The sequence below is a fragment of the Rhinolophus sinicus genome, linkage group LG05, assembly GCF_036562045.2.
Source record: "Rhinolophus sinicus isolate RSC01 linkage group LG05, ASM3656204v1, whole genome shotgun sequence".
Taxonomy (NCBI): Eukaryota; Metazoa; Chordata; class Mammalia; order Chiroptera; family Rhinolophidae; genus Rhinolophus; species Rhinolophus sinicus.
This window is the reverse complement of record NC_133755.1, coordinates 50,290,113-50,434,291: the sequence shown is the minus strand read 5'-3', so window position 1 is coordinate 50,434,291 and position 144,179 is coordinate 50,290,113. Positions and strand designations below refer to the sequence as shown.

At 42.9% G+C, this 144,179-nt stretch overlaps 1 protein-coding gene across 3 annotated transcripts; it reads left to right on the top strand.

The window, feature by feature from the left end:
• The first annotated feature begins 34,968 nt into the window (after nucleotides 1-34,968).
• On the top strand, nucleotides 34,969-126,424 carry TGFA (transforming growth factor alpha). Of its 3 annotated transcripts, none has more exons than XM_019718692.2 (6): nucleotides 34,969-35,257; nucleotides 65,782-65,835; nucleotides 105,164-105,281; nucleotides 117,573-117,722; nucleotides 120,544-120,653; nucleotides 122,545-126,424. In XM_019718692.2, the coding sequence occupies exons 1-6, from the start codon at nucleotides 35,218-35,220 to the stop codon at nucleotides 122,550-122,552; spliced, it is 480 nt and encodes a 159-aa protein (XP_019574251.1). In that variant the 5' UTR covers nucleotides 34,969-35,217; the 3' UTR covers nucleotides 122,553-126,424. The 3 variants fall into 3 exon arrangements, with proteins under 3 accessions (XP_019574251.1, XP_019574244.1, XP_019574237.1); XM_019718685.2 differs by having other exon boundaries at nucleotides 34,970-35,257; nucleotides 105,161-105,281; nucleotides 122,548-126,424; XM_019718678.2 differs by having other exon boundaries at nucleotides 34,974-35,257; nucleotides 105,161-105,281.
• The last annotated feature ends 17,755 nt before the right edge of the window (nucleotides 126,425-144,179 follow it).

Genomic DNA, 144,179 nt, shown 5'->3' with positions numbered 1-144,179 from the left:
GAAACTTTGCAGGCCAGAAGGGATTGGCAGGAAATACTCAAAGTGATGAAAAGCAAGGATCTACAATCAAGACCACTCTACCCAGGAAGGCTATCATTTAAAATCAAAGGACAGATAAAGAACTTCCCAGACAAAAAAAAGCAAATGGAGTTCATCACCCCCATACCAGTATTACAGGGAATGTTAGAGGGACTTCTTTAAGGTTAAAAAAAAAAAGGATAAAAAATATTAATAATAAAATGGCAATAACTACATATTTATCAATAATTACTTTCAATTAAATGGATTAAATGCTTCTATCAAAAACATAGGGTGGCTGAGTGGATAAGAAAACAAAACGCTTAATATGCTGCCTCCAAGAGACTCACTTCAGATTGAAAGACACACGCAGACTAAAAGTAAAGGGATGGAAAAAGATATTTCATGAGAATTGAAATGGAAAAAAAACAACAAAAAAATCTGAGGTAGCAATATTTATACCAGACAAAATAGACTTTAAAACAAAGGCTACAACATGAGACAAAGAAGGACCCGGTAATTCCACTTCTGGGTATTTATCCAAAGAAACCCAAAATGCTAGTTCTAGGGTACCTGTGCATCCATATGTTCATTGCAGCATTGTTTACAATGGCCAAGGTGTGGAGGCAGCCTGGGTGCCCGTCAATGGAAGAATGGATAAAGAGGAGGCGGTCCATGTATACAATGGAATATTGCTCAGCCATGGAAGGGAATGGGTTCTTGTCATCTGTGGCGGCATGAATGGACCTGGCGAGTATTGTGCTCAGTGGAGTGTCAGAAAGAGAAAGACAGAGGCAATGTGATTTCACTTATAGGTGGAATTTAAAGAATAAAACAAACAAACAAAACAAACTCATAGATACAAAGGACATTTTCATGGTTGACAGATTGGAGGGGGTTTGAGGGTGTGGGTGAAAAACAGGAAAGGATTAAGAAGTACAAATAAAGAGGTTGTTACCAAGTAGTCCTGGGGATGTAGGGTATAGTAAGAGGAATGTAGTCAATAATTTTGTAATAACTATGTATGGTGCAGATGGGCACTAGATTTATCAGGGTGATAGATGGGAGGGGGGTTGGGGAACAGGGTGAAAAGGTGAAGGGATTAAATACAAATCGGTAGTTACAGAATAGTCATGTGGATGTAAACTAAAGCATAGAGAATATAGTCAATAATATGGTAATAACTATATATAGTGCCAGGTGAGTACTAGACTAGTCAGGGAGATTACTTCTTAAATTATACAAATGTCTGACCACTAAGCTGTATGCCTGAAATTTATATAAAATAATAATGTCAACTGCAATTGAAGATTTTTAAAAAGTGGGGGTGGTGGTGAAGGGGAGTAGAGGTTCTAATTTCCAGATGTAAAACAAATAAGTCATGGGAATCTAATGTACAGCATGGGAATACAGTCAATGATATTATGATAGTGTAGTGTGGTGTCAAATGGTTGCTGGACTTATCATGGTGATCACTTCTTTAGGTATATAAATGTTGAACAATATGGTGCACACCTGAAACTGATATAATATTGTATGGTAGCGCTATTTGTTAATAAAAATCTTTAAATAAATAAATAAATGCAACTGCTCACACTGGAAAAAAAGGAGAAGAAATTGAAAGATTGTAATCTTATTGGTAACTTTTATCATTTCTTTCATGCACTTTGATGAATCAAGTGGATGGACAAAGGAATGAAGTAATATAATCAATAAGTTTTTCAAATTTATAGAACAGGAGACAAATACCTAATTAATATTCCTTTAAAATAGTCATGGGACATTTATAAACTTAGTTAATATATTAGGTCATAAAACGAACTTCAATAAATTCTTAGATGTAAATTCTCTTTGACCATAATCCAGCAAAACAAAGAATTAGCAAGAAAAATATTAAATAGTAGAATCCAAATACCAGGAAATTAAGCAATATTCTTCTAAATAACTCCTGGGTAAGAAAGGAAATAAAACATGTAATTAAAGTGTTTTGAAAATAACAATAATAATAATACTAGGTTTCACAACTTCTGGCATGTGACCAAGCCTATACTAACAGAAAAGATCATATTCTAAAATGAGATTATTATTATTTTTATAAAGGAATAATGAAAATAAATGAATTAAGTATTCATCTCAAGAAGGAAAGTTTTTTTAAATTTATTTTTTGTTTGTTTGTTTATTGTGTAATTAGAGAGGGTGGTTTCACCTCTTTATTCACCTGCCTCTATCCAACAGCATTCACAGTTTGTATATTCTTTTTTCTAGCTTTATTGAGGTGCAATTGACAAATGAAAATTGTATATATTTAAGGTGTAAACTTGATGTTTTGATATATGTGGACATTTTTAAATGGTCACCACGATCAAGCTAATTAACATATCCATCACCCCACATATTTCACATTTTTCTTTTTCTTTTTGTGGTAACACTTAAAATCTACCTTCTTAGTAAATTTCGAGTATTACAATATAGTGTTATTAACTATAGTTACCATGCTGTACATTAAATCACCAGAACTTATTCATTCTGCACAACTGAAACTTTGTACTCTTTGACCATCACCTCCCTAATTCCCCTGTGCCCCATCTCCTGGTAACCACCATTCTACTCTCTGTTTCTATCAATTAGAATATTTTAGTCTAAGAAGAAATGTGACTTTTTTTTAATGTAACATAAATGTAAAGTAAAGCTGTCAAAAGGTATTAATAGAATGAAAGCAGAAATTAATTCATTGAAAAACAGAAAAGTATCATTAGTAATTCAGTCCAATCTGGTTTCTATGAAACAAAAACAACAACAACAAAAAACAAGAATAAATTAGACAACATTCTAAAAGTCAAGTAAAAAAAAAGAGAAAAAAATGATGCTAGCCTATTTGAGGACCTTGATGAAAAGGGATGATTTTTAAAGAAACATGTAAGAACTTAATAGGAGGCAGAAAACCTGACAACATTACTAATTCTTAAAGAAATTTTAAAAGTTGTAGAAGCAAACACCTAGTCACAGTGTTGGGTGGACTATTAGACTCTTCTTGGGCATCACTTAAAATCCCCTGGGCCTCAGGTCTTCCCTCAGTGTGGGACCCTGTCTGCTCAACCAGGGTAAGAACAAGAGACAACATGTATTCACAATAGGTGTCACATGTTAGAGTTAGGGCGCTGATACAAAAAGAGTGAATCTGTGGGACATGGGATGGGGACATTTGGATGTATGTCCCTAGTAATTTTGAAACCTAGAATTTCCCTGAATTGCTTGCTCTAGAAGAAGTAGCCACCACCCCCTTATCAGGGAGAGCAATCTCCTGTTGCCTGGAGACCTGCAAAGACTTCACCTGAGGCAAGTACCTAGCAAATCGACTCTCATCACTCATAGTTCTCTACAGGCTGACAACCATGATCATGTGTCAGAACAACAGGAGGATAGAAATATGGGTCTTGCCCCAGGAAGAATTGCAGGACCTGACTCATAGGTATTGGCAGGAACAGAGAGCGCAACAACGTCTAGTTGTGTACCTTAAAGATATTAGACCTGGGGGTGCAAAATCGAAGGATGGCTAGGAAGAATATATTGATATGGGCACTCACAACCGGTGACTTAGGATGGAATATGCTGAAAGGACAGAGTCAAACAATTTACTGGAGAGTTATTTCAAGCCTTTAAGAAAAAAAAATTGTTAAGGAAAGTCTTTAAAAAATTGCTCCAGAGAATACAAACTGTAAAATGTTTCTGATGTATAAAATAAAACTCAATTTATAAGATAAAGCTAATGTAGCCCTGAAGGCAAAAATGACAATAAAAATTACAGACCAATTTATTTTAGCAACACAAGGGGGAAAATCCCCAAATAAAATATTAACAAATATTTTTAACAGCATATTTTTAAAAATATGCCACACAGTGCCCAGATAAGGGTTTACACTCCAGTGGGACAATCAGAAAGAGAATATGTTCAGAGGTAAGATTCGTCTTCAGGAAATTACATTGTTGACAGTAAAAACAATTAGAAGCAATCTAAAACTACAATAATAGGGAATTAATTCAATATATTAATATATATCATATAATATGAACCTATGTCACCATTAAAAATGTTTTAGAAGCATACTTTGTGACTTCAAAAGACTGCATTATACTGTTAAATTAGAAATCGGTTTACTAAACAACATTTATCACATTTTCATTTTTGTGCAACAATATAAGAAGATATATGTTAATAGTGGTTATCACTGGCTTGTGAGATTCCCATTTAACATACATTATCTTTCATTGTTTTCTGCCTTTTCTAAAGTTCTTACAGGCAACATAGCACTTTTATAATCTAAAAAGCCCATAAATCTAAAACAAACAAACATGAAAACACCTGGTCACACCCTAGAAGTGGCTAAAATTCTGTTGGGTTTGTGAGCTGCCCTGGACTAACGTGGCAATAGGATATCAAAAATGAAGTTATTATTCTTGCATTAATTACTATGATCATGGAGGCACAATTGCAGTCTGTCAGTTGCTGAGTTCCTGTTATTACCTGTGTCTAACTCTTCAGGGAGTCTTTGTGCTCCTCTGGCCTCTTTCATCAGCAAATCTCTGAGCAGCAGACAAACATCCCCTTCTGGGTGAATTAGGAATGGGGCAAAGAGCATCTGGCTTCCAGATGGACAAATAGAGCCTCAGAGGGACAAGGGGATGTCCCATTACCAATAGTGGAGTTCCTGGGCCTCAGAGCCAGAAAGACACCTGTCATCCAGCACACCGCTGAGTCCCTGGTACCCGGCCTTGGTAGAGGGCTGTGATCGAACCCAGTGCCAGGGACTGCACTACCTCACAAAAAGCATGTTTTCCTTTTAAGGATTTCTAACAGAAGGCCCTTCCTGATATCAAGGCCAAATCTGCATCCCTGGAATTTCTGCTTACTGGCCTTTGTCAGAGAAACAGAAATTTTTGAGTTGTTCTGATGCAACTCTGGTTCTGCAGGAGTCACCGGTAACTGTCCATCCCGCAGGAGAAATGGGAGTGATCACTTTTTGCTGTAGTAATAGCAATCTGTGATCTGCCTTTTTCATTCTTTCGTCTTCTTTTTTTTTTAACAGCTTTATTGAGGTGAAATTCACATACCGTAGTGTACAACTCAATGATATTTAGTACATTTACAAATGTGTGCAACCACGATCACAATCTAATTTTAGAAGATTCCCATCACCACCAGCTCCCCCCCACACACACCTTTACCCGTTTGCAGTCACTCTCCCTCCACTCTCCCCTTCCTACCTGGCCCCTAGGTTTCTTTTTCATACAGAGGCCTACAACTAGGTTGTCTCTTGATCATATTTGAGGCTAGCATTCCCTCCATACTTTTTTGTTGTTGTTTTTTTAACTGTTTAAAACATTGTTCCATGTTCCTTCAGGCCCAGTTCTAAAGAATGCAGACTAATCCAGAGGGTTGAAGGTCAAGGAGATAACATGCTCTCCCTATGCCTGGCTGCTACTGTGCAAGGCCAAAATCCACCCACATACTTTGCAAGAATCCTTTGACTAGATGGCCAGCGTGCTCCTGCATGAGCATGTGATGTGATTTAGTTCAGCTCACCAGCGATCATCAAAGCCTAAGAGAGGACGGGACCCAGGATCCACCTTTGAACACTGCAGATAGACTGGTTTTTAAAAAGAAGCTCTTGCTTCTCACTTAACTCGCTGTGATCAGCGATGATGATTTGAGAATAATGTCAGCCCCACATTGGACTGAACTGTGACGGGTGCTGGGTGTCTTAGGCTGAAGCCACTCATGTGGCAATTGATGGCCAGTGAAAGCCTTCCCAAGTCCATGTCCAGGGAATTTGAGGATGCGGTGGAGGCAGGGAGAATTTTGTAAAGATGCAACAATTCGAGTGGGTACTAAAATGGAGATGTGTGGTTTGGCGAATGCTTGCTTTCCCCCCACAGTCTTTCAGGGAATGAGCCTTGTATCCTGTATGCTAAATGCATAAAGTGAAACTGGGAGCCACAGAGGGAATGATTGCATCCTGAGGAGTTATTTGTATGTTCACTCTAACCAGGAACAGAAATCTTAAGCTGTGAAATGCATCTGTAGCATATTACACTGACCATGTGTTTCTAATTAATTCTGTCATGCACCGCCCCCCAACTTTCATGTTAACATCAAGCTAATCCCTTAATCAGCTACCTAGTTCAGCCCACTCCACAAATGTTTTCAGTTATGTTTTTAATCCTCCTTCTACCAGAAGCCTGCTGCCATTATGTTTAAATGAAACGTTTAAGATCTCTTACCCTCCTAACTTGTTGAAAGATCTTACCAAACACTAACATTACCCAACCTATTTTTCAGAAAATGCTTCACCCCTCCCCAAGTCTGAAATTACTATTTTTGGGGGTGTAGTGGAGGTGAGTGTGTGGAAACACTCCAGAATATAGAAAAAAAGCCCAGGAACAGGTTTAAAATTCCTCTGGCGTTTACATTTGAACCAAGTTTCATCAGCCTCAAACCACCTTCCCTTCCTGTCTCTCTCGTCTTAGCTGTTTGATGACATTTTATTTTTTTACAAAAATAAAATAAAGAACCTTCTAAAAAACTTGAAAAATAGGAAATGGTAGATCCAAAACTGATTTCCCAACAAAGTGTAAATGCTCAGACACCCCTCCCTTCTTGCACCAGCCCCTCCTCATGGACACCCCTCAGAGGCATCCCTCTTTCCCAAAGAGATGAGGAAACCACTTCACACTCCTCATGTGAAACCACAGATTATAATTTTTTAAAAAAAATACTCAGAAAAGTAAAAATAAAGACAATTTTACTAGTCTCTTCGGGGAGTTTTAAACCACTGTAATCTTACTTCAAGGTCTTAGCCAGTTGGGCCATCTCTAGTAGGTACCCTAGCACACACACACACACATGCAACACACCTACCCACACACTCCCCGTGTATCGGCACATTTTTTCCTGCTGTAGCTTTTCCATCATGCAGGTTTATAAGAATGAAGTATGGGGCCTTTTAGTTTTTAGTTGTGCATGTAGAGAGCTTGGAAATAGCCACCGTGCCCTATGAAGGTAAAAAGCTGAACAGATGGAAGAATCAACAACTCTTCCTGGATCCATAAGACAGTGGAAAACGAGAGCAAACGGTTGCCCCCAAGATTGGAGAGATAGACAGGTGATACAGGGAGTTTGGGCTTTTCCAGCAGAGACTCTCAAGCAGAAACCACCCTAAGAACTGAGTGTGGGGGAACCTGAACCGTCATTGACAAATTGCTGGAGGCTCAGGGTGGACGGATCTTATAGTTAAAAACTCCAAGGGGACCCAGTCATGGGGGGAGGGGCACGATTTTGGAGATTTACGTCCAGGAGCTCAACTAGGCACCCAGAGTAAATATTGGAGAAAAATACCCTCATGCTTCCAGCAGGGGAAGGAAAAAGGGAACCGTTTTTTAAATAACCAGAGTACTCTGTTCTTCTTAAGACCTGTTCACGGAGGAAACTAGTTAACCAGAGTCTAACCTGGTGGGGTTATTAGCAGAGCATAACTAACCTGGGAGGAGGGCAATACTCATCTCCAATCAGCTCTACCAATCTCTCCCACCAAAGGGGAGAGAAACAATTTTTTAAAACACTCACAGTCCAGAGGCACAGGCTTACTAAAAGGCTGAGACTTAATCATGTAAGACTGAGATGTATAGAATGCCTCCCCCTCCCCCACATACCTCACCACCATGTTATTAAAGGCCTGTTTAGAGCAGATCCCTTTACCCAGAACATCATGTCTGGCTATCAAGAAAAATTTGCAAGGCATACCAAACGGCAAAAAACACAATTTGAAGACACAGAGCAAGCATCAAAACCAGACATGGCAGGGATGTTGGAATTATCACACTGGGAATTTAAAACAACTATAATTAATATGCTAAGGGCTCTAATGAATAAAGTAGACAGCATACAAGAACAGAAGGGCAATATAATAGAGAAATAGAAATCCTAAGACAAACCCAAAAGAAACCCTAGAGATGAAAAACACTGTAACAAATGGAGAATGCCTTTGATGGGCTTACAATTAGACCCCACACAGCTGAGGAAAGAATCTCTGTGCTTGAGGATATCTCAATAGAAACCTCCAAAACTGAAAAGCAAAGAGAATAAAGATTGGGGAAAAAAAAAAAAAAAAAAAAAAAAGCCCAGAATATCCAATGACTGTGGGACAATTACAAAAGTATAACATACATATAATGAGAATACCATAAGGAGAAGAAAGAGAGAAAGGAACCAAACCGAAGATATTAGAAACATTAAGGACTGAGGATTTCCCCAAAATTAATATCAGACACCAAACTATAGATCCAGGAAGCTCAGAGAACACCACGCAGGATCGATGCGAGAAAAGTGACACCTCGGCATATTATTTTCAAATTATGGAAAATCAAAGATAAAGCAAAACATCCTGCTGAAGCCAGAGGTGAAAAAAATACCTTACCTGTAGAACAACAAAGAATTACATCTGACTTCTCTTCAGAAACCATGCAAGTAAGAAGGAATGGAGTGCAAGCTTTAAAGTGTTAAGAGGAAAATGCTACCAGCCCAGAATTCTGTACCCTGAGAAATTATCCTTCAAAAGTGAAGGTGAAATAAAACAATTTCTCAGACAAACAAAAATTGGGGGAATTTGTTGCCAATAGCCCTGCCTTGCAATAAATGTTAAAAGGAGTTCTTTAGAGAGAAGGAAGATAATATAGCTCACAAACTCAGATCTACAATAGGAAGAAAAAGCATCAAAGAAGGATCAAGTGAAGGTAAAAAGATTAAAGCACAAAAAGGGTTTGAGGAAGATGATTAGATCAGGCTGACACCTGTGATTTGCAGAAGACACATTGAGTGTGGTTCTGCATTATGAGAGGGGTCAACTGATGGGAAACCAATTAACTACAGAGTTCAACGATCAGAAAATATGAAGGATGAGGAGGAGAGGTAGGGAAAGGAAAAATAAGAGGGTGGGTAGACGTGATGTTCGGCTTGATGAAGGCAGTTAGAAAAGCCCCTTAGGTGCCCTGTGTATAATTATAGTAATTCATAGACTTACCACATTCTCTTCATGACACCATAGCCCACTTAAAAATATCCAACCACGTGTGGCATCTGAGAGTTTCCAACATCAGGCTTGTGGCTACTCTTTCCAAAGTCATATCTAAAGATGTACATAAACTCAGGACATTTTTAAGAAGCTCTAGCTCTGTCTTCTGATTTGGAAGTTTCAGATTCTCCTCTTCACCAAGAACTCTACATCCAGCATTGCTGAATCAGCTTTGATCACAGGAAGGGGAAATTACGAGTTTTATATTTCTGGTTGAAATACTATGCTTTGGTGATGTCTGGAGATAAAACTATCAGCAGATTTTAAACAGTTGTTTAAAGTTGGCAGAAAACAATTTATACACACAAGCAATTACACAGTAAGCATATATGCAGATTGCAGATTTATATATTTATATATATATATATATATATATATATATATATTTTCTTTTATTGGCAGAGATACAGAGATGGATCGCAGGAGAATTGTTTTCAAGCTGCACATTAAGATATAGATCAACTTGATGCCCTTGAATTAAGTGGCTTTTTTTTTTAATTGGGGAATATTAGGGAACAGTGTGTTTTTCCAGGACCCATCAGCTCCAGGTCAAGTCATTGTTTTCAATCTAGTTGTGGAGGGCGAGGCTCACTAGGCCCGTGTGGGAATCAAAACGGCGACCTTGATCTTAAGAGCATGACCTTGATGTTAAGAGCACGGCGCTCTAAACATTGAGCCAATCAGCAGCTCTTAAGTGGCTTTTTTGGGGAAACAACAGAATGGTGAGGGGTATTGGGACAGACTTCACTGTGGGACTTGACTGAAGAGATTCCCTGGGCCACATTGATGTCCTATCAGGGCATTTCTAAGTATCAGCTCCCAAATTGAAAAGTGAGTATAAATTTAAAGCTTCTTTAAATTTAACACTTCTTTGTTTACTCTCTTAACACCATGTAGATTGACATTTTAATGTGGGATTATTCCCCGTAGGGGACTCTAATACTTTGTCCTTTCTGCTGTGTTGTTCAGTTGCCCTTTGCATGCTATCAGACACATTATTAATGACATCCTAGAGAACTTATAAAGAATGCTACATTTATCTGTTAACTCATTCATGGCATTACTTAAATTGTGGCATCAGGGTACCCACAGTTGAAATCATTTTAACAATCACCAAAGCAGCAGCATCTGTAACCCCAGCAGGATTGTAGAGCTGATAATAATACAGCACTGAGCAGATTCTGTGTGATGGTGGAGGCCATATTATTTTTGCAACTATTTCAACTGAACAAAAACAGCCACAACTCAAAATGAGCTTGTAGGGTTTGCGATGGCTTGTTATTAGCTGTTTGGGAAATACCTAAGCTTGAGTGACAGCAAGGGCATGATAGGTCTGCTTAAGATAGCTTTTTATGCCCCCCTTCCCCACCGAAATCCTGAGTTTGGTACCATTTATAACTTCCAGGGCCCTAGTAGTGATTTTCTCATCATCCAACCTCACATCCACCCATCCAAGTGCATAAAAGAGGTAAGAAGGTGTGCAGACAGTGAGTTAGGTGTTCGATTTTAGGTATTCACTTTTGAAGAATGTGCAGAATTCAAAATGCAAAAAAAGTTGATAAGGATAAATAGTGTTGTGCAGACATGTCTTGTCATGAGGCCACACAGAGAAGTTTATGACCACAGATATCTTGGTTGAGTTACACAAACCCCACAAATAGAGTCAGGGTATCGACAACAGAAGAAAGTGGAAAAGGCTTCTTCATGTACTCCAGTTGGCCATTCATGGCGAGGGGGGTTAACAAGTTAACCTGTATAAAACATCAGAACACACATAAGTCTGCTACCACCAGAAATGAAACAAAAGAGAGTACTAAAGTATATTTAAAGACCATTTAGAACAGGACAGAACAATTTGATGCTCTTACAGAGTAGATACATTCAATTCATGCTCTACTACAAATAAAACCCATAGACTATAGGTACCAAAAATTTTGGCTAAACATGACAGCATATAAAGAAGAAATAAGAACAGCCAATGAATATATTGAAAACATGATCAACTCATTAGTAAACAAAGAAACACACATTAAAAGTTGGGAAAGGTGAATAAAAGTGAAAAGACTGTTTGCAGGGTGCTGGTAGGAATATGGAAACTAATAATTCATAAGTTTCAAATGACAGCACAACCTCATGGCCACCAAATCGTCATTTGGGTCACCCTTAATTACAAGCTACAGTTGTGTTCAGGAAACCCTAGTATTGCTCTTGGTATCCAAACTAGGCTTTAGAGGCCAGAGACAAGGTTGAGACTGGAGACACCCACAGGCATACCCATTATAGCCACCACAGACTTCTGGAGGTCCTCTGACCTTGACCTTGCCCCTCATATTTTTTCTTAAAAGGGTAAAAGTCTGAGAAAGGCACAGAAACAATTTTAGAATGGATGAATAATATCACAATTTTTCAGTTTGTTTATTTGATGATCCCTGTGCAATGATCACAAAAGGCCACTAGCATCTATGGTGACTTCCAAGAATGCACTGGCTTGGAGGATAGTTTTCAGCTTTAGCTGCATCACTCTGACTTAATTCACTGTTAGCCCATTAGTCACAAACTGAATACTGATGTGTTTCTAGATCATATTTCAACGTGCTACAGGGTGAGAGCAATTCCTGCGGATGCTCAGGTTAACACAGTTATGGTCTGAAGCATGGGTGGAGCCCCAAATGAATGCAATACGTTATTTATAGCTGCGTGACAGAAACCAAACCTAAAAGCTTTCAACATGGAGGTGATACTTTGTCTTTTCCTGCTTGTTTTCAGTATGAATAGGACAAAATCCCAGCCAATGAAGCAGACCCTCTTGTTTCATGAAGGTTCCAAATTCAGACCTCCAGCCTAGACTGGTGTATTCAGCTGTCTACATGACATCTTTGCATAGTATTCTTAAACTTAGCTTGTTCAAAACAGACCTTCTCCACACCAAAAATTTATTCTAGTTCCTGAGCAGCTAGAAACGATGCTTGGTACATAATTGTCCTTGTCGTCCCCACGTGGGTAAATGGCCTTCCAACCTCCCAGGTGCTCAGGCCAGAAATCTTTCCCACACGTCCATCAGCCAATCTTGCCATACCTAGCATCAATGTTTTCCCAAAATTCAAGCCCTTCTCGCCAACTTCACAGGTATCACCCTATTCCAAGTAACCATTTTCTTCTGCCTGCATTATTGCAAGAGTTTTCTGCCTGAGCTCCCTGTGTATATTTCTGAACCCTACGTACTTCTGTTCCCAGCATCACAGCCAGAGTGATCCTTTTTGAACATAAATCAGGCCAAGGCACTCCTCTGCCTAAAACCTTCAATGGCGTATATCATCTCAGTCAAATAATGGGCAAAATCCTTACAATGGCCTATAGGGCCCAACATTGCCTCTCCCAATTCCATGTCTACTGCTCCCCTGCTTCCCTTTGGTTTCCTGCTGTTCCCCATAGAGAACAGGCATGCTCTTGCTTCAGGGCCTTTGCGCTTTCCTTAACCTGGACCACTCTTCCCCGCATATCTGCAAGGCTTAATTCTTCATCTCCTTTAGATCTTTGTTCAAATGTCATCTCATAGTGAACTCTTCCTTGACCACCTTTTTTAAAATAGCTATTCACTCCCCTTGTTCCCTCTCCCCCTTCGCTGTTTTATTTTTCTCCATAGTACATATCATAGTACATCATATATATTTTATTTATCATCTATTTCCCTACTAGAAAGTAAGCCACATCAGGGCAAGAATTTTTGTCTTTTTTTCCTTTGTTTTTTTCATTGCTGTGTACTAAGCAATTAGAACAATAAGAGTTCAATGTCAATGAATGAACTTTGATATTTTCTTCATAGTAGTACATCAAATTGAGTGCTATGACTCTCTTTGAATGCTATTAGCATGTTTTCCAATAATCAGGGAAGATGGAAACATTTTGCTATGAGAGTCAACAAATGGCCAAAGGTTTTTATGCTTTTACCTCATAAACATCAAAGTGTCACCAATGCAAAGGTTGATGTGACCACTGTCATTCCACCTCAGGACATAAACTCAAAACTGCTGCATGTATTTTTCCATAACTGTAGATCACCAACAAACTGAAAGGAATATGACCCAATGTTTCACTGCTGCTTCCATTGTAGGACTTTTTCTTCTGTCCAACAATACACAAAAGCCCGGGAGCTGCCACAAAGACCATCATGTAAGAAAACATTTAAATACATTTCTTCTGAAAGTCATACTTAGACATAGCTTGTGCTATGAAACCTATACTAAACATTTTCCAGAACATATTAATTCTTCAGGTTTCTGGGGTCTATCAAAGAATCAGTGGATAAATATTTATAGCTTTAAATATTGTGGCAAACCTTATAAGTAGTTTGGCTCACTCAGAGTCCAATTCCAACCCCCTTCTCCATTGCCTTCTGCTCTAGAGGCTGTAACATGAATTCCAGATTCCTCTGATGCTCATGCAGCCATGGGTGCCTAAAGGACACAGCCTGGCCAATGAGACATAGGAAAAAGTCTGCTGGCTTCATGTGTTCTCGTCTCCTCCCCCATTTTCCTACTTTGGAATGAAAAGGATGCCTGGAGGTATAGCAGACATTCTAGCAACCCCGAGGTCAAAAGAAAAAATGTGAAGCACAGTGTACGAGAAGTACAGACGGCACCTAAAACACTAATGTCTTGAATTGACTCAATAATCTCCTTACTAGGAATTAGTCTGTTAGATTTTCTGTTACTTCATGATTCAGTCTTGGTAGGTTGTATGTTTCTAAAAATGCATCCATTTCTTCTAGGTTTTCCAATTTGTTGGCATAATGGTCTCTTAGGATCCTTTTCTTTGTATTTTTGTGGTATCAACTGTAATGTCTCTTTCATTTCTAATTTTATTTACTTGAGTCCTCTTTCGTTTTTCTGTTTTCCTTGCTAAGTCTTACTAAACATTTGTCTATTTTGTTTATCTTTTCAAAAACTGACTTAGTTTCATTGACCTTTTCTATTGTCTTTTTAATCTCTATTTTATTTATTTCTACTCTGATCTCTGTAATTTCCTTCCTTCTACTAATTTTGGGCTTATTTTGTTATTCTTTTCTTAGTTCCTTGAGGTATAAAGTTAGGTTGTTTATTTGAGATCTGTCTTTTTTCTTAATATAGGCATTTATTGCTAATGAACTTACTTTTAGAACTGCTTTTGCTGTATTCCATAAGTTTTGGTACATTGTATTTCCTTTTTCTTTTATCTGAAGATACTTTTTTTTATTTTGCTTTTGATTTCTTCTTTGATCCATTGGTTTTTTTCAGTAACATGTTGTTTAATTGCCTCATATTTGTAAATTTTCCAGTTTTCCTGTCATTGATTTTTAGTTTCATACCATTGTACTTGAAAACGATGCTTGAGGTGATTTCAGTCCCCTTAAATTTATTAAGACTTATTTTGTGGCTTAACATAGGATCTATCCTGAAGAATAATCCATGTGCACTTGAGAAGAATATTTTGCTGCTTTTGGATGGAATGTTCTGTAAAAATGTCTGTTAAGTCCGTCTAGTCAAATGTGGTCTAACATGGAACCAGGCCAGCTGATCAAGGGGTGCTTTCCCTGGGTGGCAGCCACAAAAGTGGGCATTAGTTATATGTACAAGCTCCTTCCAGGGAGATATTGGCAATTGGGAGTGGGCTTTGGAGAGAATGCAGAGATGGTGTCTGCTGCGTTCCCCGTCTCCAGGGAGATTTGCAGTCAGCCCCTAGATGGGTGCTAAATTAGAAGCCTGGCCCTCAGTGTTGTTTAGGGAAAGACTGGGAATGGGCCTTTCTGTCAGCTTTCTCTGTGCTGAGCCGTGAGGGGATAGCCTCCTCAGGAGCCTATGAAGAACTGTTTCTCTGTTTGCTCTAGTCTTGTGAATGCAACACCCATTGGCTTTTAGAAATAGGTGTTTTGGAGGCCCATCCCTCAGGTGGAAGTCTTAAAGTTTGCAGGCACTAGATGATGAGTCCAAACCCTTTCCTCCTCAGGGAGAAGCTGGGGGTTGTGAGTCACCTCCCCTCCCAACCCCCCAATTTCATGTCACTGTGCCTGGAGTAAGGTTTATGGCCAGTGTTTCTCAGCCTTTCCTACCCATTGATGGTATTTTCTCATTTGCCCAATGTGTAGGAGTCACTAAGCTAGTTTCAAGATTTCTTTGAAAGAAAAACATGTATGGATAGATTTGCTGTGTCCATGGGAGGAGGTGAGTTCAGGAGCCTCCTATGTCACCATCTTGGACCAAAACCTCAAGGAGAAAGCTCCTTCATATGTGTCTTGGCAATGATTATTTGGATGTAACACCAAAAGCACAAAGCAACAAAAGTAGAAATAAACAAGTGGGACTACATGAAAGTAGAAAGCTTCTGCACAGCAAAGGAAACCGTCAACAAAATGAAAAGGCAACCTATAATGAGAGAAATTATTTGAAATTATATATCTAATAATGGGTTAATATTCAAAATATATAACAAACTCCTAAACTCAATAGAAAAACAAAACAAACAAACCATATTTTAAAACGAGCAAAAGACCTGTATAGACATTTCTCCAAAGAAGACATACAAATAAATAGCCAACAATTATATAAAAAGGTGCTCAACATTACTAATCATCAAAGAAATGCAAATGAAGACCACAATAAGATATCACCTCACTCCTGCTAGGGTGGCTTTTATTAAGAAAAAAAAAAGGTAATAAGCGTTGGTGTGGGTATGGAGAAAAGGGAAGCCTTGTACACTGAGGAGGGAGTGTAAATTGGTATAACCATTATGGAAAACAGTATGGAGGTTCCACAAAAAATGTAAATTAGAGCTATCATACGATCCAGCAATCTCACTTCTGGGTATTTATCCACAGGAATTGAAATCAGGATCTAGAAGAGATACCTGCACTCCCATGTTTATTGCAGCGTTATTGACAATAGCTGAGATCTGGAAACAACTTAAAAGTCTATTGATAGATAAATATGAAAGAAAATGTAGTCTATACATACTGCTATAGATTGAATGTTTGTGTCCCTCCCAAATTCATTTGTTGAAATCTTAAGCCCCAAGGTGATAGTATTAGGGAGTAGGGCCTTTGGGAGGTGATTAGTTTATAGGGCAGAGCCCTCATAGATGGGATTAGTGCTCTTATAAAAGAGGCCCAAGGAAGCTCCCTTTCCCCTTCTAGCATGTGAGGACACAGAGAACATAAATTGACTATGAACTAGGAAGTGGATCCTGACCAGACCCTGGATCTCCCAGCAACTTGATAGTGGACTTTCCAGCCTCCACAATGTGAGGGGGGGAAAAAAATCTGTTGATTATAAGCTACCCCGTTTCTGGTTATTTTGTTATAGCAGCCCAAACAGACTAAAGCACATAAAATGAAATGTTATCCAGCTTTCCAAAAGGAAATCCTGCCATTTGTGACAACATGGATAGACATGGAGGACATTATGCTAAGTGAAATAAGCCAGACACAGAAAGGCAAATAATGTATGATCTTACTTGTATGTGGAATAGTCAAACTCATTAAAGCAGAACATATAATGGTGGTTTTCATGGACTGGGGGAGGAAGAAATGGGGAGATGATGGTCAAAAGGTGCAAAGCTTCAGTTATGCAAGATAAAGCAGCTCTTACTATATAGCATTGTGCTGATAACCAACAACATTGTATTGTGTACTTAAAATTTGCTAAGAGAGTAGATCCTATGTTAAACGTTCTTAATACACACACACACAATCGTAAAGTGTATGGGAGGACACTTTGGGAGATGATAGATATGTCTATGACCTTGATGATGATGGTTTCATGGTGTATATTTATCCCCAAACTCGAGCTGTTTACATTAAATATGTACAACGTTTTTCCAATAATACTGCAACAAAATAGTTTTTTTTAAAAAATGTAGTGACTTAAAACAACAACAATCATTGTATTATCTCCCTTGGTTCCTGTGGGTCAGGAATGCAGGAAGGGCTTAGCAATATGCGTCTGGATTCTCATGCAATTGTAACTGGATGATGGCTGGAGCTGGAACATCAGGGAACTAGAGCAGCGGGGTGGGGATGGGACAGGGGGGCTGGTCAGGCATTCGTATAGTCTTCTCTTCATGTCATCTTAGGGCCTCTCTATTTGATCTCTCCACATAGGCTAGTTTGGGCTTCCTCACAGCATGGCACCTCATTTCAGTTGGACTGCTCACAAAACTGAAGTCCAAAAGAGTGATTATTCCAGTAATCCAGTAATTCAGTGGGTGGAAGTCACGTTGCCATTTATGACCTGCCTAGGAATTTACGCAGCACACAAGCCCATCTCAATTCCAAGGAAGAAAAATTAGACGCATACATTAATAAAGCAGTAGCAAAGTCACATTGTAGAAAACCATGTGACATTTTGATTGGGATTGCAAACCAGTTTGGAGAGAATTGATATCTAAACAATATTACATATTTTAATCCATGAACATGGTATATTTCTCCATTTATTTGATCTTCAAATTATTTTTCTCTTCAACATTTTGTAGTTTTCAATGGAGATATCTTGAACATCTTCTGTTATATTTATTTTTAAGTATTTAATGATTTTATGCTGTTGCACATAGTATTTTTACTTCATTTTAAATGATTTATTGCTAGTGCATAGAAAATAACTGATTTTTATATTGACCTTGTATTCTGTGTGCTTACTAAAGTCACTTATTAATTCTAATTGTACATGCTATTGAATTTTATAATGTGTAATCATGTCATTTACAAATAATGAAAATTTTACTTTTTCTTTTCCAAGCTTTATACTCCACCTCCCAAGACTTTCAGTACTATGTTGAATAGAAATGGTGACATGGACATCATGCTTTATTCTCAATCTCAGAGTGAAAGCATTCATTGTTTCAACATTAATTGTAATATAAACTGTAGGTCATCTGAGAAAGACTTTGTAACCACATTAAGGAAGTTCCCTTCTATTCCTAGTTTGCTGAGAGTTTTATCATGATTTTATGTTCAATTTTATAAAAATCTTTTTCTTCATCCATTGAGATATCTTTCTCTCTTCTGTTAATACATGAATTACATTGATTTTGCAATGTTAAGCCAAACTTGCATTCCTGGAATAAATCCCATTCTGTCTGATGTATTATCTCCTAAAATATATTTTCTGGGTTCTATTTGCTAAAACTTTATTTAAAAGTTTTAATTTATTTTTATGAGAGATATTGACATAAGTATCAATAGTGCCCCCTTTTTCTCTAAATAGGATAAATTAAATGAGCCCGCTAAGAAATAATGTCTTCTTGCATTTCATTGAAGTTGCAACCTTCCTAAATTTTTCTTCTGGTTCTACAATAGATGGTTTCAAAGAATCTTCAAAACCATATCCCCTTTCCCTTGTTCTGTACAATTTACATGTGCCCAGTTTTGAGGTGAATAGTAGGATGTGCTTCTTTTCTCATCTCCAGCTAAAATGAAGTCTTTCCAGAGTAGATGTTAGCCATCAATCAGTGTAAGTGTGGTACCCTTGGCCACCCTGTCAGTCCACTGTGTGATGAGCATCTTTTCAGATTCAGAGCATAAGTTGACATGTATTGTGTCCAGACCAATTTTCAGTTTCTAGCAGGTGTTTGCCTAACATGGCTCCATTCAACTGACATAGCATATTCTCCCATCTGGTTCGCTATTCCTTTGACCCATGGAGTCACTTGTAAAGTTGCAATTGATAGTGTGTATTGCTATCAGAGATCTTCCTGTCCCCACCCCTGCCTGTAGTGTTTAACTTGTAAATACCACACCTCCGAGTATATAGTACAAAAATTGCTGGTTCTCCTTACTCCCACCCCTTCCCCACATATACACACACTTCCTGACCAGTTATTTCCTGGGAGGTGCTACCTTGCAATAGATATAGTATTAGCATCCTCAAAAAGCAGCACTGTCTTAATAATACTGTATTGCATATTTATAAGTTGCTAAGAGAGATTTTCAAAGCTATCATAAGAAATAAAATGTGTGTAACTATGTAAGCTGATGATATTAACTAGACTTACTGTGGTGATCATTTCGCAATTTATACAAATATCGAAAATTATGTTGTACACCTGAAATGAATATAATGTTATATGTCAATTATACCTCAATAAAATGTTTTTTAGTTTTTCAAAAGCAGCACTTCCATAGCATATGGGTACCCACCGAGTGTCCTAGTCGGTGCAGACCTTGGATCTCTGTGTCTGTAATAAAATGTAAGGGCAACTGGCGTCCCAGTCACCTCTATTACATAAGACACAACCTGCATAAGTTTGTACCACTCCAGGTTGTCCCACATTACAATTAATAAAAATGCCTCCTAGAATCTGGTTAAGCCATTGATTGTGTTGAAGTTTCTAGTGTTGTTTTGAGTTCTTGTTTATTTCTTGTTTTCATAAGTATCATAAGGAAAGTTGGGAGAGGCTGCCTCATACATTTCGAGCCAAATGGCATTTAAAGCCAGAAGTCATTTATTTGCAGCCACCTATTTTTATATGTGTGTTTAGTTCTGTCATTAGAGAGAAAGGCAAGGTGCCAGAAATCTGTGAAATAAGACTATTTGGTTTTTGGTTGGACATGAATGGCATAAAGAGTCCAGATATCAGAGCATGCTATTATCTGTCACTTGTAATGAGCTATCTACACAGGACCTGTTTTTCTCCATTCACATAAGATGCTACTGCATTGATTTCAGCACAAAGAGACCCTCTTTCCTTTCTCTCCTCCCCCAGTCCCCTCTTGACAAGTCAAGTTTTCTAACCATTGGGCCACTGTCTTTCTCATCAGTTGAAACCTCCTAGAATGCAGACCTCCACTTGTTGTGTTCTCTGCAACGTGAAAACTCTAGTCTTAGCTGCTTGCTTTTCAAGTTTCCTTCTTGGGTTTATTCTTTTAAAAGCATTTGATCAGTTAGTTAAAGCTGGAAAAATATAAGAGAAAGGGATGGTCTGGTAGAATCTAACAGAGGTAGAAGTGAGCCTTGATTAAGATATGTAATCAGTAGGGGCTGAGGTCCTCTCCTGATAAAAGTGCTGTTATTCTTACCTTAAAAACAACAACAACAACAAAACACCTGTCTTTCAAAAATTATGATTTCAGACTTTCAGGGCTGAATATATTTCTCAAAAACATATCATGGGGTGTCATGATATTGCTTTGGTAAAAGTTTTCGACAAGAGGGTTTGGGATTATTGGAAGATTTAAGGAATTTTTGAAAGATTAATTCACTCATCCATTGAATGACTATTTATTGGGAATCAACTACATTTTAGACTGTGCTAGGTATATAAACTTCTAATGGGGGGAGGTGGACGTAAAAACAACAATTTTGGAAGTTCTTACGTAATTATAATTGTGGTATGGTATGATGGTGGTGAATTTAGATGAAAGCAAAGATCCTTTACTTTTCCTAAGTCAAAGAAGATATTACTTGAGAAGCCACCTGCCCAGGTTGATGATGTTCATCTTGGTGATCCCTGCTCTCTGTGAGGTGATGTCACCCAGGGAAACAGCCCCATCCCTCTGGCTGGATGGCTCCTCCTTTGGCTGAGGCCCACATTGCCCTGCAGTGGCAGCCCTTTCTTCTGGAGGTTCCATTCTGTCTATTCAAGTTGGACCCTGAGAATCCCCACTGAAGGGCCAAAGTTTGCCGACTTAGTGGTTGGATTCCATGGGCACCTTGGCAGTTGTCTATGGAGGCCTTGCCACTCCGGAGATGAGGTCGTGGTCAGGCTCGCAGAATCAGCAATCCTCTTCTCCAGCCTGGATCTCTTGTGGTTCTCATGCCCACCGTGGCTTCCACTCCCACCTAGGAGGCCAAGGCTTCCACATCCTTCTTGGGGTCCTTCCACTTAACACCCCCGGGGAATTTTAAGCCCAAGAGAACCTAGTGAGTGGTGGGGTGGAGTGGAAGTGTATCCATATCTTCACTTTGGGGTCAGACAAAACACCCTGAGATGGGGACAAAGGAAATGCTATAAGGGCCCTTGAGAAGCCTCCAGGGTACTGTCAGAGTTCATGGGTGGCCGTGACCATGTCTCCATGTCTGAGAAATCAGAGGAGGTTGCCCAAAGAAGTGATATTTTGCCTGAGCTATGAAGGGGAGTCGGAGTTAACCAGAAAAGTTTTAGACTTGGTGTCATGGAAGTGTGTGTGTGTGTGTGTGTTCTGAGAATGTAGCAAAGGTGGGAGGCTTATTAATGGAATTAGGAGGCTGACATTTTGATTCAGTATAGCTTGGTGAATAAGGCTACTTCATTCACGTTTAGGTATTTCTTACTTTCTCAGGACTTTTGGAGACATTCCCAAGGGAACAGGTGTTTGTTTTTACTTTCCAGCTGAATTCTGCAAGAGCCAGAAATTTCAGAGATGTCTTCCAAATTTTAGGTTGTTTAGAATGATCCACAGAAGCAAATCATTAGACATGTTTCTGACTCTTCTTTGCTCTGACTTTGATTTCTTTCAAATCATTCACCACCAGCATACATGTGAGAACATGTTTGGGGTTAAGATTCCTGTGTGTGGAGATCTGTACGTGTAGAACTCCTCCCAGAGGGTGGCCATACTTGTCATTCCTCATTCTCTTAGTCACTATGTTCTCTATCTAGCTCCTTTGTAGGTTCTTTTGGCTGTAATAGTTTCAAACAGTTTTTAAAAATGGTTCCTTTCTCTCTTTTCTACAAGTTTTAAAAAATAAGATATGGGCAAAGCCAGCTGTCTTTTCAGAATCAAAATGTAGAACAAATGGGAAAATTATGGTACTTAACCTTCCCAAGTTTGAGCCCCCACAAATAACGTACCCAAGCTTTACATTTTCAGCAGTCCTTCTACATATACTCCACTTTCTCTAACTTGGTTCCAAGTTTTATTTTCATTCCCAAGTATGCCAATTCCATTGCTATTTAAAAAGAAAAATCCTTTTTGCTTATTATCAGAAACTACTCTGTAGCTTACCCCCTCCACTAGCCAGCAAACTACAGAGAGGGTGGAGCGAAATATGAGCAGCACAGAGTCTGATGCAATGCATGATGGCCACTTAGTTCTTACATGAATCTGGTTGCTAACATTTTTATCATCTGTGACAATGACTCCTGACTGTTATTTTCTGTGAGAAATGGGGGGATTCCTTTCTTTTTCATGCAGGTGGTACATATAAGAGCAGTCTCGTCGCTGAGCTGGCAGGGAGACTCCAAAGAGACCAAGAGAGCTCTGAAATCTGAATAATTATTAATAATAACACAACAGGGCCCTGTCTTTAACTTCTCTTTGCCGAGGGTCCTGGGGTGGTGATTGTCCTCTCCTGGAGAGATGGCCCAACAAGAGAGAAGAAATGACTTCTGTTTAGCTTGTGGCAGGTGCAATGGGAAAAACAAATGTTTACTGAGCCCACTCTGAGCCAGGCCCTGGATTTGGTATTCAGAAGGCCAGAGTTCAGATTCTTGCTCTGACACTTCCTGGCTGTGTGACCCTAGACAAATCACTTAGTCTCTCTGAGTCTCAGTTTATACATCTGTACAATGGGAATACATTAGTAGCTTCACCACACATGGTTGATGTGAGGATCAAATGAGATAATGATTCAGAAGCTCTTTGTAAGTGGTACCAGGAGAGGGAAATGTTGGTTGTGTTATTCAGTGTGATCCAATAGCAATACCACTGAACTTATCTCACCTAGGAGGTCCAATCCAGGGGAATTCCAGGGTCTTGCCCAACTGGAGAGGAGAAGGTAACATGGAGTATTCCTTCTTGGCACCAGGAGGCCTGTGATAGCTGGCAGGCCACATCGCTAGGGATACTAAAGTCAAGAACAGGGCACCATGGGCATGCACATTTGCTCTTAGATCTGGGGTGCAGTTTCAGGACTCAGGTAAAGGCTGGGTCATGAGCAGACACAGATCATGCTGAACTATTTACTACTGGATTTGCAAACATGCACCATCACGTTTATATGAATGCTTACAGGAAAAAAGTATTAAAAAACAGAGGTCCCATTATATGAGAGTAAGAAATAAAATGACAGCGTAAAGTATCTTTCAGGCCAGAATAGAAGTCAAACGATGTTTGTTGTTGTTAATTGAGAATGACACATACACTAAAAGGAAAAAATTAAGTGAATCATATCTGAACAAAGATTTAGATTTTTTTTTTTATTCAAAGAAGATAAAATGTTAACATACTCTCTTAAAATTAAGGACAAAATATAAAACCTCACTCATTAAAATTAAATAAAAAATCATTTGAATGCTTAGTTTCTCATATTGCTAGTAAACAGAGGGAGAAAGGGAGAGATGGGGAGAGAGCAAAGAAAAGAGGGAGATAGGATAAGGGGTGCTTATGACGCAGCAAGGAGAACGAGCGGAAATAGCACAGAGAGAAAGAGGAGGCAACAGAACTTCTAAAGTTAGTGTGGAGCCAAAGAAACTGCTCTTGTCACTCAAAGCATGGACCTCCAAATAAGTTATTACTGACTTTGGTTTTCTGATTATTTCTCAGAGTTATCACTTCTGCTCTAGAAATAGCTCATCTACCTCTTTTAGGAATAAATGCTTCTTTCCATTGGAACTTTGAAAATATTGTGATGTGTGAAGGAATGGCTTACGTTTTAGGAATTTTTTGTGTGATCTTTGTTATATCTTAAAATCTGTTGGCTTACTTTTTTTCTATACTGGTGGCCCATAAAAAAATCAGTGGCTAAAAAGGAATGGGAAATATCCGGCCTCCTTAGTCAGTTATTCCACTGCTTTGTGTCAGATTCTGAGAGATTCAACTCTGAACAGCATCCCTAGAAGAGGTGACTGACGAATCCTTAGGATCTAAAATACGACAAGCAAGTGTTTCTTCAGATACTTGCCTCTGGTAATGTTAGTAACAGGTTAGATTTGACAGGACAGAAGATGATATAATAGCATGGATATAAATTAGTGGTCTCCCCTTTCCCCTTTCCATACTATTCATATGTACACCACACTCCCATCAGGGACACTCCTCACAGGTGGCCATTCTCAATTTCACACTGCTAGAACAGTCCATCAGACTCTGAGGGCAGGGTCAGATGAGGGGTGTAAAAGCCCCTCTGCAAGGTCTCTATGCGCACCCCCTGTGAGAGTTACTGATGCTATGGTGGTCATTCAAGAACAAGTCAGCATCAGAGAGAAAATTGCTGACCCTACACGCTGTGTTTTGCCAGTCCTGTGCATGCACCAGTTCAGCCCCATCTTCCCGAATTGGGCAAATGCTGCAACGGTCTATTCCATTGGAGGTGACAGCAGTCGCAAATCACAGCAGTGACAGCCACCACGCACTGAGTGTTTTCCATGCGTCAGGCTCTGATTACACCATTAACACACATCGTCTCATTTATTCCTCATTAGTGACTCTATGTCCTAAGTGTCATGATTATCCCCATTTTATAGGTAAGGAAATTGACAATCAGGAAGGCTCAGAAACTTGTCCTTGGGTCATTAGTGCCAGAGCTAATTAAACCCAGACACCACAAAAATTCGTGCAGTTCCTCCCATGCCATCGTGGCCTTCAAGAGCCCATTCCCCACAGTTGCAGGCACAGTCTTTCAATGTAGAACCACCGTGACTTTTGTGATTTAAAGACTCCTGTGTCTGATAAAACGTCCTTCCCTTTGTAGGTCTAATTTCCTAAGAGGCGGGAGCTTAAATGAGCATCTGAAAAGAAAAGAGTATTCCACTGTGTAGGAGGGTGAACAGAAGGGAGAGAGAAGGTGGCATGGCCGTGAATATGTGGGTGCTTTCAGCCTATCAGGAGCTTACTGCCAAAGGTCAAAGGTCACTTGTTCCAGCTGACCGAGGTACAGGGAAGGCCCCATTTCCTGGGAAATGAATGGACAATTCAGGGGCCTAGTCAGTCACTGCTACTTCTTAGCCTTTAAGCCATAAACCTAAAAAAAATAATAATAAAAATAAAAAATAAACAAGGAAAGCTCTTGAGGATTCCCTCAGCAATCTAACTAATCTGATTGATTTTTATTCAGGGAAGATGCCAAAAAATCCCGACTCACTACAATTTGTTTTTTTGTAAGAAACTGAAAAGAGGGAAAACTCAAATGTTTTTGCTATCCTTCATTTGAACATTTAGAGTCCAAAGTAAACAGGGGGCCTCTGTCCTTTGTGTTGGACAGTGGCAGACACAGAGCCCTTGTTGGAGAGCATGGTATCGGCCTATCTCAGGCCCCAGTGCACACTGAGGCCCCTCTGTCCAGGCAGTGAGATGGGCCCAGACAGCCTCTGATTCCTGCCCACACTGGTGCAGCAGCACAAACAGCTGATGTTCAAACTTCATCCCTCCTCAAGCACCATGATCATCTTTACTTTGAGGAAAGAAGAGAGACCCTCTCATCTCATTCTCAGCAACTCTGAAACCCACCAAACTATACTCACTGCCTTTCCTTCTGAAAGAAATCTGATTGTTTCTTGTTACAAAAGGGAAATAAATTCATTATGGAATATTTAAGTAAGAAGAAGTAAAGCAAAGAATAGACAAAGAATCACTCAATTAAACCACCCAGACATAAGTGTTAGACGTTTTTGGGATGTCGATAGCGTTTATCTGTTTTTCTGTGTACGTATATTAACATATTTATAGGGGAGGGACAATGTTTGGATCATACTGTAGGGATGTATTATAAATAATCACCAAAAAAATGTCAATTAGATTAAAGAATCAAATGTAAAAGGTGGTAGAATACATATAGATGAATATTTACATCAGATGATGTTAACTGGGGGTCCGGGCATAAGCTTCAGAGAGTCTGTAATGCATATAATAATATGAATAATTTGGTATATAGATACATAGATGTAGACATAGGCAGAGCTATATGGGGAGAGACAAGAAGATAATCATAGTTTTCATCAGATTCTCCAAGGCACCTTTAACCCAAAAAGACGATTTATATTAATTTGGCTGAGGGAAAACTACGTAATATAGGAAACCGCCTACCACAGCTGGTAGGAATGTCAATTGGTTAAACTTCTGTGTGTGTGTGCGTGTGTGTGTGATTTAAAATACAAAAAGCCTGGGGATGAACAGGACCAAGAATATAAAAGATTTGCAATATGATAAAGGTATTATTTCAAATCAGTGGGGAAAGAATAGATAAAAGTAATGGGTATAAAAAACCTTAAGATTCTTCACCATTAAATTGTATGGAGAAGTTTATAGAACAGTGGTTAGGTTAGCATTTTTGTTTGGTTCCTGCCTCTAATGGGGACGCTTCCAATGATTTCATATGAAGAATTTTGTCAATGCTCATTTGACACAGGTATTCCCTATGTTAATGAAGTAGCCTCTTTCTAGTAAACTAAGAACTTTCCCCACAGCTATAGAGATAATTATGTATTACCTTTGATTTTCGAATGTAAACAAAATTTGTGTGGGACGGATGTTACCTAGACTTATTGTGATAATCATTTGGCAATATATACAAATAACGAGTCATTATGTTGTACACATACAGCTGACAGTAATATGTTGTATGTCAATTATATCTCAACTTAAATAATATAATTATTTATGTTACTAAAATATTACCTGACTTAGCAGAAAAAACTCGACTTGGTCATAGCATATTGTTTTTAATATCATTTTGGATTTGATTTGCTAGCATTTTATTTACCTTTTATCATCTATTTTCTTAAATCAGATTGGTCTTTTTTTTTTGCTACTTTTATTAGTTTGGGATATCAGGATTATTTTAGTTTGAAAAACTGAATTGGGACACTTTTTATCCTCTTTTATGTTCTGGAACATTTTAAACAGTAAGAACATTAAATTCCTTGAGGGCTAAAAGAAATATACTTTATAACTCTGTGGAACAGGCATCTTTTACAGAGTAATTATTTGACAACTTTTTTATCTTCTTTGTCTTTTCAAGTTTCTGTATCTTCTTGAGTTGATTTGGCAACTGTATTTTCCTAGAAAATATATTCGTTTAAATGAAATTTTTTCCAAATTCATCAACATTGACTTATACATACCACTTTCTTATAAAGAAATATTTTCAACATGTTCTATCCCACTTCTCATTCCCAATACATTAAAATTTTCTCTTCATTCTTCATGATTAGTCTTACCATTTTTATTATTCTTTTCAAAGACATGCTTTCACTTATTCACTAATCATTGCCTTTTCTAATTCATTTATTTTTTGCTTTAATTGTGACTCACACTTCTGCTTTCCTTAGACTTCTTTTTCTTTCTATTTCAATTAAATTGTTACTTCATTTAATTCTATTATTTCTTAATAAAAAAAATTATAGCTACAAATTTTTCTTTGCATAGCTTTAGCTGGATCCCAAATGTTTTGACTTGAAAGGACTGTATATTTGTAGAATAGAAAATTTTGATTTAGGTATATTAAATTAATTAGCTAAATTGTTCAAATTCATCATAACTTTACTGAATATTTATCCTTTTGCGGTGCCTCAGAGAGAAATGCTCAGGTTTCACAAAGTGTATCCGTTATCTATTATTGCAGCATAACAAAACACCTCAAAATTTAGTGTTTTAAAATAGTAACATTTTATTATTTCCCATGATTCTATGAGTCGGATGGATTCATTCTTACAGCTGAATTCACGTGGTGGATTGGATGGGGGCTGGATGCAGGAATGGTGGCTTGTCCCTCCTCCATATAGCCTCTAGAAAAGTAGATTGGGCTTCTATTCAAGATGGCAGAAACATTCCAAAAGGGCAAGCCTGAATGCACAAGAATTTTTAAGTCTCTGCTTCTATCATTCTGTTTGCTGAACTCCCACTGACCTAAGCAAGACACATAGCCAAACCTAGTCAATGTGGGAAAGAACTACACAAGCGCCTGGTAACAGGAAGTATGCTTCATTGGGGACCATTAATGTGACAATCTACCAAACAAAGTGATTATAATTTTTCCTTGTAGTTTTCCTTATATTTCTATCAATTTTGACCAAATTATCCTGTTTATATGTTAATTCCTTTTTTGCTGCAAATTTCAGTTTTCTCATAATTATATTACCTCATCAGATTTCTTTTGGTTTGCATTTACAGGGCAATTGTGTTTGCTTTTTATATCATTGTCAGAGGTGTTTCTTAAAATCTTCTAGTTGGAGTTTGTATTTTTCAAGGGGAGTCAAAACTATTCATGTTTAATGGGAACATGGTTACCTTTGTGTTTACTTCTACCTTATGATCATATATATGTGTTCTGGCTTTTGCATTTCTTGGATTTTTCCTCTTTCTCTCTTTTTGCTATCATTTATCTATCTATCTAATCTATCATCTATCTCTATCTCCTCCCTTTTTTCCTCCAGAAATTTGGATGTTATATGTTCTATTTTTATTCTATGACTAGTTATCATTAAATTTTTAAATGAATTTATATTTCTACCAGAGAAAAGAATTTTACAGTAGCTATTCATTTTCTTTAATGAAAGATGGCAAAACAACTACATTTTTACTTTCCCTTCTTCTATGCCACCCTCCCCTCCCAGTTTCTATAACAATAATTTGGGCCTTTAGATTTAGATGATTGTTATGATTTAATCCCAACTCCTCATCCCTGTATATATGTTTTCTTTCAAGAATTATCTTCAATAGTTTTATTAAATACACAACCATGCCTTCAGTTTCACATATCAGACTACCTGACTGACAGTGGCTCAGCCATTAAGGACATTTAATTATACCATATAGAAAGGCAGATGAAGAGAGGCAGGTCCAGGATTGGTTCAGCAGTTCTTTGACATGCTTTACGGTGCTGGATGGGCATCTCTCGGATTCTTTTGGCCTTTTCCTCACAGCCACAAAATGGAAGCCACATTCCAGATATATCATCCTTAGACAATCATCTTCAAGGCAGGAAGAAAGGTCAGGCTATCTCCCTTCCCATCTTTATCAAGAAGCAAACTCCTCCCCAAGAAGTCTAACAGGAGACTTTCTCTGACAGTTCATTGGCCAGAACTTAGTTACATGCCCACCCCTAGGCCAATCATCAACAACGGGCAAGAAGTTTTCTTGCTTCATCCTTTGGGTCAGGGCATATTGTCAATCACACAAAATTGGAATTCTGTTAGTAAGAAGGAAAGGAAAATATTTGTCCTATTGGCATCCAATAGTGAGTGCCACAAGATATTAAAAATCAGAAGTTAGGCTCAACATTGAGTTTTACTGCTTTCATCATTCACTGCCATTTTTTTACACTATTTATTTTACATTATTGAGTTTATTTGCTTGACTGGAATATTTTCTGTGGAGTCTTTTTTTTCCCTCCTAGCTTGGGTTGTATATGAATGGTTTACTTTTTAATAGCTGCTTGTCTAAAATATCTTGGTAAGAAACAGAATTTTGTGTCACCATCATTTCCCTTCAAAATTCCAGGAATATTGCTTTGTTATCTTTGGCACTCATGTGGCAAATGGCAATATGATGTTTTTCTTCAGAGGTAACCTGATTTTTCAGCCTGAGTGACTCCATGAAGCAGAGAACATTTTACTTGTCCTTTGTCAAATCCCTAGCACCTAACCTAGTGCCTGAAACATAACGTTTCTTGTGGACATGTGTAGAATGAATGGATGCAAAGAAACAATTAAGAGCCAGTTGTCTGTGGAGACTCCTAAAAGAGCAGAGTTTCACCTTCATATTGAAGAGTTTCTTTCCCCTGAATGCCATAACCACAAAAAGCTAGCTGGGAGCTGGTGTGACTTCCCTTACCATTCATCGCCCCTTGGCAATGTTCAGTCGGTGCCAGTCACCAAATGTGAGCCTCATTACGGAGTCCCTGCCATTTGTGCACACCAGTATCTAGACAATTCCCAGATGCTTCAAGGAGATGGACATTTGCCCCTCTCAACTTTCCTGTGATAAATCTTTGCCTGCAGCCTTTGCCACAACCAACCTTGGGAGCTTTACCGTTTCTGGTGAGGGTTCCTCCCTCAAGAGAACTTTTTTCTGTAAGGGGAATTGAAGGTTGTCAAACCCTTCTCTCAAACTGGTCTCATCTGCATTAAGTTGTACAGATATTCCTTGAAATGTCTGGTATGTAGGTAGAATCCTTTTTTCAGTTTTGAACAAGAAGAGATTTCCCCCTATCATTATTTCCCTTTGGCAGTTTCAATAAGACTGAGAGAAAGGCAAAATGGGAAGATTAATGTGATGGTCTGAATGTGTATCACAGAATGGAAGTTTTCCTTGCACTTTTCATAGTCTCTTTAGGCAAAATCCCCTCCCCCTTGTAGATCTATGAGATGTAAAACCCCCTCCTCTCATCACTAATCCCCCTCTCCCCACCACTGTTTGGGGAACAAGAACATTTTCTCCTCTGCCAGCTCTGTGCTCCTTTCTGGGCTCCTTATTAAAAATATTTTGGATATCCTGGTTTTGTCTTTCTCTGTCTCATATCTTATCTCTCAATTTTTTTTCCTTTTCCTCTGAGTTTTGGGAGAATTTTGCGAGTTTATCAGGCAGATTAAACTATCACTGAAAAAAATTATTAAGCCCCCTTTGCAGCTTTCTTTCTTTGATTTCTCCTTCCTCAATTCTTTATTATTATTTTTCCCCTGTCTCTCCTTTGCTTCTCTTGATCGTTACTACCCTGTTTCCATCAACATTATTTTTTTACTTGCCTAAGGATTTCTAGGCATTTGATTTAGGACTTTGTCCTTGGCACTCCTGAGAATTCTTGGGGCAATCCTCTGTCTTCAGAATGGTGTTGCTGGATGACTGAGGCTGCCGGGAGGACAGCAGCAAACACAGCAAGGACAGAATTGAATGCACAGCTCTTCCCCCTTCAAGTGTGCTTAAAAGAATGGTCTGATATGAGTTGTGCGGAATCCTCTGAATATGTCTACGGCATCCAGTTACCTAGGCAGCTCACGAGCTATATGAGAAGACAATGTCTTTAGTTGCAGCAGCCATCTGGTAACTCCAAATCTTAAAGACTCAACCTAGTGCCTTGATGTCTTGGAAGTGCTTGGAGCACCGCTGGAACCATCAACTTCCAGATCCCAATATTGGGCTTTAGAGCCATCTGATGATATCCCTTGAAAAGGAAGGATTCAAGCTTAACACACAACTTTAAATTGAATTCCTAAGGCAGACCTGAGAGCTGGGGGATGCAAGATGTTAAGCAGAAGGTCACACCCGTCTTTGGACAACAGTGGCCATAAATATCACCCCTGTAGCTGAGGACAAAGCAAATGCCTCTTATGACTTCTTGCCCCACCAATTATGCTGGCGATGAAAACTGTAAAAATGGACCAAGCACAAGGTTTCCTATTTTTCCTTTGACTAGAGGTAAGGAACACATTGATGGCTAAGTCTTCACAGTGGCTGATACTTAGACAATACCTTACTTTGGATTGGATTTCTTTTCCTAAATCCCTAACTCGTTAAAATCTCACTCTTCCTAAGCACAGTTCTCCAGAGTCCTTTATAAAATCTCTGTCTCATTCACAGATGCATCTGACCTTTGCCGTCCCGCTGTGCAAGCCACCCTTTCTTGTTTTCCCCCCTGAGTCCCCCTATCTACCCTGCCACCAAGGAAGGTCCTCCAGCCCCTGAAACAGACTCTGGTCATTGCTCTCTGAGGCTGGTCTGCAGGAACTGTAATTCCTTCAGTGCTGTGGCCTATGGCTGTGCTTCCTCCCTAAGAATGTCTGGGCTGTTTACTCACTAACCTTGGGTAATTGCTGACCTAACAGCGAGCTCAGCCAGCCTGATTCATTCAGGAAAGATTCCGGCACTGGTGGCCGCACAATCACTTCCACATATGAATCAGGAAGGAGGGGGAGGCTGATTACAGTGAAGAAGGGGGCTCTTTAAACATACACTCTGTAATAAGTATGTAGAAGAAAGGAAAGGGAAAACTGACAGAGGGATTGTACTGGCCTCTGAGTAGAACATAACACAGTTCTGTTGCTGGAACAGGGAGGTGAGGCTGTGATTGACTTGTTACAGCAGGGGTGACCTTGAGCACAGGGCCAGCTGAAGCAAAGGCAGCCCAGGTGGATTCCTAGAGGGAAGGCCATCTATTCATCAGGCTCCACGTCCACGCAGAAACAGGACCTTCAGTAGCCAAACGAGACAGCCCTAGTTCCTGTAGCTGTAGCTGAAGGAATGCACCCATGTCTTCATATAGCTTCCAAGGCTACAGCTGGATTTTCACTCAGCTCAGAGAGCAACGTATTCTATACCGATAAAATCCATACTGACAAAAGCATCACACCACCCTTTAGGGAAAATGTGATTTCTTGCTCTAAATCACTTTCTGTAATTTTTCCCCCACACTCTTACACCACAGGCTGAGAAACACATTCATAGTTCCCAATTTACCTATGAAACTATCCCCTGGAGGAAGGTGTGTTTGCGTATGTACACAGACGTACATGCATACACATCAGCAAAGTTCTGATATGGAAATGATAAAATAAAGATAATGGCAAGAAATTGAGAAAAGGGAAAGGTATGGCCTCTGAGGGAGTTTTTCTTTAAACCATAGCTAGATTTGTTGATATCAAATACTGTGCTAAGCATTCAAATAAATTCTTACATTTAGTCCTCATATCAACCCAATGAGTTCAGTATTAGTCTACTTAAAATGTGGAAACTGAGGCAACATAGCATAGAAGCCAACACATAAGCCTTGGAACCAGCTCATTTTGCTTTCAAAAATGGGCTCTGCCGGTTGCTGGCTTTGTAACTCTGGGTAAGTTACTAAATTCTCTAAGTCTCAATTGTTTTAGTATAAAAGGGGGATGGAATCTATCTCATAAGTTTGTTGTAAAGATTAAATGAGATATAGAAGATGCCAAAGGCAGAGTGTTAACATTTTAGGATATTAGCTGTCCTCGTAGCTCTATAAATAAATGTTCAAAAATTATTTCAGTTTAGTTTACAAAAAAATGCTGTAGATATTTAAAAAGAAAACAACCCAACTTTTGATTATCTATTTGACTTGAATAAATTGGAAGGTTTATAAAACTATAGATAGGGACTGCCTCTTAAAAATGTTGGGGGAGAATCAACAATTTCCAAGCACTAGAATGTACTTTGATTTGGGTACTCTTTAGTTCTCAAGATGGAAATTATCTCTTCATTAAAAAGATTTCCTAGTCCTGAGAGGGACACGTTCATTGGCTTGATTCTGCTGCTATTTCCCTTCAGTGCCAACTTAGTGTGTAGGCAGAGGACAGAGAAGGGGAAACTGCTGACCCTGACTCTTACCAGTTTGGAAAGCTAGCCCTCAGCCACAGTGAACTTGATGTGTGTGTCTCAGCAGCAATAGGTCCACTCTCCAGTCCTAGCTGGAGGTCTTGGGGAACAGAAGAGCCTGGAGAACTCATTTCTTCCTTCCTATAGCCAAGGCAGGCTAGTCCAGGAAGGAGACAGATGAGCCACAAGAAGGCAAGACCAGTTGAGGCAAGACCAGTCCGAAGGAGGTAGGCACAGATGCTTGAAGTTCGGAATCAGGGACCACTTATTAGAGAAAGTGTGTGTGTGCCCTGTACATGCACATGGGTGTGGGCACAGGTACCCCAGGGCTTATGATAAAACCCTCACCATGGATCATTAAGGGTTGAAAGAACAGCCAAATATCCTCTGACAAATGTATTGGAATGGTTTCTCAAAATAAAGTTACACTGTTTTCAAAACCCCTTTCCACACTGGTGTTTCCTGCTCAAACGTTGAGGCAAATGACCTGGTGCTGCCTTTTTGAAAGTAGGCTTCTCAGCTCACACCAAACAAAGAGCGAGAGTCAACCATGAGAGTCTGAGTGTTGGGCCAAGGAAACAGCAAGAGATTCCGCCTGTGCCCTCCCCCCACCACCACCAAGGAGAGAGGGTCTACCTTGGGCAGGAGGCTGGAGGGGTTAGGAGAAGAGAATTAGTCCCTGAGTTCAGAGCATCCGGAGAATACGACTGCCTCCAAGGGGCATACTGTCCCCTCCGGATGTTCCCCACGGAACCTATGGTTCTTCCATTCTCTGCCCAGAGTGTCTTTCCCCTGTCCCCTTCTCTTCTCCAAATGCACCAGGGGCCAGCTCAAGGCCCCAAATCCTGAAAGGGACACCCAGATGGTTCCAGCTACATCCCTCTGTCAGGGCACACTTGTCAGCATACTACCCTGCTCTGTGGCAGGTTGAAGGTGAAGCAGGCTGGGCTGGGGGTAGTGGTAGATAATCAGGCACCCCGTAAACAGAGACTCATCGTCATCATCAGCCCCAGACCAGATGGACGAAGACCCGCTGATGTTAATGTGCCTGCCCGGGAACATGGGGTGGCTGTGCTCCAGCAGCAAGCATCCCTAGAATCAAGTGTTCTTGGCTGGGAAGGGGGCGATGGAGGGAAACCTGGTTTAACAAATTCTTCGCTTGATTCTGAGGGGCACTTGCCTTGGGCCAAGTCTTGGCAGATGGCGGAGAAACTCACACGTCGCGTTCTGGGCAGTGTCCCCAGACCCTCGCTCAGGTGAGCCCCCCTGCATTGGCCCTGGGCACAGGTGACCCCTTGCAAGGGCGGCTCCGCTCCGCCGCCTAGAGACTAGAAGCTGCCACTGCACCGGACATTCTGGCTCCTCAGCGGGCACCGACCCCTGGTGCAGGGTCCTGGGGCCACACTGCCCTACTAGTCCGAGGGTGGTGTCTGAAGTCGGGAGCTTCCTGCCTTTTCCTCGGCGTAGGTGCTGGGCTCCTGTGGCTGGGCTCAGATAGTCTCCGATTGCCCCGCCCCACCGCCCTCGCCCTGCTTGGTATTCAGTGTCTCCGCCCCCAACCCCAAACACCCACCCCCTTTGCCCTTAGGGGGGCACCCCCTTTGGGGCGGGAGGGTGGCCCACAGTGCCCCAGTCGTGGAGTGGCGGAGAGGTGACGGTAACCGCCTTTCCATTTCCGCCTGGCCGTCAGCACCGTAGAGTGGGTGCCAGCGGAGGTCCTCCCTCCGCCCCGCCCGCGCAGGGGCTGGCCTTGCCTCACCCGCGCCTTTTTCCCCCCTGCACCGAGGCTGCGCTTCACCACTCGGGCACCGCAGGTAGGGCAGGAGGCTGGAGCGCCTGCTGCCCGCCGCCCGTAAAATGGTCACCTCGGCTGGACAGCTCACCCTGTTCGCGCTGGGTACGTACGCTGCCTGCTGCGTGTCTCCTGCTCTTGGCGACACCCCGCTTTCCCCTGTCCCCTCCATTTCTCTTTCTCGGGGGTTTTCTGCACCCACCTATGAGAGTGGAGGTAGGCTAATGCTTTTCAAGGGTTGGAGGCTGGGAGGCAAGGGGAGTCAATAGGTCTTACAAGGGATTTGGGGAGCCCATTCCAAAGAGGCGGACCATCGAGCGCCCAGGCTTTCCCCACGAAGTGATCGCCTGGGCTGTGCGTGAGAACGCCCTCCCTGGAAGGGGAAGCGGTGTGTGCACTGGCTTGAACTTTAATCCGCCGCGTTTGTGTGCTCGTACACTTGCCCACACCTACCTGCTTACCTGGCTGCCTCCAAGCCCGTTTTCACCCGCGTTGTCGGTAGCTGTAGACTAGCAGAGGGTGACGGGCGTCCAACTCTCCAGCCGGACCTTGCCTGCTTCCCTTTCGTACTCCCTGCCTATAGGAGCCCCAGCGACGACGGGCAGATGTTTACGGTCAGCAGAGGCGCCCTCACTCTGACTTTCAGCGCTCTTGAGCTTTGGGGTAGACGTTGGATTTTTGTGTGGATTAATTGTTCTTTCAATTAACTTCTCTGGGAGAAGTGTCAGCGGAGGACAGCAGTGAAACCCTAGGACAGAGAGTTGCCAATTTCCTTTGAGTTTGTTCTTGGACGGGAGCAAGCGATGGGGGAAGGGAGGGGAAGTTAAACTCCGCAAACCCGAGTCCGGGTTGCGGAGCCGGTGAGCTTTCAGCGGTGAAGTTCGTAAGTCGGTCTGTAAGCGGTGAGGGGCGTTGCGCGGCGCAACACCTGGCCGGCTCTGGGTCCTTGTGGTGTCGGGTCTTTCCCGCGTTCAGATCAACAGCCCAGGTGTCCTGGTTATCGCTGCAGCTTCCGTGAAATGAATTGTTCCGTCCGTATCCACTGAGTTTAACCCTGTAAAGCAAGTTGCTCGCCACAGGGTCACTATTAAAGAGTCTGAGAAAAGCGGTGGAATCCCCACCCCCGGCCCCAGAATGCCCAGAGCTGCTGCCTTACCCAGTTCCGTGTGCAGTTTCAGGGGGTTCGCGGACCCGCCTGTAGTCCTGCGCATGAAACGCTGGTTAAGAACAGCAGCAGAGGAGGCATCGTCCAAGGGAGGTGGGGAGCAGCGGTGGAACCGTATGCTCACTGCTGTACCCTCACCTGAAACTCACCAACAGGTGCCATGATTAAGGACAGCTTCCCCCGCTCCCCTTTTCTACGACCTTTTTATTTTTTTGTATTGATGGATGCTCTGATTTTAGATTTTTTAAAGCAATAAAATATTACCAACACGATAGAAGCCTCCTGTATGCAGTTCCCTGTTGTAATGGGTTTTTTGTTTGTTTGTTTGTTTTGTTTTCTTGCAAATTCTAGTAATAGCTTGAGCATTTACTCTGTGCCAGGCACTGTGCTCTTTGACATGTATTAACTCATTTGCTTTTCACATCGCTCTGATGGGCAAGGAATTATCATGCCCATTTTATAGAGGAGGAAAGTGAAGCACACATTGGGCCGGGATTAGTCAAGAGTGTGGAAGGAATGTGGCCATGAAGTTACCTAACTGTGGCGATCGTAGTCCCATCTCCCAGGTTTGGGTTTTTGCCTTGAGGAGAGATTATGTGGAATACTCTAAAACTTGATGTTAAATTGGGTGTTTGGTTGAATTCCTAGGCTCTCAAGGTGGTCTTAGGTTATTCGGTGAAAATTAGAGGCAGGAAATGATGAAGGTAAACACATTTGAGGAAGCTTTTGAATGTTGTCACACACACACACACCCATCATAGTATACCTGCCCATGAAGACTGCATTCATTCATCATCTGATTTTTCTCTTTTGCCTAAATGTTCAACTTGATCTTTGTTTCATTTCTTAAGAAAAAGATGTATCAACTTAAAAGATTGATCAATATATAAAAGCTGGCTCATACAATTCCAAAATGTGAGCAGTTGAAAAAAGTTGAGGAAAAAGAAGGCAAGAGTAATTTACACCAGTGAGGATTCCTTTTTATTTATATTTCTTAAAAACTAAGCACTTACTAGAACTTTTGCCTCCCACCTCACTTTCTGCTAGCTTACTAAATCCTCATCAATGCCACATGCATCTTTAATTTGCACATTTCCCCCAGAGCTGCTTTCCTCTCTAATTTTCCTAAATTAGTTGAAGTCAGTTTCAGGCAAATCAGCCAGTCAGTATTCCATCGCTAACCAAGATCTAGAGAACCAGGATCTCTCCCTTCCTTCCCCCATTTTCAAGGGAACAATCTGAGAGGGAACCAGCTGTTGATGCTCCTGTTTACTTGAAACCTGAACATTGATTGATGTTTTGGTGGAAAGAATGTGGAGACTGTTGCTAAAATGGCAACATTGGAACAGCAATCCAGGATCCTGTGGTGGCTGCCCTCCCCTGTCAGGTTTCCATTGCTGGCAGAGCAAACCTCACAGGGCTTGGCACCTCCAGTCCCACATCCTCCTTTGTGTCCAGGAAGCAAGATGTATACTCTTGGGCAAGTTATTTGGCTTCTCTCTGCCTTGCCTTTCTCATCTCTAAAATGGTGATATTAATAGGGTTGTTGGATATGTTTAATGAGCATAGAATGGTGCCTAGCACATAGTAAGAGCTTAATTAATCTCAGTGCCATCAACGTTATTGTCGTGGTTATATGAATCCCATAGAATTTCATTGCAAGTAATGTCAGTTCTGTAACTGGGAGATTTGTCTGTTTTATCTCATCTTCCTAATTCCCATCCTTCTTAAGCCAGAAAACTACCACCCAGCCCAAAACCTGCCTGATGATTTTGGTAAATATTATTTGGCCGATGACAGGTTCAAGCGAGCTCTTTTGCACATCATGAATTCTTTAATTTTTGATGCAAAATATTTGTTTCCTCCATAACAGTTAATAGTTGTTTACCACACTCACCACTGAGTTCCAGTTTTCTCATCTGTAGAGTAAGAATAGATAAATAAAACTGTACCCACATTACAGGTTGTTATGAGAATCAAATGGCATGGTAAATATGGAGGCTATTTATAAACTATAAAAATAAAGGGTTACATGCAAAATGAAATGATTTATAATACAGAAATGGGTTGTATAATCCAGAAGGAAACATTATGTTAATTGTCACTCCCAGAAGTGCACTAGATGTAGACCCAACGAAGGACATCCTAGGACGTGAAGTGTCATGAAGGATGTGTAGAAATGAAAAAGGTCAGCTCCCCTGTGGACCTGGGCCTGAGGGACCAGTAGGGGGCATGAGGTAACATGGTTCTCCATTACATGGAAATTATGTCTTTCAGTGCAGACGGTGGAAGTTGGTCCGGGACACGTTTTTCTTATTGGGCAGCCATAATTAGGGAAAGCTCATGTAGGGGCTGTAAAGGTGTATATGGAAGCCTTCGAGACTAAGTTTCCCGTATTTGCTTTTCCAAAATTTGGTTTCCTTAGGATAAAGTATTATTTCTGTAAATACTCAATGTCCCCTGCAAAGGGGGTCTTATAGGAGTAAACAATGCTTCATGTTACTATGGTAATGCATGAAAAAGAAATTACTTTTTCCATTAGCCCTATGTCTAAGGGCCTTTTGAAAGTGTGTTTGAACAGGGTCTACTCTTTGGGCTACCCCCTAAAAGGGATGGGCAGTGGAAGTGGAGTTTGGTCGACTAAAATGGGAATAGCCCGACACGCTGAATTGAGCATTTTGTGCTTGGTTTTACATGCAATCCTCTGTGGTATCTGTCATAGCACTGCCCTCACATCACACATACCTGGAGGGTTTGGTAAACCAGATTGCCAGGCCGGAGATGGGACAGTTTGCATGTCTAACAAGTTCCCAGGTGTGGCTTCTGCTGCTGGTGGGGAGGAGAGGGGAGGGACACTTGGAGAACCACCCCTCTTGTCAGTTGCTGTTAGGGAAGCTTCTGGCTTAACCAATTGCGTTTTATCTAAAAGTACATTCTGACGTTTATAAATGCCACTGTGCATTTATGAGCCATTATTAAAGGTGCTTTCATGGCCTGTCTTGCCGAACAGGGCAGAGTTAGAATTCTTGTTGAGATCTCTTCATTGTCATAAGTATTCTTACATTTTACCCAGGGAAAATGTGATGATGCGATATTGTTAGACTTAAGCTGACCAATGCCAACCATGTCACTCTTTCTTTTCTCTTTTTCTGGATTGCTAAAAGCTGACCATTGTTTTGCTATCATTTCAAATATTTTTAATCACCTCATTTTAAAGTATGAACTTAATTTATGCTCAAGGCTAGTGTGTTTAATAGTACATCTAGATAGAAAATTGGGGTGCTTCTGTGGTGAATTTTGGTTTTGTTTTACTTTTTTGCTTACCTGTGAAATGTCAAGTATAAAAATGTTTCATAGGAAAGCCTGAAATCGAGATGACCAGAACCATCTCTTAGGAACTTTTCATTTCAAGTACAAGGTATATTCCCTTTGGACCCACTCTAAATATCTGGGTAAATTCATTTGAAGCATCCTGAATTGGTAGTATTGAATATGACTTAAATAAATTGTTGTTACCTGGGCTTAGAAAAAGTTGGAAGTTTATTGAAATGGAATTTTATGTATTTGCTGGTGCTTTTTTTTTTGTCAGAGAAAACAATTTTCTTTCATACAGAATCTCTCCCCTTGTCAAGTGAATTCTACGCTCAGTCTTTTTGCCTTTAATTTTTCATTGTCCCCTCACCTTGAAAAGCTTTTAATTTTCCTCACCGTCTTTTGCTTCTTCTTTCTTGTATTGCTCAAGTACCTGTAGATGGTTAGGGCTTCCGTAAAAAGGGATGTACACATAACTCCTTTGGGTAACAAGCTTGTACATATAACTTGGTGGAATCCAGCCTGCTATTGCCTTGCCTTTTTTAATTTTAATCTTTGAGTATGTGAACTTTTGTGGTTGGGAACCTCAGCAGCGGAGCGCTGGCCTCTTGCATGTCTTGCCTTGGATTAACATCGGTTGTGCTTGCTTTCTCTTCTCTACTTGGTTGAGGGCTTCTTGAGGGCAGGCAGAGACCCTTCTTCATCTCTGTCCTTGTTTTCTTTTTTAGGTTTTTATGTCAGCATTCTGTCAGCTTTATAAAATAAATTTTAAAACCTTTCATCTGTTTTATGCTCTAGAATAGCTGACATATGGAAATCAGTGGTTAGTTCTGTGAAGACTTGAAAGATATTGCTTATGAAGCTTCTGAGCTCACCCTTTTTAGTGACCAATTCGAGTTTTCTACCTTTTGAGTAATTTTTGGTAATTATTTTCCTTACAATCTATTCAATTCAGATTTCTAAATTTTGAGCACAGATTTACATATAATATCCTTTTAATTTGAAGTTTTTCCTTTGCATTTATGGCCTGGGTTAATGCGACTTCACCAAATATGAAATAAACACTTAAGCCTCCAAAATAAAATGTATTTTAAGGTTTTTTTCTTGATAATGATATTTTTGGGGAAAAACAAAACCAAACTTCTTTTTAATCATTAAGCCAAATTTAAGTGAAAGCTTTGTATTTAAATAGTGTTCCCAGAAGCCCAGGTACATAACTCGTTTACTTGTATAACTGCATGTGTCAAAGTTGTTATAGTAATGCCATTTCTGATTTGGATAATGCATAGCATTGTAACTTCTAACAGAGGCTGCTAAGTAGCTTCCTGTTGGTTCCTTAAGCTTTAAAAATTTAAAAAACCTCCAAATACGCTATTTGTGTCCATTAGAGGCTACTATAGTGTTTGGAATAAGACGACCCAGCTTAAGTGGGAGATTTTTGTTAATGTTTGTTCATTTACTTTTTGTTTATTTATTTTGTTTTGTTTTTAAGATCAATACTTTTACGTCAAAATATTGGATTCTTACAAAGAGATCATATCTTCAACTTGAGTTCTTTAGGGCCTTTGATCTAAGAGTGAATGAGGTCAGTAAACAATTCTCCTGGGTGCTTAGAGGATAGATGTACCTTGACTGCTCTTTCGTCATCTCTTGCCAGGTCTGAGGCATTCTCTGTGTAATTACTCTCCTTCCAAGAGGTACAGGAGATTAACTGGCTAAATGGTACACGTAATGTGGTGGCACAAAAGCAGCTGAAGCTGATAAATGAGAGGTTTGCAATTACACACTCTGCTCCCTCCCTCTGCAGGCCTTGGCAACCAACTGGGAAAAGACAAACTTAGGATACTTTCCTTGGTTAAAAGAAACAGCTCAAGACCTGTAACTTTTACTGTGGCTGTGGCTCTGAAGAATTAGCATATGAACTGTGGAGGGACATAACCTGTTCACCTTATTTGGCACTGAGCTCTGTTGGAAGTTCTGGGCTTGAGCACTTCTCACCTTGAGACAGCTTCTGGGTTTTTATTTTTGCATTGGAGGAGCACACCATCAGGCCGGTTTGCATACTGTACACACCCCCTGCCAGCAAATTTAAACAATGACAGATGTTTTTTTGCACATAGCAGACCTTGGGTGTTATAATTAGGGTTTCAGGGGATGAATCATAGGTCCCTGAACTGGAATGAAAGCAAGCCTGGGGCCTGAGCATTTTTTAGGGAGGTGAGGTAAACTCAGAGATCACCCAGATGAAGAATCCTTCTGGATCTGGACTCGCTCTAAACCTCATCAACCACTCCCTTGCCCCTCAAAGAAAACCCCCAGAACAAACACACTTCTTGTGCTTGCCGCTGTGCAGGCCCACTTAGTGTTCACAGAACCTGTACACCCTCGGATCACCATCTCCCCATGTGGGCCATTCAGAATATGCTCCTTCTCTGCCAGCCTCAGGTATATCCTACTTATTCTTTTTCCCAAATGAAATGGAAATCAGAATCTACAAACAAACAAAATCTGAAAAACGCCCCCAAAATCAACTCACCAGAGAAATCTTCTTGCTACGTTTAACTAGCAGGTAGCCTACCAGATCCTACTCTGCGTATGGATATAGATATTTGTGTATTCACTTTTTTTCCTTTAAAAATGGCATGTGGTAGATTAACATTTGCTTTTCCCTTACACTTTATAGGGAAGTATTTATATGGCAAAAATATAAATATATGTAACGACCTATGATTTTTTAATGATTATAACACATCCCATTGTACAACTTTATCGTTTATTTGTCCATCCTTTATTGAGAGGTATGTTGTGAAACCTGAAATGAAAATTCTTACAGCTAAAGAAATCATTACCAGAGTCTTTTAATTATCTTCTGTGGACAAATCCCGAGGATTACCAGGTCAAAGGTACACACTTTTTCACCTTTTAACATGTTGTGACAATCTGCCCTCCAGAAAAGCTGTTCAAATTTATACTTCTACCACCAATGTGTGAATACCTATATATCGGCAAACTTGCCTATGGTGAATATTACCATTTTCTAGACTTTGCTAATTATGTTGTCGAAAGGTATCTCATTGTTTTAATTTGTACTTCTTTGAGTAAGACCAAAGTTTGGTACAATTGAGTGATTTTTCATGTTTGAGTATTTGAATTTATTTTCTGGTGAATTACCTGTTTCTGTCCTTAGGCCATGTTTTGGGTAGGTTTGTTATTTTCTCATTGATTAATAAGCAGTTTTTAAAAAGATATATTGAAAATATTTTCTTCATTTTGCCTTCTAAATTTACGTGTCCTGTTTTAAATTTATATGTGTCCATACTTTACAGAAGTGTGTTTTTTTTGTTTTTGTTTTTTTTTTACTTTTAAGGACTTAAAATATGTTGATTATTCCTTTATGATTTCTACTTTTACATAATACCCAGTGTTGGGGTAGGAAGGCATTTGAAATGATTGTTTGATCTCTCATTTTCCCTTGTACTTTTACATTGTTACTTTTCAGGTTTAAATTTCAATTCCTAGGGAATGTATTTTAGTGTAAGATATGAGATAAGAATCTAACTTGCCTTTTTGTCAAATAATGATTCAGTTACTCTAACATAACTTGTTGAATAATTTATTCTCTATTCACTGATTTCAAATCCCACTTTTGTCACTTGATACATTCTTAGGAGTATTGGGTCTTTTTGTGGAGTTTCTGTTCTATTCCATTAATATGAGGCTCACCCTATAATGAACCATTCTTTTGGGTTGGGCCCCAGGAAATTGGGGCAGGAAATATTGAGAACAAGAAAGTAGGCAATGTATTACGGGGGGTGTCATTTCACTTCTCCCTCTCATGACAAGACTTCTACTTCCTCACACCTAGAGCGTGTTGTAGGAAGAAACATTTGGGAGGCAGGAAAGGAACATTTACTGTGGTGCTGGAGAGAAGGATGACTTGCCATGTTTCAACCCCTCTGGAGAAAGGATGTTTCATCTCATTCCTCAGCTTGGTCAAGACTGATGGGCCTTGGGTCTCACTGTACTAAAAGGCATGGTGAACCTGCCTATGTTCTCCTATTCTTTCTGGAACCTTGTGCTTTGCAGGAATTGGGGGTCATGAGGCAGCTCTGAAATCCACCATGTAACATTCTGGTTAACAGAGACTGTATATTTTCATGTCCCCTTCTCAAATGGGAGTACTGTGGAGTATGCCCTGGCATCCTTGGAACCACAGACCAAACCTGGCATATTTCACTGAAACACGGAATAATTAAGGAATCAAAAAGGAATTTAGCTGGCAAGTCAGAACATTGTTTTCTATATTAAAATAAACTCGATATATTAGCAAATAGAATGGAAGATTGAAATATCAAAATTAATTGTTAGGATGTAACACCTCAGATAATTTTTTTTGTCTTCAATTGTTTCAGATTACGCCCCCAGATTCTAAAGGAATGGGTATGAGTTCCTTTTCTTTGCCATTTCGGGGCTTTTAATGGAAAAGTGTGAGAAGTGCTGTCCCACGTGGATGACTAATTTTCAGATATTTAAAGTAGAACAAGACAGTAACTAACATGAAAAACTTTATCATATTCTGCTTACTTTAGATTTAATTTATTTTCTTTTTCTAACTTTTTCTAAGGTGCAAAAACTTAGATTATTGATCTTTCTTTTTTTCTAATACTTTCATTCAATGCTATAAATTTTCCTCTAAGCACTTCTTTCGTTGCATCCTACACATTTTGATGAGTTTTATTTTCATTTTTATTTATTTCAAACTATTTTTTTCACTTTTTCGAGATTTCTTTTTTGACCCATCTGTTATTTAGAAATGTGTTGTCTAATCTCCAGTATTTTACTCCTTTGTGGTCTGAGAGCAGACATTGAATGATTTCTAGATTTTTAAATTTGTTAAGGTAGGTTTTATAGCCCAGAATCTGGTCGAGCTTGATAACTGTTTGTGTGAGCTTGAGAAGTACGTGTATTCTGCTGTTGTTGGATGAAGTAGTCCATAGGTGTCAATTATGTACAGTTGGTTGATGGTGTTGTTGAGTTCAATTATGTCCTTACTGATTTTCTGTCATGCTTCATCTATCCGTTTCAGATAGAGGAGATGTATTGACGTCTCCAACTATGATAGTGGATTTATCTATTTCTCCAATTTTTCTATTCTATTAATTTTTATTAATTCTGTTAATAAAATTTTAATATAATTACTTTCATTAATTTTAATATATTCTATTAATTTTTGCCTCATATATTTTGAAGTTCTGTTGTTAGACATAGACATGTTAAGGATTATCATGTAACGTCAACATTCTTTAATGATTCAGAAGCTATTTCGGGGTCTCTCAGTTCATGGGGGCCATCATTAGTAAATTCTCGTGCTCACGTGGTACCTGTAATTGCGAAACTTCCATTACTACTAGTGAATGAGAAGTTGCACTGAGTAGTTTTCTTCCTGACTTAGTTAAGCAAAACTCTGCTCTACTTTAACTTTCCTTGTGGAGAGAAAAAAAATATAAACGGTGTTACTCCAAGTAACTAGTGCTCTATAGAATGAAGAGAGTAGGACCTTCTTTGATTAAGGCCATCATTTGAAGTAAGTTCTTATTTTGAACCTTCTGTAGGTTGTAGAAGGTTTTGGTGAACAGACTGGTTATGCCCCAGTGAACCACTTGAAAGTTAGAGATTTATGCTTAGGAAAATAACATCAACTCATTGTAATGTAATGTGAGCTTATTTTCTTGTGAAGTGCCTGTTTCCCCTACTGTGGAAGAGAGGGAAAAATACACAAAACAGTCCTTTCAATTAAATTGGATTTTTTTTAATTTCATATAAAAAGGCAGGACATTTTTCTTTTAACAGTAATAACAGAGGCATTTGGACTATCTCAGCTGTCATCCCATGTAGACTATATCCAAGTGATTAAACAGTAGTTGTGATTTTTGTGAACTGGGCTTAATATACTGTGGTTCTTAATTCACCTAAGGTAGCTACTTTACTCACTTAATGCCGTATTGGAGAGCCAAAGGGATGAATAACAGAAATAAGCTCAGAGTGGGCAATGCTATTTATTTGTTTGTTTAGGTTATTTATTTTATACGTGGATCGTTCAGTTCAGATTCTCTGCTGAATTTGGTGATATTAATGCAGAGCTCTGTGACCTAGCTCTTGCCACCAGGCCTGAATTCTTTGTAGTTTGTAGCAGAAGCAGACACATAGTTTTTCACAATATGATGAGATACACAGTGGGCACCTTGGGCTCAAGAGGAGGACTCGGTATGACAGGGCAAGGCCCTCTTTGAGGAGATAATGGCCACCACTTAGAATAATGCCTGGTACATGGTAAACTCTTTAAGTGCTTTATATGTTACACAAACTCCTTTAACCCATCTTGCAATCCTATGAGATATGGCGATTACCCCCATTTTTCAGATGAGTAAACTGAGGCACAACAATGTTAAGTAACTCACCCAAGATCTGACAGCCAGCAAGTGGCAGAACAAGAATTTGAACCTGGGGTCCTTGCGGGCTGACCTAGCCATCCCGTGTCAGTCATGGAAGGCTGTGGATGCTGAAATGTCTGGAGTTGCTCATGTGTGAGTGCCATTTTGTAGCAGACAGGCTAAATGTAATCAGACTTTCAGATAGCCACTCCTATAAATATTTATCATATTGAAAGTAATTGCCATGCAGGTAATTGTCATGCTGGCTAAAAAGAAATTCTACTTCTCAATGCTGTGAAATATAAAGTAATAAGTGTGCTAGAGTTCTTTTTCCCCTCCTTCAGTCAAGAGTTCAGATGTTCAGAAGACAGATAATCACATGGGTTGTGCTACCTGATATATTTTGTTGTGACCAAGGAACCTCTAATAATAAATGTGTTAATGGAGGCCTTTTTGCATTTCTACCATACAGGTTTAAAAAGGTGTTTGTTTTAAAGAGCGATCTCTCACATTTATGCCTGAAAATCACAGTACATGTGAACTGCAGTCTCTTAGGCTCTCTGCTAGGGTGCTGGCTTCTCCTCCCCTTCACCCCATTTCTACACCTTCCCAGTTGATGTTTCCCCCAAATAATAGCAGATGATGGCAGAGTCTTTAACACTTTACTTTGACACATTTTGTTCTTAACAGTCCAACTAAAGATAGAATCTGTGTTAGCACGTCTGCTAATAGCTGGCTTACTTTCAGACTCTTCAGCCCCAACTTTAGCAATGACATGTACCCACAAAAAAACACAGGCGTTTCCATTGACTTGACAGAATAGCTGATCAGAACAAAAATAGCATTTACTGTTTCACCTGTATGTGGGAATGTCCATCATTCAGCTGGCAGCATCTTTGAATAGATAGTTTAATGTCTGGATCCTCAGGAGTTGGAGCAGTGCCACAGTGTGTATTCTACAAATGTTTATTAAAGGTTATTTTTTCCCCTTAGGTAAAGGTAAAGGAGTTGTACGCATTGGCAAACTATGACTAACACACGGAACAACCAGTGGGATGGACCTCTTTTGCAATGAATGAGCAGCTGAAACAAAATGTGGGTTTTAAAAATCGGTGTCTTAATTAAAAGACCTTATTTGATTATCCTTTTCTAGAACAATCTCTCCTTAATTTGTGAATCCAAATCATTCACCTCTCTGGTTTGCTTAATATAGACTGCCTCTACTGCAGTAGGCCCTAACCTTCTCCCCCACCCCAGAAAAAAGTTGACTACTTAGTAATTATGTAAAAGCCCATCCTATTGGACCATTAGGAGGAAATGTTGATGTTTTAGGGAGCCAGGAAACCAAACTGTCTTCTGAGTTTTAAGCACAGATAGAATCTCCTTATAAAAATTCTGTTCTCAGAGCAGAGGGCCTGCTTATATTTTCCATGGGGCTTTTCCACACTGCCCTTTAGGCTTCCTTGAGCTTCACTTGTTTGCCTAATCTCTAGTGACCGACTAACATTTCTTCCTCTGATGATGCTGTTTAGTTGTAACATTCAGCTGGAGGGTGGGGAAAAAAAAGAGAGAAAGATTTAACCTTTTGAAACAGAGAAGTCCCTCTGGGTCAAAATTTCTTCATCTTTTCAGTTTGCGCCTCAGAACCCAAGGAGCCAAAATTGCATGGAGCTGGTGAGTGATAACAAGGAAAAGACTTTGGTGTTTTCCAGCGTCGCTGTTTTCCAGCAGTAAAGAAAATAAATGTGCTTCATCATTCGTAGATGGGCTTTACCTACTAATCAGGGAACAACACTTTCCAGCTGTTTCTCTTCTCCTTTGGGAGGAACTGCCTGAAGCAGGGAGAGGGTTCTGCTCCAGTGGACGACTGTTCACAGGCCAGGGATGGAGACAGTCTGTCTGAGAGGCAGCTCCCTCTGCAGAGCTCCCTCAAGTCCGCCCTGTGGATGGACAGGTTATCTGAGCTCCTGGCTTTGAGGAGTGAACTGCAGGGCGGGGGGGAGGGTGGGGGTTGTGGGGATGTTTTTTATCCTCAAAAATGGGACATGATATGTGTCTTCCCTTGAATATACCATTAAGCAAGGCAGGTACCGGCTGCCCTTGTGAATGGAGGAGAGGGTCAGGCTGCAAGGTGCAACCCACTCCTATGCATGTGGTCTTCATCCTTGAGGATCCCAGGGCCCCAGAGTCTGGTCCTGGCTTAGCCAAGAATGCCCTCTGGGGGCCATGATGTCATCTGACTCCACTGCGAGCAGAGCAAAAGTGGGTGAATGGCCTCACTGTTTGGCCTTGAAGATAAAGCCATTGACTTTTGTGAAAAAGCATGTTCAGGCTCCCAGGAAGGTAACTAGAAAGCATTAATGAAATCTGGATTGTTTTAAACTACCCATCTATGCGCTGTTCTTGGTTTTCTTCCACTTTAGCCTCTTCCATAAATGGTTCAATCATTGTTTTCCCCTGAGCTGTTTATCCCCTGATGAGCTATTTTCAGAGGCAGAAATTTTCTGAAAATCTAGGGCTTCATTTTATATAAAAACCTTTTGATTTGAGGAGGCAGAGAAATTGGTAGAAATAGCGATTGATATTCTTAGGTCCTACCTCCCTTATGCTAGGGGGACAAAGAATCCACTTTGAGTGTATAGTCACATCAACGGGTATCTCTGGACGATCTCTTGCTCCGTTGATAGTAATTGTGTGTGCGACTGTGTGTGTGTTTCATCTAGAGGTTTTATTTCTTTCATGCTTCTTTCACCATTCCTCTTGCCCCTGTTCTGAACTTCTGCAGTGCCTTGCACAATACCTTGATGAATATATTTTTATTGATGACAAATAATTTACCCTCAGAGTCTCTCTTCCCTTCTCTCTTCTCTTCCTTTCCTTCCCCACCCCTCACTTCCAAAACATCATTGACAGAGCAACAGATATTTTATGAGCAGAAATGGGAATAGTTCCACTTTCTAGGCCAACTATGATCACTTGGAAGTGGCTGTTTAGAACAATTAAAAGACTGCATCTGAGTCAGTGGAAAATAGCTCTGTGATCAATTAGTAATGTCTGCTGTGGGCTCAGTGTGGGTACATGTGCAGTGTATTTGATTCCGGCTTGAGATGGTGGGATTTTCTTAAGAATGAGAAAAAGACATGTGTTTTCAAGGAATTAGTTGAAGATGTTCCTACTCATGTTACGTACATCTCATGCCTTTAAAAAAAAAAATACAGTACTCTGATTTTCAAAAGGTATTCCATAAACCTAATACCATAGCCATAGAAGTGCCGGGAGTCCTGTTAAGCAGGATTAGCATCCAGCAAGGCAAGGAACCTGTGAGGGTGTGGACTGGTATATCCTGTCATCATTCAGGACTCGGGTATTTGCCTCCCTTCAAAGTAAGAAGCAGAAAACCACAGCAAATGCTGGATGACGAAGCTGTGTTTACATTCAAGTCAGCCCATCTTGGGCCCTTGTTGAGTTATTGGCAGGAGTGTTCCAGCTGCCTGCTGGTGAGAAGGAACACTGACTTCTACCTGTCTTAGAGGGAAAGACTCCTTTCCCAGGAGGATATGTAACATGTCGTAGTGCTCCAGCCCAGCAGCTACCTCGGCATCATTATACCTGCATGGGGTGGGGGGGGGACTGTCTCTGTGCAGTTCTCTCCCACAGGCACCGTGGGGGGATGTGAAGGAAAGTAGAGAGCTGGGCTGTACCTGCAGAGGGCATAAGAGGTTGCTGCAGAGGCAGGACATTTAGGGCAGAGAAACCCAGAGCAGAGAATAGCCTCTGGGTCTGCACATTTGCAACTTGGACGAATTCTGGTCACAGATCAGCACAGAGCCCGTTTGCTTTGCCCTGGCAGGCCCTTCACCTCTGAGCCTGGATACATTAGTCTAGCCTGCAGGCATTAGCAGAGGGGTACATGGTGAGTGGGATTCGATACTGTGTGAGCTTCGAGAAAGCCTTGGGGACAACTGTCATCATCTGGAGGCTAACTTATCCTGGATGTTGCACGTGTGTCTCACAGGTAAGCCTGGGGTTACCTTGGACAGAGATTCCTAGGACCTGCCAGGGGATAACCAGGGGCAGGACCTTCATTCCAGCTTGTAGCATCCTAGAGGATCTCAGGCATAGTGGGCAGATCCTGGAGGGGAACTGTTAGTGAAAGCTCTTTAGAGAAGTTTGAGAACATTAGGACCAAGATAAGATTGACTGTTGTGACTTTGACCCTTGTGGGCATTAAGCTTACTAAGGGGTTTCTCTAGGCTTGTGTTTATTCATTTGTTTACTTTTTAATTTTTTGAGAGAGATGGAGTCCTCCATCTGAGGTGGTCAGGAAAGGTTTTTTAAGACATTGATGTTTTAACTGGCCTTGAGAGTTGAACATGGCCTAGGAAGGTGAAGAGAAGGCAGGGGAATAGTAGAGGCAGAGACGGGGTAAAAAGAGGAGATCCTTGAAGGAATGAGGCCAAAGCATACCTCCCATGTTCCATCCTCACAAGTTCAGTGAGTCCTATCAGCTCTGATGATACTATATTCTACACCTCACTTCTCACTTCCTCTCCTGCTGCCCCTCTCATCTTTTACTTGGACTGCTGCCGTGTTCTCATCCCACTCCTCCAGTTTCCAGTCTTGCCTCTGTTGAGGTCTCTTCTGTTCTCAGTATCCCAAACAATCCTACTAACACATACATCTGGTGCTGTTGATCCTTTCCTCAAAACCTTCTAATAGCTGCCCAGCTTGGAATAACATTCAGCCTCCTAGCACTCTCCATGAGAGATGCCTGCCCTGGCATCTCTCCAGCCTCATTTCCCTCCATTGTCCTGCTCCAGCCACACCAGCCTTCTTGTTCTTTCTCGAACAGGCTAAGTTCACTCCCACCACAGGACCTTTGCACTTGCTGTTTCTTTAGCTTTGGATGCCTTTCCCCCAGATATTTGCAGGACTGATTCCATTATTTCATTCAGGTCTCTGTTAGATGTCACCAGTTCAGAAAGGACGTCCACAATGACTCTATCTATGTATCTACACACACACACCCATACACACACCCCTCCATTGTCTGCATTATTTCCTAGAGAACTATCATCACAGGAACGTTCTAATGGCATCTTACTCCAGGATGAAAGAACATAGATTCCACAAAGTCTTTATAAAACACCCCTGCTCAAATAGGAGTTTAAGTGTTGTCGTCTTTGGTTCATACTCCCTAGACATCTCTGTGGAACTGTCTGGTAGGTTTGCCTTGAAAGGAACTGAATTCATTTAGCAAGTATTGTTGAGAGCTGTCTATGTGTCAGGCGCTGTTCTGAGCACCAAGAAGACAGTGAACCAAAAAATACCATCTCTCCCCTGCCCCCACTTGCTCTCAAAAAGACAGAAAATAAACAAACAAATAAGCATACAGTGAAATGCCAGGTTGTGGTGGAGCTGGGGCTGGGGAGAGAGCCGCTTGCTTCATTACCTGACGCATAGATTTTCACAGACAGATGATGTTGGACATTTAAAAGGCCCCCAGTGCTGTCTTGTTCCTTTCCTGCCTGACGTGTAAGAATGGAAAAGTTCTCTGTAACTGTAGCTTAATGTTGTTATGACAAAGTCGGTGTTTGACGCCCATTTGGGAGCCCACTCTTAGATGCAGCTGGAAGGTCAAGAAATTGGATGAAACCATCCTTCTAGCAAGTCTTGTATTCTGCTCCCTCTGTCTCAGAGCTGACGGCAGCTGACAACAGATTGAAAATTGTATTTATAATGTGTCCTCAGCTGAGAGACAGCACATCTAGGAAACGTCATCTGTTTTACGTTCGAGGCCACAGAAGCAAGGCCTGTTGCCCTGACACCGAGATACTGGATCTCCTTGGTTGTTTCAAAGACTGCGCAGATTCCTGACTATGCCTCTCAGCCTCTCCGTTGCAAGACTTCTCTGCAAGACCCCTCACCTATTATTCGCTCCTTTCCTCCCCTCCAGCCCCCTCCCCTGCCTTCCCCCTGGCCTGTTTCCACAGGGAATATCCTTCTCCTCTGCTTCCTCTCATCTGACGTGCTCCCAGTTTGACAGGGAGGCTCAGGGTACATAGCGGCCCAGCCCAGTGACATCAGCCGCTGACCAAAGCTGGTCATTGCTTCTCCTGGGAGCCACTGTCAATAAACGTTGGGTGAGCCCAGCCCTGCAACACATTTCACGACATATGAGAACTAAGTGTGCTTCTTGCCCTCTCTACGTTTTCAGCTGGCTGGAATTCACAGTAAGGGCTGTGAAGGCTGGCCGGAAGCAAGCTTTGTTGCCTGTCTTTACACTTTGCCAAGCTGATGAGGCAGCAATGATGCCGAGAGCTGTGGGACTCGGTGGAAGGCTGCAAGTGTCTCCTCTGAATTTCCAGAAAAGTCTAACCCAACCAAGCTGCTTATGCCAGCTTGGCCTTCCTAGGAGAAGGACATTGTACTTGAACTTAGGGAAATAGTAAGACTGGAGAATTCAGAATATGGATAAAATAATTTGGCTTCCTAGTGTCATAATTGTCATCAGTTGGGTTGTTGTTTTTTAATAGACTTTTTAAAGAGCAGTTTCAGGTTTGTAGAAAAATTGGGCAGAAAGTGCTGAATTTCCACATGCTTCCTTACCCCACCCCACACGATTTCCCGTATTATTAACATCTTGCTTTAATGTGGTACATTTGGAACAATTGGTGAACCAATATTGGTACATTATTATTATTAACTAAAGTTAATGTTTTTTAACTAAAGTTAAATGTAAACTAAAGCCCCTAGTTTACATTAGGATTTAGTCTTTGTGTTACGCATGCTATGAGTTTTGACAAATGTATAATGACATGTATGATGTATAATGACCATTAAGTGGATCATACAGAGTAGTTTCTTTCGCTGCCCTAAAAACCCCTGTGCTCCACGTGTCCATCCCTGTTTCCCTCCTTTTTCCAAACTCCTGGCAACCGCTGATCTTTTTACTGTCTCCATGGTTTTGCCTTTTCCAGAATGTCATATGGTTGGAATCACATGTAGTCATGGTCCATAGATTTTTCTGATTGTCTTCTTTCACTTAGTAATATGCATCTAAGTTTCCTCCATGTATTTTTGTGGCTTGATAGCTCATTTCTTTTTTTTTTTTTAATTTATTTTTTTAATTTATTGGGGTGACAATTGTTAGTAAAATTACATAGATTTCAGGTGTACAATTCTGTATTACATCATCTATAAATCTCGTTGTGTGTTCACCACCCAGAGTCAGTTCTCCTTCCATCACCATATATTTGATCCCCCTTACCCTCATCTCCCACCCCCCACCCCCCTTAATTGCTGCATCATACTCCATTGTCTGGGTATACAACAGTTTATCCACTCACCTACTGAAAGATGTCTCGATTACTTCCAAGTTTGGGCAATTATGAATAAAGCTACTATAAACACTTGTGTGCAGGTTTTTCTGCAGACGTAATTTTTCGATCATTTGGGTACATCCTAAGAGCTCGATTGCTGGACCATGTGGTAAGACTTTTTAGCAAGAAACCACCAAACTGGCCTCTAAAATGGCTATACCATTTCATCAGCTGGTTTTGGTTTCTATACCACTTTTACTTAGATGAGCCTCGTTTTTCTAGGCGATGCTTCATAGATACACTGAATATTAATAATCCAAGACTTTTTTCTTGTGGCACTCCTACCTGGAACTTAAACTCATTTTTTCTTTCTGTCATCCTCCTGTTCTTGCTAGAGCTAAACCATCCTGCAGAAAATATCCTCTTTTCCCTGCTCCCTCTGCTCTTGTGCTTCTCATCTCTACGCTGTCCCCCACCCCAAAAGTCAAAGAGGTAAATCGGGACAGGGAGAGGAGCATGGTTGGTCAGGGAGATCCCACTCCCATTTTCCCCGGGAAGGGCTACTGTCTCTTCCCCAGGTTTTTGTGTTCCTTTAAAGTGCTTTAAGTTGATACCACTAAACGGTCCCTGATGCTCTCCGCCCCAACACTGTAGGGATGGCATGCCTTGTTTCTCACCAGTTTCTCTCGGTCATGAAACAAGACTCTTCCCATATAACTAAGTGCTTTGGGGACATTTATGAACAGCTTTGCTACATGTGACCGAAAGCACTCATGTTGGACCAAGGGAAATATGTCAGAGACCCTAAAATCAGGCAGTGTCCTGAGAGAGTGGAATATATCACCTCTCCTGTCAGTTCCCTCTGTCTTGGGGCTCCTGGGAGTCTCTTTGGAACCCCATGACTGTAAAACACTGGGAGTGGGTTTGTCTGTGGCTTGTTGGTCTTGTTGCTTTATAGGTAGGCTTCATGTTGTGCAACCCAAATACTTTGGGTTAATATATAGAGACAGACAGACAGATGAGCATAAGAAAAGAAAGAATTACTGAATGGGGAAGGGATCATCCTAGTTAACTGAGGGCAGGCTGATCATCCTAGTTACCCTGTGAGCTTCCCCTAAGACCCTCTGCGAGGCTCTAACGAGTGGCCCTGCCTGTTCCTGTGACTGCCAGCTTGTTCCATTTCCCCTGGGTTTCGGGTGCTTCTGCGCATTCGTGTGGAGTCAGAATGATGTGTGATTGAAGGGACTTCCCCTGTTGGGGTCCAGAATTTCTCGACAGGGTGCGCAATGAGCATCCTACGCAGGACAAATTCCTGTGCATTATAGTAATTCAGCATCCCAGCTCTCACGCACTAAATACCAGAAGTGCCCCTGAGTCATTGTGACAATCAGAAACTAACCCCACTGGTTTCTAGATGCCCCCTAGGAGACACTACCAGTAGTGAGAATCCCTGGGCTGGGAGTGGTCTGGTCAGGGTCTCCCAGTGAAAGGAGGTCAATCAAAGCCCTTTTCAGCAGCTGGTACCTGCACTGGTCACCCAGGCTCTTTCTTACCTACTCCCTCCTCTTCCTCCTCCTCCTACCCCTCACTTCCAGGGCCCAAAGAAAAGAACATAGATATTATCCCAGTCTGTAGTGTGATGTGGTTGAGAAATGTGGGGTTACAAGAACTTCCAGGTGTTTTCCCCTTAACTCTTGAGAATCTATGGTTCTGGAAATGTGTCTCTTCTGTTAGAATCATTGTTCTCAATCAGTGGCCCTTATCTAGTCAAATGAGTTCTCCACAGGGGTATTCTGTGGCCATCCCCCAAAACACAGAACACAGTAGAAGCCTGACAGTGGTGATTTGCATTGTTGTAACTCCGTCCCCTCTGCCCACCCTCACACCCAGCTCCAGGCTGATGCTGCATTGATCTGAAATTCTGCCAAGTCACACTGGTGTTTATCTTGGCCCAAACTCCAAACCTCACAGCACCTTCTGCAGGGTGGTTCTGGGGCTGTCCTGGGTAGAGTGGTAGGAAGGGGTGAGTTTGTCATCACCAAGCTATTCACATGCAGGAAATAGGGCAGAGTTCAAGGATTGCTTATATTTCACCTCCTCCCCACTCATACCCTACTTCCAAGCCGCTCGCGGTAAGTGATATATACATGTGGTCTTGTCAGAGCTGAGGAGTGGACACGGCTTTGTTGGTTCTCCTGAGAGACTAACTCTGCTGGTTTGAGATCCATACAGCAAAGCCACTGCTGACCCTAGGCCCAGAGGATGGCAATTCCACCACAAGGGCAGGGAAAGCTGAGGTGGGGCCAATGGGGCTCCGTGAAGGGGAAGGGGGCTGGTAACATGCACTGGACTCTTCCAGAGCTGGCATTTGATTCCTGAATTTCCTGGTCTCTGCTCAGCTGGTTCAGAGTGCTAAGGGGCCTGGGGCCTGCAGATAGAGCTATTGTGTCTGCCAGTTTAGCCTGGCCTTGTTTTTAGTGTACTCCCCCTCCCCTTGTTTCTTTCCTCTGGGATTCTGGGAATGTCAAGCGTAGCCCTTTCCACAGATACCTTGGTGCCTCCACTCAATGTCAGTCAGTTGGAACAGGGTTTCGGAGTGCCTCAGCTTGGCACAGCTCCTTGCAACCTCAGAACTCAGCCCTGGTAGAGCCTGTTAGTGATTCAGTGGCCGGGGAACTCCAGCTAGCCCGAGATACTTGTCCGGCTGCCCTGCAATCCCTGGACGGGGCCCTCGGCCAGCCAGCCCAGAAGCAGGTCCTAAGGAAGAGGAAGTTTGACTCAGTACCAAGCCCTTGGTCCAGGTCTTTGATAAGGCTTTAATTCTGCAGAAGATATGACTACTGTCTCCTAACAACAACAACAAAAAGGGTGTAGCATAGATCTAGGTAGATGGGAGTGGTCACTGGGCCTTCACCCAGAGGAGATACCCGGCGTATCCTGATTAACTGATTCTTTGATAAAGATATTTTGCCCCATATGCTTTTTGCTTCATTGGCAGGGGTCCTCTCAGACCACTGTCAGTAGGCAGCATTGTTCGTTAAGGCTTTGAAGTGTGTGGGGTGTTGCGGAGTGTGGAGAGGTGGAGAGGGACAGTGTGTTGCATCACCTTCCTGTCCTTCGAAACAAAGGTATTTCAACAGGGCAGCACCCACTTCCTCCTGCAAGGATCTCGGAGGCTTTTTTATTCAGTCCATTTATTTTTTGCATGATTTCCTAGAAGTCAAGAAGAACACATGTCACCTTCTTTTACAGCTGCGTTGCTTCTCTGCTGCCTGTGTATATGGTGTCAGCATTAATTAGGCCCTCGAGGCTAAAGAGCTCAAAGCATTTTGCAAATATTCTCATTGCCCCTTGAAGTAGGGAAAGAAAGATAGTAATCGGTTCTCCTGAATCAGAGATGGTGGGAAATGAGGTCTGGGCTGAGAGAGGGCAGGACAGGGGAGACCCAGGAGAGTGAGTAGGTTGGGCTCTGTACCTGCCTTGGTGCTGACAGGTATCAGGAGATGAAAGAGCATGCTGCCTGCTGGAGTGGTCAGGAGGGCCTCATGGGGGAAGGGGGGTGAGAAAGCTCAGTAGGAGTGAGGTCAGAGCAGCAGGAGGGCTTTCCAGGCAGGAGAGAAGGAGTGTTTCGGAGACCTGGACCAGGTAGACACAATTGGATGGAACAAAGGGCTTGATGAGGGAGCATGGGAGATATTTGTGGGGAAAAAGGTTAAGTGTCTTTGCTTCAGTTGTGTCTCCTCATCTAGATTGTAAACTTGTGGCCAGTCCTGCCTTTGCTTGAAGAGCCCCCGGAGATGTAGTGCTCAGCAAACACTGGCTGACTGGCCAACCTGCTGCTCCGAGCCGTTCAGTGAGCCCTACAGCCCTTGTCACACCCTCTGATTTCTCCTCCTTTGAGGACCGTAGGTGCAGGACTCCCTGTTTTGTCATAAAGCTTTCAGAAAAGCCTACAGAATGAATGAAGGATCTGAAAATAAAACATTTCAGGGGCCATCTTATCAGCGACCGAATAACTCAGGGTCATCGTGGCATATGCCAGTTCAGCAGATGGACTCCAGGCTCACGAGGACGCACGCCTCCATGGTCCTCTCTCTATTGCAGGGAGACTCGTTAAAATGCATCTTCTGTTTCCACATTGACATTAACTCACCACCCACCAAAATATGGTGCAGCCAGACGTTTATAATGGAGTTCAGTATAAGTGGTTTCCAAGAATTGGAAGGATTGTTCCTCAGGAAGAGTACGTTGCAGAAGTTGTGAGAGGAGCTTTTCGTCCTTTGCTGTCTCAGCAGCACCGAGAACGGTGTCTGCCATGTCGTGGGCACTCGGTAATCACCTGTTGAATGAATGAATGCCGGGTTTCAAGTGTTCATCTCCACTGAAGTCAGAACAAGAACCAAGACTTAGAACTGTAGTTGGGGGGGGGAGGGGTTCTAGGATAGACATGAGGAAGGAATCCCTGAGGATCGGCTGGTTTTCCCATTCCCCCTGCAGCTGTTTCCAAGCTAGTGACCTCTTAGAGAAATTCAGTTGAATAATTAGGTGTGTGGCATTATGCCCAGTGTGAGGGTAGAGATGAGTAAGACACGGTTCCTAACCACACTAGAGGGGAAGACAGATAAGATGTGAAAACTTTCTAACTACAAGGCAGAATCAGCTAAGGAGTACTCCAAGGAAATGATTATTTCTGACATTTGAGTGAGGCTTTGAGAGACAAATTTGATTCCCATGGGTAGAGGACAAGTCATGCCCACTTGAGAGATCAAAATATCTACCATTTTTGTGCCACTCAGTATATTACTACTACGCGTTTCTCGTGTGTCCTCTCATTTCATCTTTGTAATAACGCCGTGCAGGAGATGGATATCTTTACCTCTTTTTACAGTGAAGGATACCAAGGCTCAGCCAGCCAAGCAAATATCACACAGCTGCAAAGACTTGAGTCAAGATGCTAGTGGTGTGAGCCCAAGGCAGCAAGCTGTGAGTGAGGACAGGTCGTGTGCGGGGAAAGGGGGACAGTGCCAGGCAGCTAGAGTCAGAGTGCCTGATGGGAGTGGGTGGGACCGGGTCCTGCACCTTAAATCTCTGCTCAGGACATTGGACGGGGTTCTGTGAGTTGGGCACCCCACAGGGAGTTTAGAGGAAAGGAGTGCTATGGTCCAGCACACGTTCCGGAAAGGTCCCTCTGGCAGCAGGAGCAACGGTGAAAAAGCTGTTGGCAGGAAACCAGTTAGGCCACTATTGTGATAGCCCAGGAGAGATGAGGCCTGAATTGGAGCAGTAGCAGCAGGGATACAGGAGGATGGATGGGATGGACAACGCGGAGGCAGGATGTGTAGGAGGCCTTGGCTTGGACACCAAGTAAAGGAGAGGGAGGGGTGGATGATGGCTGTCAGGTCTTCAGCCCCGCCCAGAAGCGAGGAGGAGGAGGAGGTGAAACAGGTCAGGGGATGAGACTAGATGAAGTTATTCATGAACACATGGTTTGAGGTGCAGGCCTCTGAAGAGTGGTGAGGGTTGGAGCTGGTGCTTGGGGCACGGAGTGGGGGAAGTGTCTGTGGGAATGTGGGATCTGTGTGGTGCCTTTGGTAGCCCATCCTCATCTGCATTGGCTGTAGTACAGATGAGTCCCTTTTTCCCTGACTTTGTGTACTCCATTTCATTTCATTTACTCCTTGCAGTAGCTTTGTGAAGAAGTGTTATCCTTATTTACAAATGAGGACACCCAGGCTCACCGAGGTTAGATAAGGTAGCCAAGGTCTCACAGGTAAGGAGTGGCAGAGTCAGGATGTGAAGCCAGGTCTGACCTTAAGGCTCGTTTCTGTTCTGCCATAACAGACCCTGAGTCAGAATTAGAATGTGGTAGAGGACTGCAGGGTAGGCTCCCATCTGCCCATCTCTTCCACCTACTTGATCCTAAAGGTTCATTCTGAATACTTTAATTTTCCCCATCCACATATACATATATAGAAGTAGTTGTGGAAAATACCTACGAGCATTCAGGTCATACTGGCTTATTTTCCATGATGTCATAATCATGAGATATTGCCTTAGTCTCATCAAGTTGGACTTTGCTGCTTATGGCCACCCCATTAGGAAGGGCAGCTGAGGGCCCCAAGCTCACTGACCCAAGTGCATTCCCTCTCGGATGATGAGCTTGCAATATATTATCAAGCCAACATCAAGACTATGTGGGAGGGGCAGCGGGTTAGCTCAGTTGGTTAGAGCGCGGTGCTCTTAGCAGCGGGGTTGCCGGTCCGATCCCCACCTGGGCCCCTGTGAGCTGCGCCCTCCACAACTAGATTGGAACCGTACTTGACTTGGAGCTGATGGGTCCTAGAAAAACACACTTAAAATAAATAAAAGTTTTTTAAAACAGACGACACAGGAAATGTAGAGCTGAAACATAGTGCTCATTTAGGTTTAGGTTTAGGATATCTCCCATTGTCTGATATTTGATGTAAATACCACACTAAACTGGAAGACAAAATTACCATAACCTGAGCACACTTATGAAGACACACGCAGGCTCATGTTGCCTGATCCTTGTTTAAGGCAAAGGGTCCAGAGCACAGGAAGGAGGCCAGTCAGTGTTCCTCAGTGGCACCCTGTGCGAGATGGTTGAGGACGATGCACAGCCCTGTGTCTTCACAGATGCTTGGAATTTAGGGGCTGGGCAGATCTTGCCCGACTCTGTCATTTAAAGATAACCCAAGATGGAGAGAGGTGAAGGGACTTGCTAGAGGTGACACCACTCTGGGATGACCCTAGTCTCTAGGCTTCCCATTAGCTGTGTTCCCAGTACATACTTGCCTTCTATCCAGGAGAGAGGAGGAGGAGGAGGTCTTTTCTAGCATGTCTGTGTTCTTTGGCTGTACCTCACAGAGTCAGAGGAAGCAAAGTGGGGCACACTGGGCCCTGTAACATGAACCTGCAATATTTGTCACTTACAAGCTGGATGACCCTGGGCCGGTAACTTCAAATCCTGCACTTTTACTTTCTTACCTCTAAAATGGGAGTGTAATGGTACCTACGTCCTAGGACTGGTTTGGGTATTGAATGAGACAACACAGGGCACGTAACAAGGGCTCAAGTAAATGTTGCTGCTAATCATTGATGACGCCATCAGCCACAATGACAGTCCTATGGCTGAACACTGCGGGGAGGGAGCTTGGGACCCCAATTGGGTTCCAGTGGTCTTTCCAGCACTGTCTGCCACTGGCAGAGAAATCATCCTGGTTAACTTGTCCCATGTCACAGCTGTGTTTGGGTGAGGTCAGGACCTCACTTTTGTGGGTTTGGAACTAAAAGCTGCCCCCTCCCTGCGTAGTTGGTTTCTTTGCTTTGTGTGTCAGGACCTGCCACTTGAAACACAACACTAACCGTTTCACCTACTGTTCTCGTCAAGACTTTGTCCTTGGATAACAGGATCCAGCCTGTGTTTTGAAAGCAGTGATCCAGATGCTGGGATGGTGAGAGAAAGAACCCTCTGTCCCATGCGCCCGTTTGCCCAAGGTGGCTCATTCCCATGTCACATATTTCTAAACTCTCCTTGCTGGCCCCAGAGTTTTCCTAATCCCGTCTGGCCAGTTCCTCCACAAATTCCTCTGCAGCTTTGCCTGACATCCACTGAAGCAAGTGTCACTGGAGACTATAAGCAGGGGCAAATGTGAACTGTCACCTCCTCCTTGTAAGGAAACCACGTCCTCTCTGAGGGTGGGCCTCCCCTGTGCTTTCGGTCATAGCATTTATGGATATTGTCCCCTGGTCCTCCCAGCTTCCCCACTTGCCTCTGCCTGCAGTGTATTCCCTTTTTCTTTCTTCCTAATCAGTTCTTACCCTGCAACCAACATTTTCACCTGGCTATCAAAACCTCTTGCATTTAAAAATACTGATAAAGTCATACAATATTGCAATTTCTGCTGTGCAGTTAAAATCCTGCCATGTTTGCAGATGAAGTTTAATGTTGGGATATGATAGATAAGGGAAGAGGCCTTAGAACTTGTACCAGCAGGCCCTGGGTTCCGTGTGACCCATTTACCCATGTGTTTGTCTCACATGGCTGTCCCATGGTTGTCCCCTACGGACCTCATGCTGAGTTACAGGATTCTCACCTTCTAGGTACCACCCACCACTTCCTGAGTTCCTGGCTCTGTCCCTTAAACATGGTAGGAGAGGAAGGGGGGATCCTGGCCGCCCCCAAACACCCACACTACTTTCTGCCTCTCTCTTGCCTGACTCCTGCCCCTGCTGCCTGCATTAGTTCATTACCCATATGCCTTTCCTGACTACCTCCTCTAAATACAGGGCGTCCTTCATCCAAAAGGACCTGCTGTAACCCTCTCTCCATCCTCCCCACATCGCCCTGACACCAAAACCTCCTTCACCCCTTTACTCAGGAAGCCCGGTTTAGGGGATCCAAAATGGATGAGATATGGAACTCTTGATTTTTCTTAGGGGATAGCTAATTCACACAGTGGAGTAGCAGGAGCCTGGGAGCAAACACTGAGTGTTGCAGAGGCCAGAGCTGAGCATGGTCAACTCTGCTGGCGTGACCAGGGGATGCTTTGCAGAGTGTCCACAGAGGAGACGGTTGAAGACACAGCCTGGGTCCCAGTCCCGTGCTTGAGCAAGGGCATACACGGAGAGGTTGGGGGTGGGCTCCCTGCTCTGTGGTCCAGGGGAGATGCTTGCCCAGCGCCTCGCAACAGCATTTTCCATTCACACACCAGTGAATGGGTTTCACAATGGCTCCATTCTGTGAACTCACGAAATAAGCTAGCCTCTCTTTTGACATTCTTCCTGCTTGAAATTCTTATTGCCTTCCAAACAGCTGAATTATAAGCACTGCAACCCTGGTCTTTCCTTGAGGGCAGGCCTGGGCTCCCACTCTACTTGTGGTGGGGCAGGGGGGGTAGTCAGCCATTCATAAGGTTTTGCTTCCATCGTGTGTGGTTTTCCCCTCACCAACACCCCCCTCCCCGGCCCCCACGCACACACTTTTTTCTGAAGTCCGCAATCCAGGATTCCCATCTTTGGAACTAGTTAAACAGAAATGGGATGCTGGCAGGAGCAGCCTACAGGGATTCCTGCCCCAAAGGGCTGGCTGGGTGGCCTGTGGCAGGCGAGCTCCAGCTTTGAAACTCAGGTGAGAGGAGCGTGTGGCTGCAGCCGCAAGCCTCCATCTGAACTGTGTGTTGTCTCTCTGGAGCCACTGCTATCCTGGGGCTGTGCTGTCCCCACACAGGTGCTCCAGGGAAGGGTTTCCTGTGTTTCTAATGAGGCTCAGAGCCTGCCAAGGCCACATGTTTCTGGAAAGCCTTCACAGAGCCCAGCTTTCCAAGCACAGGTGTGGGACTGGCATTCTGGGCACCTGGGCTTACGCAGATGGGGCAGTTGGGGGTCTGGATATTCACACCTTTGCCCCTCAGGAGACTTTGCTCATAGTAGGGGAATTGTAAGCAGTGGGAAATCCCAAGAGGCAATGGATGTGGCTTCTGGAAGAGAGGGATCGCGCCTCACTGCCAGGCATGCTGAATCTATTTTTTGAACTCATTTGGGGGGGTTGTAACTGATGAGTACACACCTACCAGGGTGTCAGGACAGGTGGTGGTCAGAAGGACTGTTGTGTGGTGTGGGAATTAAACACTGCCTTGGGCATAGGAGTTGGATGGACTGGAGTTTGAATTTGGCTGCAGGAGCTTGGGCACATTTCTTAACCTCTCTGAGTCTCAGTTTCCTCACCTGTGAAATCACATGTTTCCACAGGCTGGACCAGAAGGCCAGAGGTTGGGAGATGCCTATATCATAGGTATTATGAGGACCACATAAGATAACGCATGTAAAAGTGCTGGGCCAGGAACTGGTACGTGCTCACTAAGTGGTACCCACCCACCTGAGAAGTGAAAGAAGCCTGGCCCCTGGTTTTTGTTCTGAGACCCTCTCAGAGAGCTCACCACGTAGTAAAGGGAAGGTGGAGGCCTCACTTCTCACCACAGAGCCTCGAGTGAGGTTGTGTCTAAATCAAGCCCAGGCACTAGGAAATCTTTTACCATGGGAATGACAGGGTACAGAAAGGAACTATTCTTCTCATATTGCTCAAATTATGAATAAAAACCCAGTGCCTTTCATCTGTGGAACGTGTTGGTTTTGCAAACTCTGATTAGTTCCCAAAATATCTTTGTGATAGTTCACTGGTAAGGAACAGAGGGGGCGAAGTAACAAGGTTGGGGAAGTGGCCCCTCCACATGCCTTAGAGAGACTATCAAGTCTGTGCTCCGTCCTGGCTGCTGTGGGACAGTATTTGCTTTCTTGCCTTCGTTTTCTTTAAGCAGAGGTCAACATGGGTCCCGGGAACTGTAATGACTGTACTTCTGCTAGCTTACAGAATATGGGGTTGGGGAGGGAGGTGGCAAGATCATTCATTCATTCAGGGACAGTTTGTGACAGGGCAGTGGCACTTCCTATCGAGAGGTATGACAGCCTCACGTCATCCTTTATGTTACTACAAGTCACAGGCTGACTTTGGCCCAGAGTGGTTTGTGGCCATGCCAGCAAAGTCAGAGAGTGACAGGTCCCCAGCCAACAGTGTGGAACCACTAAGACTCTTCCTGGCTTTGGCAGGAAGGTCTCACAGTAACGCTTGGTGTGTGCACTACAAACCCAGCCTTTTACCTATGACCAGGGGAACCCTAAGAGCCATGCTCCCAAAATGAGTGTCTACTGAGCAGCAAGAAAGAATTGCACAAGGAAGACATGGGGATTTTACTAATTTTTCTCTCCTTGCCCCCTGCTCCAGCCCAAATATCGGGTTCAGGACGCTGGGGGAGCCTTGGGGAAATCCATGCCAGGCCTCCAGGAAAAGCAGCCTGAAGTTTGTGATGTTTCTCCTTTCAAAGGCCTAGAAGAAAGTCATGAGCTTGATTGCTTTATCTGCTCTAACTGTGCTTCTCTCCTAAGAGTCGAGGGCTTCTATGTCTCCGCCCTGAGTGAAAGGGGAAAGGAGCTGTCACCACCGACATGGCAGCATTTATCTGGTCATGTGCAGTGTAGGGTCACAGCCAAGAATGTGACTTGCTTTCTGGGTGACCGGATTCATCTGCCTTTCAGGCTAACCTGTAGGTGGCCCAGCCTCGGCGTGGCCACTGTGGCATCTTTTTGCATTTCAGTTTTAGGAAGTCATTCTGATTTCGTTCATGCCGATTGCATAACTGAAAAGAGGTTCCTTCTTCACTGGAAATTTGCTGTGGTGTTTCCAGAAACCTCTGATACTGTAACGTGAGGGCACATGCGGTCACCCACTGGCAGGGGCGGTGGCTTCATGGGCGTGCGACCTGTATGGTTGCAGAGTCTCACGCTGAGCTGGGTCCCGAGCTAGGGGTTAATGCTGTGTCATTGCAGTCTTGAAATTTTTCATAGTTTTATCTTTGACTTTGTATCTTTAAGTGAAGTCCAGTGGGTCCGTGGAGTGTGTGCCAGGGGCACATGATCCCACCTCCTGCCACCTTCCCCCTCCCCTAGGTGGGTTCTCACCCCTGCCACACTCCAATCCTGGCAGGGCCTGAACACAAGAAAAGTTGGGGTTAGGTGCATGCACCCCACGGCATCTCGGGGCAGGGCTTGGTGGCAGCTGTCCCCATCCTGGGATGACAGCTCCACGGCCTGTTTAGTGGGTAACAGATAGGCATGAGCCTCTCCTCCAGCCCTGAGCCAGGTACCTAGTACATCCTGGCACTGAGCTTGTAATACCCTTGGGAGTGACCTGTCTGCCTCTTGTTGGGGTGCCTGATCCCTGGACAAAAACGCCTGGCTAGACTTCCCTGTCCCCAGCTGGGTCATGACACATCTGTCCAGCTGCTGGTCGGAGAGGAAAGCCAGCAGTCCATGGTCGCACATGCATTTGCACACTTTGTCGCCGGGGCCCCCTGTGCCTTGAGAGGCTGTGCTCACCTTGCAATAATCCTCATACTTCAAAGAGAAAAATGATAGAAGCCGCACATAAAAAGCATCCTGACGTGCACCACAATGTGAATGTACTTAATGTCACTGAACTGTACACTTAAAATGTTAAAATAGTAAATTTTATGTATATTTCACCACAATAAATATAAGGTTTTTAAAAACAAAAACAAGAAAACACCATGACAGGTGGAGAGAGACCATGGAAGACAGGAAACAGCTTTATAGTTAGTACCTTTAATGGCACTGTCTTCCTGCTTTTTGCACAAGGGATCCCGCATTTTCATGTTGCACTGAGCCCCCCAATTATGTAGCCAGGCCTGCCTGCTGGCCATCTTGTAAAACTACCCAGTCTTTACCTTTCCAGAGGCCTGCCCTCGAATCCTAGAAGTCTTGTGCTGAGTTGACTCTTACGTTTCCTTTTTTTCCCCCTGACAGGTCTTTTGTTGGCTGTGTGCCAGGCTCTGGAGAACACCACCTCTGCCCTGAGTGGTAAGTTCTGTCCCCTCATCCCCTCTGTGTGGGATGGTGGGGGGAGGGGGCGGGAAGGGAGTAGACTCGCTCCTTTATGGAGCCTGCACTCTAAGCTTCCTTCTAGGGCTCCTGCCTGCTGAGCTCATGCAGGGCTATCCCGAGTCCTCTCTGCCCTCTGTCCCAGTGGCCAAGGTCATGCTCTGGGGAGATCTTAACTGCAGGCCCATGGGAACTGTGCCGTTTGCTCCCATGTCTCTCTTCAGACAATCAGCGTAGGCAAGGGTGCTGGAAAACAGAGTCTGCAGGACCCAAGAGCTCGGAACCGTCCCATTTTCCTAGCTCATGTCATAATCCATCTAAAGAAGAGCCCAGATTTCTGAACCCTTTTATCTGCTTCTGCCTGGTGATCTTTGTTTCGTTATTTCCTGGTTTACCTTTTGTCATTTGTAGTGATATTTTCCTTATTTCATTTTAAAGATCGTAGATAACAGATTGGAGAATTTGGGAAATGTAGGAGACAAACCACTCATGGTTAGAGTACTACAAAAGCATCACTGTTACATTTGCACGGCGCTTTTAGCCTTTGTCTACGTGAACGGATATTTTTATACAGTTAGTCACGGTGAGGAAAATATTGTGATTCTTGCTTTTTAAATTCAAGGTTTGGAGTTGTGCTTTGTCCGTGTTAAAATGTATCCTTTTAAAATGCCATGATGCTCCATTAAAATGGACATGAGTTGTTGTCGTAAGCATTCCCCATTGGATGTTGATGTTGCCTCCAGTTTAAGTTACGATGCTGTATCTTCATGCCTAGAAGCTTTTTCCTTCTTTTGGATTATTTCCTTAGGATGCATCTCCAGGAGCAAGAATAAATATACTTAGGACCCTTGGTACAAATTGCCAAATAGCCTTGCAAGTGAATTTGAGCGGATTATTACACCAGGCAGGGATGTCTGCCAGTTTTACTGTTCCCTCGCTGACACAGGTTATGCTCCTTCTGTTACTACAGAGGCCCCCGATCTGTCTCTGTCCCCTAGTTATCTCATGGCAGTGTCACCACAGGGGGTGGGTGCTTCTTATGTATTCATAAGCTCTCTAATCAACCACATACTGTCCTGGTACTTCGCTCTTCTGCTCTGCTAGACCTTTCCCTTCAAACACACCAGAGGTGATGTTGCCACTTCCACGGGTGACCACTGCTGCTGTAGCCTCACCGTCTCCCCTTGGAGCTGTTATGCATTTAACCCTTAAGGTGTCTGAGCCACTTTATGGTGCAGGATGCCACAGAAGAAAATGCCTCCCTTCTGTGTTACGCTTTGTTGGGGCTTGGGGTATAAAGGTGTATCCCTCCCAGAGCAGGGCTCCAGGGGCCCAGGGCCTACCAGAGTTTCCATAAAGCAGTTCTTTCACCTTTGAATTACCTCCCACATCATAAAGGGCTCGGATATGAATATATGGGGAGGGGGATTGCTTAGTGGCTCCCCCATGCTGTGCTCAGAATTGTCCTATGATTCCCCCTCCAGATGTATCCTCACCCCCTCCTGGTCTGCACTGTAGGGCCTGGTAGGTAAAGGTATCGCTTGCAGGTGACAGGTTTCAAGCATGGCACATGCTGACGCTCCCATCCATGGGGAAAGGGTACTTCTGGTTATTTTACCCCTCCTTCCGGTCACCATGCAGACAAGAAAGTCCTAGGGGTGTTGTACTTGACCCTATTCCTTTAGGTATGGCTCCTGCCAAGGCACTTTGGGGTTTCACAGTCCCCTGGGCAGACATGGGAAGACCTGCTACATTTATCCAGAAATGACTTGCTACAGTGGTGAAAACCTCTGTTCCATCTTTCCTTTCTGGACTTACTTCTGTGAGAATGTCTCTGATATGAACAAGTCCCTGAGGTCTACTTTCCTCATGATGTATGTTCAGGAAACAGTAGTTGTGCCCTGCTATGTTGCACATTACCCAGTAATAGGCTGAGTGCCACCCTGTGGCCCAGCGTGGTGGGTGAGAGTGGGAGCAGTGCCACAACTTCTATTGTCCACGGGGCTTTGGGGCCTTGGAGTTGGTTGGTGGTCTGTGGAGAAGGGAAGTGGGCTGCCTGTCTGGCCGCTGCCATGATCTCTGATGGGCTCCTGAGCAATGGGACTTGTGCCCAGAGAGGTCAATGGACTAGCTCTTTCCATTTTTACTTATTCTTTTCCCTGCCTCATTGGACCCAGACATGAATCCAGAGAGGGCTGGGCTAGGAAACAAGTCCAAAGTGTGATGATTGTGTCATAGCCACCTCTCCAAGGGATAGGGCCTTGAGACTGAATCAGGCTTGTTTGCTTAACTTTCTCCACCTTTAAGGGGACTTTCCTGTCCCCTAGAAGACTCCTTAGGCCCTGATAGGCCTTGACAACCACCAGCCCTACTCTGTCCTCACCAGACATGGCTGAAATCCTGTGGTGGGAACAGCTCAAACTGGGGACCACCCCCACCAACCATACTCACTACCCTAGCACTGGAGTGTGTGTGTGTGTGTGTGTGTGTGTGTGTGTGTGTGTGTGTTTAACTCTTGGCTAATTCAAGAAGTAGAACTATTTGTTCATGTTTATTATGGAAACTTCATACATAGAAGAGAAATAATAGTGAAATGAGTTCCCATATACCCATCATCCAGCTTCAACAATTAGCATCATCCTGCTATTTTTCTTTCATGTCTTCTCTTTTTGATTTTTCCCTTTGCTGGGATGTTTTAAAGCCAATCCCATTTCACTTGTGTATATTACTTATATCCAACAGATAAGGACTTTGAAAACAAAACCATAGTTCTATTATACCAACAAAAGCAACAATGATATTTTTGCTATTGGACCCTTAAGTATAGAAGGTAAATAATGCTGCACTCAATTTTGCGACACTTCATTTAATTTCCATTTCCTTTAATATTTTGTTTTCTAGTTATCGTACTTTATATTATTCAGATGAACACTGTTTTGTAAAATGTGCCCATTTATGTACTGGGTGACTGACTTTCACTTCTTATGCTCTGGGTGTCGGTGGGCTCATTTACTAAACCCCAGAACTATCCATCTCTATGCAAAGATGGGTCTTTAGGACTGAAGTTACAAGTGTGTTACCCATGACGTAAATATGCAGGTCTCTTCAAAGGGTTAACAGGAGTGAGAATCATGGGCATAAGAAGGTTTGATACCTGAATGACAATGCTGGAGCAGGAGAACTGCAGGCAGATGCAGAATTAGGCTCAAACATTTTGAGGGAGCAGCACAGAAAGAAAATTGCAAATTTCATGAGCCAATCAAGGGTGATAGCTGAGCTCAAAAGAATAGGGGCTGATCCCACGTGGCTTTCTTGTGCTTTTCAAAAAGAAAGTTCCATGTACTTATTACTTGACAGTTAACCTTGGCCTTTTTATTGTGGTTTCATTGGTTTCTTCCCGTCTTCTTCTCTCTTAGATCCCCAAATGTGGAGAGTCAATGATGCCAGGGGCATAGGAAACTAGCATTGCTGACATCAGTAAATGCTCCTTAGACATCTACTTTGAGTGGGACTCAGAAGGATACATGCCTTAGGCTGGAGGTCAGGGATCCTGGGTGTTGGGCCCAGCTGGTCTGTTTTAACAGGTCCCTGGGCAAGTTATTCATCTTGTTCCTGTTTGGATCTTGGTTTCCTCATCTGTTGGACGTGACGTAGGAATGGCCTGTAAGATTTTTTCACATGACCACTCTGATGGATTGATGGAGACTGATTGGAAAACTTTGTTGAAAAGGATTATAAGGCTGGTTTCAGGCCGTTAGGAAATACAGTGGTGATCACCTGGTGATGCCTGCCATGGACTCAACGTAGGGAAGTGGTAGTGTGATCGCCATGCATTTCATTCTCCTGGAACTGGATGCCACTTCACATTCAGGTTCCAATGTTCTAGTTGCTGGGATTATGCGAAGAAGCAGTCCCTATCTGTCCGTGGCCTCCATACAGGTGAAAAGACAGCATAGGAACCCATAATGAGAGCCTCAGTGTGTGCTTTAGAAAACAACTGCTACTGGAGTGAAATCAATAGTTTGGGGGTTAGAATAAGAAAATTTTATCTGATTTGTTGTCAATTTGTAAAGCACGCAGAGAAACATTAGCTGGAGGTAAGGGTGACAGCACCTACAGCTTAGAAAATCTGTCACACCCTCCCGAGGAAGGAGTTATGACCTATCTTCAAAAGGCACCTCTTAATGCCCCTTGAAAGGGACAGAATGCACCCTGTTCAGTTGTTGGGTGGCTCCTTGCTTAACCCTCTGAAATGTTGCCCAGTTCCCAGGCTGCCCATCTGGTTCTCCTGTTTTCATGAGCCTCGCTCTAATGACTGAGGGGTGTGGTGAGGGCCTTGTTCAGGCACCTGGGAGCCTGGCTCTGGGCTTCCCTCTGCTATCTGCCTTGTGTGGTCATCTAAACTACTGCTCCTTCCTCTAGTCTGTGTCTAACGATAACCACATGGAATCGGGGAGGGTGTGAAGGCTTGCTGAATTTAGTTTCAGAGGTAGTGGTGAAAGAACATGGAAAACTCACAGTGGTGGCACTCATGAGGAAGCTCACCATTATCGGCTTACTTGGGGAGATGGGGATCAGATTTTGCTGGGGACACTGGACTTCACTCTGTTGAGAGGGCAGGTTTGGGCTGGAGGTGCACAGAGGGAGGGCAAAGTAGATTACAGGGAAAGAGTCTTGGAAGGCATGACTTGTTTGGAAAACAGGCAGAACGTGGGTCAGCTAGCAAGCCAGCCAAGGATCTGTTTATTGCTCATCTTGCCAAACAAAAGCTTTTCAGAACTACAAAATGCTTCCCCATTCCATAGTCTGGAGTTTTCCCACGTGGAGCTGCAGTCATTCCAAAATTAGAAGGCTCACGTGTTCTACCCAGGTACCTGGTTCACTGTTCCCAGTATGTGTCTATAGCACAAGAGACTTGGTATATCTTAGTTTTGGGGTAAAAACACATCTATCTGTGTGTGCTGGGACTTGCTTCATGCTTAGAGGAAAGTGGAGCCTCATGAGAGAAGGAGGGATTCTCCTTTCCTCTCTAGGATTTATCCTTGTCATCCAATTCCTCATTTCACCTACTTTTTGCAAAGGAAGCTATGCTGGGTCAGAAGGAAGGTTGGTCAGGGTAGCAGACAGGATATGGAACCAGGGATCATAATTCTGACCCACTAGCTGTGAGACCTTAGTGTAGCGCTCTTAAATCTCCCTGAACCTCAGTTCCCTCATCATGAAAATTATGAAGTAGAATTAAGGCAGTGTTTTTTCAAACTGAGTCATAAAACCACTTTAGTGGGTCTTGACCAACATTTTTTTAAATGAGGTTGAATAGCTTAGAAAATTTCAAAGTGCATTACATGGAAGGACAGGTATTGATTGTTTCATGATACTCTTGTTTTAGTTATTAATGGATTTCATATATCAGCATTCTGCATCATTGTACTTGTATAAGCTGTACCCATATTGCATCCTTTATCATTTCCAGATTTGATTTCTTTAAGTGTGAGAACTTAGACACTTGCAGAGTAAGTGCCATAAATCTTTCTAGACCTGTACATTTCCCTACCCAGACTCCTAGTCTTTTATAGTTGCCTTGTTCATCCCTGATTTGACAGCAATTCTTTGAATCTACTCACCTTTATCAAACAAGTCTTTCCAAACACTCAATTTATAATAGAAACAACAGCTCTTTCCTTATAGACATTTCATTATGTAATAAGTAATTAAATTACGTAAATACACTAATGAGTGCAACTGACATAAACAGGCTTGAGAACACAAATGTCCTCTTGGTAAATATATAGCTTAACTGGTAAAAACAGAAATGGGCTGGTAAACTAGAATAGTCAACTAAAGTAGCCAACTTATCTGAGCTTTTGCATGCTAAGGGCATTGGTCTACATGTTTTAGCAAAGGAAAAGAGTGGATGGATTAGGTTAAAAGCAGCGGCTTGGTTTAAGTTCAGGAGAGAAAACAACTACCATCTTTGAAAGAAGTAAGGCAAGTAACACAAGTCATGGATTTTTAAAACTCTAGGCCTATGGAGGCCTTACTGTTCTCCCACTTTGCAGTTTTGGGCATTTATTTAGCTCACATTAATTAAGTACTACTTCACACAAAGCATCGTGCTAGGCAGACACATGAGAATTATACATGAGCCCTGCGATCACTGGGCATAGGGCCTGGCAGATAATAGTGCTGATGATTTTTACGTATCAGAGTAAATTATAGACAAAGCTGTGATCTACCAAGATGGATTTCTTTGAAGAAAACATACTTCTACTATATTCAGACTTCCCATTTTTCATCAAAGTGCCAAACTATATACTTTTAATTCTCTTTGTTAAATTGCATCTTGCCCAGTTTGGCCCATGGTGCTGGGCTGGTTTACCATCTGATTCATCACTCTTCAAGGCTGCGGTTGTCATCTGTGAAGTTGTCAAGGAGGCCATCTCTGCCAGCAATCTTATGTTGGAGAGCAGAACCCGACCACACATCAGCTTAAAAGGGGGTTGATTTTAAGGAGTCAGCCCTCAGAGAATCTATGACACTCCTGAGCAGCCTGGCCCCGAGGTCTGCAGGAGCCAGCGTGACTGCAGAGATCTTGGCTACAGCACTTTGTGGCCACCTACCCTGTAACCAACCATGACGATAATACCACCTCATTTTACTTCTGTGCCTCTTCGCTCAGAGTCTTAAGAAAGAATCAAATTGGATTGTCTTCCTTGGTCAAGTGGCCACCCGGCAATTGTGGCAGGGTTGGGAGGGATAGACTACAGGGTAACAAAGTGCCAAAGTGCAGTGTAGGCCTTGGGTAGGGCAGAGTCCCTTATTAGACCTGGAGGAGACAAAGATCACCTCCCTAGTCCAGACTGATTCATTGAATCATTCGTTCAATCATCAAATATTTATTGAGCACTTAACTGTACACTATGTGATCTTGGGCAAGTTACTTAACTACTCTGTGCCTCAGTTTTGTCAACTGTTAAATGAGGCTAACAATAGTATCTCTTCTTAGCATTGTAGGAATGAAATGAGACTATATAGAATAGGATCCAGCATGTAGTGAGTTTTATAGATGTTAGCTCATATATTACTGTGAATTCTATTGTGATTAATAAAAAATATTTATTTTACAGTGTTATTGAGTTCTCATAGCAGCTTTTATATATTAATTTAACTTAATTTAACACTAAGGCACAATGACTACCTATGAGACCTCAAACACTGTTGATACTCAGATTTGGTCATTAATCTGAAAAAGGTTGGGAAGCACTGGCTTAAGGTTAAATCCTTGGCAAGTTGCCTCTAATGACAACTACAATCTGGCGATCATTTGGTTAGACACGCACCTAGGTTTCTAGAGCTTTTCACTGTGCTGGCTGAATTTATTTAATAGGATATCAAGCGGAAAGCCTGTGAGACCCAGAATTTTATAGCGACTCCTACGGACTGTGATGTGATTCATGACTGTGTTTCCCTTTGTCATGCCTCAGTACCAGGAAGACTCATTTGTGGCAGATTTCATAGCAAGACCTAACCTCTTCCACTTTCAAGATTCCAAAACTGCCTTTCTAGAACTACTGGGTAAGGCAGAGAGATATTCATTATATTCCAAGCCCCCAAAACTCAAGATGAAGAAAAAGCCCACACACAAAAAAGAAGATTCCTAGCCAGCCTGCTAAGTGACAACTGAGGGGAAAAGCATTCTTCTTCTGAACCCCAGGTTGCATGGCACCGGAGTGAGTGGAACCGAGCCCCCCAGTGTATTTCATCTAATCCATTCCCCCCCACCCTTGTTTAGTCCTAGTGTGTTTTGATTTTTAAGAAACATTTTTGTCAATGCAACCTGGTAATAAAATGGTCAGATATGGGAATTCACCTTCCATTACATATTCTGATAAGGAAGTTGGGGCATAACTTTCAAGACAGGAAGCTGAGAGATTCAGAATGAGTCAGTAAATCAAACGGTGGCTGAGCCTGCTAAGGAGGATACCTGAGCCTGGCTGGATTAAATAGCTAAAGGCCCCTTCTTAGTAAACAACCAGACACTCCAGGCTGTTCCCAAACTCAGATCGGGCTCTCAGAAAACAAAGCTGATGCCTTGCCCCAAAGCCACCGTGTTCCTCATAGCAAGGCTAACAAGAAAGAGGATGCATCAAGGTGATGGCCCAAGTTCCTGGGGGAATGCTAGAATGTCGGTCCTGGAACACACACGTTTCACAGACCCCCAGAAACCAGCATTGTCAGGCTGAGGAGGAGCAAGGGCTCCCGGGATGGGCGGTGCTGGGCCTTCCCGAGAAGCCTCTCAGCTTCTTCCCATCAGGCCTTAGCAAAGTATAGCTGAAGACTGAAAGTGTACATTTCTGGGCCGCACTTACCCGTTTTCCCAGAAAACAGTTCTAGTCATTAACAATACGTGTAGCCGTCTCACCTCACACTCACTAGCACTCAGTACTGACATTCTCAAAAAATATGCCGATTTGATAGATTAAAATACACTATTATGTCTGTCTTTCCTAGGGGAGCAGAAGGTTCTTGAGGACAGATAGGCCCTTTCTTTGTTGTGATAGTCCGAAAGTGGCAGAGCTCAGGTTTGAGCCCAGGTAACTGCAGAGATCTAAGCACTTTACCACTATGTTTTTAAAAATGGCTACACAGAGACACATATATCTCCTTCTGACCACAGATACTGGGGGGATTTACAAACACCTTGCATTAAATAATTCTGTGATTCTTTTTTTTTCCCCTTCCCCGAGACACATTGGGAACTACTTTCTTGGGTTTTTAATCCTCCATGCCACTAAAAATTAGATATATGTCTTAAAGCAAAGTATGGGCATGTACGTGTGTATATGCATGTATAAGCATTCCTGTGTGTACATGTGTATATAAGCTTTGTTTGATTTTAGGTTCTGAACACAAAACTATGGAATGTTCCTTTCTATATTTTTTCTTCCATTCAACCAAGATAGACTCCATTCCTCCGATGTGCTGAGTACCAAGGGAACAGCTAAGATGTCATTCCTGCCTTTGAGACTCTCACAGTTTCAGGGCAGAGCTGTCTGGCTAACCACTCATCACTTTTGTGTGGGCACGCGTGCTGTCAGGTGGCTGCACAAGGTGTCACGGGAAGGGGAGAGGGAACCCAAATTTGTTCCTGGGGAGGCATCCGGGAAGGCTTCTCACAGGAAGTGACTTTTGAACTGAGTGTTGCAGTCTGAGGTGGAGTTAGGCCAACTTTGGAGGAGAGGACGTACTCACAGGGGTGTGAGATGCAGCTGGAAGAAAGCAGTAGCTAGCTAAGGCATGGTCTTGGCTCTGAGGTGTATAGATTATTATTATTATAAATGTTTTGCCTAAATCGGGTCACAGATAGGTGCTTCCTAAAAGAATCTTTTCATAGATTTATCTAAAACGGCTGTTACTAGGTTTATGAAATACAGATTAAACCAATAGGGCTCCAAGGTCACAAAATCCATGTGGATAAAAGCACAGCCCTCCCACTCTTTCGCTGTGTTATGTGTAGTGTTCCCGTTTGCCAGCTGCCTCGGGCGTATATCCAGTCGGGATGGTTTCTAGGTTAGAAAGTCTCACGTTATTCCTAGAGCGTATGCTTTACTTGATTTCAGCTTCTCATTAGCCAGTGAGGGAATTACACCTTTTTCACCTATTTACATGCTTACAAACAAAAATCATGAGAATCTGATAGCACAGTGGTTACGATAGAGTCTAGAGCCATATGTCCTGGGTTCAAGTCTTAACTGTGCCCTTTGGGGACTGTGACCTTGGGTGGGTTACTTAACCACTCCGTGCCTCAGTTTCCCCATATATAAAGTGGAGATAACAATAGAGCCTACCTCATAGGGTCATTGTGAGGATTAAACGAGATGACATATGTAAAGTGCTTAAACAGTGTCAGGTGCATAACAAGTTCTAGTTGTTATATAAATCCTTTCATTTAGATTTACAGAGAGTGAGAAAGCAGTACCCTACATATGTAAGATATGGTATCTGAACTTCCAAGATGGCATGAGCCAGTTGGTGGCAAGGATATGATTAGAGTTGAAAGACGTAAAGGGCTGAGCAGGGCAAGCCACATAGCTCAAAGCTCAGGGGCATGCCTTTGAAACGTAAAGAATGGGTCAGAGGAAGCCCCTCTCTGTCTGTTGGGTAGTGGTGATATGGAACCTGCGACTTCTCCAGGTTTTAGATGCCAAAGAATTAAGCTTTCCTTTTAGAATTATGGTACCCAAAGCAGAGAAACACAGTCTGCCCCTTCGGTGACACTTAGGGAAGATGTGGGACACTGTGCTCTATTCTGAGCAATGAGATTTAGGAGTTACCAAGAGCAAGTGGAGAGAACCACCGTGGGGAAAGGCTGAAGGCCAGTTGAGGCACCAGAGGGTGGAAAAGGAAGAGGAATCTCTTGGCTCTCTGCAGAGGCAGCCCGGCACAGGTCACAGGAGCAGAGTGAAAATGCCCAGCCACTTGCTGAGGAATTCACATTCCCACTTGCTACATGGAAGCCCTTTGACACTGTTGTTTCAAGTACAAATGGGTTGTTCTTCCTTCATGTGAAGGGTTCAGGGAGAGGTGGATGATCACATGTGGGGACTATTTATAGCGATTTATAGGAGAGGTGTTCCCTCCGAATTCCCCTTCTGATTCTAATGAGTTAAGAAACTCAGTGGGAGCATGGGTTAGAAATGTATAAAGGTGGGGTAATAATCACATAGTTAAACTGAGAGCATTCCTAATTGAAAAACTAAAGCTATTGGGACTAAATGGCTTTTGGGATTAACCAGCCAGGTGACACATGAAAGAAAATCATACCTTTCCTAAGAAAGCTCTTTGGGACCCTTGAGAAAGAGGATATTATGCTGAAGGGATCTTTAACCCAATTTGAGTTGACTTACTTTCCTCATTTTTCTATTCTTACAATTGAATGTGAGGGCTTATTTCAGAGGGCTGTGCTGGGCAGCAGAGATGGACAAGGGACAGTCCCCGCCCTCAGGACCCTTTAAGTGATGGGGGTGAGGAATAGAACTGCAAACTTTAGACTAGAATGCAAACCATTCAAATCTTTGAATTAAATGACTGCTCACCAGAGTTATAAATAAATCAGTGTTGGGAAGGGCCAGGTTGCGTTGCCCTCTGCCTGAGGGGACGGAAGGAGGCGCCCCAGAAAAGTGCATGTTTATCTGTGTTCCCCCACCATGGAGGCCTTCCTTGCTTGTCAATCAGCCCCAGCCATGACAGGAGGCTTGAAAATGTGTGTTTGGAGGATCCTGACTGGTTCAGAATCCAGAATCTCTCCTCCGTGAACCAAGGAAAGACAACAGAAGCTTTTTGAAGGAGGAGATATGTGACCTAAATCTCAAAGGACAAGTCAGCATTCCCTAGCCAGAACACGTTCACAGGGGCAGGTAACGCAAGAAAGCACTAGACCGTTGGGCTGGAGCAAAATATTGGGAAAAGAGTGAGGAGAGATGAGCCAAAATTTTATGGCCTCAGTGGCAAAAGTTTAATTCTCAAATCCACTGTGGGCCTGAGGTGACTCTCCAGGGAAATGGATGGTGCAGGTTAAACCTCCATATCAGTGAGTGAGATGTAAGGTCTAATGCCAGCAGTTGAACGCTGTCCCCAGATACATGTCACTTTCCAGGGCTCACATTTCATTGCCGGAAGCAGCTCACATGGCCATACCTAACTTCCAGGGGGGTGGGTGCGGAAGACCTAGATGTAGAGGCATGCGTATGTTGGTACACAAGCCAAATGCGAATCTCTGAGCTGGGGTCCCGAAATCTACATTTTTAACTCCCTGATCCATAGTCACACTAAAGTTTGAGGACCACTGGGTAGGACAGGAGTTCTCAACTTTGGCTGCACATTAGAACTACCTGGGAGTTTTGAAAATACAGGGTTCTGGCCCTTCCCCCAGAGATCCTAATTCACAGGCACTGGCGATGAAGTCCAGGCATCAGTATTTTTTTTTCCATTCTCTTCAGGGATTCTAGGATGGGGCCGGGTAGAAAACCACAGGTGTAGGGAAAAGAGCAAGGGCCGTGGAATGCTGACTCTGATACTGCCTGAGTCTCAGTTTGCATATCGGTCAATGGCAGTGAAGATCAAACAAATGTGCAAATAGTTGTCAACTACAATATTGAACAAATATTGGCTATTCTTGTACACTGGCAGGTGTAGACTTTTATATAAACTGGATTTGTGTTCACTCTTATTTACAGATGATGTTTATCTCCCTCCGCCACAAAGCCAGGCAAGGAAGGAAATCATTCTCCGCACCTTTGCATCTGCCTCTTTTTACAATCAGTAAATTGGCAGTCCCTTCTCCCTCCCCGCTGGCCTTTTATTTTGGTGATAAAGGGGAGAAAAAAACTCCTTTCCTGCCTCTATTTTCCTCTCCCTCTTCTAAAACCCTTAGCCTTTATTCTGCCATTGTTTTCATCACTCTCCCTTCCCCTGAGACCTGTGCTTTCCACCTCTCATCCCCTACAACCCTTTCTCCAACCTCTACCTATACTCCATTTCCCACTGACACCCCAGTCCCAAGTCAGGACAGACAGCGAGCACCCTGGCCCTCGGTGAGGCCCCTTCCTGCTTTCTGATGGGTTGAGCAGCATAGGAAATCCGTGTTCTCAGAAAATTCGGACCCAAGGCATTGTTCCATAGCCATATGGTCAGGACTGGCAATTTCAGCAACATGCTGAGAGGTAAAGTAAGCAATAGGTAAGACCAGCTTTTGTGAGCTGCTCTAGCACTCTCGCCCACTTTTTATAATATCTTGTTTCCTGTGGTTTAATATTTTGTTTCAGGTTAGATCCTGAGATCTAACCAACTGATTTGCAAACAACCTCTGGAAATGCTACTGTTCTGTAACCTGGAAATTGCCTTAGAAGTCAGTTTTTCCTCAACTATAAAAATACTGCATTGGCTTTCTTCCATGGAAAGAACCAAGAGTTAATGCTGGAATAAGCTGTTTTCAATTGTTTTTCCTCTCGTGTCTAACAATTTTCAAGGAAGTGCAATGCAAGAGTACCTCATAAGAAAAATGCAATCCCACTTGTGAAAATCCAGATCTGTGCATCTGATATGAATAGTAGGTTCAGTTAGCGTGTTTCATTGATTTGTGCATGGTGCTTAGCCTGGACATTGGAGGTTCATCGAATTAAGCGGAAAGACTTAACAATCTTAAAATGAGCCTTCTTGGGTGAGATCTCTGTGGTCTACTTTCCTGCAAATGAGGTAGTTGAACATGTATTTGAGCTTCTGTTTTAAATTGCACCCAATGCAATATCTCCCACATCACCATCAGGTGCAAGAACAGCAGCAACAGCAACTCGCTCTCAGAGTAAGACCCAAGTACCCTCATGCCTTGTGAAGCCCTGAGTATGCCCTGACTCCCTCTCCAGTACAGCTCACACTTCTCTCCTCCTTACTCTCTCTGCTCCAACTCTCTGGCCTCCTTTTTCTCATACGTGTCAGACCCTTCTCTGTCTCTAGGCTTTTGCACTTGCTGTTCCTTCTGCCTGGGATTCTCTTTCCCCAGTTTTCCCCATGACTCACTCCTTTGGGTCTCGGATCTGCTTCCCCTTCTCAGAGAGACCTTCTCTGAATGGGGACCTCCTCCAGCCTCTCTCCATCACACCTCTGTTCATTTCCTTCGTAGCATTCACTGCTGTCTGTAATGATTTCATTTGATTATTTACATAACATGGGCCTGCCTCCCCCAGTTGACCTAAGTTCCTTGAGAGGAGGGATCTTGTTTGTCTAGTTCATTCATGTACCCCCAGTGCCCAGCACAGCTCTTGGCACATGAAAGGCACTTGATACTTTGGTGAGTGAGTGAGTGAAGGGATGAATGAATACTAAGCATCATCCCAGCGCTTTACGTACCACATTCACTATCTTAGCTTTACAACATCCACCATCGATACATAGGGAAACGGAGGCCCAGGGTGTTTCCATGACTTGACCAAGGTCAGAATCAGTAACAAAGAGATGAGATTTAATCGAGACTACCTGCCTGCGCAAGAGTGTGCCAGTCAGGTCTGAGGTTAAGGTTCAATCTTACATTTTTGCCTTATTCTGACCATAGATTTATTAGTAGGAAGTATTTTGTTTATGCCTGCAGCTCAAAACTTTTTGTCCCTGGCCTTTGACATAGGTCATTACCCACAGTTTTGTGCAAAAGAACTTGGGGGTAACAAGGAAGTGTTCTGGTAGAAGCATAATTTGGAGGGAGTTGTGAGTGTGTGCGTGAGCGTGAGGATCATAGATGATTCTCATTTGAGAAGGAATGCACATCTTAAAGTCTAGCTTTTAGAAAACAAAACACTAAAAATAATTATGGCAGCAAGTGGAAAGCAGAGCCAAATTCCAGACCACATTGATGAGGCTTTGGTACCAACACCCTTCACCCTCCGGCAAAAGTGTCAGAGGTTCGCACGAGTGGGTGTAGTGGCACCTTTGCCGTGTTGCTGAGATCCGTGCAGCAGCCAGACTGCTTAGCCTAGAAGACTGACAAAGGGTGCTCAGTAAACTCTGGTTGGAAAGGAGATTAAATCACTGCTTTCTTACAAAGTATGTAATTATATACCTGGAAAACACACACAAACCACCGGAACACCTGTTACACATATTAAGTGTATCTAGGAGGGTACAAGTAAGAAAATAAATAATCAGTGGTTTTCCTATAAACAATCAATAACCAATTAAAAATATACTAGGGATAATCACCTTTAAATTAGCTATAAAACATACTATAAACTACGTAGGAATAAACTTTAAAAAATGTGTTTACAATCTACATGAAAACTACCATAAAGCTTTCCTTTTGAGGTAATATATTTCACTAAATAAAAGGACCTGTGCCTCAATAGGAAAGCACAATGTTATAAAATTGTTAGTTCTTCCCACTCTTCCTTGAGAGACTTAAGGCAGTTCTAGTTAGTCTTTCCACAGGATCAGAATGGGTAAGTGGGAATTTGACTAAATGATTCTAAGGTTTCCTTTTAAGAATAAGGTACAAGAAAATGTTGACTTAAAAGGTGGAAGGATTTAAACTATCAAATATTAATAATATAAAGCTACACTAATTAAAACACTGTGACACTGGCACAAGAATAGATACATTCATGAAGCCCCAGAAGAGAGCCAGTTACATATAACAGATTAACGTGATAAAAAGTGGCATTTTGCATCCTGAAGGAGAAAAGGAGATGATGTCGTAAATGATTCTGGGGTCATAAGCTAAACACTGAAATAGAAAGTTAGATGTGAAAACCTAATGACATTCTAAAATAAGTTCTACCTGATTGGAATATTTTTTAAATGAAAGCATAAAATTTCTCTAAGAAACTATAGGTGAATATTTACATAATTTACATAAAAGGACAACTAATCAGACCCTTGAGGACAGAAACCATTAAGGAAAGTACGTATATTAAAATCATAATTTTCTAAACATTACAGAAAAACCACTATCAGAAAATCCATAAGTAGTATTTGCCAATATTTGAATCCTAAAAAGATTCATATCTTTAACATGTAAAATACCCTTACAAACCAATAATGAAAAACTGAACATACCAGTAAGAGACTAAGCAAATTGTTTGAATAGATAAGTCACAAAACAAGTACCTGTGGCCAATCAACATAGAAAAGATGCCAGCCTTACAAGTCATCAAAGAAATGCAAATGAATGTGAGATATCATTTTCATTGATCAAATTAGCAAAGATAAAAATAAGTGTTGGAGTATAAAGCAAGGAGGGAGACTCGTATTTTGAGGTGTGATAAGTTTATGAGAGCCATTTGGTAATACTTATCATAAGGCTTTGAAATGCCCTGCTTACCCATTGACCCAGAAATACCACTTCTAAGAATTTATCTTAAGGAGATAAACATGGACAAATTTGTGTCAAGACTTAGCTACAGTGATGTTCATTGCAGCAAGATACTGATCAGGAAAACTCCAAGTGTTGATACAGTAAGAGGTGCTGGGGGAGCTTTAGAATTGCTTTGAAATGGATGGGCAGGACCTGTGTCCATATTACAGGACCACACAGAATATTTAATGCCATCATTGTAAGTGGCAGTGATGCATTTGATGGTCTGTTATTTGGGGACTTTTTTCCCATTTTGATGCAAGTTTTTCAGTTTTGTATCTTTCAAGTTACTGTGAATTTGGGGCCAAATTTCTCATTTACATTTTTGCTATTGAATACCTGCTTAGATTTGGATACTACCACTAGACCTAGTCATTTGTTTGACTTTCTGATTTGTGTTGGCCCTCAGATTATAATTGTACAAATAAAATGGAGAGTTCCTCTTCCTACTGCTCAACCCAGTTTTGCATTTTAGAAGGGCCATCAAACTTGCAATTTTTTTCTGCAAACAACAAACATAACTAAACAAACAATTCTTTTCGTTTGGTGTGATAGACTGAATAGTCCCCCAAAGATGTCTACATCCTGAGCCCCACAACTTGTGACTGTGTTACCTTACACAGCAAAAAGGGACTTTGCAAGACTGATTCAATTAAGGACATTGAAATGGGGAGATTATCCTGGATTGTCTGGATAGACACAATGTAATCACAAAGTCCTTTAGAAGAGGGACGCAGGAGTGTCAGAGTAGGAGAGATGAGGAAAGCAGAGTTTGGAGGGATGCTGCCATGAGTCAAATAGTTCTTTCCAACTCTAGAAGATGAAAAGGGCCAGGATTCTCCCCTAGAGTATGTCAAAGGAACCAGCCCTGATAACACTTTAATTTTAGCCCCATAAGACTCATTTCGGACTTCTAACCTCCAGAACTATAAAATAACAAACTTGTATTGTTTTAAGTCACTAAGTTTGTGGTAATTTGTTATAGCAGCAATACAAAGTTAATGCATTTGGAAAATGTGGAAAAATCAAAAACATTAATACTTGAGCCGCAGTTATACATTAATTGGTCCTGAGTGAGAAGTTCAGAGACCCAGATCCTGGTCACAGCCTTGGGCAGTCACCTATCTAGATCTCATTTTCTTCATCCCTAAGGTTCCCTTCTGGCTGTCAAGTTCCCTTCCTCCTTAAACGTTTGTTTACTATCATTAGATACGTCATTGTTATGACACTGATAAGTATGGGTGAGGCTGGTGAGTAGAGTTTGTTTTGGAAGCTGTCTACACTATTGTTAGCATTTTCCTTTTTGGGGCGTGTGCCTGGGTGATGTGTTCTCCTTTGGAGGATCCTGGAGTATTGCAGTGAGTGCTGTGGAGGCAAGGGAAGATATACACAGCGATTAGAAGCCATTAGAACTGCGACAAATGGATGGCAATGTGCACTTGAGATTGGGCATGTAAACCTTACAGAGTCTCCCAGGGTGATCTGAGATTTTTGTAGAAGGATGTTCTAAAAGACCCCTCCTACTCAGATCGCTATTGCAAATTGATGCAAAGTTTTGCACATGAGAAATGAGAAGTTTGAGGTTATAATGTCACATCAAAGCCCTGCATTGGAACAACCCAGGTGTCCATAGTCACCTTGCCCAGTAGACCCACAGGACCTTCCCAGAGGGAGAGTGGGCCTTACTCGGTATTCTCTCCTCATATGCTGTCTGCTGTCGGGCCACAGAAGGGGCACAATAAATGCTGCTGCTGAAGAAAATTAACAGTGAGAGGTATCACTTGATACCATTGTATTCACGTTTAACAACTTGGTATACGTGGCATTTTGGGGTTTTAGCATGTACAGTCTTTCCTCTACATATAAGCACAAGAACCATAATCAATATCCATTACTGTTTGAGTTAATATGTACATGTGTAGTTTTCAAATTGATGTTTGTGCCTATAAGGGATTGGAGCTACATTTAAAAATGAGAATGAATTAATCTTCTTACCATCAGCAACAAACTACTGTAGAATTTACCATTCACATCCAAAGTAAAACTGTTTTTAATCAGGGAATGACATGAAAGACACCTTTGTTTTTCAAAGTACATTTGAAATACAAGTGGTGATTGAGGCACGTGTAAGGAAGTCTCAGTTATAACTTGTCATCCCAACGTGTAGAAAGGTTGTGAAATGGAACTGAAGTTTGGAACTTAAATGTGGGAATATGGAAAACCCCTACTTTATACAGATTCAGTTCAATCATCAAAAGGGTTATCAAGGAACATCAAGGTGAACAGAACAGCCTAACGCAGTGAAAAAGGAAAAGAAAATCCCAGGCTTGATCCACCAGTCAGTCTTGGGTCCCAGTTGTAGCTCTGGTGCCAACCACCAGAGCGACCTTAGGCAAGCCACTTAACCTCTTGAGTCTGTTTCCCTGTCTATTAAATGGGGAAAATAATACTTGCTTGTCTGGTGGTGGTGAGAAATTGGAGTGATGGCTGATATATTCAGCCACTCATCTTGTCCACACCTGACCTCAAAGGATGCTTCCAGCTGAGAAGGTGCCAGGGACATGCTCAATTGACCATGATCTAAGACGGAGCTCATTAATTCCTGCTCTAAAATCCTCTCCCCTCAGCCCCACCTTGGCCAGGTGTGGAGAAGGAAGTGCCACATGGGAGTCCCTGCCCAGGCCCATGGGAGGCTGTGGAATGCTCCCATCAGTATGGGACAAACTCTGTCACTTTTCTTCCCCTTTTCAACCCCTTATTGTGTTGAGGCTCAGGATTTTGACTTGCCTCCTTTCCTCTCATCCTTCTTGATACCTTGGTTTTTCTCTCCTTTGTGTCACCATAAATTGGAGTGTGGGTATTAACTTCACCCAGGTATACAATCCTGTGAAGGTGAGGCATAACGTGCTCATGGTTTTTCTCTTCTACAGCAAATTTTCTCTTCTCCAGTAAGCTTCTCTGCACAGGTAAAGAACTCAGTTAATATTTCGTGAAAGATGTCATAGGCCTGAAGGTCTTGCCTACACGTCATTGGAGGTGCACCTTTGTGCAACTCGTTTCCTGGGCTCCGTAACTCGTAGAGCCCTCCCAAGAAGGAAGGCTGTGCCAACAGCCATATGCATGGGACCCTGTTATGCCACTGTCTCCAGAAATGGGGGCTGGCTGGCTAGGACAGGGTGAGAAGGAGACTTTTCACAGGGTACACTTGTGTTCCTTTTGAATTTTCAAGAAGATAAAGGGAATGATTGTCTTTTTTTTTTTTTAAGCCAAGTTTCCTAAGGCCACTTCACAATCTAAGGAGACTCATGGAAGCACAGGTGGGCTTTGGTGGCACCATCTTGAGTAGAGCAGGTCTCTTTGCACACACATGGTGGGGTGACTTCTAGATCGTGCCAAGCTGGAAAGTTTGATTTGGGTCTGGAGGGTAGTTGGTCCCCCATACACTACAGAACTGAAAGCCACCGGTCCTGGCCAACCTCCTGACACCGCATTGTTGCCTGCCTCAGTGTGGGTTTGTCCTGGGGGGGCTCCATTCCAACCCCATTCTTGACACTGCGTCCCTGGGGGCTGAAGAGCCTGAGAGAGCATCATCCAGCAGTTCAGATCCTTGTCCTCAATGGTCACTGTCAGAGAACTTGCTGGGGTTCTGGTGGGACTGTGGGAGCTAACAGTGCCTTCTTACGAATGAAAAGTGGGTGGGCAGCGTGTGAACGGTGTGCTGCATCGGGGCTGCAATACTGAATACTGACCGTTTTGTCCTCTCTCAATTCTCACTGAATATGGTTATGTCATATGTAAAACCTGGTATGATTGGAGAAACCTGAGCCAGGAGTCATTTTTATGAATGGCTTGAATTGAAAGGAAAAGCACTAACTGCTACCCAGACATGTCTATGCATTGTGTTGGCGAGCTCCAGGACCAGATAAATGCTCACCGCACGGGAAGCACCGTAGACCTAGACGTGGCTTCGGTGCTGACGTGCTGCCTAGGTGGCTGCAACGCTAGGTCAGATGTCTTTTCATAGCTCACCTATGAGTTTAAAGCAAAGTAAAGCAGGAAGTCAGAGAGAGACCCATTCATACCCCCTTGATTATTTACTCAACATGATGCTGAAAGACATTTGTGTTTTTTGGAAGTTCTATCCCCTGGCAGGGAAATAAAACCTCCTTTCTACGCTAGAAAGATTGATGTCCAACTACATTAAAGGACTATGTGAGTAAAAAGAAACTCTGTATTCGCAAATGAACACAAGAACTTCCACTGTTCTTATGTAACCGTAGTGTGAAGTGCATTATCAAACCCGAAATTTGCAATGCAAAAATAAAATTGTTCTAATAAGACTGAAACACAGAAACATTCCCATTTGCCATGGTTTGAAAATTGTTGTATGAGGAGGGCTTTTTTGTTGTTTTCCTTTTTTAAATCAGTTGCAAGATGGGAAGAAGATGGGAGAGAGGAAGTGTTCTTTTAACTTCACTGAAGAGTATGATTCAATCTTTTTCTTTTTCTAAGTACATCATTGATTGCAGCTATATGGTAAAGGCATATCAAATCAGTGGTTGTATGTTCAGTGTCTTCGCAATGAATCTGGCTTAGTTTGCAAAACTTTCTATGATTCTGTTTCCAGTCTAGGAAGGAATTTAATCTTTTTTTATTTTAACCTATTTATCTGCACACTAGACCAGTGGTTCTCAAACTTTGCTGCATAGAAGAGTCACCTGGGGAGTCTTTAAAAAATCCCATTGTCCCAGCTGCATCCCAGGACAATTAAATCGTAACCTCTGGAGGTGGACCCAGGCACGGATGCCTTTCCAAAGTGATGCTGACAGCCAAGGTTGAGAAGCACGGTGCTAGCACAGCACTTCTCAAACTGCGGTGTGCACACAACCCTGGGGGCGGGGGGCATATGACATGCAGATTCTGATTCCGCAGCTCTAGGGTAGTCTGACCGTTGGCCTTGCCTGTGGACCACACTCTGAGCAGCAAGATCCTAGTCCACAGAAGAAAACTTCCAGCGAGACACTAGATTGTAGACACAGCAATTACAAAATGCTGCACAGGTTCTCACTTGTCCCCTGACTGCTGTCCCCTGCTTTGTAAACAAACAGCAAGGCTGCTAGAGTTCTTTATCTTCCTTTTCCTGTAAGGTGTTTTTCTAATTAGTATTATTATTTGCAAACCCCAAAGGAAAAGCCCTTCTTTTTCACACATTGCCTGACGGTTTTCTTGTCCTTCAGAACATCAGTCACCCCCAAGGTGGAGCTTGGGGTCCTTCCCCCTTGAGTGGGTGGCCGGGTGCCACAGTCTACAGGGTGGCAACCGGTGTCCTCTGTTCGGGCTGCTCACCCAGTTGTGGGAACATTCCCCAGGCAGCCCAAGGAACCCTGGTCTCGTGCTTCGTCTTGATGGGGAAGAGAGATTTTAGTAAACACTGCGTGGGCAGAGGAGTAAAATGGGCAGAGAATGAGGTTAAGGAATGGGTGTGTGAAACACCAGGTTGAGTGAGGCCAGGGTGCCTAGCAGCAGCATTCCAACACCCACCTCTCTAACAGCTGGTGGGAGAAGGCGTTCACCTGCCAAGGGAGGCAGGCCATGCAGAGCATCAGGACACACGTGCCTGTGAGGGCAGACAGGGCCCTGGCCACCCTGGCGTAGCTCTGGGTGCCTGTCTGGGCCTCACACTGGGGCCTGGGTGTGGAATGAAGGGGCAGTTCCTGCCCCTGCCTTCATGCTGGGCACTTCCCAAAAGGTCTCCATGCCCCATCCTGTCGCCTGGGCCAGGAAAGGTCATCTTGCCCTGTACGCCCCATGCCCTTTCAGCTCCTGGAAAGGTCTGATTGAAGGCCAAGACTCCTGAGTTAATTTACCTGGATTCTTTGACCATCCTTTTAACCAAGGAAATCTTAGCACTGGGCTGTACTTTCTACACTAGTTCCTGTCTGTAGAGTGGATGGATTCTATAGAACTGCTGCCCAAGATTGAGCTAAAAGAAACAGATCCTTAAGAACTGGCTCAAGGGGGTGGCTGGTTAGCTCAGTTGGTTCGAGTGTGGTGCTAATGATACCAATGTTGCTGGTTCGATTCCCACATGGGCCACTGTGAGCTGCACCCTCCTTAAAAAAAGAAAAAAGAGAAGAAAAAAAAAAAGAACTGGCTCAAACTCCCTTTTCCTCCATGGCTGCTCTCTAGTCAACAGTCTACTGCGGTTCAGGCTCTCCAGCCGCATCATATCTAATCGGCCTCCTCCCACCCTCACCACCCTTGCCTCTGGACCTTTGCACATACGTCCCACATTGGGAGCACAGGTTCTACACATTTGCTGTGCCTTTCAGGATCTCACATTCAAGTTCACCTTCTCCAACAAGTTTTCTCACATTAAACTGGCCCCATTTGAACTGTCACCCCTTTATTCTTTACTTCTTCAGCACCTAAGCATACCATTAATAACAGACGTTACATATGAATTTCAATGGGACTCCATCCTCCTCCAAGGGCTCTCCCATCCTCCATCTCACTCTTGAAAGAATGAGAATTTTAATATAAAAGGAACCTTGGCTAGAGAGGGGGAACCCATTTTACAAAGGAGTAAACTAAGACCCAGGAAAGGGAGTAATTTGGCCAAAGTCTTTAAGAGTGGATGTCCCAGCCACCATGAGGACCCAGGCTGCCAACTCAATCTTGCAGCCTCCAGTACACGCCATTGCACCAGGCCAGTGTGGCTGGAGGCCTTTGCAGATCCTATCAGGGAGAGTTAACACTAAGCCAAGGGCATTACAAGAAATAATAAGTCCAGCAATGGTGGCTGTGTGCAGGAGTTCCATGACACTTTACTGCAGGATGCACAAAGGAGATTTGTATAAATGCAAAAGCATAGCAAGTTTGTGACTAGAAAAACTTCATATTTAAATGGGCCAGTTATCTCTAAGTTAATTTATAATGTCAGTCTCCAAAAAAATTTGGATACTAGAGAGGGACAGAACTTGCAAATGATTCTAAAGTTCATCTGGAAAAAAATAGACAGATGAGAATATGCTGTTTTTAAAAAAAGAGGGATGAGGCAAGGGAGAATGACAAATTTGTACTGCCAGATATTAAGCCATATTGCAAAGTTGTATTGATATAGAAATACCGTGTTTCCCTGAAAATAAGACCGGGTCTTATATTAATTTTTGCTCCATTGGGGCTTATTTTCAGGGGATGTCTTATTTTTTCATATACAACAATCTACATTTATTCAAATACAGTCATGTCATCTTCTCAAACATCGTCATCATGTACTAAATGCATCCGTCTCATTGACGATCTTAACTGGAGCTGACTTTCAGGGTAGGCCTTATTTTCAGGGAAACACAGTAGGTAGAATCTCAATGGAACTAAATAGAAAGACCACAAAATAAGTGTTTAGTGTATGATAGAGATCCTGTTTCAAATCAATAGGGAAATGATGAACTATTCAATACACGGTGTTGGGATAATTGGTTGGCTGTTTAGAAAATAATAAAGTGCACACTATACACTAAAATAAAATTATAGATGTTTAGAATTAAATGTAAACAATAAGATAGTAGAAGGGAAAATAAGTACATATTTATATAACCCTAAAGAAGGGAAGGCCTCTAACCATAATGCTGAGGTGTGACTTCTGCATAAACACAATGAAGACACAAATCAGATTATTTGATATACATCTAGTTATTATTTATTATTACTTAGCATTTATTATTTTAAAGAGCTCTTACAAATAAACAGGAAAGATCAGTAGAAAAATGGGCAAAAGATAAAAACAGCTAATTAACTGTTTAACTAAACAGCTAATTAACTGTTTAAGAGTTGTATTAACTAAAGTTGAAATACAAATACGTATGCTAGTAATGAAAAAATATTTGACATCATAATCAAGAAAATGCAAATTAATATAAAAGATTCCTATATACTGTCATGAAATTGGCAAAGAGGGAAAGGAAAGATAATATTCAGTGTTGGGAAGGATACAAAGAAACATTCACCTCCTTACAGGAGTGTAAATTCTTACGAATAGCCTAGGATGCAGCTTGACAATATGTCTCAGAAGACTTAGAAATGAGCATTCCTTTGTCATACTAATTCTGCTCCCAAGAAAATAATCATAAATGTGTTTGAACAAAGATCTACAGAGGTGCCAAAAAAAAAATGTACACACATTTTAAGAAAGGAAAAAACTATTAAAATTGTAATACTCAATATATACCGATAACAAAAGATGAATACAAGCCATGTATATACATTTTTTTGGCACCCCCAGTATATAGTAGAATATTCAGTTCTGTATTATTTACAAGAATGAGATGGTGGGAAACTATCACAATGTCCAACAAGAGGAAATTGGTGAAAGAAAATGTATCAGTAGAACAGCCATTGAAGATTATCTTGTAGTATAGTATTTACTGAGTTGGGGAAATGTTCCTGATAGTATCATTTTATTCCTGGTGGGAACAGAATGGGGCTATACTCGAAGTGCTAACAGTGGTTGTCAATGAGTGATGGGTGCACAGGTGACTTAGGTTTTTTTTTTCTTTCTTTGTGCTTTTCTGTTCTCTCAAGTTTTCTACCTTGAACTTCTCCCTTTGCAATTCAGAAGTTAAAATGGAAAAACAGGCAGAGGGTGCAGTTGTAAGCATCTGGGTGGAATTTGCTCAGATGTTTTTGGGAGACTGCTTAGTTGCTTGTGGTTGGGGTCTGGTGCCATCAGGAGTGCACCCTAGAGGTGCCCAAACAAGGATCAAAGGAGGTGACGTGTCCTGCCCTTACTCCCTGGGTCTTCCCTCCCATAACGGTCTCAGTGGAATAGATCTGAATGTGCATTGTTTCTCCATCTAGGTCTACAAAAGGCATTTTTGTTATGCTGTCTGGAGGCAAAACATAGACTTTCTCCGTTTGCAGGAAATATCTCAAAAATTAGTATGTGCAGAAAAGATCTACTTCAGTGAGCAGCAGAAAGCAATGACTTCCTGACTTGGCAGGCTAGGAAAAATATACTCAGGACATGTTAATTAAGAGACTTTGCCATGTGAGCTTTTGGCCTTTCGAATAGCATCACTTGGACACCTGAGAGAGTGGAAGATCCTAAGAATCTTCAGTTCCAGGAGGAGGCAATACGGTTGTCAGTTGTGCCTTCCTATTGAAGGGTATGGCGCTGACCCTGATGTAGGTAGTTAGTAGGCGTCTGGTTTTTCTTGACCATCCTTCTGAAACATGATGGAAATGGCCAAGACAGAGCCACCAAAATGGAGTTGTTGCCTATGTAAACATTATATACGAGTTATAACTGTGACCATGGCCTACAAAGATTCTAGCAAGAGATGCACTATACCATGTAAAGACAGCGAAGTAAGTACACGTTTGGCAAAAGAGCCACCCAACTGATCGTATGACCTTAAACAGAAATGTGGGGGAGAGAAAGATAAAGACTCAAATAAAACTGGCAATTGTAGTTTGAAAACTAAGCAGCATTCAGCCCCTTTGGATTGATTCTCAGTTCGCAGTTACAATATTGAATTTATTTTTAAATTTCACAAACTATTAAAGGAGGCCATGAAGTTATGTTTATCAGTTTAGGAAGGGAGAGCTTCAGCTAAGAAAGAAGAGTAATGATGTAGAACACAGCATTACTATAAACAATACTTATGATCTCGGGTAACAACACTTTGAGGCCGCTTTGAGGGCAGTGAATAGATTAAACTTGACATTTTAACCCAGTTTATGCCTTGTGGGATCGTTAGGGAAATGATTTTGAAAAACTGAAATACATGGATTAGTCCCATGAGTTGAATGGGTGATTCCAAGGTGCTGTGGGCAGTGGAGACTTGGTGGGAAGGAAGATGGTTGGGATGTCATTGGAACAGTGTTCCCTGTTCTGGAGTCTATCAACTAGGGTTCTTTGGTTGCAGCAATCAATTCTGGCTAACGTAAACCAAAGCAACCTTGTTGGAAGGTAGTTCGAAGCGCACAGAATCAGCAAGAAAACTGGAGAATCATTCCCAGGAAATGCGAGTTACAGAATCCATCTCAGAACAGGAACTGTGCTCAACATGCCAGAGTTGTCATGCTTGAGCTCCACCAGCATTATCTCTTTGTCTTCTCAAGATTCAGGGAGAGAGGATATAAGGGAGGGTAGGACATCTGATTGTGAGTGTAAACCTATGGTGGAAAAGGTAATTCCCCCCCCCCCCCGCCAAAAACAATTTCTGGGTTCTGTTAGGAGGGGAGAAATGTTTGTGAGGCAGTTGCAAAATGTGGGCAGCCCTAAATTGTTGAGTACAAGCTAAACAGAGACACAAACGTTTGATTCAAGATGAAAAAGAGGAAATATCAAAAGTAATATTAACATGGATCAATTCTATGGGTAGATGGTTTATCCAAGTAATTAATACTGTTGGATTCTGATTACTAAGTAGTCATACGGATAGAATGTGATTTGACAGCAAAAGTCAGATTGGTACATTTTCTGGAAATCTTAGCATGCCACAAATTAAACACCTGAAAAATTCTTTACATACCTAATTGGCTGTGGTCTGTTACTCAGAGGGTAGAGAGGACAACAGGGAAACCTGCTTCTTTAAATGCAGTCTTGATCATAAAGGGTAACAGGTTGGTATCTATACGTGTAATTTTAAAGTTTGTAACAGTGAAAGAAGGAAACACTAGGCATTGTTCAACTTCAGAAAAACAGTCTACAAAAATGCAGAGGAAAACCAGATGTGATCCCATGTGTAGGATTCTAAAACGGAATATGACCCGGAGAGGTTGGAAGGCTCGTAATGGTTCTGAGTTTATAGTCAGAGGGTGCATGAGAAAGACAAGGAATAAACATTTAAGAAGACCAAAGTCCATCTGCAGAGGGAGTTCTCTGGGGTGCCATTTAATAAGTTGTGCAGAGAAGATCAGAAAAAGAAACATGTCCCAAGAGGCACGACAACAGTACTGAATGGCACTGTGTTGAGTAAGCAAGCATGTTGGTGCCTCCTGGGTGGCAGGTGTCACTCTGGGGACTGGTCGGTGTTTAGAGAATGTCAGGAGAACCCAAGGACAGAAGAAACTAAGGGTTTCCCACATGGATATTGGCCACACACAAAACGGGGTTTTTAAAGCTCTAGTTAGGAATAAGTAAAAAAAGGGAAAAATATGTCCTTCTTTGGGGCAGATGGAATAACGTCAGGGAAGAGCCAGGAAAAGACTCCTACTATAATTTTGTTTTTATATGTTCTGTCAAGAAGGCTCTACAAACTAGAGGATATAAAACAAACAGTAAATAAGAAATAGAAGGGCAAGCCAATATCCTATTATAATAAAAGACCACCTAATGCTATATGAATTTATTTTCAAGGGTACAGATGAATTACAACTCAGTATACTAAGGAAACTCACAGCAAAAGTCTTTCCATCCTTGTTAGTAATTCTTAAGAAATAGGCAAATGTAAAAAGTGCTCAAAGAAGAAAAAAATGCTCAGACTGGAAAAAGACAAATATGTCTCTGACTTTAAATAAGCAAAAACACCTGAAGATTCTTTAGACTACAGATGATAAAATGCAATGATACTCCCAGGAAAACTCTAGACCAAATTATTACAGCAGATAGAAAATGAATACTTGGGTCCCTGAATGAATCCACTAAAATGAGTCACAGCAGACTAACTTTATTTCTTTTGTTAGCATTATAGGAAATATTGCCAGGATAATGCTATCAATAATACAATTTGATTTCAGCAAGGCACATGACAAAAATCAAAATTGTCAGTAAAACAAAATGGAGAAATGTGAATTAAAAGGGTGTTGGTCAGTGAAATAGAACAATAACTGACCTCCTTAAATGAATGGATTCCCAGGCATACCCTACATGGGCTCACCTGTGAGCTTTTGGGAAAGGCAGGAAGTTTTTAACCAGAGCATACCCAGAAAATGTTCACCTAGGAGGGGGGCTGTAAGGTGTGCCAGCAAGATTTGTCCTCCTTTCCTGTTGAGAATTTTATAAGCAAATAGAAAAAAGACATAAGGCAAATTGATCAAATTTGAAGGTGAACACAAAGCCCAGAATGATAGCTGAATAAAGACTCAAAAGAAGGGAGGGGTGTATTGAACTAGAACAATGGAAGAAAGCCAATCAACCAGATTAAATTGAATACGACACATTTAACAGTATTTATTATTTAAGAATATTGACTTAATTAGGAAGGATATGAGGCCAAGGTTGACAGCAGTTTATGTGGAGAAAAGCTAGAAGCCTTAGTTGACCACAAGCTTATATACTCTAACAGCATTCCAGGACTGCTAGCAAAATTGATGGAGAATTAAGTTGCGCTAGTGTAGAAATCCGATCATGGGAGATGGTTGTCCTACTGTACTCTGGTCCCACAGCCCAGAACTTTAGAATGTGGACTCTGGGGTCACCCTGCTTGTTTGGGGATTTCCCCTCTGCCTTTCTAGTGTTATGTCTGTGAGCAAGGCCCTAAACCTCTCTAAATCAGTATTCCTCGTCTGTCAAGTGGAAGACTGAAAGAAGTATGTCATAGGGCTTTTATAAAAATTAATTTAGATGGTACGTGTAAAATTCTTAGCACAGAGGCCAACACCTAAAGCATTTGGTAAATGTTTTTGTTGTCACTGTTAACTTTCTAGTGGACTATTCTAAGAAGGTCACTAAAAAAAGTCAGAATCTGTCCTGAGGTAAAAAGTTTACAGGCTTTCTCATTTAGCATAAGAACTTGGGAGTGTGTATTTGTTATTTATTGCTGTGTAACAAATTACTCCAAAATTTCACAGCTTAAATTAACCATTTATCACACATAGGTTATGAAAGTCAGGAATTCTTCTAGAAGCAGCTTAGCTGGGAGGTTCTAGTTCAAGGTCTCTCATAGAAGTTGCTGTCAAGATATCAGCTGGGGCTAGAGTAGCATCAGAAAACTTAGCTGGGGGCCAGAGAATGGCTCACTCATATTTTTGACTAGAGGCCTCAGTTTCTTGCCACATGGACCTCTCCGTTGAGTGTCCTGATTTCCTGGCAGCTAGGTTCTCCCAGAGTGAGTAATCCAAGAAAGAGAGCGAGCAAGCAGGGCAGAAGTTACAGTGCCTTTTGTGACCTAGCCTCTGAGGTCACATAACATCCATTATTCTATCAGTCACACAGACGGACAAGGCTATGGATACCATGGGAGCCATCTTGGAGGCTGGTTGTTAAAGAGAGGTTATCACCACAAAGTTTCAGAGTCGGTGGCTGACTGCAGCTACATGAAAGGACTGTTATATAGAAGAGGGAGACTTATTCTGCGTGGCTTCCAAGGACTGAATTCAAACCACTAAGCAGAGATTTCTTTAGGGCTGCATTTATATGTTTTTTACTTTTGATGGAAAAGAAATGTTTCATCAAAATATAAGATCTTTGTTCCGAACCAGTATGGCTTGGAGAGACTATTAAGAGGTAAAATGACCTTGGTATTTTTGGAATACTCTCATATTTCTCCTTTTAAGAACAAAGTTCTGATGTGGTTGGCTTACACTTAGTCTGTGGGGTTTCAACCAGGAATTCCCAACTTTTTACAAGGCAAAGCTTTTAGATCATGGAAGGGGCAGGAATGTGGGCACTGAGTTTCCTTTTTAGGAATCCCAGCATGCCTTGGAGAGAGGGATGAGGATGTGTCTAGGGGGCATTGACCAGGTAAGGCTCAGACATCCAGCAGGGGAAACCAGTCCACTCTTTGAGCATGCAAAAGGACTGCTGACACTTTGCTGGGGATTCCCATAGGGAGAACTGAGAATGCACTCATGTTTGCAAAAGCCTCCAGGAGAAACCTTTTAAATGGTTGGTGGAGGTGGTGAGATACTCTTACATTGCTCACCGTGTATACACATAACGTAGTAAATAGCTATAGGACAATGAAGTCCTTCCAGGAACATGAAGGGCCCCTTGAGCATACCACTTTTACTCTTCCTTTCTCCCATCTGCCCTTGGATGCTCATTGAAATGAGTGATCAGTGAAATATGAAACTATCTCTAATCTTATATCAGTACTAGAAGCTCTAAAGAATTTCTGCCACTGAATGTGCAGAGGGGATCCATACTGCCCCAGTGCAGCACACACTCCTGCAGGAAGTGAGGGGATTGTCGTGAGCAGAAACACACCAACAGCCCTACATGAGAAGGCCAGGTTATGGGGGTGAGGGCAGGCCACGTGACAGTGGGATTGTGGGAGGTCTCTCTGGATCCTATCAACAGCCCAGGAAAAGACACCAGTCAGGGCCACATTGAGTGATGAACTCAGTCAACTCTTATTCCTGACATGGCATGGAGGGCTGGCAGACAAGGGAAGGTAAAAAAAGAAGAAAAAAAAGAAAAACCTTCTGGCCCAAAGATAAAACCCTCTGCTATACTGCTCTGTCCCCTGCTTCTACCAAACAGATTCCTCAGCTATTTAAAGCCAGTATGTTTAAAAACTTTTCTTTATCTGGGCCCAAAACATTGAACAGGGCCACACAGTCTCTGATGGAACCTGCCTTAACTCCTGTCATACTCCACAAAGTAGCATTCTCCTAAGCCTCCCGTCACGGACTTCCACCTTGCAGTTGATGAAAAACCAAAATTCTTTTAAGTAACTTGTTTTTACTTTCACCTGGATGCTTATGAGACCTTTGCTTTGTAATGAAAACTCGTCAAGTTACATTGAAAGTTCATGTTTTCAATCTTAAAGACAAGTCCTCTTCAGCTTAAGAAAGTTCATTTCTTTGATAACAATGTCAACCTTAGTTTGCTTTCTTTTCTTCTCTTGAAGTTATTATTATTTGTTCTGTTTGTCAGATTTCTTTTTTCTCCTCATTTTTTTGTCTTTGTGTCCTTTTCAGTTCTGGGGGAAATTTCCCAGGTTGTTATTTTTTATTTTTTTTTCATTTCACTGATTTGATTTACTGTAATATCCAATCTGTTGCTCATTGATCCGTTGTGAATTCAAAATCGGTTGCCATATTTTTTCATCTCCTTGCAGCTGCTTCTTACTTATAGCTCCTTGCTGTCATTTCATAGATATGATGTCAGCTTCCGTCCTGAAGAAACAAATTGGAGATTATCCAACATCTTCTCGCATTTCTTAGGAGCAGAGGCAGTCATGGAAATTCCTCAAGAATGTCCCTGTATAATGAATATTTTCATATGGCCAGTAATTTCTTACATCTTCATAGTTACAGACAAAGGCAAGACAGTGATATGACGTATCTTATGCACATTTAAATCTAGATCCCTAAAAGGCCAGTCTTCTACAGTTCTATGAGTAAAACAATAAAAAGTAAAAATTGTTTAAACTTTAGTTATGCTTATAATGTTGTGGGGTTTTTAATTTTAAATGTTTATTTTCAAATTATTAAAATATTCATTTTTTAAAATTTGGAAAATTATAAAAGAGAAAATGATGCCCCACTACACTCTGAGCACCTTCCTCTTGAAGATAATCTTGATTGAAGGGCTTTTATCTAAGGGCAACCGAAAATCATCAGTATGAAACTCAGATGAAAAAGGAAGCGTCCCAGCCACAAATTCACACTAATGTTTTTAAGGCTCTGGAGCTTTGCCATAAATTTACCTCTGGATTACCTCACTTAAAATTTATCTCTGGATTACCTCACTTAAAATGAAGAGTATCCTTCATCCACCCAGACTGCATAGGCAGATTGTAAATGAAAAAGGCTCCTGTCAAAAGTTCTGAAGGCATAGAATGTTCTAGAAAAACAGTCGTCCCAATAGTGCTTACATGTACTTAGTGTAGAGGGTTTAAAGGGATTATGGTTCAAAGACTCAACAAGAGGAAGCATTTCTTCCTAAGGGTAAATTGAGGGTTTCCTGCCAACTACTTTATCTAACAATTTTGATATTAATAAAGAAGAAAACAGAGACACACAGAATCTGCAGAGCCAGGTAGCCCTGGGCTCCAACGGGACTGTTCCTCCAACAAAGCCAAAACAGAATTCCCCATCCAGCAGGACTTGGCTCTAGTTCCCACAGCCGTTCACATTCTGGTTCAAAGCTCGCTAATGAGAGCCAAACACAGATATCCTTGTTTACTTTGTAAATGGAAATTTGAAGTGAATTATTTTCAAAATGCTGGTTGACACCCAAGAGGATGTAATTAGAATAAGGGGCTTTCTGGTTTGAAGGTAGGAAAGAAAGAAATGGTCTCTTTGAAATCAAATTATTGAACAATAAAAGAGAGAGAGGGGAGATTTGGCTTTCAGTCTTCAAAGCAAAATCATAACCTGCAATTTTCTTAATTAGTTTTTTGCTTAAAATTACTAAGGCAAAGGCAGGGATGGATAGAAGGAGGAACCTGGGGGCTGGAGCTCGGGTTTGTGAGGAGGAAGAGGAACCCAGTGGGGAGGAGGTAATCATCTATGTCTGGTGCATTTCCCTTCTGTTTCAATCTCATTTTAACCCATAATGGATGTAGAATGCAGTTTGGGGGCTATTTGGGGCATCTCACACAGGCCCCTCCCTTCCTCGTGACCATTGGCGGAGGAGGTAGTATTACTGGTGGGAGCTGGGTGCAGGTAAGAGGCCAAGTTGAAATATGTGTGCTGTGCATCTTTAGATGAATACGCCCAGGCTCTGGTGTTAGCCCATACTTCAAATGATTTCACTGTTTTTAGATTCCTAAAATCTCTTTGCTAATTAAAGCCATTTTGCCTTGGTACTCTTAGCAATTTTAATTCTAACATACCCCCTGAGAATTTCATGGTAATTTCTGATTTGTTTGCTCTTCAAATGAAAGAGTTGTCTTAACTGTGGAAGATACCCATAAGGATTTCTTGACCCTCAACTCATTCTTTCACATCCTCTCTCCCTACTCCCCCCACCCCCATCTCTCTCTCTCTCTCTCTCTCTCTCTCTCTCTCACACACACACACACACACACACACACACACACACACACACTCAGAAGTGACAATGCAGTGTATTAAAAAGAGCAAGAGCTTTAGAGACAGCCAACCACGAGTTCTGGTTTTGGCTCTGCCATTTACTAACTTAGCAACATTGACCAGCCTTAACTTCCCTCAGCTTCACTTTCCTCATCTATAAGAATGGGGGTCCTAATGAATACCTCAGAGGATTTTTGTGAGGATTAAGTTGAATTCTCTGTATAAAATGCTGGGCATAGTGCTTACAGTTAGTAGACAATTCTTATTAAGAGCATAAGCAGCAGCAGCAGCATAATCCAACCTCAGAAAATCCACATTGGGTTAAAAACTCTAAGCCCAGGTATTTCAAGTGGAATGTGATCCTAGCAAAGCAGTTCTGTGTTCATGTTATCTGATTCTCTTCTCCCTGTTGAACTACAAAAAGGTATCAAAAGTGATGCAAATTCTGCCTTTGTGCTAAATAAGCACAAGCAGGGTGAACCCCATTGGGGTCAAATACCATCGGTGACTTTTTCTCTGAATGTGTATGTTTTCCCATCTCTCTCTCTCTCTCTCTCTCTCTCTCTCTCTCTCTCCCTCCCTCCCTCACACACACACACACACACACACACACACACACACACGTGCTGTGTCACTAATAACCAATACCTTTGTAGGAAAGTGGAAAATATGTTGTCTGCTTCTTTACCAATACCTTCCTTTCAATTGGGTTCCCTAACATCTCATGTCCCTTGAGTTTTATCCAAAGAGAAATGACCAGAGGGAATTAAATTAACTCTGATGTCCCCCGAGGTTCCCCCCAGCATCTTGTTTAACGCTGCAAAAGCAATTCAAGAGTCCGAGTTAGCCCTGCTGTGAGCCAGAAGCTCCCAGTCTCTTGGGCTTGAGCACGCTCTAGCCCAGAGGCTGGGATTCTGCTGGGATGTACTTTGTGGAGGGTCCAAGTACCATCCTATGAACCAGCCCCCACCTTATTTCCAGCTCCTCCTCATTAACCATCACCGGTGGATGTTTAGAAATCTCCTTGTCATCTATTTATATTTTGCAGACACTGCTCCCTTGTGGGAATAACAACTTCCATATGTATAGTTCCCTACTCCTCCCCGAAATAATACTTCCTCTTGTTTCTCCTGAAAGTGCCCCTTTCTGATTACTAGAATCTGCCCAACGAGTGTTCCCCTTCTGCACCGCCACATGATCTGTAGTTTTGATTATGGGCCTTCCCATCACTTGTCTCCCGGTACCCTGAATAGTGTCCTAATTTTCTACAGCTCTTTATTCTCTTAAAATCAGAAAGAACTGAGATTAAATTCCAATTCTCGTACTTTCTAGCTACATGTTTGTGGGCAAGGTTATCTAAGCTTTTATTTTGTTTCCTCATCTGAGAAATAGAGACTTGTAATGCTTACCCTATAGGGTGGCTAGAGCTTTAATGCGATAATGTGGTATCTGTGCCCTTAAGTGGGGTGGAGGCGTGGGTCAGGTCAAAAGCCAGTTTAAGATCAGAGAAAGGTGAAGGTCAAATAGGGTCAAAACTAGACAAGGTTGGAAAAGATTGCTGAAGAATTAGTAACTCTGTGTTCAGGGATCAAGTTATAGGAAAAAAAAAAAGTGTGTTTGAAGTATAGGAGTTACTCTCAGGAAATTGAGAGTCTTGGGGTAGAGGATGGTCGTAACAAAAATGACACTCCCCTCCCCACCCCCGCCCCAATCAAGTGGGATGGCAGGAGGAATTGCAGCACTATATAAAGTTACTTTTCTCTCTTTCCTTGCTTAACTGAGTGTCCCTTCTCTCTTAAATGATGGTATTGTGAAGCCAAACTGTTTTCAAATTGCTTCTTAGCCATCATTTTTAACGTCTTCACTGTTCTTAGTTTTAACAGTGAATGAGTCGAGTGATTATATTCATCTCAGCATACCACCACACACACCCCCAAAACAGCACAACTGAGTTTCCTCGCTGGTCAGCAGCCCTTGAGAATAAGATGCATTGCCTACTGCTGCTATAAATGCAACTGGGATGACTTTTCTGTACTCTGCTGACTCCCACTGCTCATTGAAAACTGCTTCCTTGCTCTCTGCCCACTCACACAGTGTCGGGAAAGGCCCTTATTGATTAGCTTCCCTGATGGGCATCCCTCTCTGTGGGAAAGGTCAGAAGTGTTGCCACATGTGATACTGACAGTGCTCTTCCTCTTCGGGATCACTTAAAACACTTTTCAGAGCTCTTACTGTCACCCCTCAAATGCCCGGGAACCAGGGGCCCCTGTTCACCAATCTGTCTATGCCATGGATTTCTCTAAGTCCTGGCTTAGCACTTCCGCCACCCCAGGTGTAAGCCTTTCCTTCACATGCTGGCTAATTGTGGAGGTTTGAGCATTGTCTCATGTGAGTTTGGAGTTCCATCCCTGGCACATGGGCCCCTGGTGGCCTGCAGCCAGCCTTCCCCGCCCCAGAACTGAGCCCAGAACCATATATGATTCTAGTCTGGCCCTGTGGCAAAAATGGAGGCCTTGGCATCTGGGAGCATCCGAGTACGGTTGTCAGATGTAGGCACTCCCCTAGTGTCACCGGGCTGCTTGCTGACTGCCATCTTCGTTAAATTAATCTACTGCCTTTTCTCCCAGACGTTCCAGAAGCATTCGTTGGCTTGGTCATTGTAATGTCTGAAGAGAAAATATTTAGTTCCAGGTCAAAAACCTTTGCTGAAGTTCCTATTTAAAAGGCAGGCATCGTTATTAAATTGTCAGAAAGTTAGCCATAATACTCGAGGAAGTCATGAAATGGCTATAAATGATGTAAGCTTCATAACGGGAGAATGTGTTTGCAACTTCTGACATCTGGAGAAGAAAGTGAGAAGCCGTGGCTTCAGCCAGTTCCCGTCTACCAGCCCAGCGCAAAGTACAGTGAGGGCTGCTTTTAAAAGGGGGTGACTGTACTTGGTGGTGTGGACGTTACTCCCCGCAGGGCAGGGCTGTGGGAAGGAGCTGTCCAGATGGCTGCCTCCCTGGCCCTTCTGAACAGGTGAGACCTCTCCTGTGAATTGAATCTATGGTTTCTGTGCCCCTCAATTGCTATTCCAGACCCTCTTCCCCATGAGTGAAGCTGGACTCCAAGCCCTATTGGTGAGTCTATGGGTCTCTGAGCAAAGCTTTCACAGCTTCCCCAGAGAACAGTGGTGTCTGCAAGAGGTGGATTTGGTTAACATGTTGGAGAGGCCTCTCGTAAATTTCAGAGCAACAGGAATTGAGCAGCTTTGAAACTCCAGCTGCCAATGGGCTTGATATGAGGTCTGTTCTGAAAAGCGGAACATTTGATTTTCCATTCAGCCCTGAGTGCTAATCAGACTCAGTGTCTGGAGGAGATGAGTTCAGGGTCCAGAGCCCTGGCAAGTGGGGCCTGCCCTCTTCCCTCTGCCTGGACTTCCTGGGGGCCTCCTTGGAGTTTCCCAGTTACCTTCACTGCCTTCCTTTTCTGAGTTTTCTTTTCCCATTTTAAGTCCAGGCCTTTCCTGACTTCACTTGGTATTTCCTTGAGTATTCAGAAAGAAGAGAAAGAAAAAGTAAGACGGAGAAAAGGAAAGAGACCATTCTCTGGGAAAATGCTAGGAATGGGGTTTCCTTGTAAAGGTCAGTTTCACCTTGTAAGTTACTGGGCAAATCCTCCACCTGTTGTGACCACCACCCACCCCCCCCCCGCCTGGATTCGTGAGGTGCTGTAAGAGTCGCTCCTGGCACATAGCGCACACTCAGAAAGTAGTAACCCCCTTTTCCCCTCTCCAACTTTCCCCAGACTCCTTTTCCTCCTGGACCTTGGTGAAGCTTCTGGGAACATCAGTAGGAATGGTCTTGGCTGTCAGGCCTGACCATGCTGCGCTGTGGGTTTTCTCTGCTGATCCTGGTGGTATCTGAGACAATCACCTTTAAAAGTCCCCAAAATTAGAATGCTCGCTCCCATTTACACTGTGGTATGCTTCAGACCTTGCATAGAGCTTTTAGGTGCATTGGCCCCCACACTTCCCAAGTCCTCTAACGGTGGATCAGCCGATGCCACCCCTTGCCTGTGGCTGGCTCACCCTGAGGTGGCACAGTCAGAGGACAGGGCTCACATTTGGCACTGTTGTTGGTCCCCTCCTCCCTGTCCACTTCTCACATGCAAATCACATCCCCCAAAACTGCCGAATGTACTATTGGAAACAGGACCCGCCCCTCACATTACATATATTGAACTTCTAAGCGTTAGAGGCCAGGACTGTGCCCTTTGCAGGGTCTTGAGATAAATGTTCATTTTTAAAATGTTTGTGATTATATCGGGGAGGAAAAGCACATGTAACAGAATAGGAACAGTTAAGTTTACATGGAAGAGAGAGAGAGAGAAAGAGAGAGAATACTTACACAGTTCTCTCTAAGTGGTAGATTAAAGATGGATTTTATTCTCTAAGATGTTTTTTATTCTACCACGGCATTTACAAAAGATCTCTACAGTGATGTGTCACTTTTGTAATCAGGAAATAGATTTAAAAAATAAACAATCTTTTAGTGATCATAATCGCCTAGCATCCAAGCTCCCTTGGTCCCGTTAGCACCTTGGGTGAAGTCAGACAGGTGTGATTGTGGAGAACCATCCTAGCCCCGTCTCTGACTGCAGAGAGCAAACCCAGCATGTGTTAGCTGCCATCGCTGTGGCTGTGGCATGGACTTTCCTCCTCACCTGGGCTCTTTGGCTTCTTACTGAGCTGTGTGAAGGACAGAAACAGTTTCCACTAGCAGATGCTTCTGCATTGTCTTTGGGAGACTGTGAAGGATGTCAGCCGCCATAGCACATGAAATCACCTTCAGAAGCAGCCACAGGACAGAAGTCAGACTCTGAGCATAGACTCGTAAAGCTGAGCCTGTCCTGCTTGTGCAAAATGGGTACATTTCTATGTAATGAACTGTGTGCATCTTTGCTTAGACTGCCAGGGGGCATAGAGCTAGATTCACTTCTCAGCTTCATCGCATGTACATGAATTTCTGATGTGTCTTCGTTATAACCTGATACCTGACTTCTTTGTTCTTTTCAACCCCACCTTTATTTTCCTTTGCCCAGATCTCTCCATCCCTTTCTTACTGCCTGTCTCTGTCTCTTCCCCTTCTCCCCCTTCTCTGCCTCTCTCTCTCCATCTCTCTCCTTCTGTGTGTGTCTCTGTCTCTCCCTCCTTCCTTCCCTTTTTTCCTTCCTTTGTGTCTCCTCTCCTTCCCTCCCTACCCATTTTCTTCTCCCCCTCTCACAAATAAACACACATCTTTCCCATTTGTGTCCTCTTTTTATGGTTCACATTTTTATAAAGCCTTCACAAATCATTTATGAGGCAAAATATCCATAAATACATGAGATGATGACATTGAGTCTACACAATGTTGTGTTCCCAAAAGACAGAATCAAAGTTTTTCTTTCAGTTGACCTGATACTTTACCACAAAAGAACCTCAGCCACCACAAAAGAAATTTCAGGCTTTCGTATCGTACGGGAGTTTAAAGAGCTGGGTTTCAAGTGTGATTTGGACAAAACAAGGCTATTGGAGTCTAATTAAATAAATCCAAGTGATGCCCTTTGAGCTGGTTAGCAGGTCTGTTCGTGTGTTGTTCCTTACAATTCCAGCTGGCTGTTTTTATTTCTGTCTGAAAGTCAAGGAGGAAAAACTCAGATTTGGTGACGCCCTCAGCTCTTGAGAGTTTTGGGGTTGCGAGTGTTGGGTGTTGGGGCTGTAAGTAGGACCCGTCACTGCGCACACACACACACACACACACACACTCTGTTCTCTTTCCCTCCCCTCAAAGCTTTCCCAGGGCTGCCTGTGCTGCTCCCAGATGGACTTCTATGCCTCAGTCATCTTCACACTCTGCCACCCCAGAGAAGCCCTGCTACCATTTTCATGTATATCTTTCCCAGACTTCTTCATGTCTAAATTTCTATTTGTTCATTCAAGCAGAATCATACTATCCAGACCATCTTGGAAATGCATCTATTTCACGTACAATAATGTATCATGAACATCTACTCGTAGCATTAACTGCTTCTCGTCAGCATCGAGTTCATGGTTATCTAGTACTCGCTTGCACCTCTCTTCTGGTTTAAAACAGATTTTTGTGAAGGCTGTCTTTAAAAATGGTCACTGTCAGTTTGCCAAAGCAAAATTAGGTTGCTTTGGGGTAGTACGATTTAAATAGTAAAATTGCTCTGGTATCGCTGACTCACGCAGACTCTTTTGGAGAGGTTGTTTTGTTTTCTGCAGAGGTAAATAAATAAACAAAGCCCTGCTGGAGGGCACCCAATGCAGGAGTCTCTGGTAGAAAGTGAGTAAGGCCTATGGAGGGCTTGCCGGTGGGGACCAGAAATCGCAGCCATCAGGGCTCTGCTCCTCCTGACCTGTGGGGGCGCTGGCAGGCATGTCTTCCTGTGCTATAGACCTGAGCCCAATGTCTTTTCTCTCCCCAGCAGACCCGCCCGTGGCTGCCGCTGTGGTGTCCTATTTTAATGACTGCCCGGATTCCCACAGGCAGTTTTGCTTCCATGGAACCTGCAGGTTTTTGGTGCAGGAGGACAAGCCAGCATGTGTGTAAGTGTCCCCTTGTGTCCTGGGGTTTGGGGTGGCCCAGAAACCAATTAAAAGAGCATTTACCTCCACAAGGCATGCCAGAAGCCTCAAACCCCTGGAGTCTGACATGTTAGAGGATCAGAACAGCAGGCTGAAGGACACCTGCTTCAAATCTAGCTGGTGAAAAATCCAGGTTCCAGGGCCCCCGCCCAGAGCCACTAAGGCAGAACCCTTGGGGGCTGGAGCCTGGGGATCTGAATTTTTAACAAGGTGACTCCTGGGTTCAGCAAAGTATGAAAATTCCTGGATTCAAGTTTCATCCACTACTTAGAAATTCTGGAGGACAAGCCATTGGGTTGGAGCATTAGAGTTGCCAGAGTCTCTGAGATGAGGTCTCTACCCTGTAGCATCTTATGTGCAGCAAATAAAATAAGCTGTAAGTATATGCAAAGAGTTAGTGTACATAAGTGACAATAAGGAACAGACTAGAAATAAACATGTATGGCAGGGCACAGTGAGCATGAGCATGAGACCCCTGTGGTTTCTTCTTAAAGTATAGCTGAGCCCCACCCCGACCCCTGAATCAGAATCTGCAGGAATAGGACCCGGAAGTCATACTAGTTAAGAGCCACGAGCCATGGTCAGCCAGACTGGGAAAGAAAGGCCCTTGAGGAGAGCTTCCGGAAGCAGGTGTTGGGGTTTGGCTGGTGGGGAGAGCAGATAGGTTACTCCAGTGCAACAATAGTAGAGAGGAGATGAGCTGGGAAACAAAGGGGAGGCCAGAGCCTTTTGGAAGGGAGCCTTTATTTTGTAGGCGGTGGGAGCCATGTCAGTTTTGGAAAGGGATGTTTTAAGAAAATTAGTCTGTCCACAGTAGAAAACTATGAGGTGGCTTATACTCAACATCGGCACTATTGACACTTGGGGCTAGATAATCTGTTGCTGTTTGGCCCGTCCTGTGCATCGAAGGGTGTTACCATCATCCCTGGGCTCTACCCACCAGGTGCCAGTGGCACCACCACCCCACAATTGTGACGATTAGAAATTTCTCCAGACATTGCCAACCCTGCCTCCGCTGAGAACGACCCATTTACATGAGGTTGCCATTTTATCAGCCAAAAAGGGTTGAAAGTCAGCAATTTCATGTGGTCCAACCTAATAGTACCAGTAGATGATACTGAATGTTAATAAAAGCTAGCATTTATGGAGCTTTTGCTTCATGCTAGTCACTGTTCCAAGCGCAATCCATGTGTTAACTCATCTACTGCTCATAAGGACCCCATGAGGTAGGCACAGAGAAGCTGTGCCCAGGTTACATTGCAGCATTTACATGCAAACCCAGACTGGCTCCTGAATCTGAGTCGCTAACCATGAGTCAAGAATAGCAAATGCATTAGCTCAGGAGAGACTGGGGACCAAGAGAGACTGCAGCACTAAGCAGTGGTCGGTAGAGCTTTCTTATTCCTGAGGTGTGGCTGGATGAGCCTGAGAGACCCCTTGGGGTGCCTCTGAGCCTCACCTGGAGAGGCTCACGGGTCAGCTTCCTCCTGGAAGGAGGACTGTGTGAAGCTCCCAGGTCCTGTCTGCAGAGCTAAGGGCCCTCCCCACCCTGAAACTACAAAGCACAATGATAATAGTGGCAGTCATTAGTCATGATTATCATTCTTATTAAAATATACACAGGGGCCCCTGGGGGACTGTTGGGTTATTTCTGTTAGTAGTCCAGTCATTGTGGAAAAACACTGGCCCTGAAGGAAGTGTTGCCTCCCAGTCCCGAGATCAGGAAAGCTCCTGGTACAGCAGGCAGAAGGCATTCTCCCCTCCAGCAGTACACAGTGCCGGGGCCTCCGGCAGCTGCCCCTGGCTGTGGGTAGGAAGGATCCTCTAGGGAGAGAGAGGGCAAGGCTTTGCTGAGTTCTGATAAATTATGTCCAAAGCTCAGTTTTTTCTCCTCAGGTGCCTTCCCCACCAGATCAGGGGTTGGTGTAAACTTTCTGAGAGTTGGCAGCCCCTGGCCTGGGTCAGCAGATGAGCCAAAGCAATGACCTTATCTGTGCTCGAGACCCCCATCGCTTGTGGAAACCGCCTCTTGTTCTCCTCAGTCTGGTCCCAAGGCCTGCTCTTGACTCAGAGAGATACTTGTCCATCACATTTACACACCAATCCACTTTGATAATCAGGATGACTGATGATCTCTCTTCCATTCACATTATAAATATTACTGTTAATAATAATAATAATCTCTCAATAAAAGCTGTAGCTATGAGTCAGGCACAGCCCCTAGCTAGCACTCTACATACATGGCTCATGGAGTCCTCACAGCTCCCGTCTAAAGTAGGGATTCTTGCCCTTATTGTATAAATGAGGAAACCGAGCCAGCTCAGAGAAGTTAAGCAACTTCTCCAGAGTCCCACAGCTAGTCAGCGGCAGAGTTGGGATTCAGTCCAATCAGTTCCAGCTCTTGCCCCAGAGGGCATGCTGCTTCAGCCTCACAAAGTTCACCTCAAATTAATAAGCTTTTGGGTTTCTAGGAAAGATGTTGGCACCTTCCCCCTGCAGGTAAACCTTCCTCCAGAGAAAGGTCAGGGTCACTGCCAAGCTCCTCACCCTGACCAAAGACTCTTAAGGAGTCCTTCCTGTGGGCCCAGTGCAGGATCTACAGAAACAGGACAGTTTTGCAGTTCGGAAAAGCTGACCATCGGTGGGGAGGCACGGCCATGCAAGTAATTACCACCGCTCTACCTCAGTTTCCCCGCTGGGTCTTGGCATTCAGCCCATAGAGATGTTTTGCGTAGGTAAACGACAGTCCCCGTTGTTCTTTGGTGGCTTTAATTAGTTGCCAGGATTTTGGCAGTCATGTTTCACATCTCCATGAAGAGACGCAGCTTCTCTTGAACACAGGGCTTGCCCTCTCCAGTTCTTGTCTCCATCTTTCCCCCGCTGCTCCCTAGAACCCATATTGGTCCCTGGTCATCCCGCTGCCCCTCTGTTCTGCTCACATGAGCCCACTGTGCTCACTTCTGCCGCTACATGAGCTTATAAAAGCTCGGTGAGGACAGGACCACGCCTTATACCTGTTGAATTTACAGTACCTAAAAGAATGTTCTAATTAATTAATTCCCACTAGACCAGAACCTTCCTGCAGAGGAAGCAGAACATTCTGTCCCTGCTCGTAAGACCCGCCCCAGCTCTGGGGAGCTGACACATACATTCTGGTCAATAAAACTGGCAGACCTTGAGGTAAGGCCTTGTCTTGTCTGTCATGACCTCATAAAGAAACCCCACAGTGACCCAAGATTATAGTCTCAAAAGAGGGAGCGCTTTCTAAAATACTGTCATCCTTAAGCCCTTTTTTCCATAAGAACAATAGTCGTTAGGCTTCCTGAGAACCTAAAATGACATCTCACACTAAAATATGAGGTCAAGGAAGTTAAAATAAATAACTGTTAAAACAAATAACTAGTCAGAGATAGCCAAAGGTAGCAAATGCTATCCTTAAGCATTTATGCCTCAGATGAACCCTAGGTTGTATTCTGTCTCCCTTTAATAAAGCCCCGCTAGTACAGAAATACACCAGGAAACAAATGGGAAAAGAATTTCCAAAGACAGTAAAGCCATAGAAATAAATGCAAGCTTAGGACTCTGCACACCAGTTTTTCCCTGAGGCAGATTCCACACTGTTGGTCTGTTGCCTGCAGAAGCCTTCAAACAAAGGAAAACAGTTGAAGGAAGCCACCCAGGCAACAAGTTTTAAGGGTTCCCGTGTTGGCAGCCAGTGGCAACTGGTTTGAAGTTTCTCACCTGTCCAAAATGCTCCTCGGGGACTGAACTCCCTGACTTAACTTTCCCACAGCAAAGTGTGAAAACAAATTGCTATCAGCCAAGAAAAACATTCCACATGGCCCTGGCCGCAGTACATTCCAGCGGGATCTGAACAAAGTCAAACACCCCAAGAGAAGTGACTGCTGTCGGTGCACCAACCGGCTGCCTGTGTGACCAGAACACACCTCCCAAGAGATCAGGATTGAGAGGTTTTCTTGTTGGTGTTTGAGCTGCTTTATGTAGATCCACTGTCATGTCAATAACCAGCAGGTGGAAGGAAACATGGCAATTGGACAGCCATGTGAGGAGGTGGGGTGTGCAACAATGTGGGCTCTCTTTTCTTATTTTTCTTTCTGCTTTATTAGAATATATGTACTTTACAATTTGCTTAGAAACATTCCTTTTCTTTTTTTGTGTGATTTAAAAATATATTTTAGCATAATTTAGTCACTTAATAACACAGTGTACTTGTCACGTTTTTTTTTTAAATTTTATTAGTTTCAGGTGCACAAGACAAAGTAAAACTTAGACGTTTATCATTTATATCCCTCACACTGTGTGAACCCCCCCCATCCACTAACCCTCTGACATCGCACACAGCCATTACATTTCCACTGTCTCTATTCCTAACGCTGTACTCTGCTTCCTGTAACAATATACATACAAATATATAAATATACATACATATATATATTTATATAAAATTATAGTTGGCATTCATTATTGTTCAGCTTCAGCTTCAGGTGTACAGTGCAGTGATCAGGCATCTACATCATCCCTGAGGGGGTCTCCCAATGGGACACATGTCCATCGGATACCCTACAACATCTTTACATTATTGATTACGTTCCCCAAATTAATTTTCAAAACCTGGTGGCCATCTTGTGGTTACCAACTATTTTCTAAACCTCTCACCTACCCTTATCCCCACCCCCCCCTCCCTGAAACATTCCTTTTCTAGTTGGGGTAAATTTTCCTGAAGAACAAAAATGTTTTAATAGCACAGCTCTACATGCATGACTGTATTTCTTTAAAATTTGAAAGGGGTGTTGTGAGCCAGGTGCAAAAGGGACTTAAGGGGAAAATTGACAGGACTGGAAGACCCTAAAGCCCTCGACAGGAGATAACAGAAGTCATATCATAGATAATTTCATTCTTCTTAAACCTACAGCCACAAAGTCTGCTCCTAAGAAAAGAACGCAACCGCCAGACTTAATCAGTAACAAAATGAAAAGGCCTCAGGGACCCACCTGACTGGAGCATATCGCCTTTTATCTCCAGCCACGATGGTTCCTTTTGCAGCTCAGACAACCTTCCCTCCTGTGACACACTCTTTCCTTTCTTTCTTATGCGTGTCTTTTTGTTCTTATTTTGGGAAAACAGCCTGAATGTGATTCCAGAGCCTCATTTTCAGCATTAGGAAGACAAAACAGCATTCCAGAACCTTGTGTTTGGCAAAACCCATTCTAGACAGATGAAATTGTATGGTCAAATGATATTTTAAAAAGAATTCAGTCTTACGTATTTCCCATTCCCCTTTATGACAGATAAAATAACTCCTATTTTGTTCAGATTCCTATTTTGTTCAGATTCCTTTCTTAAACAAGGGTACAACATCTTCTGTTTCTCCTGCACTTGATATGAGGGGGCCCATTTTACAGCCACCACCCTGGGAAAACGCCCGGGGGTGGAGGGGTGGAGAGAAAGGAGAAGTGATGGATTTTGAGTTGTTGGCCCTTGATTCTGTGTACTTAAACGATAGTCCTCCCTCAGTGGTTCTAAGGCCTCACTGCACATTAAAATCACCTAGGTGCCAAGTGCAATGGGACAATCATCTCCCGGGGTGTGACCTTGACCCTGGCAATTTTCAAATCTTCCCAGGCGATTCTACCATGCAGCCAGGTAGGAACCAGTGCCTACCTGAGGTAAAGGAGAGGACAGCAGCTGAGTCAAGTGTGATTCACTTATGACTAGGTGGGGTGATTCTTCCCTTCTTTGCATAACTTGTACCTGAAATAATCAGCATAACTAAGTCTAATATTAGTAGAAGCTTAGGATGTTAAAAAAAAAAAGATATATCAAAAAAATAGTCACCAAACCTTTTCTTTTTCCCCCATCAGAAGAAGCAACTAGGAAGCATCCCCATTATTAGAAACGCTTGGGGAGGAGAAAGGAACTCCCTCTACCCCAAGGCCAGAAAGTCTAAATGGCAGTTCTTAACTTTGACTGCCCAGAATTATCTGGGGGCTTTAAAAATACTAACACTCAGGCCTTACTCCCAGAGATTCTGATTTAGTTGGTCTGGGGTGTGGCCTGGACATCAGGATTGTTTTTTTCAACCTTTCCAGGCAATTCCAATGGGCAGTCAGGGTTGATGTCACTAGTAAAACCTTCATGGTGGCTATCAACTCTGCTTTCATCTGAATTACCTTTGGCCTTTTCTTTTAAACACCCAGACCCCATTTTTCAGAGTGATTTTGATCTGAGAGGTCTTGGAGGAAGCCCAAGCATGTGGACCATAGGCTATTCTGCTCCCAGATACAGATGGGCTGCTTGGGACTAAGATTCCCTCTTCTCGGAGCTCACTAAGGCCATGACCTAGCATCTCATCTATTAGGCAGCAACCCGTAACGCACCCTTCAAGCAGTCCAAAATCTGAGTATAACTTTTGACTCCCCAAACACTTAATTGTCCCTTAGTACCTGTGAGGGATTGGTTCCAGGACCCCTTGTGGATATCAAATTCTGCGAATGCTCAAGTGCCCTATATAAAATACCATAGATCAATGCATCCAGTCAGCTCTCCAAATCCACAGACTCCCAAGCCAGGGATAAAAAATACAGGTATTTCTTGAAAAAAGTCCTCCGATAAGTAGACTCATGTAGTTCAAAACCCGTGTTGTTCAAGGGTCAGCTGTGTTTGCATCTGTGACACGAAGGTGACAGAAGTATCCTTGTCGGCATGAAGTCTTGCCTAACAGTCTCGAGTCGTTCTTGAGGTAGAGCTGGTTGTGAAGGACCCAGTGCACACAAGTGGGGAATGTTCCTTTGGTAGGAAGAACACAGAAAGTCAGCAAAATGTGACCCAGCCCAGGAGGTTATCTTTCTCAGTGAGTTAAGACAGCACTGCGACATCTTTGGAACTTACCACAGCCATAGCAGGGAGACCTCTTGAGGCAGCAGTCAGCAGCCTGTCTTTCTTTTTGCTGTGAGATTTGCGAGTTTGTCATTAAATCACTATCCCAGAGTATCATCCAAACCAATTTGGATTACTCCAGAAAGGTAACCTTCATGGTTGTGAGCGTTAGAAGCTTCTAGAGGTTTAAAAACTATTTCCTAATCTGTAAAACAAGGTCAATACAGCCCTAACCTCACATGCACTGTGATTGTTGGGATTAAAACAGGTAATTCATTGTTAATCCATTCATTATTTAGTCGCATGTTATTGAGCCTCCATGTGTTTGTGTGTTTTTCAGTTTTTTTCTTGTAATTGATTTCTAGTTTCATACCATTGTGGTCAGAGAAGACGCTTGATGTGATTGCAATCTTCTTGAATTTACTGAGACTTGTTTTGCTGCCTAACTGGTCTATCTTGGAAAATGTTCCATTGGAACTTGAAAAGAATGTATATTCTCTTGCTTTGGGGTGGAATGCTCTAAAAATATCAATTAAATCCATCTGGTCTAGTGTGTCGTTTAAGGCTGCTGTTTCCTTGTTGATTTTCTGTCTGGAAGATCTGTCTATTGGTATCAATGGGGTGTTTAAGTCCCCTAATATGATTGTGTTACTGTCGAGCTCTCCCTTTATGTCGGTCAATAATTGTTTTATATATTTAGGTGCTCCTGTGTTGGGTGCATACATGTTTACTAGGGTTTGTCCTGTTGTTGGATTGATCCCTTTATCATTATATAATGTCCTTCTTTGTCTCTTATTACAGTCTTTGTTTTAAAGTTTGATATAAGTATTGCTATCCCAGGTTTTTCTTTATTTGCATTTGCATGAAATATCTTCTTCCATCTCTTTACTTTCAGTCTACGTATGTCTTTCCATCTGAAGTGAGAATGAGATATCACTTCACACCTATCAGAATGGCTATCATTCATATATCAAAAAACAAGTGCTGGTGAGGATGTGGAGAAAACAGAACGCTTGTGCACTGTTGGTGGGACTGCAAATTGGTGCAGCCACCATGGAAAACAGTTTGGAGGTTCCTCAAAAAATTAAAAATAGAACTACCTTATGACCCAGCAATTCCACTTCTGGGTTATTTATCCAAAGAAATCCAAAACACTAATTTGAAAAGATATATACACCCCTGTGTTCATTGCAGCACTATCTGCAAGAGCCAAGATATGGAAGCAAGGTGCCCATCAATGGACAATTGGATAAAGATGTTACACCATATACAATGAAATATTACTCAGCCATAAAAAAATGAAATCTTACCCTTGCAACAACATGGATGGACCTAGAGGGTATTATGCTAAGAGAAATAAGTCAGACAGAGAGAGACAAATGCCATATGACCTCACTTATATGTGGAATCTCAAGATCAAAATAAATAAACACAAACAGACACAGACTAATAGATAACACAGAACAAACTACTGATGGTTACCAGATGGCGGGGGGGTTGGGGGGTTGGATGGCTGGATGAAAAACGTGAAGGGACTAAGAAGTACAAATTGTTAGTTACAAAATAGTCACAGGGATGTAAAGTACAGCATAGGGAATATTGTCAATAATATTATAACTACGAGTATGTATAATGCCAGGTGGGTACTAGACTTATCGAGGGGACCAGATCACTTCATAAATTATATAAATGTTTAACCACTGTAGTGTATACCTGAAACTAATATAAAATATTGAATGTTCATTATAATTGAAAAACAAAAATTTTAAAAAGGTAAGTCATGCAGGAGTTTAGCACAGTGCCTGCAATAAATGGTTATGTGCTGTAATTAGCGCCTGGCTGCCACTCTTTTATTTAAATGGGATTTCTTAGAGTCCCAGTATTGACTTGTTAATTCATAGGTCTTTCAGAACCCAGTGGTTGGGGGGAGAGAATCAGTCTCTCCCTGGGCCTGCAGATTAAAGTAGGAACATTTCAAGCCACATGAAATTGCCTTGGGGGGTGCTTAACCTTCTATAACCTGAACCTTTCACAAATAGTTATGCAAATCCTCATCGCACTGCCCTTCTCTAGGAGGAAGCGGTACTAACATTGTCTACTGAGAAGTCCCACTGGCTTGGCTATGATTCCTGGTTAGAAATCTAACAATCCACCACAAAGCCCAGGCTCCCCAGCCCATTCTGCTCAGTGGTTCACCCGCTTTTGTAAAGCTTGGTCTTGCCCACGGGAACACAGAGGCTGGCCTACAGTGATGCTGGTGGAAGGGCATTCAGAAAGATGTGCATCGTCCTGAGGGCAGTCAGAGGAGGTGGAAAGGTTAGGGAGATCCATGGAAAGAGCTATGGAAAAATCGGTAGATGGGTGACTGGGTGAATGAGTGGGTCTGTAAATTACATCTTTTTGGAGAATGTGATCTTTGAGATGGAGTCTGAGGAGGAGAGTGAGGAATAATATTCCAGGCAGAGAAGGAGCTGAGATGAACAAATGGAAAGTATTCATTAGGCAGGTGTGTCCTGAGTGCCTATGTGCTGGGAATGAGGTTCATACTGGGCTGGTAGGGATGATGGGACTGCTTGGGTTAGCTGGAACCCCGGTGATGGGTGATAAAGTGGAGGGGGGGCATTAGGGCCCTGCAGAGAGGGGTCTTTAGATACCAAACAGAGGAAGCCCAAAACTCAGGTGGGAGCCATCTGGGTGTGGGGATGCAAACTCAAGGATGGGCCAGAGAAGGGACCCTTTGCAGGGTTCTCTTCAGACACTGACCGCTTAGATTTATGCCTCACATATGCCTGCAGCTTATCACCTCTCAGCCTCTAGTCCCATCCGATGTCAGCTTCCCCTAGTGGAAAGGGGCTAGTGCTTTTGTTTTCTCCACAACCTACAGGGTGACTTTTGTTTTCTCCACAACCTACAGGGTGACTTTTCTTGACATAATTTTGCTATTAAAACAAACAAAAACAAAATCTGCCCCCATCCCCTAGCCCCTCAGTCTTCTCCCTCCCAGCCCAAGTCTGTGAGAGCCAGGATTCTTCCTCAGAGTTCTGTGGTCCAGCTCCTTTTTCAAAAAACTCTTCTTGCTTCAGATCCCCCCTCTTCCGCTTTGTTTCCCCTCCATCTGAGACATGCTCTCTTCTCCTCGGGTCTATAGAGAACCCTACGTGGCATTTTCCATCCTAGGTGACCGTCCTCAGCTTCCTTACTTACCAAACACTGCAAACCCTTGGCACCCTTGTGGAACCTAAAATCTCAAATCTCTTTTACCCCCATCAAGATTGGAGGCTAAAGCAAAAGTCGGATTTGATCAAGTGGTCTGTGGCATTCTCATCCCAGCCACTGTTTAATATGAGGGGGAAGCTGCCTAGTGAGTGAGAGAGAACCCAGACTCTGGGGTCAGCAGACCTGTGTATGACTGTCTTCTCTCTTCCCTAGCAGGGTGGGCACGGTCAAATGACTTGACTTTTCTGTGCAAGGATTGAGAAAATGTATGCTAAGTGTAAAATAGTCCTCAACAGAAAAGCAAGTGCCTGAATTCAAACTAAAGAAATACCTTTATATAAGGTACATAATAATTGGGCTTTGGGATAAAGAGCACCAGTGAAAGATTTTCCCGTTAAGCAGTGTTAGAGACAAGCTTGTACACTCTGGTATCTCAGGTTATAGCCTTAAGCAGAAATTTTTGCATCATCTACTGTTTTCCATAAATCTTCAACCCATGTAGTACCTGTTCCTTTAACATTAAAATGACTCAATTTTTGTTAACATTGAACAAAACCTATACTCCAGGAAAATATACCGTACAGTAAGTCATCACTTAATGTCATCGATAGGTCCTGGCACCTATCGATGTATAACGAAACCGATTTTATCATAGGCTAACTGGTATAAATAAGAGTTACATTCCCATGGCATCCTATCAACATTATATTGAAACGTAATAATGAAACCATGTTATAACAAAACTAGATTATAACTGAACACCGTTATAACGAACGGTAGTATTCAATTTTCAAGGACCTGCTGTATTTCTCCTGTGGCTCCAAGTACGCTTCTGGGCTCTGGGGTCTGGCAGCCAGGAGCACAGGTTTCAGGGAGTCACAAATGTAATGCCCCTGGGGCTAGTGCTGGTACAATAGCAAACACACCAGGACCCTTAATCCCCTTTCATTTTTCCTTGTTCCTCAAAGGCCTTTTAATCTAAAAGTGAAGGTGACAGGTTGGCTACTTCATCAAAAGGTAGACTCTTAAAAAAAAAAAAGTTTAGCTCTGATTGCCATGTCTGGGGGAAACAAAACAAAACTTTAAATCCACTGCGTGATGTTTGATGCAAGGCTGCTCCTTGAGGAAGTCCCTGTGGGAACGGAAGTTCCCCACCTAAGAAAGCTGTGGTGATTAAACATTTTCGTCACAATTTGAAAGTCACCCCAGACAAAGGAACCAGTGTATAAGCCAAGTATCTTCTATTGATAAGAATCATAGGTTGGCAGGAGAAAAAAATACCTGCATCAGAAAATGGCCATCACTTCCTTCTGGCTAGAACGTGTCCTAAGGAATCATCCTGTGAGAACCACTTATGGCTGCCCCAGCGTCGGGGTGGGATAGGGGAGTGGATAGCACAGGTGAGAGTGAGACGGAAGAAGCAGCATCAGCATTTGGCACGTAGAAGGCTGTTACTGAAATGATCGATGCCAAAGAGCCTCTGAATAGTAGCAATAAAGCAGCTTGTATTGGTTATTGCCCTTCAAAGGCTACACGCAGCTCATGAACGTGACCTTTCATGCCCTCAATCCTCTCGTGGAGAGAGGCCAGGTGTTGTTGGATATGAGATCAGTGGCTTCTCATGTCCTCCAGTTACTAGTGGTGCTGGCCCTCAACTTCATCATGTGCCCCATGTGCTGGGCCACCAGGTAAACGCTTGCAGAACTAATTAAACTTAATGAAGATAAAGCAAACCACAGCCGATGTCTCCCTAGTGTGTTTTCTTAAGTGCATCATCAGAAATTCTGAATACACACGTTTGGTTTCAAAATAACCTGGATTTTTATGAACTGCCGAAGTGAACTCTATGTCATAAACACATTTGCCGCCTTCTTCATTCCCCCAAGAGCTGGCGTGGTAACAATAGCAGCAAAGTGCCTAAGCAGCACCCTTCATCCTCACATGGTAAAGCTGATTAGTTACCCCTCATTCTCCAAGCAAGAGGTGCCTGTCCAGGGACATGGGAGTGATTTTACTGACACCTGGAGCAGCCCCTTTGGGCTTTTCCTAGGGCTGTGGGTCCCTCCAGCTCTTCCTTGGGGAGTTGGGGGAACAAGGCTATTTGCCTGGAGAGTGTGCTGATGTCCCTTTCTTTCCCAGCTGCCATTCTGGGTATGTTGGAGCGCGCTGTGAACACGCAGACCTCCTGGCTGTGGTGGCCTCCACCCAGAAGAAGCAGGCCATCACCGCCTTGGTGGTGGTCTCTGTCGTGGCTGTGGCTGGCCTCATCATCACGTGTGTGCTGATACAGTGAGTACTCGCTGCCCCTAAGTCATGTCTGTTGGCCGCCTGCCCGCCCAGGGACATCTGCAGCTTGCCCAGATAACAGGGCAACCTCAGCACTGTTTATTGCTGTGATGTCCGATGGGTATCAGCTAAGCCCAGAGGAACTTTGGTGACAGCCAAGCTGTGAAAGGGCACACATGCTGGGAGGGTCCCAGGAGGGGTCTGTGCACGGCAGGAAGCCAGTGTAGAACAAAGGTGCTCTATCCCTCTCCATTCTTGGTTTGGAGCCTTCACTATTGCTTGATGGGGATGGGCAGATGCTCCAGAGTGAACTGGAAACAGCTCCCAGCCTCCTTGGGGCAGGAGCAGAAGCACTTCCTCCCTGTAGAAGCATTTCGCAGATCTTAAAGCCATGTCAAAGGCCACTGTTGCTATTATGGCAGGCTAATGACAGCCCTTCCTCTTCTCTGCACTTCTCTGCCTTCCTCCTCTCCCAAAACTCAATTTGTACCTTGCATCTTCCAGGAAGCCTTCCTGGGCCCAGACCAGTAGAGACCATTTTCGGATGTTTCTTAGCCCCATTTGCTGCCCTATATCTTCTAACTGGACTGCTCAGCAAAGGGGGAAACCCCAGAGATGCATTCCCAGCATCTATTCCAGATTTATTCCATCTATGGCCAGATTTATTCCCTGGAAATATCAGGAGACGTCTAAGCCCTCAGAGAATTTATGTCTAATTGGATATATGCACAAGGAATTCACAGAACAGCTAAAGGCTGCTGGTAGCTTAGAGTAGATTAACTCATGGTGGAAACAGTAAGTGGATGATGGGTCATTCTGGCAAGGGCTAAACAGCTGTGTGTGAAGGTAGGAAGCCAGACTTTAGCCCCACTCCGAGGTTGCCTGGGATTTTGGACAGATAAGAATCTCTGTCCTGTTTATTGCTTTGTTTTTATTGGGGCTTCCAAAGCACACACTGCTGATTCTGGCAATGAATGGAGTGCCCCTTCAAGTGCCAGCTTGTTGACAGTATGACCTGCTCACGTCCTTCTCCTAGAACCGCCAGCATTAAGTGGGAGAGAGGAGGTCTGAACTGGCCCGGCCTTTCCTTCCTCTCCAAGCAGTATCTGTTCCACTCCCATGTGTCTTGGGAAAACATGGTGGCGGGTAGTGGAAAGGCAGCCCTGGTTCAGGCCAGAGCAGAGCTCAGGTTCTGCACTTATGAAGTCCCTCCCAGGGAGAGCAGTAGCAACCTAATGGGCCGCTGGCCTCCGTTCTCATGCTGGCTAACTATCTGTGCTCCCCCATCACTTCCATAGTCCTGTTTCTATGACCATAACATCTTAGAGCCTTAGGAATGAAAGTGGGTGCCTACATGGGCCTCCCCAGAGGGACTTAAAAGCTAATTTCACCCGATTCTCTGGAGAGAAGAACAAACCAGGGTACCTCTCTCATTGCCAGGGAGGCAGCCAGTGCCACCTCTCCTCTGTCCTTTCCCAGTCCATCCTTGCCAGACACCAAGTTCAGAATCTGAGCCAGAGACTAAGCCCTCATCCCCGCCAGGCTGCAAGTTACCTGGGCAAAGGGCCCCACTGAGATGCAAAGTTGGTTAGGACCAGTTCACTTATGCCCGAGATCCAGAGGCCTTGATCCCACTGCCCTTGGGATGCTCCAGGCTGGGACATGACTGGGGCCAGCCCACCTGGCTAGCCAATTACAGACAGCTGTCACTGAGGGATCTGGAATTGAGGCCTCTAGAGCCCTCCAGCATGGGATGAGCTGGTCTCAGCCTGAACTGTGCAACTCAGGAGGGACCCTTGCCAGGAGACTGCACTGGCCACCCATGCCAGAAGCAGGTTGGGCAGAAATGTTGTAAGCCTCCTTCTCAGCTTTGCTGCCCAAAGATTCAGGGGCCTAATAACCTTTCCAGGGCTGGGATGGGGATCGTGAATTGCCCCCAGGCACCAAGAGGGAAGAAGTGCAGCAACAGGCTTGTTTCCTTATCTGTTCTCGGGCTCATGTCAGTGGATGCATAGATTATATATACATCAAGGTTAGAAAGAGTGGAAATGAAGTCTTCCATGGCACCCCAAGGGAAACAGCCATCAGTGCCTCTTGGTAATGAGTGGCTTACTCAGTGCTTTCTTCTCCGCCTTCTTTTGAGTTCTCTGGTTCTTTTTTCATGCTCACTCTGCAAACTGTTCTTTCCTGCCCACAGAGGGAGGCAGGAGCGTTCATCCCAATGCTTCAGGATTCTGGGTAACATAGCTTCACCGGGAGGTTGAGTTTGCAACAACTAGAGAATGTTGGTCCTCAGAGAAGAATTTAAAGCCACTGAGATCCATGACTCATTCTCTCATTCTTTCCATGGGTCAGTTCAGCCCCTCTACGTTCCCTGCTTTGCTGCTGGCAATACCTGGAGAACACCCTCCCAAGCCCTCAAAGCCTTGCCAGCCTGAAGTGGCTGCTTTGTCCCAGTCCTGACAGCAGTTCTGAGGCTATTATTACACTTCTGGACTTACCCAGCTGCTGTTTTATGGAGCAAGCAGCCAGGTGGGTGGGTGGCCAGGCCCCTCTGACAGCTGGGAAAGCTGGAGCCAGGTTGCCCTGAGCAGAGCTGCACAAATGGAGCTGGCACTTTGGGGTACCTAACAGGTACTTTTGTTGTTGGCCAGCATCTGCCCTTAAGGCCCTCAGTCCATGCTGTGTCTGTACCTCTGGAGGCCCCCACAGGAATGCTGGTTGAGAGCCCGGAACTACCCAGTAGGCCCCTCAGGCAGACGCTGCACCAACTGGGTGCTCTTGCCAGGCTCCTGCCTACACGATGTTCTCTGTGTCTTTGCAGCTGCTGCCAGGTCCGAAAACACTGTGAGTGGTGCTGGGCCCTCATCTGCCGGCATGAGAAGCCCAGTACCCTCCTGAAAGGAAGGACTGCTTGCTGCCACTCAGAAACAGGTAAAGCCTTTTTCCCTTGGGAGACACTATTGGGTGGAAAAAATGACCACCTTCTCCAGGTCAGGGCAGTTCTAGGAGGTTAAAACAGGAAGAAGGGAGAAAAAGAAGAGGATAGTTATCCTACCAAGTCAGATTTAGTTTATTTTAAGGGATGTTTTACTCAAAAGGGAGCTCTTTTATCTTTCCTCATGACTGTGTGACTTTCAACAAGTTCCTTAACCTCTCTGAGCCTCAGTTTTCTTATTAAAAAGATGTTGTGCAAATTGTGTAAGTACTGACATAAAATACCTAGTATAGTGTATCACCAACCATAGACATGCAACGGATATTCGTTTCCTTTCCCTTGAAAAATCACCTCCTTTTTACCATCGGTGAAATGAGGGATTTGGCCTATCGAAAGTCTCTAAGGACTCTTTAAACTCTTAAGTCCTGTGACCGCCATTAGGTATACCATTGTTTCATGAACATTTTTCAATCCACAGAGAAGGTTGGACATACAGATGTGGGGCCAAACCCACAACTCTGGAGCCCTCATCTGAGCATCAGAAGCTCGGGGCTCATGGAGCCAAAATGCTCCTTTATCCAGACAAGCTGTGAAAAGTGTCACGTCAATGCGGTTCTGACCAATAGACCCCATCATAAAAGTCCTTTTGCAGGAAGTAGGGGGTCCGGAGACACTCACCACAGGCTGATCCGCCCCGAGGTGTCCTCTAGTAAGGAGTTGGCATTCCAGAAGCTCAAGGTTGCATGGAGAGGGTGGGGAGAAAAGCATCTGGGAAGTTAGAACCCTGATGCATTCCTTAAACCTCACTGTGTCTGACCTGAGGAGAACTGAAGGCCCAGGAGCACCATTTGTTACGCATTTCAAGAACCATAGTAATTGCACATGGTCAGTTATTTTTGATGCTGATCCATTAATCCTCATAACAGCCTTAAGGAGGAGGAGAGTTTGTGGGTGATGCGGGTAAACTGAGTCTGCCAAAGACCTGTGTGGAACCTACCATGAGTCTATGGGGGAGCTAGAATGAGAACCAAGGTCTTTGAAAGCCCCACTCACATCTCTCTTCTACTACCTCTGGGGGCCATGCATTGAACTAACAAAGGAAAATATTTTTATTTTGTCTTTTAGCACCAATAAAAAAATTGTTTAAGCCTTTTAAGAAAAGTTATAGTAGGTTTTTGTCCCATTTGTCTGCACGTCATCAGAGTCCTACAGGTGGAGTAAGTTTCGTCTTAATGTTACTTCTCTACCCACATTTGGGAGGACTTCAGTTTGAGCCTGGGGATGGGTCTGGCCTCCCAGAGATGGCCACTGAGGCTGAAGCCCTTCTCCCTGAGATGGCGCATACCTCCCCCATGCAGAGGGATCATGGGAGGGGCCAGGGTAGGAAGATGTCCAGGCTGACTGGACCCAGGAACTGCTGAGAACAGGGTCCGTGCTGCCTCACCATAGCACGCTCAGAGGATGCCTCAGGGCCCCCCCCCCCATTGAGAAACAAATGGGTCCATTATTGTATGGCCACTGGGGAAGCCATTCTGCCACCAGAGCCCTAGACCAGCTCTCAAGCTGCACACTTAACTGTACCTTATGGGGGAACTGGCCACAGGCTGGGTTGAATCGCCGCCAGTTGAACTGAGGCCCACACAACAGAGTGCATCCCCCAATCTTTTCCGCCACAACTCATTTTACTTTGGTTAGTTAGCCTTTCCCCTGGCGCTGAAAGCACAGTTTCAGAAGCTGCTGCCCCTGAAGTTGAACCAACAGAATTTGGACGAGGGCCTGATTGCCTGAGAGAACCTGGTGACATTGGCTGATGCGTCTCCAAGCCTGTTTTGCCAGCACGGCTGGCATCTAACCCACACTGCTTAAACTGTTTTTCCTTCCTTCCAGTAGTCTGAAGAGCCCAGAGGAGTTCGGCCAGGCAGACTGTGGCAGCCCTGAGGAAGAAAGGACTTCTTCAGGATGGCCCCACGAGGGGTGCCCGGGACATGCCGGCAGACCTTCCTACTCTGCCTGCAATCACCTGTGCAGCCTTTTTATCTTTTGTGGGCCTTCCTTCAAAGCTCTGTCAAGAATTCTGTCTGCTTGGGGTTATTCGGTGTGACCTAGAAAAGAAATCGGTGGACACAATTTAAAAACTGGTCAAAAAAGAACTGCAAAGGGTGGACTTCCTGTTTACCTAGATAAGGTGTGTGCGTTAGTCGGCGTCTGAGCTCAGGTGTGTGTAGTTGTCTTCTGCCATTCATGGATGCCAGGCTGTGTTTCTTTTTAATGGGCCTGTTTCTCCACAATGGTATGCATCTTTCCCAACACCGGAGATTCCTATAGTTGTTACAGTTTTTTCTCATCCACTTATTGGGGAAGAAGGTGGAGAAAGGGTAACTGCTTATTGTTATGTGAAGACGCCAAGTTTAAGAGGACCTGTGTCTTTCCTCTTTCCACGAGACCTTCAACCAGCCTGTCATCTTCCATAGACAAATGAAATTGAGGACCTCCCAATCATCACCACCCCTGGACATAATTTATTTATTAGATGGATGATGGTTTTATTTTTAATCGCTTAAGGTTATGTAAAAAGCATAAAACTCTTCCAGACTTCTACATTAATGATAGATGTATTGCTGGCTGCAAAAGTTATTCTGATTACAAAGGTCTGGCCTCTTTGGGACAGGTAAAGCTCAGGAAAAGCGACCCAGGAGGTACAGAGATGGAAGCAGAGGAGGAGTTGCTGATGGGAGCAAGGATTGGGGTTCAGAGGTTGTGCCATTTAAGACACAAAACAGGTCAATGCCCCCAGATACATTCCGGTGGAAAAGTTAACCAATCCAGCAGCATAGATGGTCACTTCTGCCAGGAGAGAAAGGAAGCAAGTGCCTGCATGTGCGTGTACATGGGTTAAGCATGATGCTTACTACACTGCTCCATGGTTAAACATTAACATGCTTGTGAGCCCTGCAAGTGTCTCGTTAGAAACAGAGCATTAGCTGAGCCACGGACATTTGGGGCCACATCCATGAAAGGGAGACTGGTCATTTATTTTCCATTTTGTCACTTGGTTGATTTGTTGTTTTTTGAAAGAGAAATTTAACTTTCCTATTTACTTTCAAGCGTGAGGAGAAATATTCCAGTGATTTTTTTTCTTTGTTTTTCCTTCGGGATGCTGGTTTTCGTAACAAAAACTCTAACAAGCCACTTCCACCATATGGGTCTCACTTTCCCCTCAGAGAAGGGAGGAATTGTTCTCCTGGGCTCGGCGTACATTCTGACCCACTGGCTTGCCTGTGGGAAACACTAGTTTCGTCCAACCAAACAGCGGGGAGCTCATCCCTAGGAATTTTCATTAAAATTTGGAAATAGAATGACAACGAAATATATAAACTCCTTACTTGAGGGAACTCTTTTTTCACTAAGATTTGGGAAAATGAAAGATTTCTACCTATTAACCCTTCAGTGCATAGAGCTTTATCGTGCAAGTGACCTTTAAAATATGTCAAGTTGGCTTGAAATTTCTATCAGGTGATTTTTGTCCTCTCATAATTTTTCTTCTCCAATCTCTATTTCAATGAATTTTCTCTTCGTTTCTTATGAGACGATTATATGTCCCATGTCTTAACTTCAGCACTTTTGTTGAATCATGCTGCACCCGAAGCACTAAGAGCAGAAATGGGTTCTGTTCACCAGCTGGCTCCCTAACCATGGAATTGACAGAGCTCCCAGGTTTTCATTATGAAAGAAAATAGGTTTCAGTTTGCATTTCTGGGCCAGTCCTACAGATACTGTGGGCTGAGGCTGACTATAGCATCTCACTCAGAGAACAATCCAATTGACACCGATTTATAGTTCTCAGTTTGCACTCACTTTTCCCATCAGACTCTTGTGAAAGTCTGAGATTCTATCTTAAGAAAGGCTAATGAAAGTGGAGTAGTAGTATCGCTTGTTTTTAACTTGAGGTCACGTTTTTACTTTAGGACAATCTTGCCTCAGTCTTTTGGAGATTCTTTGAGGTCTGACTGCCTTAAACAGGTATGAACTGATGTAAAAATGCTGTGGGGCTTTCTTCATCTAGTGGATGAAGGATCGGCGTCCAGTCTTCAGGTACCCAAGGACCTTTGCCCAGGTGTGAGGGAGGTGTGGATGGAACAGAGGGAACCCTCTTGGTTCCCTACGGGGACTTCAGATTTAGAGTCTAAATACTCTGGTCCTCAGACCCAGCAAGCCACAGCTGCCAGGGCCCCCTTCCATGTGCCTGCACAACCATGCACTGAACAGGCTTGAATGTGTGCTTCCCTAGAAGCACGCCTCACGTCAGTCCTCTCGAAATCAGTAGGTCTGAAAAGAGTTGGAATCAGAGGCTGGGGTCAAGGCAGGCCTGGTGGGACCTTTGTCCATGGCCCCAGGATATGACAGCCTTGCTTCTTGGGTAGTTTCTCTTCTAGAAATCAGATGGCTCACAAGCTTTGGATTCCTATGCCATTTCATAGCATTGGTACTTCTTTGGTTAGTTGTAAAAATGCACCCTTTTTAGGCTAAAAATGTGTCTAATCCATCTCTGCAGATTCCCTAGGTTTACTTGCTTCTAAGAAAGCCAAATGTTCATGATGAGTAGGGCATCATTCCCAAGACCTGACAAGCAGCCACACACCTGGGAGGGGGAAACAGTTGTTTCCCAATGTTTGTCTCAGGAGACATACCTAGAAAGACTCCATTTTTTAAAAAGGGGGGTGGGTGGGCAGGAGGTGCTTCCACATCTTTTATGGAGCCTGGATTCTCCCTGCTCTATAGGCCATGACTTCTTTAAGCATACTGGCAGGAAATTTTCTTCTAAATGTAAAGATATATAGCAGCCAATCCTGATCTGGAAAACAGCTGGACACAGGTGGAAAAAAGCAAGATATGAGCTTGCATTGTGTTCCAGCAGGGGAGGTGGACAGAATGTCCCCAGGGTCTGTTTTACTAAGAAGATGAAAGAAGTAGGATTGACACTCCCCCACCCACACTAGTGAGGGAGGGAAAGGTGTGGTTCTAGAGCTTCTTGGGAGACTGTTCTCTGCAGATGGAGAAAAGTGTCTGGTGTGTTCAACCAGGCCTTCCAGGACCAGGTTAGGTTGTCTCAATGCACATGGGCCGCTGGTTGCTTTTCCAAGCAATTTTGGCAGAAGTGGGTCAACAAGCCTCCAACACTGCTCAGGGGACCCTGACCCCTTAGTAGGATCTGGGCTTTGATTTCTCCCAACCTGCTCAGAGAGGAGGAGGATTGATTCAAAGGCCCAGGACCCAGGGGCACATCACAGAAACAGATGGACACCTATGTTTGTTCTTAATGCTTAACCTAAGACCTGTTCTCTGTAGCCACTGGTTTTACCAGGCTTTCTGACCGATCAAGTGGTACGCACACACACAGTACTGAAAAGCGACCCCTCTTTCTAGTGTGATAACTCAAGCATTCGACTTTTTATTATCTTTATTATAACAAACCTGATGCTTTCTTTTTTTATTTAGAACTTGTTACTCTGACTTCTGTATATGTTGCACTGAAAAGGTTAATATTTAATGTTTTAATTTATTTTGTGTGGTAAGTTAATTTTGATTTCTATAATGCGTTAATGTGATGATTAGCAGTTCTTTTCCTTAATACCTGAATTATACATATTTAAAGAGTAGTGAGCAATACAAAATGCATTTGTGTTTTTCAGCAATGTGCATTGTTGTCCAGTTGTACTGTACCTTGTTTGGAAGGATGAAGGAATGAACTCTGTTTTTCCTAAATTAAGACTGGAGTTTTTCTTTCATGAGATTGGGATATTGCTGAAGCAAATTAAGATTTTTCTCTGCCAATGTGGAATGATTAGAAAAAATTAGAGGCTCTTTTTCAAAATGTGGGAATCCTAAAACGAACCACTGTTGATCCCTGGGTGCTTGAAGAAACCAAATTCTCTGACGTTCTTCTCTATACATCATGTTTCATCTACTAGTTGTCCAATGATACACTAACTAATGTAAAGGAAAATATAAAACACACAGTCTCTGCCCCAAAGTAATTGAGATCTGACTGGGAAGACAGACTAACATGCAGAAAATTATTCTGGACTAATTCTAGGCAAAATACAAATAAACTGAAATTGTAAGGTAGAGAGTATATGCTAATAGCCATGCTTCTCCACATGGTGCTCAGACTAGAAGCAGCCATCACCTAGGAACTTCTTAGGAAAGCACATTTTCAGGTCCCACTCCAGACCTGTTAAACTCTAGAGGTACCGCATGCGCCCTCTACCTTCTAGGTGATTCTGATACATGCTGAAGTTTGAGAACCCCTGTGCTATACGATTCAGCGAAGAGCAAATTAGCGTGGGGTAACAGTTTTTAGGAGAAGCTTTGCAGAGGCTTTGCAGAGGCTTTGCAGAGGAAGCGAAACTTAACACACTTTACCCCTTAGCATTCAAAGGTAATAGACGTCAGAAAGTATTGTCTTGAGTAAAGACCTGCATTTATTTGGATCGTCTCTGTTCAGCTTAGTTGAAGGGAAAAAAACAGGCTTGTCCGGCTCCTGCCACACCCCCATTCACACACCCCCGTTCCCCACTTCCCAGTGTCTGTGAGGAATTGCTCTAAAACTGTCAACCCAGTTCTTACAAGCCTCGCTGCACTTGAATGGTTAAGCCTCTGCTCTTCTAGCCTGTGTGGACCTCACCATGGGCAACATATGAACAGCTCATGGAGAAGCAGCGGAGAGTGAAATAGTTGCTGAGTAGCATGAGATCCTGGTCCCCAAGGAAGCTTCAGCTCTCTATAGGCAGGAATTAGTGTGTGAAGACTATTGTCCAGGCCTCAAATGGCTTGAGATCAGCCTGATTTGCAGGAAGATGGACACCCTGGCAGCTTTTTCATCCCAAATTCCCAGGCCTGGGTTCTGTCCCTCAACAAAGCCTTTACTGACCCCTTAGGAGAGAAAGGGGGAGACCTGCTACCCACACTTGGTCTTCCCCCTCATGACCCTATTCAGTCTTCAGGGATATCTCAAGGCCTTATTTCTAACTATAGGATTTTCTACTCGTCTGTCCTATTTCTTCTCTTTCTCCCCCATTTCCAAGCCCTCTTCCTGCCAAGACTGCCTGCCTGCCAGAACCAGTGTCCAGAGGCTGTGCCTGGTCCTAGTTCCGTGCACTGGACTGTCTGGGGTGTTAGGGGACACATCCAGGAAGAAGCACCTATGAACTTTGAGTCACGCCAGACCTTCCAGGGAACCTGCAGTTGCCAACTGGAATCCACGTTCTGAACTATTTGAGCTTAGTCTGTTAGAATGCTGTTGGCCCAAACTTCAGAGCCCCGTTATGCCTGGTTTTACGCCCTGACTTCTGCTGAGCCAGTTTGGGGGTGTTTAAGTGTGACCTGGCCTTGCCTCCTCTCCAGCTCAGAGCTCCTTGTCTTGTAGCCCCCTGGGATTCTAGCACCAGCACTCTGTCTCTTCAAATTCCCTCTCCCATATTGCTCTCTGCAAGATTTGCTACTTCCGGCAGACCCTGAGGTGTCTGCTGTGGCCCTTCACCTCCAGAAATAGGGACGTGCCCATTGTCACCCACGCTGCTTCTAAAAATGCTGGTGGGTAGCCTGGTATCTCTCACCCCCGATCAACTGAATGCTGGAATCTGTAAGGGGGGGACCCTGGGCATTTTTTTTAATTTAATTTTCAATTACAGCTGATATACAATATTATTGGTTTCATGTGTATAACAGTGATTAGACATTTATATGCCTTATGAAGTGAACACCACAGTAAGTCTACTCATCTGGTGCCATATATAGTTATTACAATATTATTGATTATATTCTCTAGGCTGTACTTTACATCCCTATGACTATTTTTTTTATAACTCTGAGCATTTTTAAAAATCTCTCCCGGTGATTCTAAGCCAGTCCCTCCTGCCCTCTGAAAGGCCCCAAGAGAGAGGTTTGAAGCCTGGCACTACTAAGAGTGCTTAGCACCCACCCAGGGCATCCCACTCTGGTCCATACTTAAGTATCCTTAATACCCAGCAGATATTTAGCCCCTGGGGAAACTCAGAGAGGCTTGGGCCTCCTTTCAAGTGGGATCCTCTAAGGCAGAGAAGTGAGAAAACACCGGTGGGAACAGGGGCCCATACGGAGGACCACACTGCTGATGCCTGAGGTCATACACAAGTGGACGGTGGCTTTTTGGGAGCCAAACTTTGCAAATGGGCAGAAAAACATGGTGACATTTAGGATAAAAGGGAAACAGAGAGGAAAGAAGGTCTCTTTCCAGGGCCATTTGCCCCAATGGAAGCTTGGAGTCCTGATGTGCAGCCGCCCAGGTGCCGCGGTATGAAACGGAGGCCCTGCTGCCAGCAGTCCTCCAGGGCAAGTCCACGTCCTGTGGTGGAGCCCCTCTCAGGAGGGCAGGGGTGGGGTTGGAGTTGAGAGCTGGGAAAGGGGACATGTGGGGACAGAGCCAGGAGTGCAGTTTCTAGGCTCTCAGCCTCACGTGGAAAGGTGCTGGCTCAGGTAGTAAATGGCCATCACCTGTGATCGGATGGCCATCAGCTGTGGCTAGTTGGCTGTCAGCTGTAACCAGTGAGCCATTGGCCACTAATATAACTTCTGTGGCTACGCTAGCAGAAAAAGGGGGGCTAGCAAGAAGATGGTGGCTGAACTAACAAGAGCAGATTGCAGTTAGCACGGCGGATTGCAGCTAGCAAGTGAGGTTGGTTGGCAGAGACAAATGGATGGTGGGTTGCGGATCGTGTAGCTCCTGCTTCCTGTGTCTCCCACCCAGTCACCAGCGAGATTATAATAGTGTGACTCCCCTATCTATAGTTCTGTGAGTGTTCATTTTTGGCCTCACCATGTCCTGCGTTCTTATATGAGGAGTGGGACCAGAGGCCCCACATGACACCCTGCATGACAGAACAGCTCCACTAACCTGGGGCTGGTCTTCCCTACACATGCCAGAGAAGGATTCCTCAGGTCTGGAAATGGGACATCCCAGAAGGATGTGCGGAGGAACTGGCATCACTTAAACCTGGTCCCACCAGAACAGAGCAAGTACCACACCCTCCCCTGCAGCATGACTCTCCCACTTTGTAAAGAAGCCCCCCTCAACCAGAACACAGAGTTCTGGGCCCCAGTGGTGGGGGGAGGCCTGGACGTGAAGACCTGAGCTTGGCTGCAACCCAGCTTCTCACTGACCAGAGTATTATTACCTGCTTCTCTCAAAGCTTCCGTGCCTATTTAACTCCCGCCCGTTTAGCCCAAGGAGTTGAGATAAAAGCTTATAAACCACCCACTTGCACAGCCTGATTCTTGGGATGAAAAAATCTAGTGTGATCCTAAATGCCATTAATACCTGTATTGTCCAAGGGAGGCCCAACACCCATCCTTCAGTGACATTCATGAGAAATATTTTCAGAGAGCCAATGGCAAATGGGGCCACATCCAGAGGGTCATGGTCCCATGGTGGTTAGTAGTGGGTAAGGGGCCAGAGGAATGAGGAAACTTGTTCTCGGACAAAGGAAGGTGTTCAGTCTGGCCTTAAGGAGCAGGGCCAGGAGGCAAAACGGTTGATTTTGGCTCCATAAAGGGTTTTTTTCATCATCAGAGCTACCTCCTGGCCCTGGCAGTCTCCTGGACCAGTGTGCTTCCTAACACTGATATGATAACAGGGGACACAGGGGGGTCCTGGTGAACTGGAGCATGAGCCAGAAAATTCCTGGTGAACTGGAGCATGAGCCAGAAAATCTCTGGGGGCCCATCCACCTCCAGCATTCTGACCACCATCTCCTGCACATGAGTCCACGGGTTACCCCAGCGCTCCAAGCCTCCACCTCCCACAGTGCCATCCTGGAGTGGTCTTTATGAGCCCAGACTTGAGCCTCTGTCCTCCCCGTGTCCTGCTGTGGATCCTATGGCTTCTCAGTCCTCGCTGAGCCTCCTTCCATCCCACTTGCTGGCATTGGAGCCCCCTTTGAAGGGCACCTATGTAGGGACCACAGCCCAGATGACTACAGAGAGGGCCTCACCTGCCTTTCTCTGTCCCCAAAGACCTAGGAATGTCCATGACTTGCCCTCCCAAATCCACTCTCCACCCTTCTATGCCCTGTGCCTGGAGGCTGACCCCTGTGGATGTCTTCTCTAGGGCTCTCTTGCTATCTGACTTCAGGTTCCGCCAGTGGAAGGTCCCAGAAGAGAGGAGAGGTATTTCAGCCCCACTCCCGCCTTGCTCCAGTGCTGCCTGAAAAATTACACCCCCAGCACTAGGCTCCCAGGGCCTTCCTCCCCAGCTCCAGCTCTCAGCTCACTTCATTGCTACCACTTACTCCCCTCGTCCCTTGGGATGGGGTGGGAGAGTCAGGGATGGGGGGGGTCATGCCTTCCTACATTTGCTCATTTAACTCTGCCAATCTTCCCCACCCACCCCTAGCTCTTTAATTCCCAGGAATCCAGGAATGCTTAACCAGAACCTAAAAATGAAAATGCCTCAGGAGAGAAGCTGGTAATCTGAATTAGTGTAACTGCTTAATGAAAGTGTGGATGCCCATGAGAATGTCTGAATCTGGACTGGGAGGTGGATAGTGGGGTGAACTGGCGTGCACAGACCCCTTCTGAAGGGGGTGGTCACTTCTCACTTCCAGCCTGTGGTGGATATCTAGCAGGGTGGCCAGGTTTTCCTTTTGTTCAATAGAAGCAGGAAATCTTGACTTTTTCATAAAATATCTCCACTTCTAAATGTGGCTCCAATTTATAAACTAGTCTGTAGCCTCAGTAAAATCTGTTTGCAGGTTACCATCCATTTGCAGCCTCCACTCTCAAGCCGTTTGCTTGTCTCTGACTCTACCAGGCCCTTTCACACCTCTCAGCCTTCCAAGTTCTCTTTGCTGGGAATGGTTTTTCCTGCTTCTTTGCCTGAGCAGACTTCGGTTCCTTCAAGATCAGGCTCAGCCCTCACTCTCTCTGAAGCCTTCCTGAGGCCCCTATGCAGTCTTCCCAACACACCCAAAGCACATCCCACGTCTATGCACTGGGAAGACTTAACATTAGTAAGATGGCAATGCTCCCCAAGTTGATCTACAGATTCAAAGCAATCTCTATCTGAATATCGGCTGACGTCTTTCTAGAAACGAATGAGCTGATTCTAAAACTCATGGAATTGCAAGGGATCCAAAGTAACCAAAATAAGGGAGAACAAAGTAGGAGGCCTCAGTTCCTAATTTCAAAACTTACTACAAAGCTATAGTAATCAAGGCAGCATGGCTCTAGCACAAAGGTGGACAAAACTGATCTAAAGACTAGATCAGTGGAATAGAAAGTCCAGAAATAAAGCCATACATCTATGACTAATTGATTTTTGACAAGGGTGCCAAGACAATGCAATGGAGGAAGAGTTGTCTTTTCAACAAATGATGCTGGGACAATTGGATATCCACCTGCAAAAGAAAGACGTTTGACCCCTAGCTCATACCATATGTAACAATTGACTGAAAATAGGTCACAAACCTAAATTTAAAAACAAACTATAAGATTCTTAGAAGAAAACATAGGAGTAAATCTTGTGACCTTAGGTTAGGCAATCATTCTTAGATAGCACACCAAAAACATAAGTAACAACAGAAAAAAATGGATAAATTGGATTTCATCGTAATTAAAATCTTTCGTGCATAAAAGACCATCGAGAAAATGAAGACAATCCACAAAATGGGAGAAAATATTTTCAAATCATATCCAATGAGTCAAGTATCTAGACTATATAAAGAACTCATCACAATAAAAAGACAACCCAATTTAAAAATGGGCAAAGGATTTGAATAAACATCTCTCCAAAGATATACAAATGGCCAACACGCACATAAAGAGATGCTCAACATTATCAATCATCAGAGAAATGCAAATAAAACCACAGTGAAATACCATTTCACATCCACTAAGGTGGTTAGCATCAAAAAGTCAGGTAGTAACAAGCGTTGGTGAGGAGTGGAGGAATTGAAATGATCATACATTACAGGTATGATACAAAGTGATATAACCACTTTGGAAACAGTTTAGCAGTTCCTAAAATGATTGATCATATAGTTACTACAAGACTCAAATTCTGCTCCTAGGCATAAACACAAAAGAAATAAATATGCCCACACAAACTTGCCCATGAATGTTCACAGCAGCATTACTCTTAATAGCTAATTAGAGAAAAAAAGCAAATGTCCATCAACTGATAATGGATTTTTTTTAATGTGGCATATCCATACCATGGAACATTATTTGGCAAAAAAAAGGGTGGGGGATGAAGTACTACTGGGTTTCCCCCAAAATAAGACAAGGTCTCATATTAAGGTTTGCTCCACAAGACGCATTAGGGCTTGTGTTCAGGGGATGTCATCCTGAAAAATCATGCTAGGGCTTATTTTCTGGATAGGTCTTATTTTCAGGGAAACACGGTAGGAGGTGTTATGACATGAATGAATCTTGAAAACACACTAAATGAAAGAAGCCAGTCACAATATACCACGTATTGCATGATTCTACTTACATAAAATATATAAATTTAATATCTAAAATAGGCAAATCCATTCAAGGATTGGGAGAGAGAAGAAGAGAATGTCTGCTAATGGGTGCAAAGTTTCTTTTTGGGATGTTGAAAGTGTTCTAAAATTAAGCAGTGGTGATGGTTGCACATTTGTAAGTATACTAAAAATGGCTGAATTGTGTACTTAAAAATGATGAATTTTATGGTACATCAGATACATCTCAATAAGACTAATATTAAAAAAACAAAAGATCCCATTACATATAAAAGGAAAAACAATCAGATGAAAAATATCATTGAACTAAAGAAATGGATTGGGATTTTGATCGTTTTTTGTCTCAATACAAATATACTTTTGCTGAAAATACTGTTGCTCAGCATAATGAAGATAGGGCTCAACATTCAGGACAAATTGGGTAGAAACAAATAATTTGTAATATTTTTCTTATAACTGATGAGAACATAGATCTAAATAATATATGGCTAACTACTTATTCATGGAATCCAGTAGGTGTTGTTGGTTTGGGATTTTTGGTTTTTAACATGAGGAAAGAATTTTTGGACATATGCTCATATTAGACATTGGGGATTATTTTGCATTGAGAAGATTCTTGAAAAGTTTACTGTAAACAGGTCATACATTGTTGTCATGCAGCAGCCTACCCATCTGTCTCCTCGTACCTGCCCCTAAAGAAAGGAGAGTCTGTGAGATGATCCTTTCAGGGACTTTGCTTTACCTTTGTGCTTGCACCTTATGTCTCCCTGTTTGGCCCCAGAAAGATGGCTGGTCAGCCAATGACGAGTAAGACCCCCCACGGGGGGGTGGGGAGGGACACAACTCAAGCCAGGTGCAGTCAAGTGGGGACCAACAGGAGAACCACGGGGTTCAGAGGTGGGCCCAGACCCCCACATTCCCCTGGCTAAGGAGAGCCTCTGCCTCTGTGGCTGCATTCCTTCCCACAACCTGCAGGGGAAGTGATTCAATGGTGTGCTCTCCATCTATTCATATGCATATAGGTTTTGTCCCTTGGAGAAGTACATACATCCTGAGACTTATGGTTCTGCTGCCTGTAGGCAAGGGTGATTGGCTTGAATCAGTTTCCTATTATGATGTGTGGGATTCACAGATCTTGAGATTGACAACTCTATCTCCTTTACTTCCTCACCTAACTAATAAAAGCTATGTGTAGGCCCGATTTGCTGAGGCTAGAGTCCCTTGGCCCCTCTTGCACACTATTCTTGGCTGTCTTTCTTAACCCTATGCTGCCCTCGCTCCCCACAACCCTCATCGGTGGGATGTGACAACACATCAGTCAGTCACATAACTACAAACAGAGCTGCTCTACGTTGATGTTAGCATAGGACTTCTTATGAAACTTCCATGGTGGCGTCATTCAGCAAGGAAACAGAATTTAAATACTCTGTCACTAAAATGCTAGAAAGAGAACGCATGATGAATGTAGTAATTAACTCTGTATTCTAGATTCCCACTCTAGCTTGACCCAGACAGTTCCATTCACAATGGAACTGTCTGCACAACATGGCAGGCTGCTGCACTGCACAGAGGTTTTGTGGCTCACTAGTGTCTTGACGCAAATACAATTTTTGTTAATTATGGGGGCAAAAATTATATTGTTCATGTCATCTGATGAAAAGTCTCCACCTCAGCTCACTAGTTAAAAATGGGATCAATTCTTGATAGTTTTCTTTGTCAAGACAGTACTTCCAAAATGACTTTGAAGGGAATTAACAAGTTAATTCCTCAAACATATGGTTTGATTTGTCCATTCTAAAGAAATTACGTCTTTGGCGAACTTATCTCACAATAACCTGGCTCATTTCCTACACAAAAATCAGTCTTCTCATAATGAAAGTGATAATCTGAAGTTCATCCTTAAATTGAGAAAGTAAAGGTTGAATTCCACAAATGAGCCCATTATTAAAGTTATGAAAATGAATTAACATTGCTCAGTTGTCTTTCCCAATTAATATTGATGGTGTGGATGAAGAACTACAAAGTTTTTAAAATCTGGCACTGAAAACTAAATAAGAAGACATTGGTGTACCAGAATTCTATTAAGTGTTCCTGTCATGATTACCCTAATTATTTAAAAAATACATGTGCAGACACCACCTCTGTTTAGGAATATCATACTTTTAAACATATAATTTTCATTATGAAAACTAAGTTTCACTACCAGGGAAAGGCTTCAAGACTGAATTCTGCCTTCACATTATTAAAAGGAAAATGAGACCTATCTTTGAACTCTTGATACAGAAGTTAATAAAATTGGAATTCATGTTCTACGAAGAAGGAATAAGAAACTGAGAAGACAAAAACAAACACAAATGGATATACTACATTTTATTTAGCCATATGGCTATTGATAGACATTCCATTTGTCCTAGTTCTTTACTTCCATAACAATGTCACACATAAATTCTGCATAAATCTGTACATACAGTTACTTTCATTTCTTGGATGGAGTCGTACGAGTGCATAAGAATGGCTGAGTCAAAAAATATATACCTGATTAGAGGTATATTTGGCTACCAGAAACAATACTGTTCCTATATTAATACCAGTACTAATAGAGGCTTAAACAAATAACTTGTTTATCTTACAAAAGGGTCTGGAAGTAAGTAGGAGTGGGTATTGGTTGAGGATCCCAAGCTCTTACGTTTTTCTGCTCTGCTATCCTTAGTATGTTGACATTGTTTTCATGTTTGTCTCCTCCTGGTTATAAGAGCTGCCACAAGTCCAGACATCAATCCTATTTATATTCAAAGTAAAGGGAAAGAGGTAACAACACCCACATTTGGAGCTTGCATCAGCAAAGCAAAGGCCTTCCCAGAGATCCATAAGGCAGTCTTTGCCTCTTATATTGACCAGAACTGGGTTTATATGACCACCACAAGTTGCAAGGGAGACGGGGAAATTGAGTAACTGGAAAACAGGATTGTTATGATGGCTTGCATCAATTACAATTTATTACCTTGCTTCCAGAAACAAAATTAGGATTCTATTGTCAAGGAAGGAAAATACTGTGGATATTGAATAGACAACTAACAGTGCCTACCACACTATATATTTTTTTTAAATAAATTTGTTGGGTAACTCGTTAATAACATTATATACATTTCAGGTGTACCACTTTATAATACATCATCTGTATATTCCATTGTGTGCTCACCACCTAAAGTCTAATCTCCTTCTGTCATCATATAATTGACTCACTTTACCCTTTTCATCCTCCCCCAATCCTCCTTCCCTTCTAGTAACCACCATGTTATTGTCTGTGTCTATGACTTTGTTTTGTTTGTTGCTTTTTGTTTTATATCCCACATATGAGTGAAATCATGTGGTTCTTGACCTTCTACATCTGATTGATTTCATTTAGCAAGATACTCTCAAAATCAATCCATGTTGTCGCAAATGGTAATATTTCATCTTTCTATGGCTAAGTAGTATTCCATTGTATACTCATATATGTACCACATCTTTATCCAGTCATTGGTCAAAGGACACTTAGGTTGTTTCCATGTCTTGGCTATTGTGAATAGTGCAGCAATGAACATAGGGGTACATATATTATTTAAATATATATTGTCAGGACTATTTCCAAATGAATTGCAATCATTCACGCTTCTATCATAGGAAGACTGCCCATTTTCTGCATCATTGTCAACCCTAGTGTGGGGACAGAGCCACGAGTGCAGTTTCCAGGCTCTTGGCCTCACGTGGAAAGGAGCTGACTCAGGTAGTAAATAGCCATCAGCTATGGTTAGTTGGCTGTCAGCTGTAACCAGTGAGACGTTGGCCACTAATATAACTGCTGTGGCTACGCTAGCAGAAAAAATGGGGGCTAGCAAGAAGATGGTGGCTGAGCTAGCAAGAGCAGCAGATTGCAGTTAGCAGGGCGGATTGCAGCTAGCAAGTGAGGTTGGTTGGCAGAGACAAATGGATGGCGGGTTGCGGATTGTGGCTCCTGCTTCCTGTGTCTTCAACCCAGCCACCAGCGAGACTATAGTGGTATGACTCCCCTATCTATAGTTCCATGGGTGTTCCTTTTTGGCCTCACCATATCCTGCGTTCTTATGTGGGGAGCGGGACAGGAGACCCCGCGTGACACCCTGCACGACACCTAGATGTAATAAACTTTTCATTTTTGCTGGTCTGATATCTGAAAAAGTATAATGATGTTTTTATTTGCACTTTCCTGACAATTAATGTGATTGAGCATTTTGTCATATGATAATTGACCATTTGGATTTCCTCTTCTCTGAATTATTATTTATATTCTTTATTCAATTTGACTTTTTCTTTTCCTTATTACTTGTTAATATCACACAAAAGATTTGACAACTTTTCTGTCATTTGTAGTACAAATACTTTCCCAAAGCATTTGTCATCTTTTGACTTTATTTATAGTGTCTTTTGCCATGCTAAAAAACGTTGTGTGTAGCCAATTTTATTTATTTTTTCTTAATTGGTTCTGGGTTTCCTGTCTTGCTTAGAAAAGTCTTCCTTTTCTCCTTCCATGAATTAAGAATCTTTCCAAAGCTCAGAAAGCTACTCATTTCAAATTTGAAGCAAATATGACCGGTATCCAAACAACAGAGAAAAAAAGAATTATAGCTTAGTCTCATTTGTAAATGGATATTTTAAAATCCCAAATACAATTTTAGATTTTTAATTTGAAGCATATTGTAAGAAAAAGTATCATAACCAATAGGGCATATCCCAGATCTACAAGGATGAGGGGCAGCTAATAATACATTATGATAAGTCAAAACCCAATCCCCATTTCCAATGAAAGATATGAAGTATAGTAGGAAGAGGCCACTACCTTAACAGGATTATCTTTTCAAACCAATAGCCACTATCACTCTTAATAGTGAAACACTAAATTATTCATTTTAAACATCATGAACTTTTCACTATCGTCATGGTTATTCAGCATTATTTGGAAAGCTCTGTCTAGTACAATAAGCATGCAACAGAAAGCAGAAATATAGGACAAAGAGGAAACATTACCATGATTTAATTGTATACTTAGAAAACCCTAGCAAAGCAACTGGAATTCTTGAAATAATTGAAAGAGTTCAGTATATTGATTAAATATAAACTTTTCAGTAATTGATAACATTCCAGTTCTCTGTCATTTCCTCTCCTTCACCATCCTGACCAACCTAGAGGTGTTTTGTTTTGTTTATAAAATGATCTCGTGATATCTTACTCCATTTCTTGTGTTCTTATCCCAGACTGTGACTAAACATCCGTTAGTGTGACTGTCTGATTAATGTTGGTCTCCCCCACAACATTATACAATCCATGAATGCATGATGTATCTGTCTTTGCACACCATTAAAATCCCAGAGTATAGAACCTAGCACATGACAGTTATTCAACAAAGATTTGCTGCATGAGATCCTAGGGGGATCTCATTAACAACAGAAATAGATAAATAAAATATCTGGAAATTACCTTAATGAGAAATATGCAGAATGTGTATGAAGAAACTATTAAACTTTAATCAAATATATATTTTTAAATAGAGAGATCATGTTCCTGATTTTTAAAAATATTGTTAAGTTTTCATTTCTCCCCAATGTACAATAGATTTGATACAATTCTAATCAAAATCCCGATGGGAATTTTTGATAAGAGAAATTTACTAAATTTTATATAGTAAAAATGGCAAAGAAAAATTTTAAAAATGAAAATGATAGAAGTAAAATTCTGAAAGACTAAAACTTATAAAATTGTAATAAAACAATGTAAGCATGAGAAAAGAATGCAATATTATATGGGTCTATGATGCATACATATATTAATTTAACAACTTAATAATGGGAAAGTAGTATAAAATGGTAAAGTACAGAAATTAAGTGAGAAAGGATTTTTCAACAAATGGAGCTTAAAAACTGTTTAGAAAATCATTTTAAATCCTCACCTTTATACCAAACCCACAATAAATTAGAGGGAGTAGAGTGAGATATAAAAATTCAAAACATGGGAAAGAAGTTAAAAAATAGAAGTGAGCATTTACCAAACCTGTGGAAAGGGGGGACTTTCCCAACTTGGAAGTGACCGAAAATATCACAGAGGAAAACATGACTTCCTAGATACAAAAATTTAATCTTCTATATGTAAAAACAAAAAGGCAAAGAATAGAAACATAATTGCTACCGATTTAACAAAAGGACAATCTCTCTTATACAAGGAATTCCTTGTATAAATTGAAATGTATGAAAACTGGAAAAGACAAATGGGAAAGACTATGAATACTCAATTAACAAAAAATTACTATTAATGAACAAACCTGAGAAAAATTCAATCTTAACTGCTAAATACAAATTTAAACTGAATCCCATTTTCCTTCTACAAAATTAGTGAAGATTAAAAATAAGGTCCAGTGCTGGTGAGAGTGTGATGAAAATGGCCTCTCATATATCCACAGTTGGATTATAAATGGGTAAAATTCTTTTGGAAAGAAACTATATCAAGACCATTAAATATGATTTTTTATTTCATAATTCCACACTGTCAAAAGCTAATTCCCAAAGACTTAAAAGACCTTGTCTTTCGAAAGTTATTCACCATATTATCACTTGAGCAAAAATCAAAAATAGACTCCATGTCCAATAAGTAAATTATTATGCCTTATCACTCAATGGATTATAATGCAAATATTTAAAATAATATTTATGAAGACTAATGCTATGGTAAATAGTTATGGTTTAATATAAGGGGCAAGTTGCAGAATTGCATGTACAGTATGACAATTATGTTAAAAGTAAATTCTGTAATTAAAAAAAAAAACACGTAATAGTGACTAGACTCCAGCTTAGATGATGTTATAATTTTTGCTATCATTTTCTATATTTTATCAATTATAAAAATAAACATTTAAAAAGATAACTGATATTTGAATGGCTGTGCTTAAAAATTGGTCCAATATTTTATTTTACAGTTAATTCCTATGAACATGTTTCCATGGTCAAGTACATGGGTTTGTGATTAAGTCCTGACTCACCACTGTAGACTTTGGGCAGGGTACTTAATTCTTCTGGGCCTCAGTTTCCTCATTAAAATAAGAATATTAATTGTACTTAACTCAGGGATGTTTTGTAAGGCTTAAATGAGTTAATGCACAAAAGCTTTTAGCCCAAAGATTGGCGCATAGCAAATGCTCAATAAATAGCGACTGTATTAATTATCAGCAATACAAATAACAGGCCTTACACTTCTGTTCGTCTTGCTGGTTTCACCCTGATTGATCCCTGAGAATCATGTTACATACATACAAAGCAGGAGCTCACTCGCAGGGGTGTTGGGAAGGATCTTTGCAGCGGGTTCCCACTACCATGTCAAGTGTCAGTTAAGAGAACACAGTAGAGACGAGGGGAGCCAAGTGTTCACAGGGGAGCTGGGCCAGCCAGGTTTCATCATGCCAGCTGCCTGGGAAATGCATCGAGACCTGTGCCCAGCAACTCTGCAGTCATTGCACAAGGCACAGGGAACACACCCTCAGGGAGATGCACGTAGTCACAAAGCAGGTATAGTGTGTCTGCCAGGGCCCCCCACCCCTAAACCAGAGGGCAGTGAGAGGTGACAGACACAAAGATGAGACTCAGAGACCATGTGACAACCTCATTCCTGAGGACCTCAACAGGCCCTATGCACACACACTCCTAGGTGGCCCCGAAGCACCTGCCCTGGAGGAGACATCTAGAGGGCCTCAGAGTGCTGACTAACTGGTGGAAATTGCTGCTCAGTGAACACTTCGAGTCGCCCTTCCAGGACTGGACATGGATTTGCCTAGATCCTTTCTTCTGCTCCTCGTCCAGCCACCTGAGAGGAACATTACGAGTATAGAAGCTTCCTACTAACTCCCAGAGCCCCTAAGGAGCCCAGGAGCATGTGTAGCTTACACCTCGGAAGGGCCCAATACTTAAACTTTCCTCAAAAGAATCACACTCGAGGCATAACTTAGGTTTCATTTTAGTTCCACTTAAAGATCTGCCGCGACAGGCTTAGGCTTGGTCCTCTGCCTAGATTTCTCTCTGCTGGTTTTTATCCTTTCCCGTCACCACCCGCCACCACCCTGCTCCCAAGTGTGGAATGCAGGCATTCTACAGCTGTAGCATGACAGGTGACATTTCAGCCTAACATACAGTGAGCGAACAGAGCAACCTGCCAAGATTCACGAAGGACTTCTATTCTGACAGAATTTTTAAGGCTACATGAGACATGGCCCTGGCACTGGACTTAAACATCACCATTCAAAAGTAAGTTTGCAGAGAGCTTTTAACGATGAAGGGAAATGCTCACAATCTAACATTAAGAACGAAGGCTGTAAGTGGGAAAGAAGACTGTAAGAGGGAAAAATGATTAAGGAAAAAGATTAAAAATTAGTGCTTTTCGGGGCAACTGATTGTCTTAGTGGTTAGAGTGCCGTGCTCATAACACCAAGGTTGCCGGTTCGATTCCCACATGGGCCAGTGAGCTGCGCCCTCCACAACTAGATTGAAAACAACAACTTGACATGGAGCTGATGGGTCCTGGAAAAACACACTGTTCCCCAATATTCCCCAATTAAAAAAATATAGTGCTTTTCTGTATAGCAGGATGTGATTTTTCTTCTTTATGCTTTTCTGCATTTTCTGTAGTGTGATTTTTAATCCAATTATCATGTTTCTCACCCAGACCAGAATTCAGCATCTGTCCTTCAAAAGCTCAAGCTCCTGCCCCCCGTCTCCCTGCATCTTCACCCACTTGTTCTGCATTCCTAACCCCAAAGGCCTCCGTACCCATGTTCTACTTTAGATATGTGTCCCTACAATGCACATGCTCAACAAAGCAAAGGGATAGATAAAAAAAAAAAAAAAAAAAAAAAGTTTTATCATGTTTCAGGCTTATCTTGCAAAATCAGAAGACCTGTCATACTGTTCCAGGATTCTCATATGGCAACAGTCACTTGGTGCCTTCTATGGTCACCCCCTTTCGACGGACTACTCTTTGTAGTTCCACATCCCCCAGTATCACTTATTGTTTCTCCAAGCTGGAAATTGAGTATTAGGTTGTTTATCAATAGAGAACTTTTTCTTTTCCCATTTCCATTATAAAAATGAAAGGTAAACCAAGAGGTCAATCTGCATCAAAAAAATCAAAGAGTACCTTTCTCCAATGAAATAAAGACTAGTCCTACATATTTAATCAGCTAACACAGGCCTATTTCATTCATTTACATCAGATGTCTGACCTCTAACTAGATGGTGGCCAAGATGCGTTTCCAAGTTGGATGCTCATGACTTCTGGATGTGCTGGGTACTCTCTAGCATAAAATGAGAGTGGAAGAGAGGCTCTCGGGCTCATGTTCTAGCTCCTGGCCCCCCACTTCATTAGAGCAGGCTACAGATTTGGTGTTAATAATACACCCCGCAGTATGCAGGCTTAACCTTGGGGAAATCAGACAAATGAATAGTGCCTACTGTGACCCCAGGACTGCAAGCCAGGAAAGTCATCCTACCTACATTGGGCTGCAAGTAACTGATGACCCAACTAGAAGTGACCTAAATGAAGTGAAGCATCTGTCCTGAGCGTGTGAGAAGGTGAACAAACAGCACCATTGTAGCAAGAACAAATGAGGAATGACTGATGGATGGATGAGTCATGGCATTTTCCACATTACCTACACACACTTCAAGGCCCACCTCAAGTTCACCTGCCTCTGGTTACCCAGCCCGAAAATCCCAGCTCCTTTGAACCAACAGGGCAGATTGCCTGGATATCTTCTTTGTAATTAATAACACAGTCTTGTGGCATTTCTTGAGTATGTTTGGCACAGAGACAAGTCAATCCTCACATAACAGATGAATGGGTGGATAGATGAATGAATGAATGGTTATAGGATTAAACTAACCAGAGGGGGATGTGACTGGAGGAAGCCAGGAGGTCAATGCATTCATTCAGGAAAGGGAGAAAGGACTTAAGACTATAACCAAGGATAATAAGGATTTTAAAAATGGATCGTATTTGAAATATTTTGTAAGGTCTAGTCCCTGGTGGCAGGTGGGGGAGGGGAGGGGTTGGGACGAGTTGGCAATGCCTCGGTTTTCTAGCTTAGACTCTAATTCTATTCATGGGAGTGGGAAGTCAGGGGCTCCTGGGGTCTTGACAGTACCTTCCTCTTTCTGCCATGGCTCATTAAGGCTTTGGGTACAAGATGATACTTTCTGGAGGACAGGATAAAGAGCCCAGTAATGAGATTAAAGTCAAGATTGTGGCAATGGGGCAGAGACAGAGCACATGCCAACGAGGGCTGATATTTGGGTGATATCTATCCCTGGCAACTCCCTGAATGCAAACAATTGCTCAAGTCCCATGGAGAGGGGTCCTCTCAGCTGCTGGGCTGGGCTTCTGTCATATGAATTCTGGTGCCAGACTCAATATCCAGGCAGAGGACATAGCTCCATAAGTGAGCCCTGCGAAGCACTGAGGTCACATGCTGCTGGGAAGGGACAGTTCCAAACACTGCAGCAGAAAGTGGGTTGGGAAGAGCCCCAAACTTTTAATCAACCTGATTGACCTGACCACTGTATTTTAAGTTTTTTTAGCTTTAAAACAAGGAAAAAGGAACAGAGTTATTTGGAAGATGGTGCTCCATGATTTGAAGTGTGGGAGAAACTGCAACGAAATTATCTCCAACTGAGTTGAAATGTCTCTAAGAATGAAAACGTCAACTAGAACAGGTGCTTACAATCAGGAAGACCTTCCTTATGTGGAATAAATCCCACCTATGGGAATTCAAATTGGTCCATGTTCCCGGCAAAATGAATACACATCAGCCTCACTCTTCTCAAAAGATTGGCCATTGAGAAATTTAAGGCTTTCCTCCTCCCATTGCCCCTTCAAGTCTTCTGTTCTCTGGCCTAAACAACCTTTATTTATTTTGCTTTTCTAAACTCACTCTTTTAATCATTTTTCTCA

What these genes read in the sequence shown, in the direction of transcription:
- TGFA (XM_019718678.2), top strand. Translation starts at nt 35,218, where the DNA reads ATGGTCACCTCGGCTGGACAGCTCACCCTGTTCGCGCTGG. An exon ending in GCTCACCCTGTTCGCGCTGG is followed by an intron (nt 35,258 to 65,781) that starts GTACGTACGCTG and finishes TCCCCCTGACAG; the next exon opens with GTCTTTTGTTGGCTGTGTGC. An exon ending in ATCACGTGTGTGCTGATACA is followed by an intron (nt 117,723 to 120,543) that starts GTGAGTACTCGC and finishes GTGTCTTTGCAG; the next exon opens with CTGCTGCCAGGTCCGAAAAC.